Raw genomic sequence first — 144,179 nt, 5'->3', positions numbered from 1 at the left:
TAACACATGCACTGCTGCAATCCCCTGAGTACTACTGATGCAGTCCAGCCTTCGCCCTGTCACTATCCATGCACTCCTCCAATTACCCATCGAGCACCATGTACTTATCCAATCCCTCAGCCAAAACCCAAGCACTTATAAAGTCACCATGCACTCTCCTTGCAGTACTCTAATCATCCAGTCAGTAGCCATGTAGTAAAGCAACAGCCCATGCACTAACACATTCGCTTCTACAATACCCTAAGCACTACTGATGCAGTCTAGCCATCTACTTGTCACTACCTATACACTCCTCCAATCACCCATCCAGTTCCATGTTCTTATCTAATCATTACGCCAAAACACAAGCACTTATAAATTCACCATGCACTCTCCTTGCAGTACTGTAATCATCCAGTCACTACCCATGTACTCATGCAATGGTCCAGGAATTAACACATGCACTGCTACGATCCCCTCAGCACTAGTGATGCAGTCCAGCCATCTTCTTGTCACTACCCACGCAATCCTCCAATCACATAGCCACTTCCATGTCCTTATCTAATCACTGTGCCAAAACACTAGCACTTTTAAATTCACCATGCACTATCCTTGCAGTACTTTAATCATTTGGTCACTACCCATGTACACATGCAATGATCCAGGACCTACCACATGCACTGCTACGATCCCCTGAGCACTACTGATGCAGTCCAGCCATCTCCTTGTCACTACCTATGCACACCTACAATCACCCAGCCAGTTCCATGTCCTTATCTAATCACTGCACTATAACACAAGCACTTATAAATTCACCATGCACTCTCCTTGCAGTACTGTAATCATCTAGTCACTACCCACGTACTCATGCAATGATCCAGGACCAAACGCATGCACTGCTACGATCCCCTCAGCACTAGTGATGCAGTCCAGCCATCTCCTTGTCACTACCTATGCACAACTACAATCACCCAGCCAGATTCATGTACTTATGCAATCACTCCGCCAAAACCCAAGCACTTATAATTCACCATGCACTCTCCTTGCTGTACTCTAATCATCCAGTCACTACCCGTGTACTCATGCAATGACACGGGCACTAACACATGCACTGCTACAATCCCCTGAGCACTACTGATGCAGTCCAGCCATCTACATGTCACTACCGATGCACTCCTCCAATCTCCCAGCCAGTTCCATGTCCTTATCTAATCACTCGGCCAAAACTCAAACACTTATAAATTCATCATGCTCTCTCCTTGCAGGACTCTAATCATCCAGTCACTACCCATGTACTTATGCAATGACCCAGGCACTAACACATGGACTGCTACAATCCCCTGAGCACTACTGATGCAGTCAAGCCATCTCTTTGTCACTACTCATGCACTCCTCCAATCACCCATCCAGGTCCACGTACTTATCTAATCACTGCGCCAAAACAAAAGCATTTACAAATCCACCATGCACTCTCCTTGTAGTACTCTAATCATCCAGTCAGTATCCACATACTTATGTGATGCCCAGGCACCAACACATGCACTGCTACAATCCCCTGAGCACTACTGATGCAGTCCAGCCATCTCCTTGTCACTACCCATGCACTTCTCCAATCACCCAGCCAGTTCCATGTCCTTATCTAATCACTGCACCAAAACCCAAGCACTTATAAATTCACCATGCACTCTCCTTGCAGTACTATTATCTTTCAGTCACTACCCATGTACTCATGCAATGACACAGGCACTAACACATGCACTGCTACAATTCTCTGAGCACTACTGATGAAGTCCAGCCATCTCCTTGTCACTACCCATGCACTCCTACAATCACCCAGCCAGTTCCATGTACTTATACAATCTCTCCGACAAAACACAAGCACTTATAAATTCACCATGCACTCTTCTTGCAGTACTCTAATTATCCAGTCACTACCCATTTACTAATGCAATGACCCAGGCGCTAACACATGCTTTGCTACAATCCCCTAAGCACTACTGATGCAGTCCAGCCATCTCCTTGTCACTACCCATGCATTCCTACAATCACCCAGCCAGTTCATGTCCTTATATAATCACTGCGCCAACACACAAGCACTTATTAATTCACCATGCACTCTCCTTGCAGTACTCTAATCATCCAGTCACTACCCATGTACTTATGCAATGACCCAGGCGCTAACACATGCTTTGCTACAATCCCCTGAGCACTAATGATGCAGTCCAGCCATCTCCGTTTCACTACCAATGCACTCCTCCAATCACCCAGCCAATTCCATGTCCTTATCTAATCACTCTGCCAAAACACAAGCACTTATAAATTCTCCATGCACTCGGCTTCCTGTACTGTAATCATCCAGTCACTACTCATGTACACATGCAATGGCCCAGGCATTAATACATGCACTGCGACAATCCCCTGAGAACTACTGATGCAGTCCAGCCATCTCCTTGTCACTTCTCATGCACTCCTCTAATCACCCAGCCAGTTCCATGTCCTTATCTAATCACTGCGACAAAACACAACCACTTATAAATTCACTATGCACACTCCTTGCAGTACTTTAATCATCCAGTCACTACCCATGCACTCATGCAATGACCCAGACACTAACACATTCACTGCTACAATCCCCTGAGCACTACTGATGTAGTCCAGCCTTCGCCCTGTCACTACCCATGCACTCCTCCAATCACCCAGCGAGCACCATGTACTTATCCAATCACTCCGCCAAAACCCAAGCACTTATAATTCACCATGCACTCTCCTTGCTGTACTCTAATCATCCAGTCACTACCCATGTACTCTTGCAATGACCCGGGCACTAACACAGGCACTGCTACAATGCCCTGAGCACTACTGATACAGTCCAGAGATCTCCTTTTCACTACCCATGCACTCCTCCAATCACCCAGCCAGTTCCATGTCCTTATCTAATCACTACGCCAAAACAGAAGCAGTTTTAAATTCATCATGCACTCTCCTTTCAGTACTCTAATCACCCAGTCACTACCCATGCACTCATTCAATGACCCAGGCACTAACACATGCACTGCTACAATCCCCTGAGCACTACCGATGCATTCCAGCTATCTCCTTGTCACTACCCATGCACTCCTCCAATCACCCAGCCAATTCCATGTCCTGATCTAATCACTGCGCTAAAACACAAGCACTTATACATTCACCATGTACTCTCCTTGCAGTACTCTAATTATCCAGTCAGTACCCATGCCGTCATGCAGTGACCCAGGCACTAACACATGCACTGCTACGATCCCCTGAGCACTACTGATGCAGTTCAGCCTCCGCCCTGTCACTACCCATGCACTCCTCCAATCACCCAGTGAGCACCATGTACTTCTCCAATCCCTCTGCCAAAACCAAAGCACTTATAATTCACCATGCACTCTCCTTGCTGTACTCTAATCATCCTGTCACTGCCCATGTGCTCATGCAATGACCTGGGCACTAACACATGCACTGCTACAATGCCCTGAGCACTACTGATGTAGTCCAGCCATCTCCTTGTCACTACCCATGCACTCCTCCAATCACCCAGCCAGTTCCATGTCCTTATCTAATCACTGCACCCAAAACACAAGCAGTTATAAATTCACCATGCACTCTCCTTACAGTACTCTAATCATCCAGGCACTACCCATGCACTCATGCAATGACCCAGGCACTAACTAACACATGCACTGCTACAATCCCCTGAGCACTACTGATGCAGTCCAGCATTCGCCCTGTCACTACCCATGCACTCTTCCAATCACCCAGCGAGCACCATGTATTTATCCAATCACTCCGCCAAAACCCAAGCACTTATAATTCACCATGCACTCTCCTTGCTGTACTCTAATCATCCAGTCACTACACATGTACTCATGCAATAACCCAGGCACTGACACATGCACTGCTACAATCCGCTGAACACTACTGATGCAGTCCAGTCATCTCCTTGTCACTACCCATGCACTCCTCCAATCACCCAGCCAGTTCCATGTACTTATCCAATCACTACATCAAAACACAAGCACTGATAAATTCACCATGCACTCTTCTTGCAGCACTCTAATTATTCAGTCAGTACCCATGTAGTCATACAATGACCCAGGCGCTAACACATGCACTGCTACAATCTCCTGAGCAGTACTGATGCAGTCCAGCCAACTCCTTGTCACTACTCATGCAATACTCTAATCACGCAGCCAGCACCATGTACTTATCTAATCACTGCGCCAAAACACAAGCAGTTATAAATTTACCATGCACTCTCCTTACAGTACTCTAATCAACCAGTCACTACCCATGCACTCATGCAATGACCCAGGCACTAACACATGCACTGCTACAATCCCCTGAGCACTATACTGATGCAGTCCAGCCTTCGCCCTGTCACTACCCATACACTCCTCCAATCACCCAGCGAGCACCATGTACTTATCCAATTACTCCGCCAAAACCCAAGCACTTATAATTCACCATGCACTCTCCTTGCTGTACTCTAATCATCCAGTCACTACCCAGGTACTCATGCAATGACCCGGGCACTAACACATGCACTGCTACAATGCCCTGAGCACTACGGATGCAGTCCAGCCATCTCCTTGTCACTACCCATGCACTTCTCCAATCACCCAGCCAGTTCCATGTCCTTATCTAATCACTGCACCAAAACACAAGCAGTTATAAATTCACAATGCACTCTCCTTACAGTACTCTTATAATCCAGTCGCTACCCATGCACTCATGCAATGACTCAGGCACTAACACATGCACTGCTACAATCCCCTGAGCACTACTGATACTGTCCAGCCATCTACTTGTCACTACCCATGGACTCCTCCAATCTCCCAGCCAGTTCCATGTCCTTATCTAATCACTCCGCCAAAACCCAGCACTTATAAATTCACCATGCACTCTCCTTGCAGGACTCTAATCATCCAGTCGCTACCCATGAACTTATGCAATGACGCAGGCACTAACACATGCACTGCTACAATCCCCTGAGCACTACTGATGCAATCCAGCCATGTCCTTGTCACTACCCATGCCCTCCTCCAATCACCAATCCATGTCCATGTACTTATCTAATCACTGCGCCAAATCAAAAGCACTTAAAAATCCACCATGCACTCTCCTTGCAGTACTCTAATCATCCCGTCAGAATCCACGTACGTATGTGATGGCCCTGGCACAAACGCATGCACTGCTACAATCTCCTGAGCACTACTGATGCAGTCCAGCCGTCTCCTTGTCACTACCCATGCACTCCTCCAATCACCCATCCAGTTCCATGTCCTTATCTAATCACTGCGCTAAAACACAAGCACTTATAAATTCACCATGCACTCTCCTTGCAGTACTGTAATCATCTAGACACTACCCATGTACTCATGCAATGATCCAGGACCTAACACATGCACTGCTACGATCCCCTGAGCACTACTGATGCAGTCCAGCCATCTCCTTACCACTACCCATGCATTCCTCCAATCACCCAGCTAGCACCATGTAGTTAACCAATCACTCCACCAAAACCCAAGCAATTATAATTCACCATGCATTCTCCTTGCTGTACTCTAATCGTCCATTCACTACCCATGTTCTCATGCAATGACCCGGGCACTAACACAAGCACTGCTACAATGTCATGAGTACTATTGATGTAGTCCAGCCATCTCTTTGTCACTACCCATGCACTCCTCCAGTCACCCAGCCAGTTCCATGTCCTAATCTAATCACTGCGCCAAAACACAAGCAGTTATAAATTCACCAAGCACTCTCCTTACAGTACTCTAATCATCCACTCACTACCCTGCACTCATGCAATGACCCACGCACTATAACATGCACTGCTACAATCCCCTGAGCACTATTGATGCAGTCCAGCCTCCTTCTTGTCACTGCCCATGCACTCCTTCAATCACCCATCCAGTTCCTTGTCCTTATCTAATCACTCCGCCAAAACTAAAGCACTTATAAATTTACCATTCACTCTCCTTGTAGGACTCTAATCATCCAGTCACTACCCATGTACTTATGCAATGACCCAGGCACTAACACATGCACTGCTAATATCCCCTGAGCACTACTGATGCAGTCCAGCCATCTCCTTGTCACTACCCATGCACTCCTCGAATCATCCATCCAGGTCCACGCACTTATCTAATCTCTGCGCCAAAACAAAAGCACTTATAGATCCACCATGCACTCTCCTTGCAGTACTCTAATCATCCAGTCAGTATCCACATCTTTATGTGATGGCCCAGGCACTAACGCATGCACTGCTACAATTCCTTGAGCTCTACTGATGCAGTCCAGCCATCTCCTTGTCACTACCCATGCACTCCTCCAATCACCCAGCCAGTTCCATGTACTTATACAATCACTCCGCCAAAACACGAGCACTTATAAATTGACCATGCACTCTCCTTGCAATACTCTAATCATCCTGTCACTACCCATGTACTTATGCAAGGACCCAGGCGCTAACACATGCTTTGCTACAATCCCCTGAGCACTACTGATGCAGTCCAGCCATTTCCGTTTCACTACCAATGCACTCCTCCAATCACCCAGCCAATTCCATGTCCTTATCTAATCACTGCGCCAAAACACAAGCACTTATAAATTCTCCATGCACTCTCCTTCCAGTACTGTAATCATCCAGTCACTACTCATGTACACATGCAATGGCCCAGGCATTAATACATGCACTGTTACAATCCCCTGAGAACTACTGATGCAGTCCAGCCATCTCCTTGTCACTTCCCATGCACTCCTCTAATCACCCAGCCAGTTCCATTTCCTTATCTAATCACTGGGACAAAACACAACCACTTATAAATTCACTATGCACGCTCCTTGCAGTACTCTAATCATCCAGTCACTACCCATGTACTTATGCATTGACCCTGCCACTAACACATGCAGTGCTACAATCCCCTGAGCACTACTGATGCATTCCAGCTATCTCATTGTCACTACGCATGCACTCCTCCAATCACCCAGCCAGTTCCATGTCCTTATCTAATCAGCATGCCACAAGACAAGCAGTTATAAATTCACCTTGCACTCTCCTTGCATTATTCTAATCATCCAGTCACTACCCATGCACTCATGCAGTGACCCAGGCACTAACACATGCACTGCTATAATTCCCTGAGCACTAGTGATGCAGTCCAGCCTTCGCCCTGTCACTACCCATGCGCTCCTCCAATCACCCAGTGAGCACCATGTACTTATCCAATCCCTCCGCCAAAGCCGAAGCACTTATAATTCACCATGCACTCTCCTTGCTGTACTCTAATTATCCAGTCACTACACATGTACTCATGCAATGCCCCAGGCACTAACACATGCACTGCTACAATGCCCTGAGCACTACTGATGTAGTCGAGCTATCTCCTTGTCATAACCATGCACTCCTCCAATCACCCAGCCAGTTCCATGTCCTTATCTAATCACTGCGCCAAAACACAAGCAGTTATAAATTCACCATGCACTCTCCTTACAGTACACTAATCATCCAGGCACTACCCATGCATTCATGCAATGACCCAGGCACTAACACATGCACTGCTACAATCCCCTGAGCACTACTGATGCAGTCCAGCCTTCGCCCTCTCACTACCCATGCATTCCTCCAATCACCCAGCGAGCACCATGTACTTATCCAATCACTCCGCCAAATCCCAAGCACTTATAATTCACCATGCACTCTCCTTGCTGTACTCTAATCATACAGTCACTACCCATGTACTTACGCAATAAACCGGGCACTAACACATGCACTGCTACAATGCCCTGTGCACTACTGATGCGGTCCAGCCATCTCCCTGTCACAACCCATGAACTCCTCCAATCACCCAGCCAGTTCCATGTCCTTTTGTAATCACTGCGCCAAAACCCAAGCAGTTATAAATTCACCATGCACTCTCCTTACGGTACTCTAATCATCCAGTCACTACCCATGCACTCATGCAATGCCCCAGGCACTAACACATGCACTGCTACAATCCCCTCAGCACTACTGATGCAGTCCAGCCATCTCCTTGTCACTACCCATGCACTCCTCCAATTACCAATCCATGTCTATGTACTTATCTAATCACTGCGCCAAAACAAAAGCACTTATAAATCCACCATGCACTCTCCTTGCTGTACTCTAATCATCCAGTCACTACCAATGCACTCGTGCAGTGACCCTTTCACTAACACATGCACTGCTAAAATCCCCTGAGCACTACTGATGCAGTCCAGCCATCTCCTTGTCACTACCCATGCACTCCTCCAATCACCCAGCCAGTTCCATGTCCTTATCTAGCCACTGCTCCAAAACACAAGCACTTATAAATTCACCATGCACTCTCCTTGCAGCACTCTAATCATTCACTCACTCCCCATGTACTCATGCAATGACCCAGGCACTAACACATGCACTGCTACAATAGCCTGAGCACTATTGATGCAGTCCAGCCATCTCCTTGCCACGATCCATGCACTCCACCAATCACCCAGTCAGCACCATGCACTTATCCAATTACTATGCCAAATCCCAAGCACTTATAAATTCACCATGCACTCTCCTTGCAGGACTCTAATCATCTAGTCACTACCCATGTACTTATGCAATGACCCTGGCATTAACACATGCACTGCTACAATCCCCTGAGCAATACTGATGCAGTCCAGCCATCTCCTTGTCACTACCCATGCACTCCTCCAATCACCCAGCCAGTTCCATGCCCTTATCTAATCACTGTGCCAAAACCCAAGCACTTTTAAATTCACCATGCACTCTCCTTGCAGTACTCTAATCATCAAGTCAGTACCCATGTACTCATGAAATGACCCGGGCACTAACACATGCAGTGCTAAAATCCCCTGAGCACTACTAATGCAGTTCAGCCATCTCCTATTCACTACCCATTCACTCCTCCAATCACCCAGCCAGTTCCATGTCCTTATCTAAACACTGCGCCAAAACACAAGCACTTATAGATTCACCATGCACTCTCCTTGCAGTACTCTAATCATCCAGTCAGTACCCTTGTACTAATGCAATGTCCCAGGCACTAACACATGCACTGCTACAATTCCCTAAGCACTACTGATGCAGTCCAGCCATATACTTGTCACTACCCATGCACTCCTCCAATCACCCAGCCAGTTCCATGTCCTTATCTAATCACTACACCAAAACACAAGCACTTATAAAATCACCATGCACTATCCTTGCAGTACTGTAATCATCCAGTCACTACCCATGTACTCATGCAATGACCCAGGCACTAACACATGCACTGCTACAATCCCTTGAGTACTACTGATGCTGTCCGGTCATCTCCTTGTCACTACCCATGCACTGCTCTAATCACCCAGCCAGTTCCATGTCCTTATCTAATCACTGCGCCAACACACAAGCACTTATAAATTCACCATGCACTCTCCTTGCAGTACTCTAATCATCTAGTCACTACCCATGTACTCATGCAATGACCCAGACACCAACACATGCACCGCTTCAATCCCCTGAGCACTACTGATGCAGTCCAGCCTTCGCCCTGTCACTACCCATGCACTCCTCCAATCACCCAGCCAGTTCCATGCACTTATCCAATCACTCCGCCAAAACCCAAGAACTTATTATTCACCATGCACTCTCCTTGCTGTACTCTAATCATCCATTCACTACCCATGTTCTCATGCAATGACCCGGGCACTAACTCATGCACTGCTACAAAGTCATGAGTACTACTGATGCGGTCCAGCCATCTCCTTGTCACTACCCATGCACTCCTCCAATCACCCAGCCAGTTCCATGTCCATATCTAATCACTGCTCCACAACACAAGTGTTGGACTTGGCCCTTCTGGCAGGTTCACCCCTAAACTTGTTGCTTTTAGTATGTGACCCAGTAGGAGTGATTTCTGGTGTTGGCGCACTTTAGCACTGCGGCGCAGTGTAAAGGGCGTGCGCTATCTGAGTGCGTGTGTGAGCGTGGCCTGCCCCCCCCATAGGAATGCCTGGGGAATGTATGTGACCATGTTAGTTCCTGATGCGTGGGGAGTGCAGGCTCGAGTTTGGTATGTGCGGACTCGTGTGATTGAATGCTAAACGATGATGTGTACGGCGTCAATGTACCTAGTGTGGAAGTGGCACTTCTAGAAGTGGGAATTTCTGGGTGCAGTGTGAAATGAGTGCCTTTTCTGGCGATTGGCTGGCTGAGGTCATGTGACGGGCTAGGGAATCCCCAGAGTCAGGAGGAGTCACCAAGTGGTGAATGGGGAGATCAGCAGCTAGATGGGTGAGAGGAGTGCACCTGGGACCTGAATAGGGCAGGGCTTTCCCTACACAATGCTGGCTCCGCCCCTATAGTGCGACTGATGACCCTAGCCCTGCCAGTGAATAGAGTGAGGGGCTGAGCACATCAAGGGTGCTCCCCAACCAGCTGCGACTGGTTTTCCCCCTCACCCTGAACCAAGAACAAAGGGAAAAGGTGTATAAAAATGGGGGTGTGTCCCCACAGAAGCGTGTGTTTTCTCTTCCAGGTTCCTGCCTGAGGGGGCTGCTGCTGCTGCTGGGCCAGAGGACCACCACTTGGACTACCTCCCTGCCTGGAGGCCCAGTGAGCTGGTTCTGGGCCCAGCCTTGCCCCCCCCTGGTTTGCTGCATACAGAGGAGAACTTTGCCGGACCTCTTTTATTTGACTTATAGCGCTAGGAGCGCTTTATTTCTGAAAGCCGGTGCCCACGCGGCATTTGCCCTGTTCTTGGCCGATCCGGAAGTCCCCTGGCAGATGCTCACCCTGCCAGGGACATTGCTGCCCATATCGAGTGCCCACCTCGATTTATTGTATTTTAAAAGAGCCGGTGCCCACCCGGCATTTACCTGCAAATCGCGCAAAATCGCCCCTCTGGCGCCCGACCAGGAAGTCAGGCAGGCCGGGGGTGGGCCTCCGGGACAACCAGAACCGGAAGTAGGAGGGCGGGAGCCTACCCCGCCTCCCACCGAGGACTCGTGGCTGGTTTAAGCACCGGAGCAGGAGGGAGCCTACCCCGCGCTTCCCAGAGGACAGAAGAAAGAGAAGAGGCGCCGTGACTGCCCCCAGCCCCACCGCGAGAGAAGTGCCCACGAAGCCGACGAGTGCTGCCGGTGAGTAGGGGCTACTCTTCTCCCTAGCGGCCCTGCATTGTTTGTAGTAGAGCGCTGGTGCGCTCCAACGATGCGGGGGCAGAATTGTTTTAGATCCCCGAGGCTCCAACGTCTGGGGGGCATTATCCTCTCGAGTCCCTGAGAAGGACTCCAACGTTGTGGGGCACAAGTGCTTCTTAGAGTCCGGAGGGACTCCAACGTTACGGGGCCAATATTAGTTCAGAGCCTCGAGGGCTCCCACGTTGTTTAGAGGGGCATTGGTCCTGTGATAAGAGCGGCCCCGGAAGGCAACGGGCCGCTCCAACGTTGGCCCCCACATTTGCTCAGAGTCCAGAGGGACTCCAATGACGGGGGCACATTGTTCTTGAGCCACGAAGGCTCTAGGGGGCATTTCTTGTTGTTAGAGCCCAGAGAGGCTCCACGTGAGTGCTGTATATTGTTTTGAGAAGGAACAGTGGTGCCCCAGCATTTCTCCAGCTGCCCAGCACTTAGTGGGCAGCTGCAACGTTTAGGTTGTGGCCTTTACGCTTTGGCTTGCGCAGCCTGCGCAGCCTTGCCCTGACTCTGCTGGACAAAGGGCGTTTGAGCCCCTGAGAGGCCAAGTTGGCCTGGGGGACAGTTTCCCTGTGTTGTGCCCTCCCCTCGGGTACCTGGTGACTTATGTGAGTTTGGCGCAATAGTGTTTTCCTGCACCTCTGAATGTGTTTTTATGCGTCATGTGCCTTGTGTTTACACCTCTGAATGTGTTGTGATGCATCATGTGTAATGTGCTTATACCCCTACAGGTATTGTGATACTTAGGTGGTTGTTTTTCTCCTAGTACAGGTGGTGCTAGTGAGGTCCTGGTTCCCTGCGCAATATTCTCCTAAGGTTGTTAGGGTTGCGTAGGTGGTACTTAACATTTACCAGTAGTTACTGGTTGTGTGCTACAGTGATTTACATTCTATGTTCTAAGTGATATTCTAAGTGTTAGTTCTAAAAGTGCTGATTCCTGACAGTGGTCCAGGTGGCCCTGTCTTGTACATATCCCTTGTAAAATTCTGCCCAGTGCCAGTTGGCACAGTGTAAATTGTGTGAATATTATCTAATATGTTTTGGTATAAAACAAAGGTATTTTTATACATAACCTTGTGTGGAGTTTCTTTTGTGGTGGGCCTTGGGTGTTGTTGCTGGGTGCGTGCGCAAACGCTTTACACATTGCTTCCGGGATAAGCCTGACAGCTCGTGCCAAGCTACCAAGGGGGTGAGCAGGGGTTATCTTTGGCGTGTAACTCCCCAGCCCTGACTAGACTGGTGGTTTCTGCCTGGCTTTGGCGCAAGCCCTAGCCAACCAGAAATCCCATTTGTAACAACAAGCAGTTATAAATTCACCATGCACTCTCGTTACAGTACTCTAATCATCCAGTCACTACCCATGCACTCATGCAATGACCCAGGCACTAACACATGCACTGCTACGATCCCATGAGCACTACTGATGCAGTCAAGCCTTCGCCCTGTCACTACCCATGCACTCCTCCAATCACCCCGCGAGCACCATGTATTTATCCAATCACTCCGCCAAAACCCAAGCACTTATAATTCACCATGCAGTCTCCTTGTTGTACTCTAATCATCCAGTCACTACCCATGTACTCATGCAATGACCCAGGCACTAACTCATGCACTACTACAATGCCCTGAGCGCTACTGATGCAGTCCAGCCATCTCCTTGTCACTACCCATGCACTCCTCCAATCACCCAGCGAGCACCATGTACTTATCCAATCACCCATGTCCATGTCCTTATCTAATCACTGCGCCAAAACACCAGCAGTTGTAAATTCACCATGCACTCTCCTTACAGTACTCTAATCATTCAGTCACTACCCATGCACTCATGCAATGACCCAGGCACTAACACATGCACTGCTACAATCCCCTGAGCACTACTGATGCAGTCCAGCCTTTGCACTGTCACTACCCATGCACTCCTCCAATCACCCAGCGAGCACCATGTACTTATCCAATCACTCCGCCAAAACCCAAGCACTTATAATTCACCATGCACTCTCCTTGCTGTACTCTAATCATCCAGTCACTACCCGTGTACTCATGCAATGACACGGGCACTAACACATGCACTGCTACAATCCCCTGAGCACTACTGATGCAGTCCAGCCATCTACATGTCACTACCGATGCACTCCTCCAATCACCCAGCCAGTTCCATGTCCTTATCTAATCACTCTGCCAAAACTCAAACACTTATAAATTCATCATGCTCTCTCCTTGCAGGACTCTAATCATCCAGTCACTACCCATATACTTATGCAATGACCCAGGCACTAACACATGGACTGCTACAATCCCCTGAGCACTACTGATGCAGTCAAGCCATCTCTTTGTCACTACTCATGCACTCCTCCAATCACCCATCCAGGTCCACGTACTTATCTAATCACTGCGCCAAAACAAAAGCATTTACAAATCCACCATGCACTCTCCTTGTAGTACTCTAATCATCCAGTCAGTATCCACATACTTATGTGATGGCCCAGGCACTAATGCATGCCCTGCTACAATCCCCTGAGCACTACTGATGCAGTCCAGCCATCTCCTTGTCACTACCCATGCAGTCCTCCAATCACCCAGCCAGTTCCATGTACTTATACAATCACTCCACCAAAACACAAGCACTTATAAAATCACCATGCACTCTCCTTGCAGTACTCTAATCACCCAGTCACTACCCATGTACTCATGCAATGAGCCAGGCAATAACACATGCACTGCTATAATCCCGTCAGTACTACTGATGCAGTCCAGCCATCTCCTTGTCACTACCCATGCACTCCTCCAATCACCCAGCCAGTTCCATGTCCTTATCTAATCACTGCGCCAAAACACAAGCAGTTATACATTCACTATGCACTCTCCTTACAGTACTCTAATCATCCAGTCACTACCCATGTACTCATGCAATGACCCTGGCACTAACACATGCACTGCTTCAATCCCATGAGCACTACTGATGCAGTCCAGCCTTCGCCCTGTCACTACCCATGCACTCCTCCAATCACCCAGCTAGCACCATGTACTTATCCAATCACTCTGCCAAAACCCAAGCACTTATAATTCACCATGCACTCTCCTTGCTGTACTCTAATCATCCAGTCAGTACCCATGTACTCATGCAAAGACCCTGGCACTAACACATGCACTGCTACAATCCCCTGAGCACTACTGATGCAGTCCAGCCTTCGCCCTGTCACTACCCATGCACTCCTCCAATCACCCAGCGAGCACCATGTACTTATCCAATCACTCCACCAAAACCCAAGCACTTATAATTCACCATGCACTCTCCTTACAGTACTCTAATCATCCAGTCACTACCAATGCACTCGTGCAATGACCCTTTCACTAACACATGCACTGCTAAAATCCCCTGAACACTCGTGATGCAGGCCAGCCATCTCCTTGTCACTACCGATGCACTCCTCCAATTACCAAACCATGTCCATGTACTTATCTAATCACTGCACCAAAACAAAATCACTTATAAATCCACCATGCACTCTCCTTGCAGTACTCTAATCATCCAGTCAGAATCCACTTACTTATGTGATGGCCCAGGCACTAACGCATGCACTGCTACAATCCCCTGAGCACTACTGATGCAGTCCAGCCATCTCCTTGTCACTACCCATGCACTCCTCCCATCACCCAGCCAGTTCCAAGTCCTTATCTAATCACTGTGATAAAACACAAGCACTTATAAATTCACCATGCACTCTCCTTGCAGTACTCTAATCATCCAGTCACTACCCATGTACTGATGCAATGACCCAGGCACTAACACATGCACTGCTACAATCCCCTGAGCACTACTGATGCAGTCCAGCCTTCTCCTTGTCACTACCCATGCACTCCTCCAATCACCCAGTCAGTTCCATGTTCTTATCTAATCACTATGCCAAAAGACAATCAGTTATAAATTTACCATGGACTCTCCTTGCATTACTCTAATCATCCAGTCACTACCCATGCATGCATGCAATGTCCCAGGCACTAATTCATGCACTGCTACAATACCCTGAGCACTACCCATGCAGTCCAGCCATCTCCTTGTCACTACCCATGTACTCCTCCAGTCAGCCAGCCAGTTCCATGTCCTAATCTAATCACTGCGCCAAAACACAAGCAGTTATAAATTCACCAAGCACTCTCCTTACAGTACTCTAATCATCCACTCACTACCCTGCACTCATGCAATGACCCACGCACTATAACATGCACTGCTACAATCCCCTGAGCACTATTGATGCAGTCCAGCCTCCTTCTTGTCACTGCCCATGCACTCCTTCAATCACCCATCCAGTTCCTTGTCCTTATCTAATCACTCCGCCAAAACTAAAGCACTTATAAATTTACCATTCACTCTCCTTGTAGGACTCTAATCATCCAGTCACTACCCATGTACTTATGCAATGACCCAGGCACTAACACATGCACTGCTAATATCCCCTGAGCACTACTGATGCAGTCCAGCCATCTCCTTGTCACTACCCATGCACTCCTCGAATCATCCATCCAGGTCCACGCACTTATCTAATCTCTGCGCCAAAACAAAAGCACTTATAGATCCACCATGCACTCTCCTTGCAGTACTCTAATCATCCAGTCAGTATCCACATCTTTATGTGATGGCCCAGGCACTAACGCATGCACTGCTACAATTCCTTGAGCTCTACTGATGCAGTCCAGCCATCTCCTTGTCACTACCCATGCACTCCTCCAATCACCCAGCCAGTTCCATGTACTTATACAATCACTCCGCCAAAACACGAGCACTTATAAATTGACCATGCACTCTCCTTGCAATACTCTAATCATCCTGTCACTACCCATGTACTTATGCAAGGACCCAGGCGCTAACACATGCTTTGCTACAATCCCCTGAGCACTACTGATGCAGTCCAGCCATTTCCGTTTCACTACCAATGCACTCCTCCAATCACCCAGCCAATTCCATGTCCTTATCTAATCACTGCGCCAAAACACAAGCACTTATAAATTCTCCATGCACTCTCCTTCCAGTACTGTAATCATCCAGTCACTACTCATGTACACATGCAATGGCCCAGGCATTAATACATGCACTGTTACAATCCCCTGAGAACTACTGATGCAGTCCAGCCATCTCCTTGTCACTTCCCATGCACTCCTCTAATCACCCAGCCAGTTCCATTTCCTTATCTAATCACTGGGACAAAACACAACCACTTATAAATTCACTATGCACGCTCCTTGCAGTACTCTAATCATCCAGTCACTACCCATGTACTTATGCATTGACCCTGCCACTAACACATGCAGTGCTACAATCCCCTGAGCACTACTGATGCATTCCAGCTATCTCATTGTCACTACGCATGCACTCCTCCAATCACCCAGCCAGTTCCATGTCCTTATCTAATCACCATGCCACAAGACAAGCAGTTATAAATTCACCTTGCACTCTCCTTGCATTATTCTAATCATCCAGTCACTACCCATGCACTCATGCAGTGACCCAGGCACTAACACATGCACTGCTATAATTCCCTGAGCACTAGTGATGCAGTCCAGCCTTCGCCCTGTCACTACCCATGCGCTCCTCCAATCACCCAGTGAGCACCATGTACTTATCCAATCCCTCCGCCAAAGCCGAAGCACTTATAATTCACCATGCACTCTCCTTGCTGTACTCTAATTATCCAGTCACTACACATGTACTCATGCAATGCCCCAGGCACTAACACATGCACTGCTACAATGCCCTGAGCACTACTGATGTAGTCGAGCTATCTCCTTGTCATAACCATGCACTCCTCCAATCACCCAGCCAGTTCCATGTCCTTATCTAATCACTGCGCCAAAACACAAGCAGTTATAAATTCACCATGCACTCTCCTTACAGTACACTAATCATCCAGGCACTACCCATGCATTCATGCAATGACCCAGGCACTAACACATGCACTGCTACAATCCCCTGAGCACTACTGATGCAGTCCAGCCTTCGCCCTCTCACTACCCATGCATTCCTCCAATCACCCAGCGAGCACCATGTACTTATCCAATCACTCCGCCAAATCCCAAGCACTTATAATTCACCATGCACTCTCCTTGCTGTACTCTAATCATACAGTCACTACCCATGTACTTACGCAATAAACCGGGCACTAACACATGCACTGCTACAATGCCCTGTGCACTACTGATGCAGTCCAGCCATCTCCCTGTCACAACCCATGAACTCCTCCAATCACCCAGCCAGTTCCATGTCCTTTTGTAATCACTGCGCCAAAACCCAAGCAGTTATAAATTCACCATGCACTCTCCTTACGGTACTCTAATCATCCAGTCACTACCCATGCACTCATGCAATGCCCCAGGCACTAACACATGCACTGCTACAATCCCCTCAGCACTACTGATGCAGTCCAGCCATCTCCTTGTCACTACCCATGCACTCCTCCAATTACCAATCCATGTCTATGTACTTATCTAATCACTGCGCCAAAACAAAAGCACTTATAAATCCACCATGCACTCTCCTTGCTGTACTCTAATCATCCAGTCAGTACCCAGGTACTCATGCAATGACCCTGGCACTCACACATGCACTGCAACAGTGCCCTGAGCACTACTGATGCAGTCCAGCCATCTCCTTGTCACTACCCATGCACTCCTCCAATCACTCAGCCAGTTCCATGTCCTTATTTAATCACTGCGCCAAAACACAAGGAATTATAAATTCACCATGCACTCTCCTTACAGTACTCTAATCATCCAGTCACTACCAATGCACTCGTGCAGTGACCCTTTCACTAACACATGCACTGCTAAAATCCCCTGAGCACTACTGATGCAGTCCAGCCATCTCCTTGTCACTACCCATGCACTCCTCCAATCACCCAGCCAGTTCCATGTCCTTATCTAGCCACTGCTCCAAAACACAAGCACTTATAAATTCACCATGCACTCTCCTTGCAGCACTCTAATCATTCACTCACTCCCCATGTACTCATGCAATGACCCAGGCACTAACACATGCACTGCTACAATAGCCTGAGCACTATTGATGCAGTCCAGCCATCTCCTTGCCACGATCCATGCACTCCACCAATCACCCAGTCAGCACCATGCACTTATCCAATTACTATGCCAAATCCCAAGCACTTATAAATTCACCATGCACTCTCCTTGCAGGACTCTAATCATCTAGTCACTACCCATGTACTTATGCAATGACCCTGGCATTAACACATGCACTGCTACAATCCCCTGAGCAATACTGATGCAGTCCAGCCATCTCCTTGTCACTACCCATGCACTCCTCCAATCACCCAGCCAGTTCCATGCCCTTATCTAATCACTGTGCCAAAACCCAAGCACTTTTAAATTCACCATGCACTCTCCTTGCAGTACTCTAATCATCAAGTCAGTACCCATGTACTCATGAAATGACCCGGGCACTAACACATGCAGTGCTAAAATCCCCTGAGCACTACTAATGCAGTTCAGCCATCTCCTATTCACTACCCATTCACTCCTCCAATCACCCAGCCAGTTCCATGTCCTTATCTAAACACTGCGCCAAAACACAAGCACTTATAGATTCACCATGCACTCTCCTTGCAGTACTCTAATCATCCAGTCAGTACCCTTGTACTAATGCAATGTCCCAGGCACTAACACATGCACTGCTACAATTCCCTAAGCACTACTGATGCAGTCCAGCCATATACTTGTCACTACCCATGCACTCCTCCAATCACCCAGCCAGTTCCATGTCCTTATCTAATCACTACACCAAAACACAAGCACTTATAAAATCACCATGCACTATCCTTGCAGTACTGTAATCATCCAGTCACTACCCATGTACTCATGCAATGACCCAGGCACTAACACATGCACTGCTACAATCCCTTGAGTACTACTGATGCTGTCCGGTCATCTCCTTGTCACTACCCATGCACTGCTCTAATCACCCAGCCAGTTCCATGTCCTTATCTAATCACTGCGCCAACACACAAGCACTTATAAATTCACCATGCACTCTCCTTGCAGTACTCTAATCATCTAGTCACTACCCATGTACTCATGCAATGACCCAGACACCAACACATGCACCGCTTCAATCCCCTGAGCACTACTGATGCAGTCCAGCCTTCGCCCTGTCACTACCCATGCACTCCTCCAATCACCCAGCCAGTTCCATGCACTTATCCAATCACTCCGCCAAAACCCAAGAACTTATTATTCACCATGCACTCTCCTTGCTGTACTCTAATCATCCATTCACTACCCATGTTCTCATGCAATGACCCGGGCACTAACTCATGCACTGCTACAAAGTCATGAGTACTACTGATGCGGTCCAGCCATCTCCTTGTCACTACCCATGCACTCCTCCAATCACCCAGCCAGTTCCATGTCCATATCTAATCACTGCTCCACAACACAAGTGTTGGACTTGGCCCTTCTGGCAGGTTCACCCCTAAACTTGTTGCTTTTAGTATGTGACCCAGTAGGAGTGATTTCTGGTGTTGGCGCACTTTAGCACTGCGGCGCAGTGTAAAGGGCGTGCGCTATCTGAGTGCGTGTGTGAGCGTGGCCTGCCCCCCCCATAGGAATGCCTGGGGAATGTATGTGACCATGTTAGTTCCTGATGCGTGGGGAGTGCAGGCTCGAGTTTGGTATGTGCGGACTCGTGTGATTGAATGCTAAACGATGATGTGTACGGCGTCAATGTACCTAGTGTGGAAGTGGCACTTCTAGAAGTGGGAATTTCTGGGTGCAGTGTGAAATGAGTGCCTTTTCTGGCGATTGGCTGGCTGAGGTCATGTGACGGGCTAGGGAATCCCCAGAGTCAGGAGGAGTCACCAAGTGGTGAATGGGGAGATCAGCAGCTAGATGGGTGAGAGGAGTGCACCTGGGACCTGAATAGGGCAGGGCTTTCCCTACACAATGCTGGCTCCGCCCCTATAGTGCGACTGATGACCCTAGCCCTGCCAGTGAATAGAGTGAGGGGCTGAGCACATCAAGGGTGCTCCCCAACCAGCTGCGACTGGTTTTCCCCCTCACCCTGAACCAAGAACAAAGGGAAAAGGTGTATAAAAATGGGGGTGTGTCCCCACAGAAGCGTGTGTTTTCTCTTCCAGGTTCCTGCCTGAGGGGGCTGCTGCTGCTGCTGGGCCAGAGGACCACCACTTGGACTACCTCCCTGCCTGGAGGCCCAGTGAGCTGGTTCTGGGCCCAGCCTTGCCCCCCCCTGGTTTGCTGCATACAGAGGAGAACTTTGCCGGACCTCTTTTATTTGACTTATAGCGCTAGGAGCGCTTTATTTCTGAAAGCCGGTGCCCACGCGGCATTTGCCCTGTTCTTGGCCGATCCGGAAGTCCCCTGGCAGATGCTCACCCTGCCAGGGACATTGCTGCCCATATCGAGTGCCCACCTCGATTTATTGTATTTTAAAAGAGCCGGTGCCCACCCGGCATTTACCTGCAAATCGCGCAAAATCGCCCCTCTGGCGCCCGACCAGGAAGTCAGGCAGGCCGGGGGTGGGCCTCCGGGACAACCAGAACCGGAAGTAGGAGGGCAGGAGCCTACCCCGCCTCCCACCGAGGACTCGTGGCTGGTTTAAGCACCGGAGCAGGAGGGAGCCTACCCCGCGCTTCCCAGAGGACAGAAGAAAGAGAAGAGGCGCCGTGACTGCCCCCAGCCCCACCGCGAGAGAAGTGCCCACGAAGCCGACGAGTGCTGCCGGTGAGTAGGGGCTACTCTTCTCCCTAGCGGCCCTGCATTGTTTGTAGTAGAGCGCTGGTGCGCTCCAACGATGCGGGGGCAGAATTGTTTTAGATCCCCGAGGCTCCAACGTCTGGGGGGCATTATCCTCTCGAGTCCCTGAGAAGGGCTCCAACGTTGTGGGGCACAAGTGCTTCTTAGAGTCCGGAGGGACTCCAACGTTACGGGGCCAATATTAGTTCAGAGCCTCGAGGGCTCCCACGTTGTTTAGAGGGGCATTGGTCCTGTGATAAGAGCGGCCCCGGAAGGCAACGGGCCGCTCCAACGTTGGCCCCCACATTTGCTCAGAGTCCAGAGGGACTCCAATGACGGGGGCACATTGTTCTTGAGCCACGAAGGCTCTAGGGGGCATTTCTTGTTGTTAGAGCCCAGAGAGGCTCCACGTGAGTGCTGTATATTGTTTTGAGAAGGAACAGTGGTGCCCCAGCATTTCTCCAGCTGCCCAGCACTTAGTGGGCAGCTGCAACGTTTAGGTTGTGGCCTTTACGCTTTGGCTTGCGCAGCCTGCGCAGCCTTGCCCTGACTCTGCTGGACAAAGGGCGTTTGAGCCCCTGAGAGGCCAAGTTGGCCTGGGGACAGTTTCCCTGTGTTGTGCCCTCCCCTCGGGTACCTGGTGACTTATGTGAGTTTGGCGCAATAGTGTTTTCCTGCACCTCTGAATGTGTTTTTATGCGTCATGTGCCTTGTGTTTACACCTCTGAATGTGTTGTGATGCATCATGTGTAATGTGCTTATACCCCTACAGGTATTGTGATACTTAGGTGGTTGTTTTTCTCCTAGTACAGGTGGTGCTAGTGAGGTCCTGGTTCCCTGCGCAATATTCTCCTAAGGTTGTTAGGGTTGCGTAGGTGGTACTTAACATTTACCAGTAGTTACTGGTTGTGTGCTACAGTGATTTACATTCTATGTTCTAAGTGATATTCTAAGTGTTAGTTCTAAAAGTGCTGATTCCTGACAGTGGTCCAGGTGGCCCTGTCTTGTACATATCCCTTGTAAAATTCTGCCCAGTGCCAGTTGGCACAGTGTAAATTGTGTGAATATTATCTAATATGTTTTGGTATAAAACAAAGGTATTTTTATACATAACCTTGTGTGGAGTTTCTTTTGTGGTGGGCCTTGGGTGTTGTTGCTGGGTGCGTGCGCAAACGCTTTACACATTGCTTCCGGGATAAGCCTGACAGCTCGTGCCAAGCTACCAAGGGGGTGAGCAGGGGTTATCTTTGGCGTGTAACTCCCCAGCCCTGACTAGACTGGTGGTTTCTGCCTGGCTTTGGCGCAAGCCCTAGCCAACCAGAAATCCCATTTGTAACAACAAGCAGTTATAAATTCACCATGCACTCTCCTTACAGTACTCTAATCATCCAGTCACTACCCATGCACTCATGCAATGACCCAGGCACTAACACATGCACTGCTACGATCCCATGAGCACTACTGATGCAGTCAAGCCTTCGCCCTGTCACTACCCATGCACTCCTCCAATCACCCCGCGAGCACCATGTATTTATCCAATCACTCCGCCAAAACCCAAGCACTTATAATTCACCATGCAGTCTCCTTGTTGTACTCTAATCATCCAGTCACTACCCATGTACTCATGCAATGACCCAGGCACTAACTCATGCACTACTACAATGCCCTGAGCGCTACTGATGCAGTCCAGCCATCTCCTTGTCACTACCCATGCACTCCTCCAATCACCCAGCGAGCACCATGTACTTATCCAATCACCCATGTCCATGTCCTTATCTAATCACTGCGCCAAAACACCAGCAGTTGTAAATTCACCATGCACTCTCCTTACAGTACTCTAATCATTCAGTCACTACCCATGCACTCATGCAATGACCCAGGCACTAACACATGCACTGCTACAATCCCCTGAGCACTACTGATGCAGTCCAGCCTTTGCACTGTCACTACCCATGCACTCCTCCAATCACCCAGCGAGCACCATGTACTTATCCAATCACTCCGCCAAAACCCAAGCACTTATAATTCACCATGCACTCTCCTTGCTGTACTCTAATCATCCAGTCACTACCCGTGTACTCATGCAATGACACGGGCACTAACACATGCACTGCTACAATCCCCTGAGCACTACTGATGCAGTCCAGCCATCTACATGTCACTACCGATGCACTCCTCCAATCACCCAGCCAGTTCCATGTCCTTATCTAATCACTCTGCCAAAACTCAAACACTTATAAATTCATCATGCTCTCTCCTTGCAGGGCTCTAATCATCCAGTCACTACCCATATACTTATGCAATGACCCAGGCACTAACACATGGACTGCTACAATCCCCTGAGCACTACTGATGTAGTCAAGCCATCTCTTTGTCACTACTCATGCACTCCTCCAATCACCCATCCAGGTCCACGTACTTATCTAATCACTGCGCCAAAACAAAAGCATTTACAAATCCACCATGCACTCTCCTTGTAGTACTCTAATCATCCAGTCAGTATCCACATACTTATGTGATGGCCCAGGCACTAATGCATGCCCTGCTACAATCCCCTGAGCACTACTGATGCAGTCCAGCCATCTCCTTGTCACTACCCATGCAGTCCTCCAATCACCCAGCCAGTTCCATGTACTTATACAATCACTCCACCAAAACACAAGCACTTATAAAATCACCATGCACTCTCCTTGCAGTACTCTAATCACCCAGTCACTACCCATGTACTCATGCAATGAGCCAGGCAATAACACATGCACTGCTATAATCCCGTCAGTACTACTGATGCAGTCCAGCCATCTCCTTGTCACTACCCATGCACTCCTCCAATCACCCAGCCAGTTCCATGTCCTTATCTAATCACTGCGCCAAAACACAAGCAGTTATACATTCACTATGCACTCTCCTTACAGTACTCTAATCATCCAGTCACTACCCATGTACTCATGCAATGACCCTGGCACTAACACATGCACTGCTTCAATCCCATGAGCACTACTGATGCAGTCCAGCCTTCGCCCTGTCACTACCCATGCACTCCTCCAATCACCCAGCTAGCACCATGTACTTATCCAATCACTCTGCCAAAACCCAAGCACTTATAATTCACCATGCACTCTCCTTGCTGTACTCTAATCATCCAGTCAGTACCCATGTACTCATGCAAAGACCCTGGCACTAACACATGCACTGCTACAATCCCCTGAGCACTACTGATGCAGTCCAGCCTTCGCCCTGTCACTACCCATGCACTCCTCCAATCACCCAGCGAGCACCATGTACTTATCCAATCACTCCACCAAAACCCAAGCACTTATAATTCACCATGCACTCTCCTTACAGTACTCTAATCATCCAGTCACTACCAATGCACTCGTGCAATGACCCTTTCACTAACACATGCACTGCTAAAATCCCCTGAACACTCGTGATGCAGGCCAGCCATCTCCTTGTCACTACCGATGCACTCCTCCAATTACCAAACCATGTCCATGTACTTATCTAATCACTGCACCAAAACAAAATCACTTATAAATCCACCATGCACTCTCCTTGCAGTACTCTAATCATCCAGTCAGAATCCACTTACTTATGTGATGGCCCAGGCACTAACGCACGCACTGCTACAATCCCCTGAGCACTACTGATGCAGTCCAGCCATCTCCTTGTCACTACCCATGCACTCCTCCCATCACCCAGCCAGTTCCAAGTCCTTATCTAATCACTGTGATAAAACACAAGCACTTATAAATTCACCATGCACTCTCCTTGCAGTACTCTAATCATCCAGTCACTACCCATGTACTGATGCAATGACCCAGGCACTAACACATGCACTGCTACAATCCCCTGAGCACTACTGATGCAGTCCAGCCTTCTCCTTGTCACTACCCATGCACTCCTCCAATCACCCAGTCAGTTCCATGTTCTTATCTAATCACTATGCCAAAAGACAATCAGTTATAAATTTACCATGGACTCTCCTTGCATTACTCTAATCATCCAGTCACTACCCATGCATGCATGCAATGTCCCAGGCACTAATTCATGCACTGCTACAATACCCTGAGCACTACCCATGCAGTCCAGCCATCTCCTTGTCACTACCCATGTACTCCTCCAGTCAGCCAGCCAGTTGCATGTCTTTATCTAATCACTGCGCCAAAACACAAGCACTAATAAATTCACCTTGCACTCTCCTTGCAGTACTCTAATCATCCAGTCACTACCCATGTACTCATACAATGACCCAGGCACTAACACATGCACCGCTACAATCCCCTGAGCACTACTGATGCAGTCCAGCCTTCGCCTTGTCACTACCCATGCACTGCTCCAATCACCCAGCGAGCACCATGTACTTATCCAATCACTCCGCCAAAATCCAAGCACTTAAAAATTCATCATACACTCTCCTTCAGTACTCTAATCATCCAGCCAGTACCCATGTACTAATTCAATGGCCCAGGCACTAACACATGCACTGCTACAATCCCCTAAGCACTAGTGATGCTGTCCAGCCATCTACTTGTCACTACCCATGCACTCCGTCAATCACCCAGCCAGTTCCATGTCCTTATCTAATCACTACGCCAAAACACAAGCACTTATAAATTCACCATGCACTCTCCTTGCAGTACTGTAATCATCCAGTCACTACCCATGTATTCATGCAATGGTCCAGGCATTAACAAATGCACTGCTACAATCCCCTGAACACTACTGATGCAGTCCAGCCATATCCTTGTCACTACCCAAGGACTCCTCCAATCACCCAAAAAGTTCCATGTCCTTATCTAATCACTCGGCCATATCTTAAGCACTTATAAATTCACCATTCACTCTCATTGCAGGACTCTAATCATCCAGTCAAATTCTTCATGAACTTATGCAATGACCAAGGCACTAACACATACACCTCTACAATCCCCTGAGTACTACTGATGGAGTCCAGCCATCTCCTTTTCACTACCCATGCACTCTTCCAATCACCCAGCAAGCACCAAATACGTATCCAATCATTCTGCCAAAACCCAAGCACTTATAAATTCACCATGCACTCTTCTTGCAGTATCATCCAGTCACTACCCATGTACTTGTACAATAACCCAGGCACTAACACATGCACTGCTACAATCCCCTGAGCAGTACTGATGCAGTCCAGCCATCTCCTTGTCACTACCCATGCAATCCTCTAATCACACAGCCAGCACCATGTGCTTATCCAATCACTCCGCCAAAACCCAAGCACTTATAAATTCACCATGCACTCTCCTTGCAGTACTCTAATCATCCAGTCACTACCCATGTACTCATGCAATGACCCAGGCACTGACACATGCACTGCTACAATCCCCTGAGCACTACTGATGCAGTCCAGCCATCTCCTGGTCACTACCCATGCACTCCTCTAATCACCCAGCCAGTTCCATGTCCTTATCTAATCACTGCGACAAAACACAAGCTCTTATAAATTCTCCATGCACTCTCCTTGCAGTACTCTAATGAACAGTCAGTACCCATGTACTCATGCAATGCCCCGGCATTAACACATGCACTGCTACAATCCCCTGAGCACTACTGATGCAGTCCAGCCGTCTCCTTGTCACTACCCATGCACTCCTCCAATCACCCAGCCAGTTCCATGTCCTTATCTAACCACTGCGCCAAAACACAAGCACTTATAAATTCACCATGCACTCTCCTTGCAGCACTCTAATCATCCACTCACTCCCCATGTACTCATGCAATGACCCAGGCACTAACACATGCACTGCTACAATAGCCTGAGCACTACTGATGCAGTCCAGCCATCTCCTTGCCACTACCCATGCACTCCTCCAATCACCCAGCCAACACCATGTACTTATCCAATTACTATGCCAAATCCCAAGCACCTATAAATTCACCATGCACTCTCCTAGCAGGACTCCAATCATCTAGTCACTACCACCGTACCCTCTAAGGCGCGCGCACGCGCGCTCGCACCTCCCCTGACGTCAGCGCGCACTGCCATCAGGGGAGCGCGCACATAGCAGCCAGGACGTCCCGCAAGAGAAGAGAGTCACGCCGCCGCTTTAAAGAAGCGAGCGGCGCGAAAAGCAGGCACTTTTGATGCTGTGCCGGAGGAGTCGGGACGAGTGCAGGTAAGGGGGCTTGTGGGGGCTTGGGGGCTTGTGGGGGCTTGGGGGCGTGTAGCTACAGAGCGCGGGGCAGATTGTGGCCTTTTGTTTACGTATTGATGGTAATCACAGCCCGTGAAGGGGCTCTAATTACCATCAATACTTAAACAAAAGGCCAAAATCGTCACCGCCCCGCGCTTTACTAACAAAAGAGTAGAGCCAGTTTAAAAACACAGCGTGTACTTTCAGAAAGTACATGCTGTATTTTGAAACTGGCTCTACTCTTTTTGTTAGTAAAGCGCGGTGCGGGGACTATTGTGGCATTCTGATGAACTTTGGTGCCAGAGTTCGAGCCTCGAGGTCGCGTCCACATCCTGTGATTGTGGGCAAATCACGTAATCTCCCTGTGCAGACTCTGTTATGTCTGTAGATATGTCCCTTTTTATAGCTCAACTTTGAGATTCGCTGTTTTAGTATATATTTTCATATATTTGTTCTATGGAGCTGAACTTGTAATGTATGATGGGTTGGTAGTTAAAGTTTTGATGTCTTTTTTTAACTGGATTTTTAAATGTATTCATTATATGTATATCAACCTATGTGTCGTACACTTTTAGGGTTGAATAAATACAGAAATTAAATGAATGCAAAAGATATGTACAATGGTTGGAATTTGGTAGGCGTTGAGGCGTACAGTTGTTTGACCACAAGATTTTATTTTAAGATTACCTCGAAGTTCAAATAATGCTTAATTAAAACTAGATATACAATCCCTTAAGGTTAGCTTCCCTGCAATCAACGAAAACTTCTAGACTCTGAAAAATCATAATACATGCATGAATGAAGCAAGCCTAATTCACAAAAGTAAGCAGAAGTGATATTCTGTGATGCCTAGCGTGTTGTCTTTGCTGCACGTGCACATTATGTAGAAGTACATTTCAAATGAGCTGGAAATAGTGGGCATAATCAGAGATGTGGTATTGTGGCTGCACTTTAAATTTGGTCAAATGCACAAACTGGCATATTTTGGACACCTGCTCATGTATAATCAATTTTTTCCCATACTTATATATGGCCCAAACTTAACCCGAAGGTATCGGAGCGCTTTACATGAGCACCAGTTCCGGTACACAAGAACACATTCATTTTTGCTAGGCACGGGGAGATTAAGTGATTTGCCCAGAATTTTTGATTCTGAAGAACAAATTAATGACTTAATTAAAACAGGGATCATTCACAAAGAAAGGCATGGTTTTGTTAAATTGAATCTGAAACACTATAAATGTTTTTCGTTTTTTTTACAAATATATTGCACTATTTATGCTGCAGTAAGAAATATCTGATGTATTTGAGAATAATCGAATTCAGAGACATTATGGTTCTCTGGAAACTAGGTACGTGTTATAGGTGGATGATCATACAGGGACTGTTCACTGCGGAGAGGAAATCTAGGGAAAGAGCAAAAAAGAAGACAACTTGTTTTAGAAATCTCATTGGTACACACACACGCCCAGATATATTAACACAATAGAATATTTCCACTTTTTGATATCTGTTGTCTCTCTTAATATTTGATTAATAACCTACAGAAAAACAATGGGATTATTCAAACTAGAAATGATTTTGTTCATGAAAGCCCTAAAGTGTAATTTAGGAATAGCATACCAATAACTAGTTTGTCTTTCACTTACACATGTGACATTTTAATGTAGTAGGTCTTGACTTATTGTACGTGTGTGGAAGGTTCACTCTAATTCTTGATGTTTTCTACACATCTCAGCAATAGGTATTACCAGTGCTTTAAATGGAAAAAACATAAGTTCAGGTACTCATTCAATTGAGCTAGGGGCATGGCAGCGGGAAAGGTTAGAGGCGGGGTGAGACATGATGATGCAAAAGCACTTCTCTAACTTTTCATATGTGCAGAGAAGGGCATTTACACCAGTTGCAGGACATACCAAAACATGTGAGAAATGTATGAAAAAAAACCAAAATGTGCTAATTCGTCACACAAAATGATTGTCAAACACCACATGTTAATATTTCCTTGTTTCGCAATAATCACTGCCCGTGAAGGGGCTCTGATTACCATCAATACTTAAACAAAAGGCCACAATCGTCCCCGCACCGCGCTTTACTAACAAAAGCGTAGAGCCAGTTTAAAAACACAGCGTGTACTTTCAGAAATTAAACGCAGTATTTTGAAACTGGCTCTACTCTTTTTGTTAGTAAAGCGCGGTGCGGGGACTATTGTGGCATTCTGATGAACTTTGGTGCCAGAGTTCGAGCCTCGAGGTCGCGTCCACATCCTGTGATTGTGAGCAAATCACTTAATCTCCCTGTGCCTGAATATGTAATGTAAATACGGTGCTCATGTAAAGCGCTCCAATACCTTCGGGTCGAGTTTGTGCTATATAAAAGTTGCAAAAAAAACCACAGTGGGACAATAACAGAAAGTAAGTGGGGGCAGAGGGGTAGACGGACAAATGGGAAGGTATAGGGCAGGATTCACTTATCTAATGTAGCACAGAGGGTTAATATGCCTGCTGCAAAGAACGCATACCATGTATTTAAAAAAAACAGTATTTTATGTGCATAGGTCAGTTGGTTACTGCTTTTGTCACATAGATTCTTTTGTTACTCTGCAGCTCATAAGAGACAATCATAATCTAGCACAGTGGCCTATAAACTATCAAAGATCTGCTTACACACTGCATGGTACAAATTAGTAACTTATGTTTTTCCCTGTCTTTCATTATCCTGCTGCTGCTAAAGGGGTTTATTTGGGTGGAAATACATTTTTATTGTTAAAGCCAATGCTAACCACTGTGTTATGTTCTGAATCCTGAATTTGTGCTTTTCCAGACAAGCACTCTTTAAAAATGCCTACCAGTATGAAAGACATGCGACTCCTACACCTTGTAGTCCCCTTTGTATGTAACATTTTCTCTACACTGATTTACACACATGATTCATTGTCTTTATGTGTGTGTGATGTAAAGTGCTCTGACATCCTACAATGGTATGAGAGATGCTATAAAACAAATGAAATACATGTGACAGGAATGAGAGGCATCGGTCAAGGGTGATATTAAGGGAATCATTGAAGAATCCCAACAAAGATTGTTGTATGCTGGTGCATAGTAAGATCATCATTTACTATTCCTTAAAAGCTAACACAATTCAATATATAATGATAAATGTGTTGAAGAATGCACCATTGATTCCTAACTTTTCTTGGGGGGAGAGGCCACTTACTGCACTTAGTGTGCACTGTATGGGGACTGGTCTGAAACCACTTGCCTGGGCTGCTTTGGGTTTCCACTCTGGCTCTGGCAAGAGCCTTGTACTGTGCAATAAAACTAACTATTTAAAAGTTAATCACCGAGATGCAGCACCAACCTTCCCATTACATGTTCCCGTTTTTTTGCAAACTCTTCCAATATAAAATACTAAAATCATTAGTAATTAGAGTATTTGTTTTTGTGTGCCCATGTGTGTTTATTTTTTTTGAATTACTCTTTTAATGTTTGAAATTTAAATCATACACATTTCTGGGGGTCCCCGGCTTCCAGTGGTGAGTCAGTGGGGGTCCTCAGGAGTCAAAAGTTTGGGAACCACTGATCTAGACCAAGCACCTGCAGTTTAGTACAGGCCCCTCACACTCCTCTCACATAAAAGATTATCTTGGAAGTCCACAGAATTTCTTGGAGTGATGCCAACACCATCAACCAGTAGAACCATCAGAGGGTCCAATGTGTGGAAGGCCGACACAACCTTTCACCTCTATAAGATTGGGAAAATAAATACTATAATGAATGCTAATAATGAAACACATGGGCACACACCTGTTTGTCCTAGACTGGAATCCCAGGTAATTATTTGGTCATGTTTCCTATTGGGGTCTCTAGACCGGTCCCATTCATAGTTTGTGATTCTTCAAGCGTTTGCTGACTATCTTGTCTTCAATTGCAGGTTTCCAGTCTGTAAGGTATTTGGATATGAGTGGTCAGGTTCGAGTACCCACAAAGACAAGGTAATTCTGTTTACGTTCCTCGTTGGGTTGGGGGTTGCTGGGTAAATAGATTCACAATCTGCACCCCTTTTCTTTTGCAGGTTCGTGAGACCGTACTACGAATACAATTGCACAGGCAGACGGGAGTACAGGCAGAACAAACAGGTAATTGTTTGCTAGAGTTAAAGTAGTGCATCTTCTGTTGCAGGTTTCGCTGCCAGAACCCCACATATTTAAACTGGCTTACGTGAGTACAAGCAGAAGAGGTAATTGTTTGGTAGAGTTGAACTGTGGTGCATCTTGAACATTGTAGTATAATATACTTACCCATGTTTTCTTCTGTTGCAGGTTTCACAGCCAGAACCCCATACATTTAAACAGGCGTACGCGAGTTCAAGCAGAAGAGGTAATTGTTTGGTAGAGTTGGACTGTGGTGCATCTTGAACATTGTAGTATAATATACTTACCCATGTTTTCTTCTGTTGCAGGTTTCGCAGCCAGAACCCCATACATTTAAACGAGCGTACGTGAGTACAAGCAGAAGAGGTAATTGTTTGGTAGAGTTAAACTGTGGTGCATCTTGAACATTGTAGTATAATATACTTACCCATGTTTTCTTCTGTTGCAGGTTTCGCAGCCAGAACCCCATACATTTAAACGGGCGTACGTGAGTACAAGCAGAAGAGGTAATTGTTTGGTAGAGTTGAACTGTGGTGCGTCTTGAACATTGTAGTATAATATACTTACCCAATGTTTTCTTCTGTTGCAGGTTTCGCAGCCAGAACCCCATACATTTAAACAGGCTTACGCGAATTCAAGCAGAAGAGTTAATTGTTTGGTAGAGTTGGACTGTGGTGCATCTTGAACATTGTAGTATAATATACTTACCCATGTTTTCTTCTGTTGCAGGTTTCGCAGCCAGAACCCCATACATTTAAACAGGCGTACGCGAGTTCAAGCAGAAGAGGTAATTGTTTGGTAGAGTTAAACTGTGGTGCATCTTGTACATTGTAGTATAACGGATTGCATTCATGAGCTAGGCGTCAACGTAAGCCATGTTCCCTTATCTTGCAGGCTTTGTGGCACAGCAGGTTCAAACCGGCGGGCACGGAAATGTTCAATCGCAAAGCTGTCACTTTGGGAGAGTGCAGTGCTTCACCACAAAGGAAGAAATGTTGCCTTGTATTCAAGGAAGAGTGGATGAAAGAAATTGTGGAGGCTGAGACGCAGAAATCACGAAGCAAGGTTCGCGTGGAACTCGGGGAACTTTTTCAATACAGTCCAGACGTGGGCTTGATTTGCAAAGCATGTGCTGAAGCCAAGATTGTTGGGGACTTTTCCACAGGGAAGAAATGGAGTGATGGCTGGAAACTGGATTACATGAAACGCCATCTACTTAGCAAAGTACACGAGTCTGCCATGGTGATATTGGGAAACAGAAGTGCTGCTGCCAGGTTTGGTTATGGAGTGCGGGCAATGCTGACAGAAACTGTCACTGACAAAGCAAATAGAATGGAAGTAGTTGAACGCCAAAGATCTATGCCTGAAGAGATAAAGATTCTCATTAACAACGTGTTGCTGGCAGTCAAGATGAATACTTCAATGTTATCTGTACAAGACATCCATGACCACCTAGCCTTGTATGTCAAGATACCAGACAGCTGGAGGAGCAAGAATTATGCCTTTGAGTTCCTTGAGGCCATCAATAGCGTGATACACTGTGAAGCTATGGCAGAACTTCGGCATGCTTTGTATCACACATTGATTATTGATGAGAGCACAGATATTTCTGTTTCAAAAATGCTCATCCTGTACTTCAAGTTCTGACCTGTAACATCAACAGAGCACAAAACCCAGTTTGGGGGCATAGTGAAGCTGACTAGTTGTAATGCTGAGGCTATCACTACTTCTGTGAAAGAATTCTACACTGCCAATGAACTGGACCTTATGAAAATGGTCATGTTCACATCTGATGGTGCGTCCGTGATGCTGGGTAAGAATAATGGTGTTGCTACTCGCCTTAAACAATCTATACCTCATCTAGTTGAGCAGCATTGTGTCACCCATCGAGAAGATTTGGGAGTTGATGATGCCTGGAAAAGGGTTCCAATGGTTAAAGAGATGGAGACATTATTGAGGACTGTCTACACTGTGTTCTCCAGATCTCCTGCAAGGAAGTCCAAGCTGGATGAAATTGCATCGGTCACTGAATGTGAAGTGGTCTCTTTTCGACCACTGAATGAAGTCCGGTGGCTTTCAAGGCATTTTGCTGTTGGTGCACTAATTCGTAATTACGAGGCTGTTTTTAAGTACTTTGAGCATGAGAAAGTTGAGGAGAATGATCCAGTTGCTAACTATTGTTACAAAAAGCTATCAAACTCCAACTACCATATTTCACTTGCAGAACTTAATGACATTCTGGGTGAATTTGCATCTTTGTGCAAACTATTCCAAAAAAGTTCTCTGACTACTGTTGAAGCTGATCTGATGGTGTTTTACAAGGAAAGGCAAGAGTTTGACAGTGGGCCTATTTTGTCTTTTGTTTCCCTTCTTTGTGAGCACATGCAAAAAAGGTTCCCTGAAAATGAGCTGAAAGAATGGGCAAGTTTTGAAATGCAGGCAATGGCAGCACAATCACATTTTGATTTTGGGACTGAGAATATACAAAGACTTGTTAGAAAAGTATACAAATGTCTTGGTGCTGGGTGATTGCGAAACACCAGAAGATGTTGTTTGACAATACAGAGACTATAAATATGTGGTGGCAGAACATGTAAAGGGTGGGTTATTTACCACCTTTCAAGACATGGTGACTTTCACTGTACGCAATGCTGCTCAGTATATTGTGGTGTCTTAACTTGTTGATGCCTGCGCAACGTTTCAAGCATCTAGTGCAGATTGTGAACGAGGATTCAGCCTCATGAATACTATCAGGAGTAAATTGAGGAATAGACTAGAGCAGAAGCATTTTGATATGCTGATGAGGACAAAGGCCTACCTCCTGAACGGGAAAGTTGACCTAGATAGAGTTTATCACCACTGGAAAAGTGCCAAAGATCGCTGTGAGAAGCAATCCTGTCACCCCTCTAGTGATGCCACTTGACATGTCTCCCTTATTGTTTATATGTGATATTGTATAGGCTCTCAACATTTCCCTACCCAATTAACAGTGCTCAAGTTAAGAATATTTATTAAAATCTTATGATGGTACCACCGTTAAAGTCTTGTGCTTTTCTAAACTTGAAGTGTACTTGCCTGTGTAACCAATTAATGTCATGGCGTTTTTTATCCAATTTGGAAACTGCCCTTAAGGCCCTTATTGTGGCACTGTATGTGTGAAAATGCACCATCTTTTCACTTTTTAAAGTAAACGTTCTGACATTTGGTGCCGCGCACATGCGCGGTCTGGTTCCTGGTGCACATAGCCATGGTTGCAGCGCACAGAGACCCTCCACTGCCGCACACAGAGGAAAGAAATTAGAGGGAACATTGCTCACTACCCATGTACTTATGCAATGACCCAGGCATTAACACATGCACTGCTACAATCCCCTGAGCACTACTGATGCAGTCCAGCCATCTCCTTGTCACTACCCATGCACTCCTCCAATCACCCAGCCAGTTCCATGTCATTATCTAATCACTGCGCCAAAACCCAAGCACTCATAAATTCACCATGCACTCTCTTGCAGTACTCTAATCATCCAGTCACTACCCATGTACTCATGCAATGACCCGGGCACAAACACATGCAGTGATAAAATCCCCTGAGCACTACTGATGCAGTTCAGCCATCTCCTATTCACTACCCATGCACTCCTCCAACCACGCAGCCAGTTCCATGTCCTTATCTAATCACTGCGCCAAAACGCAAGCACTTATATATTGACTATGCACTCTCTTGCAGTACTCTAATCATCCAGTCACTACCCATGTACTCATGCAATGACCCAGGCACTAACACATGCACTGCTACAATCCCCTGAACACTACTGATGCAGTCCAGCCATCTCCTTGTCACTACCCATGCAAACTTCTAATCACGCAGCCAGCACCATTTACTTATCCAATCACTCCGCCAAAACCCAGCACTTATAAATTCACCATGCACTCTCCTTGCAGTACTCTAATCATCCAGTCACTACCCATGTACTCATGCAATGACCCAGGCACTAACACGTGCACTGCTACAACCCCCTGAGCACTACTGATGCAGTCCAGCCATCTCCTTGTCACTACCCATGCACTCCTCCAATCACCCAGACAGTTCCATGTCCTCATATAATACCTGCACCAAAACACAACCACTTATAAATTCACCATGCACTCTCTTTGCAGTAGTCTAATCATCCAGTCAGTACCCATGTACGTATGTAATGACCCAGGCACTAACACATGCACTGCTACAATCCCCTGAGCACTACTTATGCTGTCCTGCCATCTCCTTGTCACTATCCATGCACTCCTCCAATCACAGAGCCAGCACCATGTGCTTATCCAATTGCTCCGCCAAATCTCAAGGATTTATAAATTCACTATGCAATCTCCATGCAGGACTCTAATCATCTAGTCACTACCCATGTACATAGGCAATGAACCAGGCATTAACACATGCACTGCTATAATCCCCTGAGCACTACTGATGCAGTCGAGCCATCTCCTTGTCACTGCCCATGCACTCCTCCAATCACCCAGCCAGTTCCATGTCCTTATCTAATCGCTGCGCCAAAACACAAGCACTTATAAATTCACCATGCACTCTCCTTGCAGTACTCTAATCATCCAGTCAGTACCCATGTACTCATGCAATGGCCCAGGCATTAACACACGCAGTGCTACAATCCCCTAAGCACAACTGAGGCAGTCCAGCCGTCCAATTGTCACTACCCATGCACTCCACCAATCACCCAGCCAGTTCCATGTCCTTATCTAATCACTACGTCAAAACACAAGCACTTATAAAATCACCATGCGCTATCCTTGCAGTACTGTAATCATCCAGTCACTACCCACTTACTCATGCAATGGTCCAGGCATTAACACATGCACTGCTACAATCCCCTGAACACTACTGATGCACTCCACCCATATCCTTGTTACTACCCATGCACTCCTCCATTCACCCAGCCAGTTCCATGTCCTTATCTAATCACGGCGCCAAAATACAAGACCTTATAAAATCACCATGCACTATCCTTGCAGTACTGTTGTTAGAATCCGGGGTCTCTGGTTGGCGCAGGTATGCAGTTGCGACAAGCAGGGAGCCTTTCCTCTAAGTCAGGGCGTAGGATTACCTCTTTAAAAATAACCCCTGCTCACCCTCTAGGTAACGTGGCGCGAGCAGTCAGGCTAGATTTCCAGAGGGCATTAGGTTAAGCGTTCAAGATATCTCACACAATATTCACCACCCCACCACACAAAGACACAAGGCTGTATTTATATCAAAATAAAGTTCTTTATATAAAAGATTTCTTTAGGCAGGTTGTCAAAATACAGTTCTCTTGCTTCAATAATGTTCCAGTTACTTTTAAATGCTTTTAGGCAGTCCGCAGTTCTTAAAATGGCACTTTCCTGTTCAAAATAAGCTTCTTTGGGGTATTGTGCGCTTCGTAGCGCCTTCGGTATGCTTCGTACCGCTATCTGGGCTCGTCGTGCCGTTTCTCACGCTTCTCGCGTGAGGACGCGTATGCTGGACGCGAACCGTGCGGACCGTACCCTCGTAGGTACGCGTCGTACACGTTCGGGACGTCTCGTGCCAAACCTCACGCTTCCCACGTGAGCACCAGCAATGCTTTTGGTGCTGTACGGGCCGTACAGATGCAGGGACGCGCCGCACATGGACGGCAGAGCAGGTACGTCTCGTACAAAGGGCAGTACGGCTCGTACCAAGGCGCGCTGGTTACAATACCTTGGTTCTTTGAGGGGAAGGTTCGCTGCGGCCTCAGGGGTCCACAAAGGAGTGTCCCACGTCGCGTTGTCGTCCCTTGCAGTCCGAGGGCGGCGGTGCTTCGTGGAGTACTCGAGGACAGTCCCCGGCGCACAACGAGGTTGGCAGAAGGAGGGGCGGCTCGGGGGTGATTTCTAGCGCGTCGCAGCGCTGTTGGCTTCGTCCAGGTGACGAACAGGTGCTTGGGGTCCTTACAGTGATCTCAGCGGCACAGGGTCGCAGAGGCTCGGCGCTTGGACGTCCAGGGTCTCTTCCTTGCGTTGCAAGCTACGGCTCGGGGGGGCAGTTGCTTGCGGTGCTTGTGCCAGGCAGGCAGGCCTTTGCGGTGCTTACGGTAGCCCCGGTGGCAGACCTCGCGGTGCTTGGAGAGAGAGAGGAGCACACATGTTCTCTGGGGGTCAGCGTTACAGGGTCACCTTCAGCAGCTTCTCTTCTTCTTAGGGAAAGGTAGCGGCAACAGTTCCTGGGGCGCACTTCAGGGGGGCAAGTTCACCAGCAAGCCCTTGGAGATTGTTCAGCACAAGTTGATTTTCAAAGTCTTTTCTCAGTCTTTTCCTCCTCTCCTTCAGCAGCAAGGCACCCACCACAGGCCAGTCTCACAGGTCAGAGACAGTAGTCTTCCATGCAGCTTTCCCAGGTCCTTCTCTTCGGGCAGAGTTTCTTCTTGGCGCAAACAGGATCTGATTTCTTAGGAGCAGGGCTCCTTCTTTAATAGCACAATTCTTTTGTTCTTTGTCGCCAGGGGGCCTGGGCCTGGCTCAGTCCAGTTTTGGAGCACTTTGTTGTGGTGACTCTGCTCTTTCCTTTCAGCAGCAGGGCAGAGACATCAGCTGCTCCACAGGGGGCGGAGCCGGCATTGTGGTGGCAGAGCACAGGTCTATTCAGAGTCAAACGTGTACTCCTCCCACCCATCCTGGTGTAATCTCTCTACCCACCACCTGGCAGCCAGCCTGTCTCCTGGAATTCCCCAGCCCTGCTCCTTTACTGTTACTAGGCAGAACACACACACACACAGCAGAGGCGGACTGAAATGGCCAGGTCAGTAAATACTAACTTTCTAAAAGTAGTATTTACAAACACAGGAAATTAAAATAAACTTTACTAAAAGAAGTATTTTATTATTCTGAGTTCAGGTATACTAAACTTGACTTTCTACCATGCTCTCTGAGTCCACTGGGATTGCAGCGTGTAGTAATTCCAGCAGCCCATTCTGGCCTATGGAGAGCAGGTAGCCTTCAATAGTGAAAAACGAAATGGCTGTAATTCACTATTAGGACATGCCACACACATCAGGGCATGTCCTACCTTATACCTACAATGCACCCTGCCGTTGGGCCTAACAGAGGGGTGACTAATATGTAGTTAAGGGAAGGTTTGGGGACTGGCAAGTAGGTGCACTTGCGCAATCAGCGCGACAGTACCAGACCGCGCGCAGGTTCTGCAGTGGCAGACCCTAGACACATTTTACTAGGCCGCTTCTGTGGGTGGCACAACCAGTGCTGCGCGCCCACCAGCAGCATTTGTATTTACAATTCCTGGCACTCCTGGTGCACTTTACTAGGGGCTGATAGTAAACCAAATAAGCCAAACATGGAATCCAATGAACATCAACATTTTACCATAGGGAGAGCATATGCACCTTAGCACTCACTGGTCAGCAGTGGTAAGGTGCCCAGAGTCATAAAACAGCCAACACCAGGTCAGAAAAAATACAGGAGAAAGGCAAAAAGTTTAGGGATGACCCTGCAAAAAGGGCCAAGTCCAACACAACCCTCTTCCAGCCAAAACGCAGGGTAGACCAATCACCACCGTGATGGTCTTCCCTGCTTGGGGCGCTAGAACAAGGACCTGGCCCGCAACTGCAGGGGCAGACTCCAGTTCTATGCCAATCTGAACCTATTGGACTCCCTCTGTCCATACTCTCAGGGCCCACCAAGCCAATCCATGGGGAAACCTTCTCCTCACCTGTGGACACCACCTGTGCAACATCTAACCTTAACTGGCCCACAGGTGTGTCCCAACAGATAGACATCAAAATGTTACAGTGGCCACTGACAGTAGTCTGGGATGAGACCCAGGCCGTATGCCTCTCAGGGCTCTCAAACCTCTGTGGCGCCAGGGAGCGGGGGGCAGTAGCCCCAGGTTCTTGGCACCCTTTGTCCATTCTCCCTCCTGTCAGGTCAGGTATGACATCCTGGCACTGACCCACCAGCCCCAGGCCTGTACCCGGCGGCTGGACCAAAGACTGGGGTGGCCTCTCCCACACCCGGTCCTCCTCCTTGGGGCTCTGTACCCTCCCACCTGGAGTGGTACCCGCTTCCAGAATTGCCAGGGCACCTGGGGCAGGTGTCCTGCGCAATTCGCCCACCAGTTCAAGGGTTCTATCCTGCAACTGGGCGTCCAGGTCAGGGGGGACACCCTGAACCTGGCCCTCCAACCTAGGGTCTAAACCCTTCAGTTGAGCCGGGGTCAGAGGCGAGGACTCCCTCCCTCTGCACCCCCTTCCAGAGTACTGCCCACTCCCAACTGGCTTGGTACCCCTAGAAGCAACATGGGTCAGGACACTGATTACAGTGGTCCCACCCTCCAGGTCAGACAACACCTGAACCTGGTTTCCCAACCCTGGGTCCAACCCATGCGGTTGAACGTTCGCCTGGTGCACCAGGACTTCCCGGGGAGCACGCATGCTCCCCCTGAGGGTGACACATAACTCATGAGTCGTGTGACAGTCTGCCTGGCGCAGATCTTCCGACCCCTGTCCAGCTGACAGTGCATGAAGATCCCTCAGGACAGAAGTGGTGTCACCATGGTCATCCACTGGTGACGCAGCCCTTCTGGCCGGCCCCTGACCCACTGGTTTTTCCATTGGGGACTCTTTCCCCCTCTCAACCCTCAATCTGGACTTCTGCACCCTCCCAACTGGAGCGGTACTGCCAGACACCAGAACTGAGGGAGGCCTGCTTACAGACACTCCCCGGTCACCAGACACTAGGGGATCCCGCACAACGGGCAGCCCCTCAGGACAGACTAGGCTCCCCACCTGGTGTTCCCTTAAAGAACCAACCAGGCTCTGAGACTGAGTTTGGGCACTACTGGGACATAACCCATTCTTACTCCTTCCCCTTAAAGACAAGACGTGGGGCCCTACACCCCTCTCACTACTACAGGACCTAGCTGGGCTACTCTGAGCCACTTCCACCACACTGGGTTTGAAGATTCCTGAAACACTCCTCTCGGGATCACTCCCCAATGCCTTTCCAGACCCTCTGGACTCCACCAAAAGGTCTGTCTCCAATGTGAGCTCTGTGCGGTCAGAGAACTCACCCTCACACAGGTGTTGGCATAGCACTGGAAAACAGGGACTTACAATATGCTCTCCCACAATTGGATCACACAGCCCCCTAGCAGGGTTAACCAAACTATCCTTCACCTTACCATCCAGTGCCTCACACACATACTCCACACCACTCTTCTGAGATTGGCAAGACAGTATCTGACTGTCTCTGTCACACAGCCCACACTCTTCTGGGTGGTTTTCACACTCACCCACCAGGACTTCAATTTTGGGGGAACCCCTCTCCCTGCACCTCTCATCTAGAGTCAGTAGAGTGTCCCTCCCACCACTAGGACTATGAACCCCTGCGCCAGTTACCCTATTGCCTTCAGGGATACTGCGCACTACTGGAGCTACCTCATGCCCTTGAACCTCCTGGCGTATGTTAACCCCCTCCTTCAAGTCAGGCGCCACATCTCTGGGTGTGCGTACTACTCTCTCAGCATTATAAAATTCAATATGGCTGCCACCATCTGAGCTGGATTCCTCCTCCCACTCAGAAAAGCTCAACCTCTGAGCTACGCACCTTTCTTGTTGCTGGGTTGAGCCACTCATGGTCTCAAGCCTCTCGAGCTCCATATCATATTTCCTCATTATAAAGTCATGCTCCATTTGCATTTTCTTTTCTTCCAGAGCCAGCTTCTTGCTCTCTAGCTTCAATTGGGCATTTACTTCCAGCTCTGCCAACTGTATTTCATGATCCCTGGTGGCCTGTCTGTCTGCCAGCTCCTCTGGCGACAGGCCTCTGCCAAAACTGCGAACGCTTTCCGCTGGTTTCAATGGTGTAACTGCCTTAGTTGCACCCCTTAATTCAATCCAGGCTTTCAGTGCCTTGTAGAGATCTGATTTGTTTTTGCATCCTGCATGTGGAACCTTGAGCTTCCTGCAGAAGTACTTGAGTTCAGTTCTCTTGTAGCTGTCCAGTTTTGACGCCTCCCATTCCATTTCTAGAATTTCAGAGGTTTCAGAGATTGATTTCTCAATGCTGTTTGGGCCAGGCATGACTCCAAACACAAGGGATCTTCTTTCTTGGCAAGCGAAATTAAAATTCAAAGTGCTGTGGCTCAAGCTACTGGACTGTCCTCACTGTGCAATGGTTAGTAATCACTGCGCAGACACCAAGAACGCAAATCCGTAATTCGACACCGCTGCCACCAATGTTAGAATCCGGGGTCTCTGGTTGGCGCAGGTATGCATTTGCGACCAGCAGGGACCCTTTCCTCTAAGTCAGGGCGTAGGATTACCTCTTTAAAAATAACCCCTGCTCACCCTCTAGGTAACGTGGTGCGAGCAGTCAGGCTAGATTTCCAGAGGGCATTAGGTTAAGCGTTCAAGATATCTCACACAATAATCACCACCCCACCACACAAAGACACAAGGCTGTATTTATATCAAAATAAAGTTCTTCATATAAAAGATTTCTTTAGGCAGGTTGTCAAAATACAGTTCTCTTGCTTCAATAATGTTCCAGTTACTTTTAAATGCTTTTAGGCAGTCCACAGTTCTTAAAATGGCACTTTCCTGTTCAAAATAAGCTTCTTTGGGGTATTGTGCGCTTCGTAGCGCCTCCGGTACGCTTTGTACCGCTATCTGGGCTCGTCGTGCAGTTTCTCACGCTTCTCGCGTGAGGACGCGTATGCTGGACGCGAACCGTATGGACCGTACCCTCGTAGGTACGCATCGTACACGTTCGGGACGTCTCGTGCCAAACCTCACGCGTCCCGCGTGAGCACCGGCAATGCTTTTGGTGCTGTACGGGCCGTACAGATGCAGGGACGCGCCGTACACGGACGGCAGAGCAGGTACGGCTCGTACAAAGGGCAGTACGGCTCGTACCAAAGCGCGCTGGTCACAATACCTTGGTTCTTCAAGGGGAAGGTTCGCTGAGGCCTCAGGAGTCCACAAAGGAGTGTCCCACGTCGCGTTGTCGTCCCTTGCAGTCCGAGGGCGGCGGTGCTTCGTGGAGTACTCGAGGACAGTCCCCGGTGCACAACGAGGTTGGCAGAAGGAGGGGCGGCTCGGGGGTGATTTCTAGCACGTCGCAGCGCTGTCGGCTTCGTCCAGGTGACGAACAGGTGCTTGGGGTCCTTACAGTGATCTCAGCGGGGCAGGGTCGCAGAGGCTCGGCGCTTGGACGTCCAGGGTCTCTTCCTTGCATTGCGAGCTACGGCTCGGGGGGGCAGTTGCTTGCGGTGCTTGGGCCAGGCAGGCAGGCCTTTGCGGTGCTTACGGTAGCCCCGGTGGCAGATGTCGCGGTGCTCGGAGAGAGAGAGGAGCACACAGGTTCTCTGGGGGTCAGCATTACAGGGTCACCTCCACCAGCTTCTCTTCATATTAGGGAAAGGTAGCGCCCACTGTTCCTGGGGCGCAGTTCAGGGGGGCAAGTTCACCAGCAAGCCCTTGGAGATTGTTCAGCACAAGTTGATTTTCAAAGTCTTTTCTCAGTCTTTTCCTCCTCTCCTTCAGCAGCAAGGCACCCACCACAGGCCAGTCTCACAGGTCAGAGACAGTAGTCCTCCATGCAGCTTTCCCAGGTCCTTCTCTTCGGGCAGAGTTTCTTCTTGGCGCAAACAGGATCTGATTTCTTAGAAGCAGGGCTCCTTCTTTTTGTAGCACAATTCTTTTGTTCTTTGTCGCCAGGAGGCCTGGGCCTGGCTCAGTCCAGTTTTGGAGCACTTTGTTGTGGTGACTCTGCTCTTTCCTTTCAGCAGCAGGGCAGAGACATCAGCCGCTCCACAGGGGGCGGAGCCGGCATTGTGGTGGCAGAGCACAGGTCTATTCAGAGTCAAAGGTGTACTCCTCCCACCCATCCTGGTGTAATCTCTCTACCCACCACCTGGCAGCCAGCCTGTCTCCTGGAATTCCCCAGCCCTTCTCCTTTACTGTTACTAGGCAGAACACACACACACACAGCAGAGGCGGACTGAAATGGCCAGGTCAGTAAATACTAACTTTCTAAAAGTAGTATTTACAAACACAGGATATTAAAATAAACTTTACTAAAAGAAGTATTTTATTATTCTGAGTTCAGGCATACTAAACTTGACTTTCTACCATGCTCTCTGAGTCCACTGGGATTGCAGCGTGTAGTAATTCCAGCAGCCCATTCTGGCCTATGGAGAGCAGGTAGCCTTCAATAGTGAAAAACAAAATGGCTGTAATTCACTATTAGGACATGCCACACACATCAGGGCATGTCCTACCTTATACCTACAATGCACCCTGCCCTTGGGCCTACCAGAGGGGTGACTAATATGTAGTTAAGGGAAGGTTTGGGGACTGGCTAGTAGGTGCACTTGCGCAATCAGCACGACAGTACCAGACCGCGTGCAGGTTCTGCAGTGGCAGACCCTAGACACATTTTACTAGGCCGCTTCTGTGGGTGGCACAACCAGTGCTGCGAGCTCACCAGCAGCATTTGTATTTACAAGCCCTGGCACTCCTGGTGCACTTTACTAGGGGCTGATAGTAAACCAAATAAGCCAAACATGGAATCCAATGAACATCAACATTTTACCATAGGGAGAGCATATGTACCTTAGCACTGGTCAGCAGTGGTAAGGTGCCCAGAGTCATAAAACAGCCAACACCAGGTCAGAAAAAATACAGGAGGAAGGCAAAAAGTTTAGGGATGACCCTGCAAAAAGGGCCAAGTCCAACAACTGTAATCATCCAGTAACTATCCATGTACTAATGCAATTGCCCAGGAACCAACACATGCACTGTTACAATCCCCAGAGCACCGCTGATGCATGGTCACTACCCATGCACTCCTCCAATCACCCAGCCAGTTACATGTACTTATATAATTACTGCGCCAAAACACAAGCACTTATAAATTCACCATGCACTCTCCTTGCCGTACTCTAATCATCCAGTCAGTACCCATGTACTAATGCAATGGCCCAGGCATTAACACACGCAGTGCTACAATCCCCTAAGCACAACTGAGGCAGTCCAGCCGTCTACTTGTCACTACCCATGCACTCCTCCAATCACCCAGCCAGTTCCATGTCCTTATCTAATCACTACGTCAAAACACAAGCACTTATAAAATCACCATGCGCTATCCTTGCAGTACTGTAATCATCCAGTCACTACCCACTTACTCATGCAATGGTCCAGGCATTAACACATGCACTGCTAAAATCCCCTGAACACTACTGATGCACTCCACCCATATCCTTGTTACTACCCATGCACTCCTCCAGTTACCCAGCCAGCTCCATGTCCTTATCTAATCATGGCGCCAAAACACAAGCCCTTATAAAATCACCATTCACTATCCTTGCAGTACTTTAATCATCCAGTCACTATCCATGTACTAATGCAATTGCCCAGGAACCAAAACATGCACTGTTACAATCCCCTGAGCACTACTGATGCAGTCCAGCCATCGCCTTGTCACTACCCATGCACTGGCCTGGCAGTTCGGGCTGGACTGTTCCCATAGGGCACAGGGTCAAGACTGATTTGCATATGGCTGGGTCCAAACTGGACTGGCATGGTGAGCAAAAAAACGATGGATTTAGGCCCAGCTCTCTGTACTGGGGTGAATGTATGACATTGTTCTGCATTCTGTCCATCAATAGTTCTTTTTGCATTGGTCACCCCGAGTGGGACGGGTATGATCAAATGTGAGTCCTGTGCTCTCCATGCCACTGTAATCAAGATATCCTGACTGAAGAGGGTGAAACCCCGAAACCAGTCCTAGGATGCTGGTTTCCAGTCCAGGGAGGACCTGGCCTGGCAGTTCTGGCTGGACTGTTCCCATAGGGCACAGGGTCAAGACTGATTTGCATATGGCTGGGTCCAAACTGGAATGGCATTGTGAGCAAAAAAACGATGGATTTAGGCCCAGATCTCTGTACTGGGGTGAATGTATGACATTGTTCTGCATTCTGTCCATCAATACTTCTTTTTGCACTTATCTAATCACTGCGCCAAAACACAAGCACTTATAAATTCACCATGCACTCTCCTTGCAGTACTCTAATCATCAAGTCAGTACCCATGTACTAATGCAATGGCCCAGGCATTAACACACGCACTGCTACAATCCCCTTAGCACTACTGAGGCAGTCCAGCCGTCAACTTGCCACTACCCATGCACTCCTCCAATCACGCAGCCAGTTCCATGTCCTTATCTAATCACTACGCCAAAACACAAGCACTTATAAAATCACCATGCACTATACTTGCAGTACTGTAATCATCCCGTCACTACCCATGTACTCATGCAATGGTCCAGGCATTAACACATGCACTGCTACAATCCCCTGAACACTACTGATGCAGTCCACCCATATCCTTTTTACTACCCACGCACTCCTCCAAAAACCCAGCCAGTTCCATGTCCTTATCTAATCAAGGCGCCAAAACACAAGCCCTTATAAAATCACCACGCACTATCCTTGCAGTACTGTAATCATCCAGTCAGTGCCCATGTACTTATGCAATTGCCCAGGCACCAACACATGCACTGCTAAAATCCCCTGAGCACTACTGATGCAGTACAGCCATCGCCTTGTCACTACCCATGCACTCCTAAAATCACCCAGACAGCACCATGTACTTATCTAATCACTCCGCCAAAACCCAAGCACTTATAAATTCACCATATACTCTCCTTGCAGTACACTAATCATCCAATCACTACCCATGAACTCATGCAATGACCCAGGTACTAACACATGCACTGCTACAATCCCCTGAGCACTACTGATGCAGTCCAGCCATCTCCTTGTCACTACCCATGCACTCCTCCAATCACCCAGCCAGTTCCATATCCTTATCCAAACACTGCACCAAAACACAAGCACTTCTAAATACACCATGCACTCTCCTTGCAGTACTCAAATCATCCACTCACTACACATGTACTGAGGCAATGACCTAGGCACTAACACATGCACTGCTACAATACCCTGAGCACTACTGATGCAGTCCAGCCATCTCCTTGTCACTACCCATGCACTCCTCCAATCACCCAGCCAGCACCATGTACTTATCCAATTACTCTGCCAAAACCCAAGCACTTATAAATTCACCATGCACTCTGCTTGCAGGACTCTAATCATCTAGTCACTACCCATGTACTTATGCAATGATCCAGGCATTAACACATGCACTGTTACAATCCCCTGAGCTCTACTGATGCAGTCCACCCATCTCCTTGTCACAACCCATGCACTCCTCCAATCACCCAGCCAGTTCCATGTCCTTATATAATCACTGCACCAAAGCACAAGCACATATAAATTCACCATGCACTCTCCTTGCAGTAGTCTAATCATCCATGCAATGCCCATGTACTTATGTAATGACCCAGGCACTAACACATGCACTGCTACAATCCCCTGAGCACCCCTGAGCAGTCCAGCCATCTCCTTGTCACTACCCGCACTCCTCCAATCACCCAGCCAGTTCCATGTCCTTATTTAAACACTGCGCCAAAACACAAGCATTTTTAAATTCACAATGCACTCTCCTTGCAGTACTCTAATCATCCACTCACTACCCATGTACTGATGCAATGACCCAGGCACTAACACATGCACTGCTACTATACCCTGAGCACTACTGATGCAGTCCAGCCATCTCCTTGTCCCTACCCATGCACTCCTCCAATCACCCAGCCAGCACCATGTACTTATCCAATTACTATGCCAAAACCCAAGCACTTATAAATTCACCATGCACTCTCCTTGCAGGACTCTAATCATCTAGTCACTACCCATGTACTTATGCAATGACCCAGACATTAACACATGCACTGTTACAATCCCGTGAGCTCTAATGATGCAGTCCACCCATCTTCTTGTCACAACCCATGCACTCCTCCAATCACCCAGCCAGTTCCTTGTCCTTATCTAATCACTGCGCCAAAACACAAGCACTTATAAATTCACCATGCACTCTCCTTGCAGTACTCTAATCATCCAGTCAGTACCCATGTACTCATGAAATGACCTGGACACTAACACATGCAGTGCTAAAATCCCCTGAGCATTACTGATGCAGTTCAGCCATCTCCTATTCACTACCCATGCACTCCTCCAATCACCCAGCCAGTTCCATGTCCTTATCTAATCACTGCGCCAAAACACAAGCACTTATAAATTCACCATGCACTCTCCTTGCAGCACTCTAATTATACAGTCAGTACCCATGTACTCATGCAATGAACCATGCACTGTTACAATCCCCTGAACAGTACCGATGCAAATCAGCCATCTCCTTGTCACTACCCTTGCAATCCTCTAATCACGCAGCCAGCACCATGTACTTATCCAATCACTCCGCCAAACCCAGCACTTATAAATTCACCATGCACTCTCCTTACAGTACTCTAATCATCCAGTCACTACCCATGTACTCATGCAATGACCCAGGCACTAACACATGCACTGCTACAATCCCCTGAGTTCTACTGATGCAGTCCAGCCATCTCCTTGTCACTACCCATGCAGTCCTCCAATCACCCAGCCAGTTGCATGTCCTTATATAATACCTGCGCCAAAACACAACCACTTATAAATTCACCATGCACTTTCCTTGCAGTAGTCTAATCATCCAGTCAGTACGCATGTACTTATGTAATGACCTAGGCACTAACACGTGCACTGTTACAATCCCATGAGCACTACTTATGCTGTCCTGCCATCTCCGTGTAACTACCCATGCACTCCTCCAATACCCCAGCCAGCACCATGTACCTATCCAATTGCTCCGCCAAAACTCAAGCACTTATAAATTCACTATGCACTCTCCTTGCAGGACTCTATTCATCTAGTCACTACCCATGTACTCATGCAATGACCCAGGCATTAACGCATGAACTGCTATAATCCCCTGAGAACTACTGATACAGTCCAGCCATCTCTTTGTCACTACCCATGCACTCCTCCAATCACCCAGCCAGTCCCATGTCCTTATCTAATCACTACGCCAACACACAAGCACTTATAAAATCACCATGCACTATCCTTCCAGTACTGTAATCATCCAGTCAGTACCCATGTACTTATGCAATTGCCCAGGCACCAACACATGCACTGCTACAATCCCCTGAGCACTACTGATGCAGTCCAGCCATTGCCTTGTCACTACCCATGCACTCCTCCAATCACCCAGCCAGCACCATGTACTTATCTAATCACTCCGCTAAAACCCAAGCACTTATAAATTCACCATGCACTCTCCTTGCAGTACTCTAATCATCCAGTCACTACCCATGTACTCATGCAATGACCCAGGCACTAACACATGCACTACTACAATCCCCTGAGCACTACTGATGCAGTCCAGCCATCTCCTTGTCACTACCCATGCACTCCTCCAATCACCCAGCCAGTTCCATGTCCTTATATAATCACTGCACCAAAACACAAGCACTTAAAAATTCACCATGCACTCTCCTTGCAATACTCTAATCATCAAGTCAGTACCCATGTACTAATGCAATGGCCTAGGCATTAACACACGCACTGCTACAATCCCCTAAGCACTACTGAGGCAGTCTAGCCGTCTACTTGTCACTACCCATGCACTTCTCCAATCACGCAGCCAGTTCCATGTCCTTATCTAATCACTACGCCAAAACACAAGCACTGATAAAATCACCATGAACTATCCTTGCAGTACTGTAATCATCCCGTCACTACCCATGTACTCATGCAATGGTCCAGGCATTAACACATGCACTGCTACAATCCCCTGAACACTACTGATGCAGTCCACCCATATCCTTGTTACTACCCACGCACTACTCCAAAAATCCAGCCAGTTCCATGTCCTTAGCTAATCACGGCACCAAAACACAAGCCCTTATAAAATCACCATGCACTATCCTTGCAGTACTGTAATCATCCAGTCAGTACCCATGTACTTATGCAATTGCCCAGGCACCAACACATGCACTGCTACAATCCCCTGAGCACTACTGATGCAGTCAAGCCATCGCCTTGTCCCTACCCATGCACTCCTCCAATCACCCAGCCAGCACCATGTACTTATCTAATCACTCCGCCAAAACCCAAGCACTTATAAATACACCATGCACTCTCCTTGCAGTACTCTAATCATCCAGACAATACCCATGTACTTATGCAATGACCCAGGCACTAACACATGCACTGCTACAATCCCCTGAGCACTACTGATGCAGTCCAGCCATCTCCTTGTCACTACCCATGCAGTCCTCCAATCATCCAGCCAGTACCATGTCCTTATATAATACCTGTGCCAAAACACAACCACTTATAAATTCACCATCACTTTCCTTGCAGTAGTCTAATCATCCAGTCAGTACCCATGTACTTATGTAATGACCCAGGCACTAACACGTGCACTGTTAGGATCCCCTGAGCACTACTTATGCTGTCCTGCCATCTCCGTGTAACTACCCATGCACTCCTCCAATCACCCAGCCAGCACCATGTACTTATCCAATTGCTCCGCCAAAACTCAAGCTCTTATAAATTCACTATGCACTCTCCTTGCAGGACTCTAATCATCTAGTCACTACCCATGTACTCATGCGATGACCCAGGCATTAACGCATGAACTGCTATAATCCCCTGAGCACTACTGATACAGTCCAGCCATTTCCTTGTCACTACCCATGCACTCCTCCCATCACCCAGCCAGTTCCATGTGCTTATCTAATCACTGCGCCAAAACACAAGCACTTATAAATTCACCATGCACTCTCCTTGCAGTATTTTAATCATCCAGTCACTACCCATGTACTCATGCAATCACCCAGGCACTAACACATGCACTGCTACAATCCCCTGAGCACTACTGATGCAGTCCAGCCATCTCCTTGTCACTACCCATGCACTCCTCCAATCATCCAGCCAGTTCCATGTCCTTATATAATCACTGCACCAAAGCACATATAAATTCACCATGCACGCTCCTTACAGTAGTCTATTCATCCATGCAATACCCATGTACTTATGTAATGGCCCAGGCATTAACACATGGACTGCTACAATCCCCTGAGCACTACTGATGCAGTCCAGCCATCTCCTTGTCACTACCCATTCACTCCTCCAATCACCCAGCCAGCACCATGTACTTATCCAATTACTATGCGAAAACCCAAGCACTTATAAATTCACCATGCACTCTCTTGCAGTACTCTAATCATCCAGTCACTACCCATGTACTCATGCAATGACCCAGGCACTAACACATTCAGTGCTGCAATCCCCTGAACACTACTGATGCAGTCCACCCATATCCTTGTTACTATCCACGCACTACTCCAAAAATCCAGCCAGTTCCATGTCCTTAGCTAATCACGGCACCAAAACACAAGCCCTTATAAAATCACCATGCACTATCCTTGCAGTACTGTAATCATCCAGTCAGTACCCATGTACTTATGCAATTGCCCAGGCACCAACACATGCACTGCTACAATCCCCTGAGCACTACTGATGCAGTCCAGCCATCGCCTTCTCCCTACCCATGCACTCCTCCAATCACCCAGCCAGCACCAGGTACTTATCTAATCACTCCGCCAAAACCCAAGCACTTTTAAATTCACCATGCACTCTCCATGCAGTACTCTAATTATCCAGTCACTACCCATGTACTCATGCAATGACCCAGGCACTAACACATGCACTGCTACAATCCCCTGAGCACTACTGATGCAGTCCAGCCATCTCCTTGTCACTACCCAGGCACTCCTCCAATCACCCAGCCAGTTCCATGTCCTTATATAATCACTGCAACAAAGCACATATAAATTCACCATGCACTCTCCTTACAGTAGTCTATTCATCCATGCAATACCCATGTAGTTATGTAATCACCCTAGCATTAACACATGCACTGCTACAATCCCCCGAGCACTACTGATGCAATCCAGCCATCTCCTTGTCACCACCCATGCACTCTTCCAATCACCCAGCCAGTTCCATGTGATTATCTAATCACTCCGCCAAAACACAAGCACTTATAAATTCACCATGCACTCTCCTTGCAGCACTCTAATTATACAGTCAGTACCCATGTACTCATGCAATGAACCATGCACTAACACATGCACTGCTACAATCCCCTGAACAGTACTGATGCAGTCCAGCCGTCTCCTTGTCACTACCCATGCAATCCTCCAATCACCCAGCCAGTTCCATGTCCTTATCTAATCACTGCGCCAAAACACAAGCACTTATAAATTCACCATGCACTTTCCTTGCAGTAGTCTAATCATCCAGTCAGTACCAATGTACTTATGTAATGACCCAGGTACTAACACTTGCACTGCTACAATCCCCTGAGCATTACATATACTGTCCTGCCATCTCCGTGTAACTACCCATGCACTCCTCCAATCACCCAGCCAGCACCATGTACTTATCCAATTGCTCCACCAAAACTCAAGCACTTATAAATTCACTATGCACTCTCCTTGCAGTACTCTTATAATCCAGTCACTACCCATGCACTCATGCAATGACCCAGGCACTAACACATGCACTACTACAATCCCCTGAGCACTACTTATACCGTCCAGCCATCTACTTGTCACTACCCATGGACTCCTCCAATCTCCTAGCCAGTTCCATGTCCTTATCTAATCACTACGCCAAAACCCAGCACTTATAAATTCACCATGCACTCTCCTTGCAGTACTCTAATCATCCAGTCAGTAGCCATGTACTAAAGCAATGGCCCATGCCCTAACACATGCACTTCCACAATCCCCTAAGCACTACTGATGCAGTTCAGCCATCTACTTTTCACTACCCATACACTCCTCCAATCACCCATCCAGTTCCATGTTCTTATTTAATCACTACGCCAACACACAAGCACTTATAAATTCGCCATGCACTCTCCTTGCAGTACTGTAATCATCCAGTCACTACCCATGTACTCATGCAATGGTCCAGGAATTAACTCATGCACTGCTACAATCCCCTGAACACTACAGATGCAGTCCAGACATTTCCTTGTCACTACCCACGCACTCCTCCAATCACCTAGCCAGTTCCATGTCCTTATCTAATCACTGCGCCAAAACACAAGCACTTATAAATTCACCATGCACTCTCCTTGCAGTACTCTAATCATCAAGTCAGTACCCATGTACTAATGCAATGGCCCAGGCATTAACACACGCACTGCTACAATCCCATAAGCACTACTGAGGCAGTCCAGCCGTCTACTTGTCACTACCCATGCACTCCTCCAATCACGCTGCCAGTTCTATGCCCTTATCTAATCACTACGCCAAAACACAAGCACCTATAAAATCACCATGCACTATCCTTGCAGTACTGTAATCATCCAGTCACTACCCATGTACTCATGCAATGGTCCAGGCATTAACACATGCACTGCTACAATCCCCTGAACACTACTGATGCAGTCCACCCATATCCTTGTTACTACCCACGCACTCCTGAAAAAATCCAGCCAGTTCCATGTGCTTATCTAATCACGGCGCCAAAACACAAGCCCTTATAAAATCACCATGCAGTGTCCTTGCAGTAGTGTAATCATCCAGTCAGTACCCATGTACTTATGCAATTGCCCAGGCCCCAACACATGCACTGCTACAATCCCCTGAGCACTACTGATGCAGTCCAGCCATTGCCTTGTCACTACCCATGCACTCCTCCAATCACCCAGCCAGCACCATGTACTTATCTAATCACTCCGCCAAAAGCCAAGCACTTATAAATTCACCATGCACTCTCCAGGCAGTACTCTAATCATGCAGTCAGTACCCATGTACTCATGAAATGACCCAGGCACTAACACATGCACAGCTACAGTCCCCTGAGCACTACTGATGCATTCCAGCCATCTCCTTGTCACTACCCATGCATTCCTCCAATCACCCAGCCAGTTCCATGTCCTTATATAATCACTGCACCAAAGCACATATAAATTCACCATGCACACTCCTTACAGTAGTCTATTCATCCATGCAATACCCATGTACTTATGTAATGACCCAGGCACTAACACATGCACTGCTACAATCCCCTGAGCACTACTGATGCAGTCCAGACATCTCCTTATCACTACCCATGCACTCCTCCAATCACCCAGCCAGCACCATGTACTTATCCAATTACTCTGCCAAAACCCAAGCACTTATAAATTCACCATGCACTCTCCCTGCAGGACTCTAATCATCTAGTCACTACCCATGTACTTATGCAATGACCCAGGCATTAACACATGCACTGCTACAATCCTCTGAGCACTACTGATGCAGTCCAGCCATCTCCTTTTCACTACCCATGCACTCCTCCAATCACCCAGCCAGTTCCATGTACTTATCTAATCACTGCACCAAAACACAAGCACTTATAAATTCACCATGCACTCTCCTTGCAGTACTCTAATCATCCAGCCAGTACCCATGTTCTCATGCAATGGCCCAGGCAATAACACATGCACTGCTACAATCCCCTGAGCACTACTGATGCAGTCCAGCCATTTCCTTGTCACTACCCATGCACTCCTCCAATCACCCAGCCAGATCCATGTCCTTATCTAATCACTGCGTTAAAACACAAGCACTTTTAAATTCACCATACACTCTCCTTGCAGTACTCTAATAGTCTAGTCACTACCCATGTACTGATGCAATGACCCAGGCACTAACACATGCACTGCTACAATCCCCTAAGCACTACTGAGGCAGTCCAGCCCTCTACTTGTCACTACCCATGCACTCCTCCAGTTACGCAGCCAGTTCCATGTCCTTATCTAATCACTACGCCAAAACACAAGCCCTTATAAAATCACCATGCACTCTCCTTGCAGTACTCTAATCATCAAGTCAGTACCCATGTACTAATGCAATGGCCAAGGCATTAACACATGCACTGCTACAATCCCCTGAACACTACTGATGCAGTCCACCCATATCCTTTTTACTACCCATGCACTCCTCCAAAAACCCAGCCAGCTCCATGTCCTTATCTAATCACGGCACCAAAACACAAGCCCTTATAAAATCACCATGCACTCTCCTTGCAGTACTCTAATCATCAAGTCAGTACCCATGTACTAATGCAATGGCCCAGGCATTAACACATCCACTGCTACAATCCCCTAAGCACTACTGAGGCAGTCCAGCCCTCTACTTGTCACTACCCATGCACTCCTCCAGTTACGCAGCCAGTTCCATGTCCTTATCTAATCACTACGCCAAAACACAAGCACTGATAAAATCACCATGCACTATCCTTGCAGTACTCTAATCATCCAGTCACTACCCATGTACTCATGCAACGGTCCAGGCATTAACACATGCACTGCTACAATCCCCTGAACACTACTGATGCAGTCCACCCATATCCTTGTTACTACCCACGCACTCTTCCAAAAATCCAGCCAGTTCCATGTCCTTATCTAATCACTGCACCAAAACACAAGCCCTTATAAAATCACCATGCACTATCCTTGCAGTACTGTAATCATCCAGTCAGTACCCATGTACTTATGCAATTGCCCAAGCACCAACACATGCACTGCTACAATCCCCTGAGCACTACTGATGCAGTCCAGCCATCGCCTTGTCACTACCCATGCACTCCCCCAATCACCCAGCCAGCACCATGTACTTATTTAATCACTCCGCCAAAACCCAAGCACTTATAAATTCACCATGCATTCTCCTTGCAGTACTCTAATCATCCAGTCACTACCCATGTACTCATGCAATGACCCAGGCACTAAGACATGCACTACTACAATCCCCTGAGCACTACTGATGCAGTCCAGCCATCTCCTTGTCACTACCCATGCACTCCTCCAATCACCCAGCCAGTTCCATGTCCTTATATAATCACTGCACCAAAGCACATATAAATTCACCATGCACTCTCCTTACAGTAATCTATTCATCCACGCAATACCCATGTATTTATGTAATGACCCAAGCATTAACACACGCACTGCTACAATCCCCTGAGCACTACTGATGCAGTCCAGCCATCTCCTTGTCACTACCCATGCACTCTTCCAATCACCCAGCCAGTTCCATGTGATTATCTAATCACTCCGCCAAAACACAAGCACTTATAAATTCACCATGCACTCTCCTTGCAGCACTCGAATCATCCACTCACTACCCATGTACTCATGCAATGACCCAGGCACTAACACATGCACTGCTACAATAGCCTGAGCACTACTGATGCAGTCCAGCTATCTCCTTGCCACTACCCATGCACTCCTCCAATCACCCAGCCAGCACCATGTACTTATCCAATTAATATGCCAAATCCCAAGCACTTATAAATTCATCATGCACTCTCCTTGCAGCACTCTAATTATACAGTCAGTACCCATGTACTCATGCAACGAACCAGGCACTAAGACATGCACTGCTACAATCCCCTGAGCACTACTGATGCAGTCCAGCCATCTCCTTGTCACTACCCATGCACTCCTCCAATCACCCAGCCAGTTCCATGTCCTTATATAATCACTGCACCAAAGCACATATAAATTCACCATGCACTCTCCTTACAGTAATCTATTCATCCACGCAATACCCATGTATTTATGTAATGACCCAAGCATTAACACACGCACTGCTACAATCCCCTGAGCACTACTGATGCAGTCCAGCCATCTCCTTGTCACTACTCATGCACTCTTCCAATCACCCAGTCAGTTCCATGTGATTATCTAATCACTCCGCCAAAACACAAGCACTTATAAATTCACCATGCACTCTCCTTGCAGCACTCTAATCATCCACTCACTACCCATGTACTCATGCAATGACCCAGGCACTAACACATGCACTGCTACAATAGCCTGAACACTACTGATGCAGTCCAGATATCTCCTTGCCACTACCCATGCACTCCTCCAATCACCCAGCCAGCATCATGTACTTATCCAATTAATATGCCAAATCCCAAGCACTTATAAATTCATCATGCACTCTCCTTGCAGCACTCTAATTATACAGTCAGTACCCATGTACTCATGCAACGAACCATGCACTAACACATGCACTGCTACAATCCCCTGAACAGTACTGATGCAGTCCAGCCATCTCCTTGTCACTACCCATGCAATCCTCTAATCACGCAGCCAGCACCATGTACTTATCCAATCACTCCGCCAAAACCCAGCACTTATAAATTAACCATGCACTCTACTTGCAGTACTCTAATCATCCAGTCACTACCCATGTACTCGTGCAATGACCCAGGTACTAACACATGCACTGCTACAATCCCCTGAGCACTACTGATGCAGTCCAGCCACCTCCTTGTCACTACCCATGCGCTCCTCCAATCACACAGCCAGTTCCATGTCCTTATCTGATACCTGCGCCAAAACACAAGCACTTATAAAATCACCATGCACTATCCTTGCAGTACTGTAATCATCCAGTCACTACCCATGTACTCATGCAATGGTCCAGGCATTAACACATGCACTGCTACAATCCCCTGAACACTACTGATGTAGTCCACCCATATCCTTGTTACTACCCACACACTCCTCCAAAAATCCAGCCAGTTCCATGTCCTTATCTAATCACAGCGCCAAAACACAAGCCCTTATAAAATCACTATGAGAAGTTGGCCTGGTATATGCTGCTCACTAATTCTAATGATCGCCTTGTACCGTGCCAAACAACACTTATGGTGGTGGTTGAAGTCAACCTTGATAGACCAGCTATCCTAGTGGTAGCGTGGACAGTGCAGTCTGCAGGCTAAACTCTTGAGGGCATGTGAAGCCAGCTGTTTTACCATATGTAACCTCCTTGAATACCAAATGAAAGGACACCACACAGATATATATTCAAAATATATATGTATTTATTTACTTAAAAGTATCCCCTATACTCTTTATGAGCACAGAAGCACATTCGTTTAAAACAAGGCAGTGTTTAAATATACAAAAGTTTCACAATTATGGATGGGCCAGGTGGCCAGCTAAACCATATACTAAAATAGTGGTATAAGAACCACAAATAGAAAGGAAAGAAGGCCTAGGGCCTAGAGAATCGCTGGGACGACAAGGAGCTAACGGTAGTTAGTGACCAGGAGGCCCACAGGATGCGTGTGCAGTGTTAGAAGTTACACGCGTGCACCTATTGATTTCAATGGGTGCGTAAAAGTCACAAAGTTAAAGAAAAAGGAGTCTTCCGGATGGACCAGAACCTAACAACTTGAAACCTAGACACTAGAGATGTTTCTCTACCCAGGAACACCGGAGTGCCAGCGTTACCTCACCCACAGGAAGCGGGTGCATAGGGGTCAAAGTGCGTCGGGTTTCGTCGTGCAGGTCTGTGGATCCTGAGGATGAAGATGCTGCAGGCGGCCAGGCAGGAAGAGTTCGGGTGGATCCAAGGATGGATCTGAAGAGTAGACGACCTGTAAGCAAAGGGGACAGTGTTCAAAGTCACTAGCCAGTGAACCAGGAAGGAACCAGGCGATGTCGGGTGCCAACAGGTGAAGAAAGGAAGCTTATCTCTGCAGCCACGTGGAAATGAAGAGGTCGACGACATCCAGGAGTCACTCACGAGCTGTCCCACGAAGGCTCTAGCTGATGGCGGTGTCGGCTTCTTGATCGGAGCAAACAGGCCTTGGCTAATGCAAGCCACGCAGGAATCGAGGAAAGCTTGATGCTCTGGCCAGCAAGGTCAGAGGGGCTGCCCCTATTCACAGGAGCAAGGGCCAGTCTGGAGCAACCAGACCAGCGGTGTTAGTTGTAGTTTTCGTCGCCAAGATGGCCACTAGCCAACGGGCCAGTAACCGGGATGACACATCGAGTGGCAAAAAGCAAAAGGGCCCCACGCAGGTCTCGTGGATGCTGGAGGGCTGGTCTTTGGTGCAAATTCTGCTCGGTGTTGGGGCTTCTCAGGGCCCAAAGCACAGCATTGAGGATGCCTCAGGTGCTGTGCAGTCAGCTTGTCGTGGATGTTTCAAGATGGCCGGTCCCACGTCTCTCGGTGCCTCCACGGGTCTCTTCTTTGCAGGGACTGTGGATCTGGCTCAGAGATGTCTGGGAGTCTGGGTCTTGTTGGGCTCTGGGCTCGGTCTCCCGCGGGAGGTGGCGGCAAAGCAGTCGTTGAGTTGCTGGATGGTGCCTGTATTCACAGGGTGGTCACTCCTTGGCCACAAGGGAGATTCTCTTCAATCTTCTGTGCAGCAGAACATCGAAGTCCAGTAGTTCTTCTTATTAAAGTCGATTTTCAGGATGATCTGAAGTCTTGGGACACAGCTCCTACTCTTATTCCAAATCTAGGGGCCGGATTAACTGCTAGGTCCCTCCTCTGGGTGGCACCAGGAAGGGGGGTGGCTACACCCCCTTTCCTTTGTCCAGTTTCATGCCAGGACTGGGGCTGGAGAGCCTCAGCTCCGGTTTGAACTGGCATATGCACAGGGACATCTTGTGTGCCCCAGGCATGTCTCAATCTATTCAGCCCTCCCTAACCCACTACACAAAATCCTGTCAGGGGTGGTGCAAGCACCTCCCCTTACAGGAAACCCTTTGTCCACACCTCCCAAGCTGGAAGGACTCCCAGCAGCAGGAGGGCAGACTTGTGTCTGTGGTGGCAGCATCCGTTTTGTGATGCTGAGGCTCTGTCTAACTTTACCCGGGTTTCAGGTTAGGTACATGTCGTGTCCCTCTAGAAGGGTGGAATGCTACCCCAGTCGCCAGAATTGGCGAGGGGGTAGTATTCCAAATCGTATGACACCTTACTCGACATGTTTTGATAAAGCCAAACCAAAGTTAGCATTTGACCGCGAGGTACATAATGCACTTGGGAGTATATGGTATGGCAATATCATGAAACAGCTAAAGGACGTTGTTCCGAAAGCTGCAGACAGGCTCAGCTCATGTCAGAGCATCATCTCACATGAAACCAAGCGCTCTGCCTCCAGGACTGTTAAGGCCTGCCATAGGAGTGACTGATAGGTTACCATGTGTCCATATAGGTTAGATATAGATATACTATATCTAAGTAAGAGGTGATTACACCAACTTACCCCAGCTGAGTGATCAGCCAGTTGTGTAAAATAGTGAGGCCAGGCCAGGGGTGGCATAATACATGCTGCAGCCCCTGGAAGGCCTGGGATGCACCTATGCCCTGGGTACCTGGGGTACACTGTTACAGGGTCCAATAAGGTGAACCAGTTCCAATTGATAATTCACCTAGTGTGCATTGGCATAAATTTAGGGAGAGAGCAGCAGGGCTGGGGGTCTGATTAGCAGGCCCACAGCCACACTAAGTCATGAAACCAGTGAAGCAAAAGCAAAATTTGGGGTGACCATAGGATAGCAGACCCTACTCTCCTACAATCACCATGCACTATCCTTGAAGTACTGTAATCATCCAGTCAGTACCCATGTACTTATGAAATTGCCCAGGCACCAACACATGCACTGCTACAATCCCCTGAGCACTAGTGATGCAGTCCAGCCATTGCCTTGTCACTACCCATGCACTCCTCCAATCACCCAGCCAGCACCATGTACTTATCTAATCACTCCGCCACAACCCAAGCACTTATAAATTCACCATGCACTCTCCTTGCAGTACTCTAATCATTCAGTCACTACCCATGTACTAATGCAATGACCCAGGCACTAACACATGCACTGCTAAAATCCCCTGAGCACTACTGATGCATTCCAGCCATCTCCTTGTCACTACCCATGCACTCCTAAAATCACCCAGCCAGTTCCATGTCCTTATATAATCACTGCACCAAAGCACATATAAATTCACCATGCACTCTCCTTACAGTAGTCTATTCATCCATGCAATACCCATGTACATATGTAATGACCCAGGCACTAACACATGCACTGCTACAATCCACTGAGCATTACTGATGCAGTTCAGCCATCCCCTATTCACTACCCTTGCACTCATCCAATCACCCAGCCAGTTCAATGACCTTATCTAATCACTGCGCCAAAACACAAGCACTTAGAAATTCACCATGCACTCTCTTGCAGTACTCTAATCATCCAGTCACTACCCATGTACTCATGCAATGGCCCAGGCACTAACACATGCAGAGCTGCAATCCCCTGAACACTACTGACGCAGTCCACCCATATCCTTGTTACTCCCCACGCACTCCTCCAAAAATCCAGCCAGTTCCATGTCCTTATCTAATCACGGCGCCAAAACACAAGCCCTTATAAAATCACCATGCACTATCCTTGCAGTACTGTAATCATCCAGTCAGTACCCATGTACTTATGCAATTGCCCAGGCACCAACACATGCATTGCTACAATCCCCTGAGCACTACTGATGCAGTCCAGAAATCGCCTTGTCACTACCCATGCACTCCTCCAATCACCCAGCCAGCACCATGTACTTATCTAATCACTCCGCCAAAACCCAAGCACTTATAAATTCACCATGCACTCTCCTTGTAGTACTCTAATTATCCAGTCACTACCCATGTACTCATGCAATGACCCAGGCACTGACACATGCACTGCTACAATCCCCTGAGCACTACTGATGCAGTCCAGCCATCTCCTTGTCACTACCCATGCACTACTCCAATCACCCAGCCAGATCCATTTCCTTATCTAATCACTGCGCCAAAACACAAGCACTTATAAATTCACAATACACTCTCCTGGGAGTACTCTAATCATCTAGTCACTACCCATGTACTGATGCAATGACCCAGGCACTAACACATGCACTGCTACAATAGCCTGAGAACTTCTGATGCAGTCCAGCCATCTCCTTGTCACTACCCATGCACTCCTCCTATCACCCAGCCAGCACCATGTACTTATCCAATTACTATGCCAAAACCCAAGCACTTATAAATTCACCATGCACTCTCCTTGCAGTACTCTAATCAGACAGTCAGTACCCATGTACTCATGCAATGGCCCAGGTAATAACACATGCACTGCTACAATCCCCTGAGCACTACTGAGCAGTCCAGCCATCTCCTTGTCACTACCCATGCACTCCTCCAATCACCCAGCCAGCTCCATGTCCTTATCTAAACACTGCGCCAAAACACAAGCACTTCTAAATTCACCATGCACTCTCCTTGCAGTACTCTAATCATCTAGTCACTACCCTTGTACTCATGCAATGACCCAGGCACTAACACATGCACTGCTACAATAGCCTGAGTACTACTGATGCAGTCGAGCCATCTCCTTGCAACTACCCATGCACTCCTCCAATCACCCAGCCAGCACCATGTACTTATCCAATTAATATGCCAAATCCCAAGCACTTATAAATTCACCATGCACTCTCCTATAATCATCTAGTCAATACCCATGTACTCATGCAATGGTCCAGGCATTAACACATGCACTGCTACAATCCCCTGAACACTACTGATGCAGTCCACCCATATCCTTTTTACTACCCACGCACTCTCCAAAAACCCATCCAGTTCCATGTCCTTATCTAATCACGGCGCCAAAACACAAGCCCTTATAAAATCACCATGCACTCTCCTTTTAGTACTCTAATCATCCAGTCACTACACATGTACTCATGCAATGACCCAGGCACTAACACATTGTGAGAAGTTGGCCTGGCATATGCTGTTCCTAGTTATAGGGACACCTTGCACCAGTCCAATTCGACTCTTATTGATGATAGATTTAAGACAACCTTTAAAGAAAGCTATCCTAGTGGTAGCTGTGGAGAGCAGCCTTCAGGCTAAGTCTTGAAGGAGTGTTAAGCTTATTGTTTTACCATAATAACCTCTTGAATAACCAAATGAAAGAGTAGCCCACACAGGTATATAGATAAAATATATGTATTTATTCTAGACAGAATCCCACAGTCACTTTATGTGGCTAGTGGTAAAGTTACATTTCAAACAAGCATTTATAAACACAATAAATAGCACAGAAATCAATTGGCCCCAGGGGGGGACTAAACCATATACTAAAATAGTGGTATAAGAACCACGACAATTCTACAGGCAATGCCTAGGGCATTCAGGATCGCTTGCCCCTTCAGAATCCATCCACAGTTATGAGGAAGGGGACCCACGGGAGACGCGTGCAGTGCAAAGAGCTGCTATCGGGATCGCAATGTTAGCCTATGGAGAATGTCGCGGTTTGAAATAAACTGATTAAAAATACTTCTAGCAGGAGTACAAAGTTAAAACTTTAGACTTAAGCTTTTGAGATGCCCACAACCACGGGAGTACCGAGGTACCACTGTTACCTGCCCCAGGGAAGCCGGGTGCATAGGTCGTTTCTGCTGTCGGGTCGCGTGCTGATTTTCAATGGGAAAATAGTCAAAAGTTCTGCTAGCCAAAAGCGTCGATGTTGCCGTGAAGATCAACGATGTGAAGAATGTAGAGAAGAACCTGAAAGCAGAGGGGACAGAGTCTGGGTCACGGCAAAGTGACCAGGAGGCTCAAAGCAAGGAGCCCTTCGATGTCGGGTGCTTCAGGGGAGAGGTTCTGTTGCTTGGATCTGCAGCCACGGGCTTCGGGAGGCTTCAAGGAAGGCCAGCTTCTGGAGGGCGACTGTCCCACATCAGATGAGGGTCGCTGCAGTGTTAGTGTCTGGATTGGATCCACTAAGCCTTGGTAACCGCAACCCATGAAGAATAAACAAATCAGCTGCAGTGCAGACCCACGAGGTCTGGGAGAGGTCTCCGTCAAGGAGACTGTAAAGCAGGCCTGGAGCAACCAGGGGAACTCTTGTTTTCAAAGAAAGACCTCCGCTAGGGCCCACAAGTCGAGAGACAAGGGACCGCGGGAGGGGGCAATTTGGAGTGCATAAAAGGGCACCCACGGGCCACCGGAGGGGGCTAGGGTGCTGGTCTTTGACACAATTGCTGTAGAGTGATTGGCTCGTAAACGGGCCAAAGCACAACTTCCCCACTGGTCAGGGTCGTGTGCTATGCAAGAAGAGGCTGGGGTCTCGGGGTATTGGGGATCTCGGCACCCACGCAGTCCACGGTGCCCAAACTTGTTGAGCACACTTACTGGCCTCAGGGATGCGCTGGAAACCCACCTCAAGGGTTCTGGAAGGCGTCGAAGTTCATGAGAGCAGCGAAGTTCCAACCGGGTCACTTGCAGTGTTTCAGGTGCCTGCCAAGCAGGGGGATAACTCCTTTATCCCAAGGGAGATTTCTTCAGTCAGCTGGGCAGCAGCTCGTCGAAGGTCGGTTCTGTAAAGTTCCCAATTAATCTGAGGCTCTGGGGCCACGTTATTCACCTTTATCCCCAAGATTAGGGGAGTGTCCAGAGTAGTGTTCACCAATGGCTGGTGAGATGGGAAAGGGTGGCTACACCCTCTCCCCTTTGTGTGTTTCCCGCCTGGGCGAGGGGCAGGATGCCCCTGAACCGGTTCCAAGCGGTGTATGCAGAATTAGGTCTCTGCAGCTGCCTACGTGCAACTCTGAAAGGACATTTGGTGCACCCACCCTGTTCTAATCCACATTATCCTGTCTGGGGAGATGCTAGCACCTCCCTGCCACAGGAGCCCTATTGTCCAGCTGGCGAGGCTGGGGTTTTCCCCAGCAACAGCCAGCCAGGGTCGTGTAGGTGGCGGGCAGTAGCCATTTTGTGTAACTTGTGCACTTTTAAATTGGTGTCTAAATTCTACCGCTTTTCCCATATCGCCCTTCTAGTAAGGGGGAATCGTACCCTCATGCCCATGGCTGGACTTGGGGTATGATTCCTACATGTTTGACACCAAACACAATATGGTTCTGTGTAGCCATTCTCAAGTTATCGCGATATCGCAATAGACTTATAATGCGGTTAAAAGTATATGGTATGGCTACACTACAAACAACCCAGTAACGATTTTACGAGGGTTGCAGGGAGGCCCTACTCATGTAGGGGTCCCCCCTCACACACACCTCAGCACCCTGCCCTGTAGGATTACCAGGGCCTGCTATAGGGGTGACCTATGAGAGTATATGTGTTGTAATGGGGTGGGGTATAGGGTACCTATATCCCTGTAAGGGGTGCTAGCACCACCTTACCCAGACTACAGTAGTGGTCTGGTGGTGTCAGTTTGTATGGCTGTCCCAGGGTGGCACAATAAGTGCTGCAGCCCTGGTAGGCCTACTGGGGGACCCATGCCCTGGGTACCTAGGGTACCATCTACAAGGGACTGGTAGGGCATGCCCAGCATCCAATTAGGGTTGTACCTAGGGTACTCACATCAGTTTTAGGGAGAAAGCAGATAGGCTGGGGTCCTGGATAGCAGGATCCCAGCCAGACTAGTCAAAAACCACTCAAATACCAGGCAAAAAGTTGGGGGCAACCATTAGTCAGATTCCACTCTCCTACATAACCCCCCCCCAAACGAAAGGAGATAAGGCTAACCTTGTCCAGATAAGCCTTTATTTCCTGAGTGGCCATATAAGGAAGAACCTGCACTAGCATGGTTGCTCCCTGTCTCATGGTCCACTTGGGAAATTCTACCCCAAGAGGTTCTAGAGTTTCTCCAAAGTCTAGGGAAATTACCTGTATTGGTTTTTGGGTCAGAGGTGGGCTGGTGGGGTGTCTGAGTCTGGAAGTGAGGCCCTACTTGGGTTGGTCTCAACCTCCTCAGATCACTGGCCACTATGGAAGCCTTTCTGCCCATGACTGTGTCATATCTGGCCCTAAGGGTCAACCTCTGGCTGCCTACAGCTGGGGGTCGGATCCCTTTGGCTGGAATAGTGGAGGGCACTGGAAGGTTTGGGGCAACTATGCCCCAGGTTTCCCTGTGCTCAACAACATCCATTTGAGGGGTGCCTATACCTAAGGGGAAGGGGGATCCCTCAGTTTGTAGAGGAATATTCACCTGGCTGAAACTACTCTGCTGGGTGTCCCTAATCTGCTGATAAGGGGGTTCCTCTGGACAGGGGCCCCTTTAGGGTCCACTGACCTCCCTGACCTCTGCAGCCCTGGGCTGACTGAGGCAGGGTAGAGAGGGGCAGGATACCTGCTCCAGACTGGGTACCACCTTGGAAGGATCCCCTGCCATCAGAGAGGTGGGCAGGCCAGGCTTGTCCACTTCTGGGGCAGTTACTTCCCAAGGGGCAGGATCAGTTCCCTGAGAAACTTGACCCTTACCTTTAGTCTGGTGGGGGGAGGACTGTTCCTCTTCCCCTATGCTCTCCGTTTGGGTAGAGTGATCCATAGTTTCAGGCTTCACTCTTTTTACTTTCTCCTGGGGTGGAGGTGAGGCCCTCAGGGTCTCATCCACTCTCTCAGGGATTCCTAACATTTTCAAATGGGCCTTGTGGTCAACCTCAGCCCAGGCTGAGATTTCCAGATCATTCCCCAGTAGACAATCTACAGGCAAGTTTGGGGACACTGCCACTCACTTTGGGCCTGTGACCCCTCCCCAGCTGAGATTTACCACTGCCATGGGATGGTCTGTCCTGATTCCATCTATATTGGTCACCTGGTAGCTAAACCCAGGTAAAAACTGTTCTAGGGGCACTAGTCTCTTGGTCACCATGGTGACACTGGCCCCTGTTCCTTCTTGGATCCACCACTCTCCCTTTAGGGATGGAGAGAGTGCCTCCTGGGCCATCACCTCCATGTTGTGAGTCAATCAATCAATCAATCAATCAAAGCATTTATATAGCGCACTACTCACCCAGAGGGTCTCAAGGCGCTAGGGGAGGGGGGTCCGCTACTGCTCGAACAGCCAGGTCTTGAGTTGCTTCCTGAAGGCGAAGTGGTCCTGGGTCAGGCGGAGGTGGGTCGGGAGGGAGTTCCACGTCCTGGCGGCGAGAAAGGAAAAGGACCGTCCCCCTGTGGTGGCTCTTCGGATGCGGGGGACGGTGGCGAGGGCGTGGCCGGTCGATCGAAGCTGGCGTTTGGGAGCGTAGAAGTTGTGGCGGCTGTTGAGGTATCCTGGGCCTTGGTTGTGTAGGGCTTTGTGTACGTGGGTGAGGAGGCGGAAGGTGATTGTCTTGGTGACCGGGAGCCAGTGCAGGTCTCTCAGGTGTCCGGAGATGTGGCTGCGACGGGGGATGTCCAGGATGAGTCGTGCTGAGGCGTTCTGGATCCGCTGAAGTCTTTTCTGGAGTTTGGCGGTGGTTCCGGCGTAGAGGGAGTTGCCGTAGTCCAGACGGCTGGTGACGAGGGCCTGGGTGACCGTCTTCCTGGTCTCGGTGGGGATCCACCGGAAGATCTTTCGTAGCATGCGCAGGATGTTGAAGCACGACGAGGAGACGGCGTTGACTTGTCTGGTCATGGAGAGGGTGGAGTCCAGAATGAAGCCCAGGTTGCGTGCGTGGTCTGTTGGTTTGGGTGCGCTGCCTAGGGCGGGGGGCCACCAGGAGTCGTCCCAGGCGGAGGGTGAGGAACCCAGAATGAGGACTTCCGTCTTGTCCGAGTTCAGTTTCAGGCGGCTGTTCTTCATCCATTCGGCTACCTCTTTCATCCCTTCGTGGAGGTTGGCTCTGGCGGTGGCGGGGTCGTTGGTGAGGGAGAGAATCAGCTGGGTGTCGTCGGCGTAGGAGATGATGTTGAGGTTGTGCTGGCGTGCGATGTCTGCGAGGGGGCTCATGTACACGTTGAAGAGGGTTGGACTGAACGAGGAGCCTTGAGGAACGCCGCAGATGACTTCGGTGGCTTCAGATCTGAACGGGGGAGGCGGACTCTCTGTGTCCTTCCGGCGAGGAAGGAGGTGATCCACTCCAGTGCCTTCTCCTGGATTCCGACGTTGCTGAGTCGCTGCACTAGTGTACGGTGGCAGACAGTGTCGAAGGCCGCGGAGAGGTCTAGGAGGATGAGGGCCGCTGTTTCTCCGTTGTCAAGCAGAGCTCGGATGTCATCGGTGGCTGCGATCAGGGCGGTCTCGGTGCTGTGGTTGGCCCGGAAGCCAGACTGCGAGAGGTCGAGGGATCCGTTCGTCTCGAGGAAGGCGGCCAGCTGCTTGTTGACGGTCTTCTCGATGACTTTTGCAGGAAACGGGAGCAGCGAGATGGGGCGGTAGTTCTTGAGGTCGGTGGGGTCGGCTGATGGCTTCTTTAGTAGAGCGCTGAGTTCGGCGTGCTTCCAGCTCTCCGGGAAGGTGGCGGTGTCGAAGGAGGTGTTGATGATGTCCCGCAGGTGGGGTGCGATGACAGCGTCGGCCTTGTTGAAGACGTGGTGAGGGCAGGGGTCGGTAGGAGATCCGGAGTGGATGGAGTTCATCGTGCGGACGGTGTCTTCGGTGCTGATCGGGGTCCAGGCGCGGAGGGTGGTGGTGGTTCGGTTGTAGCGTGCGTCGGTTGAGTGCTGAAGCTGTTGTGTATGTCCGCGATCTTGTTGTGGAAGTAGGAGGCGAGGGAGTTGCAGAGGTCTTGTGAAGGGGTGATGTCGTTGTTACCGACGTTGGGGTTGGAGAGCTCTTTGACGATGTTGAAGAGTTCCTTGCTGTTGTGTGCGTTGTTGTCCAGTCGTTCCTTGAATGCGGTTTTCTTGGTGGCATGGATGAGTTGGTGGTGTTTTCGGGTGGCGAGCTTGAGGGCAGTCATGTTGTCCGGTGTTGGGTCTCTGCGCCAGGTTCTCTCGAGGGCTCGGCAGTTCTTCTTGGAGCTCTTGAGTTCGTTGGTGAACCATGGGGCTTTCTTGCTGCCGGGTCTGCTAGTCGGGGTCTTCAGAGGGGCGAGGTCGTCAGCGCAGTCACTGATCCACTTCGTGAGGTTGGTGGCCGCTTGGCTGGGGTTCGTTGCGCTGGTGGGTGGGTTCTTGCTCAGGGCGGTCGCGAGCTGGTCGGCTGTGATCTTGTTCCAGCTTCTTCGTGCAACCTGTGGCTGGTGGTGGTGGATCGTGGTCCTTCTGAAGCTCTTCTGAGTGGTTTGTTTCTTCCAGGTCAGGATTTTCATCCTCTTCCTGGTCCTCATCAGAGTCCTCTATTGGAGGGTCCTCTTCTGATGGATGCCCACCCAACCTGTCTACCCCACCAGACCCTATGGTCTGCATAAAGTCTGCTATGAGCAGGATTTCCCTGAGACGTTGGGTATTGGCACCTTTGTTTGTCTTGAGTTTCCTAAGGGTGCACATCTCCCTGAGCTCAGCAAAGGAGAGATGATCATATTTGTCGACTGGGATCCTTTGGGGTCCTTCCAGAGCCTTATGGGCACCTGAACCTACAGACATTTTCTAGTGTAGTGATAGTGGTGTATCTACCTACACTAAGTGTGGCCTACTGAACCCTCTCTTGAGTTGTAGTCAAGGTGTGCTAAACCCTCTACACACAACTCTAAGTTCAGTAGAACTTATTGTATTCTAGCTTGAATTTATATGTACCTTTGGTACCAAGTGGCTTTCACTTTAGAAATTCAATTTGTTATCTGGTAAAACAATGGCAAGCTTGAATCCAACCGCTGCACACCAATGTGAGAAGTTGGCCTGGCATATGCTGTTCCTAGTTATAGGGACACCTTGCACCAGTCCAATTCGACTCTTATTGATGATAGGTTTAAGACAACCTTTAAAGAAAGCTATCCTAGTGGTAGCTGTGGAGAGCAGCCTTCAGGCTAAGTCTTGAAGGAGTGTTAAGCTTATTGTTTTACCATAATAACCTCTTGAATAACCAAATGAAAGAGTAGCCCACACAGGTATATATATAAAATATATGTATTTATTCTAGACAGAATCCCACAGTCACTTTATGTGGCTAGTGGCAAAGTTACACTTCAAACAAGCATTTATAAACACAATAAATAGCACAGAAATCAATGGGCCCCAGGGGGGGACCAAACCATATACTAAAATAGTGGTATAAGAACCATGACAATTCTACAGGCAATGCCTAGGGCATTCAGGATCGCTTGCCCCTTCAGAATCCACCCACAGTTATGAGGAAGGGGACCCACGGGAGACGCGTGCAGTGCAAAGAGCTGCTATCGGGATCGCAATGTTAGCCTATGGAGAATGTCGCGGTTTGAAATAAACAGATTAAAAATACTTCTAGCAGGAGTACAAAGTTAAAACTTTAGACTTAAGCTTTTGAGATGCCAACAACCACGGGAGTACCGAGGTACCACTGTTACATGCCCCAGGGAAGCCGGGTGCATAGGTCGTTTCTGCTGTCGGGTCGCGGGCTGATTTTCAATGGGAAAATAGTCAAAAGTTCTGCTAGTCAAAAGCGTTGATGATGCCGTGAAGATCAACGATGTGAAGAATGTAGAGAAGAATCAGAAAGCAGAGGGGACAGAGTCTGGGTCACGGCAAAGTGACCAGGAGGCTCAAAGCAAGGAGCCCTTCGATGTCGGGTGCTTCAGGGGAGAGGTGCTGTTGCTTGGATCTGCAGCCACGGGCTCCGGGAGGCTTCAAGGAAGGCCAGCTTCTGGAGGGCGACTGTCCCACATCGGATGAGGGTCGCTGCGGTGTTAGTGTCCGGATTGGATCCACTAAGCCTTGGCAACCGCAACCCACGAAGAATAAACAAATCATCTGCATTGCAGACCCACGAGGTCTGGGAGAGGTCTCCGTCGAGGAGACTGTAGAGCAGACCTGGAGCAACCAGGGGAACTCTTGTTTTCAAAGAAAGACTTCCGCTAGGGCCCACAAGTCGAGAGACAAGGGACCACGGGAGGCGGCAATTTGGAGTGCATAAAAGGGCACCCACGGGCCACCGGAGGGGGCTAGGGCGCTGGTCTTTGGCAAAATTGCTGTAGAGTGGTTGGCTCGTAAATGGGCCAAAGCACAACTTCCCCACTGGTCAGGGTTGTGTGCTATGCAAGAAGAGGCCGGGGACTCGGGGTATTGGGGATCTCAGCACCCACGCGGTCCACGGTGCCCAAACTTGTTGAGCACACTCACTGGCCTCTGGGATGCACTGGAAACCCACCTCAAGGGTTCTGGAAGGCGTCAAAGTTCGTGAGAGCAGCGAAGTTCCAACTGGGTCACTTGCAGTGTTTCAGGTGCCTGCCAAGCAGGGGGATAACTCCTTTATCCCAAGGGAGATTTCTTCAGTCAGCTGGGCAGCAGCTCGTCGAAGGTCGGTTCTGTAAAGTTCTCAATTTAATCTGAGGCTCTGGGGCCACGTTATTCACCTTTATCCCCAAGATTAGGGGAGTGTCCCGAGTAGTGTCCACCAATGGCTGGTGAGGCGGGAAAGGGTGGCTACACCCTCTCCCCTTTGTGTGTTTCCCGCCTGGGCGAGGGGCAGGATGCCCCTGAACCGGTTCCAAGCGGTGTATGCAGAATTAGGTCTCTGCAGCTGCCTACGTGCAACTCTGAAAGGACATTTGGTGCACCCACCCTGTTCCAATCCACATTATCCTGTCTGGGGAGATGCTAGCACCTCCCTGCCACAGGAGCCCTATTGTCCAGCTGGCGAGGCTGGGGTTTCCCCAGCAACAGCCAGCCAGGGTCGTGTAGGTGGTGGGCAGTAGCCATTTTGTGTAACTTGTGCACTTTTAAATTGGTGTCTAAATTCTATCGCTTTTCCCATATCGCCCTTCTAGTAAGGGGGAATCGTACCCTCATGCCCATGGCTGGACTGGGGGTATGATTCCTACATGTTTGGCACCAAACACGATATGGTTCTGTGTAGCCATTCTCAAGTTATCGCGATATCGCAATAGACTTATAATGCGGTTAAGAGTATATGGTATGGCTACACTACAAACAACCCAGTAACGATTTTACGAGGGTTCCAGGGAGGCCCTACTCATGTAGGCATCCCCCCTCACACATACCTCAGCACCCTGCCCTGTAGGATTACCAGGGCCTGCTATAGGGGTGACCTATGAGAGTATATGTGTTGTAATGGGGTGGGGTATAGGGTACCTATATCCCTGTAAGGGGTGCTAGCACCACTTTACCCAGACTACAGTAGTGGTCTGGTGGTGTCAGTTTGTATGGCTGTCCCAGGGTAGCACAATAAGTGCTGCAGCCCTGGTAGGCCTATTGGGGGACACATGCCCTGGGTACCTAAGGTACCATCTACAAGGGACTGGTAGGGCATGCCCAGCATCCAATTAGGGTTGTACCTAGGGTACTCACATCAGTTTTAGGGAGAAAGCAGATAGGCTGGGGTCCTGGATAGCAGGATCCCAGCCAGATAGTCAAAAACCACTCAAATACCAGGCAAAAAGTTGGGGGCAAACATTAGTCAGATTCCACTCTCCTACACACATGCACTGCTACAATCCCCTGGGCACTACTGATGCAGTCCAGCCATCTCCTTGTCACTACCCATGCACTCCTCCAATCACCCAGCCAGTTTCATGTACTTATCCAATCACTCCGCCAAAAGACAAGCACTTATAAATTCACCATGCACTCTCCTTGCAGTACTCTAATCATCCAGTCAGTACCCATGTACTCATGAAATGACCTGGGCACTACCACATGCAGTGCTAAAATCCCCTGAGCACTACTGATGCAGTTCAGCCATCTCCTATTCATTACCCATGCACTCCTCCAATCACCCAGCCAGTTCCATGTCCTTATCTAATCACTGCGCCAAAAAAAAGCACTTATAAATTCACCATGCACTCTTTTGCAGTACTCTAATCATCCAGTCACTACCCATGTACTCCTGCACTGACCCAGGCACTAACACATGCAGAGCTACAATCCCCAGAGCACTACTGATACAGTCCAGGCATCTCCTTGGCTCTACCCATGCACTCCTCTAGTCACCCAGCCAGTTCCATGTCCTTATCTAATCACTGCGCCAACACACAAGCACTTATAAATTCACCATGCACTCTCCTTGCAGCACTCTAATTATACAGTCAGTACCCATGTACTCATGCAATGAACCAGGCACTAACACATGCACTGCTACAATCCCCTGAACAGGACTGATGCAGTCCAGCCATCTCCTTGTCACTACCCATGCAATCCTCTAACCACGCAGCCAGCACCATGTAATTATCCAATCACTCCGCCAAAACCTAGCACTTATAAATTTACCATGCACTCTCCTGGCAGTACTCTATTCATCCAGTCACTACCCATGTACTCATGCAATGACCCAGGCACTAACACATGCACTGCTACAATCCCCTGAGCACTACTGATGCAGTCCAGCCATCTTCTTGTCACTACCCATGCACTCCTCCAATCACCCAGCCAGTTCCATGTCCTTATATAATACCTTCTCCAAAACACAACCACTTATAAATTCACCATGCATTGTCCTTGCAGTAGTCTAATCATCCAGTCAGTACCCATGTACTTATGTAATGACCCAGACACTAACACATGCACTGCTTATGTTGTCCTGCCATCTCCTTGTCACTACCCATGCACTCCTCCAATCACCCAGCCAGCACCGTGTACTTATCCAATTGCTCCACCAAAACTCAAGCACTTATAAATTCACTATGCACTCTCCTTGCAGTACTCTAATCACCCAGTCAGTACCCATGTACTCATGCAATGGCCCAAGCAATAACACATGCACTGCTGCAATCCCCTGAGCACTACTGATGCAGTCCAGCCATCTTCTTGTCACTACCCATGCACTCCTCCAATCACCCAGCAAGTTACATGTCCTTATTTAATCAGTGCACCAAAACACAAGCACTTATACATTCACCAATCACTCTCCTTGCAGTACTCTAATCATCCAGTCAGTACCCATGTACTCATGCAATGTTCTAGGCATTAACACATGCACTGCTACAATCCCCTGAACACTACTGATGCAGTCCCGCCATATCCTTGTCACTACCCACGCTCTCCTCCAATCACCCAGCCAGTTCCATGTCCTTATCCAATCACTCTGCCAAAACCCAAGCACTTATAAATTCACAATGCACTATCATTGCATTACTGTAATCATCCAGTCACTACCCATGTACTTATGCAACTGCCCAGGCACCAACACATGCACTGCTACAATCCCCTGAGCACTGCTGATGCAGTCCAGGCATCGTCTTGTCACTAACCATACACTCCTCCAATCACCCAGCCAGCACCATGTAATTATCCAATCACTGCACCAAAACACAAGCACTTCTAAATTCACCATGCACTCTCCTTGCAGTACTCTAATCATCTGCTCACTCCCCATGTACTCATGCAATGACCCAGGCACTAACACATGCACTGCTACAATAGCCTGAGCACTACCGATGCAGTCCAGCCATCTCCTTGCCACTACCCATGCACTCCTCCAATCACCCAGCCAGCACCATGTACTTATCCAATTAATATGCCAAATCCCAAGCACTTATAAACTCACCATGCACTCTCCTTGCAGGACTCTAATCATCTAGTCACTACCCATGTACTTATGCAATGACCCAGGCATTAAAACATGCACTGCTACAACCCCCTGAGCACTACTGATGCAGTCCAGCCATCTCCTTGTCATTACCCATGCACTCCTCCAATCACCCAGCCAGTTCCATGTACTTATCCAATCACTCCGCCAAAACACAAGCACTTATAAATTAACCATGCACTCTCCTTGCAGTACTGTAATCATACAGTCAGTACCCATGTACTCATGAAATGACCTGGGCACTAACACATGTAGTGCTAAAATTCCCTGAGCACTACTGATGCAGTTCAGCCATCTCCTGTTCACTACCCATGCACTCCTCCAATCACCCAGCCAGTTCCATGTCCTCATCTAATCACTGCACCACAACACAAACACTTATAAATTCACCATGCACTCTCTTGCAGTACTCTAATCATCCAGTCGCTACCCATGTACTTATGCAATGACCCAAGCACTAACACATGCAGAGCTACAATACCCTGAGCACTACTGATGCAGTCCAGCCATCTCCTTGGCTCTACCCATGCACTCCTCTAATCACCCAGCCAGTTCCATGTCCTTATCTAATCACTGAGCCAGCACACAAGCACTCATAAATTCACCATGCACTCTCCTTGCAGCACTCTAATTATACAGTCAGTACCCATGTACTTATGTAATGACCCAGGCACTAACACATGCACTGCTACAATCCCCTTAGCACTAATTATGCTGTCCTGCCATCTCCTTGTCACTACCCATGCACTCCTCCAATCACCCAGCCAGTTCCATGTCCTTATCTAATCACTGCACCAAAACAAAAGCACTTATTAATCCACCATGCACTCTCCTTGCAGTACTCTAATCATCCAGTCACTACCCATGTACTTACGCAATGACCCAGGCACTAACACATGCTCTGCTACAATCCCCTGAGCACTACTGATGCAGTAACTGGTTTTATAATACTTTTTTAACTGCTTTATTGGTATTACGCACTGTTAACAAATGGTATATTGTCATGGTTTTAATTAACTACACAATACATTTATTCATTCATACTGATGCAGTCCAGCCATCTTCTTGTCACTACCCATGCACTCCTCCAATCACCCAGCAAGATACATGTCCTTATATAATCACTGCGCCAAAACACTAGCACTTATAAATTCACCATGCACTCTCCTTGCAGTACTCTAATCATCCAGTCAGTACCCATGTACTCATGCAATGGCCCAGGCAATAACAAATGCGCTGCTATAATCCCCTAAGCACTACTGAGGCAGTCCAGCCATCTTCTTGTCACTACCCATGCACTCCTCCGATCACCCAGCCAGTTCCATGTCCTTATCTAATCACTACGCCAAAACACAAGCCCTAATAAAATCACCATGCAATCTCCTTGCAGTACTGTAATCATCCAGTCACTACCTATGTACTCATGCAATGTTCTAGGCATTAACACATGCACTGCTACAATCCGCTGAACACTACTGATGCAGTCCAGCCATATCCTTGTCACTACCCATGCACTCCTCCAATCACCCAGCCAGTTCCATGTACTTATCCAAACACTCCGCAAAAACCCAAGAACTTATAAATTCAACATGCACTCTCCTTGCAGTACTCTAAACATACAGTCACTACCCATGTATGTAGGAGAGTTGGATCTGCTTCACATGGGTACCCCCACTTTTTCCTGGTGTTTCCCTGTTTTTCAACCTTAGTCTGGCTGTGGCCCTGCTAATCAGGACCACAGCCTTGCTGCTTCCTCTCTAAAATGGTTTCTATATACATTAGGTACATATCTAATTGGATTCTGGAGTACCTTATAAGCGCCTTGTATATGGTATACTATGTACCTAGGGAATAGGTACCTCAGAGGCCTACCAGAGGCTGCAGCATATATTATGCCACCCCTGAGAAGCACTACAAAATGACACCACAGGTCTGCTACTGCAGCCTGGGTAAGGGTGTGCTTGCACCCCTTACTGTGGTATAGGCTACCTATATCACTACCCTATACAGACACATATAAACCTATAAGCCACTCCTATGGCAGGCCTTGACAATCCTAAAGGCTGCGTGCTTGGTTTTATGTGAGAGAGTGCCCAAACATGAGCTGAGCCCCTCTGCAGCTTTCAGAAATACTTCCTTATGGCTGTTCTGTGATACAGCCATACCATATACTCTTAAGTGCATTATAACCTCGCGGTAAATGCTAACTTTGGGATGGCTGCATCAAAACATGTTGTGTTTGGTGTCAAACGCATTGGAATACTACCCGCCCGCTAGTTCTGGCGGCAGGGGTAGCATTCGACCCTTCTAGAGGGAGAGACATGTTCACACTGGCTAAACCCGGTAGAACTTTCCTGAGCCCTGGCATCACAAAATGGATGCCTCTGCCACAGACACGGGTCTGGCCTCCTGCTGCTGACCGAAACTCCGGCAGGGTAGGCCTGGACAATAAATTTCCCGTCGAGGGGAAGTGTCCCCACCTCCCCAGACAGGCTGATGTGTATTGGGGCTGGGCAGTCCAGCCATCTCATTGTCACTACCCATGCACTCCTCCAATCACCCAGGCAGTTACATGTCCTTATATAATCACTGCGCCAAAACACAAGCACTTATAAATTCACCAATCACTCTCCTTGCAGTACTCTAATCATCCAGTCACTACCCATTTCTTTATGCAATGGCCCAGGCACCAACACATGCACTGCTACAATCCCCTGAGCACTGCTGATGCAGTGCAGGCATTGTCTTGTCACTACCCATGTACACATGCAATGGCCCAGGCAATAACACATACACTGCTACAATCCCCTGAGCACTACTGAGCAGTGCAGCCATCTCCTTGTCACTACCCATGCACTCCTCCAATCACCCAGCCAGTTCCATGTCCTTATCTAAACACTGCGCCAAAACACAAGCACTTCTAAATTCACCATGCGCTCTCCTTGCAGTACTCTAATCATCTAGTCACTACCCATGTACTGATGCAATGACCCAGGGACTAACACATGCACTGCTACAATAGCCTGAGCACTACTGATGCAGTCCAGCCATGTCCTTGTCACTACCCATGCACTCCTCCAATCACCCAGCCAGCACCATGTACTTATCGAATTACTACTATGCCAAAACCCAAGCACTTATAAATTCACCATGCACCCTAATTGCAGCACTCTAATCATCCACTCACTACCCATGTACTCATGCAATGACCCAGGCACTAACACATGCACTGCTACAATAGCCTGAGCACTACTGATGCAGTCCAGCCATCTCCTTGTCATTACCCATGCACTCCTCCAATCACCCAGCCAGTTCCATGTACTTATCCAATCACTCCACCAAAACACAAGCACTTATAAATTAACCATGCACTCTCCTTGCAGTACTCTAATCATCCAGTCAGTACCCATGTACTCATGCAATGGCCCAGGCAATAACAAATGCGCTGCTATAATCCCCTAAGCACTACTGAGGCAGTCCAGCCATCTTCTTGTCACTACCCATGCACTCCTCCGATCACCCAGCCAGTTCCATGTCCTTATCTAATCACTACGCCAAAACACAAGCCCTAATAAAATCACCATGCAATCTCCTTGCAGTACTGTAATCATCCAGTCACTACCCATGTACTCATGCAATGTTCTAGGCATTAACACATGCACTGCTACAATCCGCTGAACACTACTGATGCAGTCCAGCCATATCCTTGTCACTACCCACGCTCTCCTCCAATCACCCAGCCAGTTCCATGTCCTTATCCAATCACTCTGCCAAAACCCAAGCACTTATAAATTCACCATGCACTCTCCTTGCAGTACTTTAATCATCCAGTCACTACCCATGTACTTATGCAATGACCTAGGCTCTAACACATGCACTGCTACAATCCCCTGAACACTACTGATGCAGTCTAGCCATCTCCTTGTCACTACCCATGCACTCCTCCAATCACCCAGCCAGTTCCATGTACTTATCCAAACACTCCGCAAAAACCCAAGAACTTATAAATTCAACATGCACTCTCCTTGCAGTACTCTAATCATACAGTCACTACCGATGTATGTAGGAGAGTTGGATCTGCTTCACATGGGTACCCCCACTTTTTCCTGGTGTTTCCCTGTTTTTCGACCTTAGTCTGGCTGTGGCCCTGCTAATCAGGACCACAGCCTTGCTGCTTCCTCTCTAAAATGGTTTCTATATACATTAGGTACATATCTAATTGGATTCTGGAGTACCTTATAAGCGCCTTGTATATGGTATACTATGTACCTAGGGAATAGGTACCTCAGAGGCCTACCAGAGGCTGCAGCATATATTATGCCACCCCTGAGAAGCACTACAAAATGACACCACAGGTCTGCTACTGCAGCCTGGGTAAGGGTGTGCTTGCACCCCTTACTGTGGTATAGGCTACCTATATCACTACCCTATACAGACACATATAAACCTATAAGCCACTCCTATGGCAGGCCTTGACAATCCTAAAGGCTGCGTGCTTGGTTTTATGTGAGAGAGTGCCCTAACATGAGCTGAGCCCCTCTGCAGCTTTCAGAAATACTTCCTTATGGCTGTTCTGTGATACAGCCATACCATATACTCTTAAGTGCATTATAACCTCGCGGTAAATGCTAACTTTGGGATGGCTGCATCAAAACATGTTGTGTTTGGTGTCAAACGCATTGGAATACTACCCGCCCGCTAGTTCTGGCGGCAGGGGTAGCATTCGACCCTTCTAGAGGGAGAGACATGTTCACACTGGCTAAACCCGGTAGAACTTTCCTGAGCCCTGGCATCACAAAATGGATGCCTCTGCCACAGACACGGGTCTGGCCTCCTGCTGCTGACCGAAACTCCGGCAGGGTAGGCCTGGACAATAGATTTCCCGTCGAGGGGAAGTGTCCCCACCTCCCCAGACAGGCTGATGTGTATTGGGGCTGGGCAGTCCAGCCATCTCATTGTCACTACCCATGCACTCCTCCAATCACCCAGCCAGTTACATGTCCTTATATAATCACTGCGCCAAAACACAAGCACTTATAAATTCACCAATCACTCTCCTTGCAGTACTCTAATCATCCAGTCACTACCCATTTCTTTATGCAATGGCCCAGGCACCAACACATGCACTGCTACAATCCCCTGAGCACTGCTGATGCAGTGCAGGCATCGTCTTGTCACTACCCATGTACACATGCAATGGCCCAGGCAATAACACATACACTGCTACAATCCCCTGAGCACTACTGAGCAGTGCAGCCATCTCCTTGTCACTACCCATGCACTCCTCCAATCACCCAGCCAGTTCCATGTCCTTATCTAAACACTGCGCCAAAACACAAGCACTTCTAAATTCACCATGCGCTCTCCTTGCAGTACTCTAATCATCTAGTCACTACCCATGTACTGATGCAATGACCCAGGGACTAACACATGCACTGCTACAATAGCCTGAGCACTACTGATGCAGTCCAGCCATGTCCTTGTCACTACCCATGCACTCCTCCAATCACCCAGCCAGCACCATGTACTTATCGAATTACTATGCCAAAACCCAAGCACTTATAAATTCACCATGCACCCTAATTGCAGCACTCTAATCATCCACTCACTACCCATGTACTCATGCAATGACCCAGGCACTAACACATGCACTGCTACAATAGCCTGAGCACTACTGATGCAGTCCAGCCATCTCCTTGTCATTACCCATGCACTCCTCCAATCACCCAGCCAGTTCCATGTACTTATCCAATCACTCCACCAAAACACAAGCACTTATAAATTAACCATGCACTCTCCTTGCAGTACTCTAATCATCCAGTCAGTACCCATGTACTCATGAAATGACCTGGGCACTAACACATGTAGTGCTAAAATTCCCTGAGCACTACTGATGCAGTTCAGCCATCTCCTGTTCACTACCCATGCACTCCTCCAATCACCCAGCCAGTTCCATGTCCTTATCTAATAACTGCACCAAAACACAAACACTTATAAATTCACCATGCACTCTCTTGCAGTACTCTAATCATCCAGTCACTACCCATGTACTCATGCAATGACCCAGGGACTAACACATGCACTACTACAATCCCCTGAACAGTACTGATGAAGTCCAGCCATCTCCTTGTCACTACCCATGCAATCCTCTAATCACGCAGCCAGTTCCATGTCCTTATCTAATCACTGCGCCAACACACAAGCACTTTTAAATTCACCATGCACTCTCCTTGCAGCACTCTAATTATACAGTCAGTACCCATGTACTCATGCAATGAACCAGGCACTAAAACATGCACTGCTACAATCCCCTGAACAGTACTGATGAAGTCCAGCCATCTCCTTGTCACTACCCATGCAATCCTCTAATCACGCAGCCAGCACCATGTAATTATCCAATCACTCCGCCAAAACCCAGCACTTATAAATTTACCATGCACTCTCCTGGCAGTACTCTATTCATCCAGTCAGTACCCATGTACTCATGCAATGTCCCAGGCACTAACACATGCACTGCTACAATCCCCTGAGCACTGCTGATGCAGTCCAGGCATCGTCTTGTCACTAACCGTGCACTCCTCCAATCACCCAGCCAGCACCGTCTACTTATCTAATCACTCTGCCAAAACGCAAGCACTTATAAATTCACCATGCACTCTCCTTGCAGGACTCTAATTATCCAGTCAGAACCCATGTACTCATGCAATGACCAAGTCAATAACACATGCACTGCTACAATCCCCTGAGCACTACTGATGCAGTCCAGCCAACTCCTTGTCACTACCCATGCACTACTCCAATCACCCAGCCAGATCCATGTCCTTATCTAATCACTGCGCCAAAACACAAGCACTTATAAATTCACCATGCACTCTCCTTGCAGTACTCTAATCAAACAGTCAGTACCCATGTACTCATGCAATGGCCCAGGCAATAACACATACACTGCTACAATCCCCTGAGCACTACTGAGCAGTCCAGCCATCTCCTTGTCACTATCCATGCACTCCTCCAATCACCCAGCCAGCACCATGTAATTATCCAATCACTGCGGCAAAACACAAGCACTTCTAAATTCACCATGCACTCTCCTTGCAGCACTCTAATCATCCGCTCACTCCCCATGTACTCATGCAATGACCCAGGCACTAACACATGCACTGCTACAATAGCCTGAGCACTACTGATGCAGTCCAGCCATCTCCTTGCCACTACCCATGCACTCCTCCATTCACCCAGCCAGCACCATGTACTTATCCAATTAATATGCCAAATCCCAAGCACCTATACATTCACCATGCACTCTCCTTGCAGGACACTAATCATCTAGTCACTAACCATGTACTTATGCAATGATCCAGGCATTAAAACATGCACTGCTACAATCCCCTGAGCACTACTGATGCAGTCCAGCCATCTCCTTGCCATTACCCATGCACTCCTCCAATCACCGAGCCAGTTCCATGTACTTATCCAATCACTCCGCCAAAACACAAGCACTTATAAATTAACCATGCACTCTCCTTGCAGTACTCTAATCATCCAGTCAGTACCCATGTACTCATGAAATTACCTGGGCACTAACACATGTAGTCCTAAAATTCTCTCAGCACTACTGATGCAGTACAGCCATCTCCTTGGCTCTACACATGCACTCCTCTAATCACCCAGCCAGTTCCATGTCCTTATCTAATCATTGAGCCAGCACACAAGCACTTATAAATTCACCATGCACTCTCCTTGCAGCACTCTAATTATACAGTCAGTACCCATGTACTCATGCAATGAACCAGGCACTAACACATGCACTGCTACAATCCCCTGAACAGTACTGATGCAGTCCAGCCATCTCCTTGTCACTACCCATGCAATCCTCTAATCACGCAGCCAGCACCATGTAATTATCCAATCACTCCGCCAAAACCCAGCACTTATAAATTTACTATGCACTCTCCTGGCAGTACTCTATTCATCCAGTCACTACCCATGTACTCATGCAATAACTCAGGAACTAACACATGCATTGCTACAATCCCCTGAGCACTACTGATGCAGTCCAGCCATCTCCTTGTCACTACCCATGCGCTCCACCAATCACCCAGCCAGTTCCATGTCCTTATATAATACCTGCGCCAAAACACAACCACTTATAAATTCACCATGCACTCTCCTCGCAGTTGTCTAATCATCCAGTCAGTACCCATGTACTTATGTAATGGCCTAGGCACTAACACATGCACTGCTACAATCCCATTAGCACTACTTATGCTGTCCTGCCATCTCCTTGTCACTACCCATGCACTCCTCCAATCACCCAGCCAGTTCCTTGTCCTTATCTAATCACTGCGCCGAAACAAAAGCACTTATTAATCCACCATGCACTCTCCTTGCAGTACTCTAATCAACCAGTCACTACCCATGTACTTATGCAATGACCCAGGCACTAACACATGCACTGCTACAAAATCCTGAGCAGTACTGTTGCAGTAACTGGTTTTATAATACTTTTTTAACTGTTTTATTGGTATTACGCACTGTTAACAAATGGTATATTGTCATGGTTTTAGTTAACTACACAATAAATGTATTCATTCATACTGATGCAGTCCAGTCATCTTCTTGTCACTACCCATGCACTCCTCCAATCACCCAGCCAGTAGTTACATGTCCTTATATAATCACTGCGCCAAAACACTAGCACTTATAAATTCACCATGCACTCTCCTTGCAGTACTCTAATCATCCAGTCAGTACCCATGTACTCATGCAATGGCCCAGGCAATACCACATGCACTTGGATAATCCCCTAAGCACTACTGAGGCAGTCCAGCCAACTTCTTGTCACTACCCATGCACTCCTCCAAACACCCAGCCAGTTCCATGTCCTTATCTAATCACTATGACAAAGCACACGCCCTAATAAAATCACCATGCAATCTCCTTGCAGTACTGTAATCATCCAGTCACTACCCATGTACTCATGCAATATTCTAGGCATTAACACATGCACTGCTACAATCCCCTGAACACTACTGATGAAGTCCAGCCATCTCCTTGTCACTACCCACGCTCTCCTCCAATCACCCAGCCAGTTCCATGTCCTTATCCAATCACTCTGCCAAAACCCAAGCACTTATAAATTCACCATGCACTCTCCTTGCAGTACTTTAATCATCCAGTCACTGCCCATGTACTTATGCAATGACCTAGGCTCTAACACATGCACTGCTACAATCCCCTGAATACTACTGATGCAGTCCAGCCATCTCATTGTCACTACCCATGCACTCCTCCAATCACCCACCCAGTTCCATGTACTTATCCAATCACTCCGCCAAAACACAACACTTATAAATTCACCATGCACTCTCCTTGCAGTACTCTAATCATCCAGTCAGTACCCATGTACTCATGCAATGGCCCAGGCAATACCACATGCACTTGTATAATCCCCTAAGCACTACTGAGGCAGTCCAGCCAACTTCTTGTCACTACCCATGCACTCCTCCAATCACCCAGCCAGTTCCATGTCCTTATCTAATCACTATGACAAAGCACAAGCCCTAATAAAATCACCATGCAATCTCCTTGCAGTACTGTAATCATCCAGTCACTACCCATGTACTCATGCAATATTCTAGGCATTAACACATGCACTGCTACAATCCCCTGAACACTACTGATGAAGTCCAGCCATCTCCTTGTCACTACCCACGCTCTCCTCCAATCACCCAGCCAGTTCCATGTCCTTATCCAATCACTCTGCCAAAACCCAAGCACTTATAAATTCACCATGCATTCTCCTTGCAGTACTTTAATCATCCAGTCACTGCCCATGTACTTATGCAATGACCTAGGCTCTAACACATGCACTGCTACAATCCCCTGAATACTACTGATGCAGTCCAGCCATCTCATTGTCACTACCCATGCACTCCTCCAATCACCCACCCAGTTCCATGTACTTATCCAATCACTCCGCCAAAACACAACACTTATAAATTCACCATGCACTCTCCTTGCAGCACTCTAATTATACAGTCAGTACCCATGTACAAATGCAATGGCCCAGGCAATAACACATGCACTGCTACAATCACCTGAGCATTACTGATGCAGTCCAGCCAACTCCTTGTCACTACCCATGCACTACTCCAATCACCCAGCCAGATCCATGTCCTTATCTAATCACTGCGACAAAACACAAGCACTTATAAATTCACCATGCACTCTCCTTGCAGTACTCTAATCAAACAGTCAGTACCCATGTACAAATGCAATGGCCCAGGCAATAAAACATACACTGCTACAATCCCCTGAGCACTATTGAGCAGTCCAGCCATCTCCTTGTCACTACCCATGCACTCCTCCAATCACCCAGCCAGTTCCATGTCCTTATCTAAACACTGCGCCAAAACACAAGCACTTCTAAATTCACCATGCACTCTCCTTGCAGTACTCTAATCATCTAGTCACTGCCCATGTACTGATGCAATGACCCAGGGACTAACATATGCACTACTACAATAGCCTGAGCACTACTGATGCAGTCCAGCCATGTCCTTGTCACTACCCATGCACTCCTCCAATCACCCAGCCAGCACCATGTACTTATCGAATTACTATGCCAAAACCCAAGCACTTATAAATTCACCATGCACCCTAATTGCAGCACTCTAATCATCCACTCACTACCCATGTACTCATGCAATGACCCAGGCACTAACACATGCACTGCTACAATAGCCTGAGCACTACTGATGCAGTCCAGCCATCTCCTTGCCACTACCCATGCACTCCTCCAATGACCCAGCCAGCACCATGTACTTATCCAATTAATATGCCAAATCCCAAGCACTTATAAATTCATCATGCACTCTCCTTGCAGGACTCTAATCATCTAGTCACTACCGATGTACTTATGCAATGACCCAGGGACTAACACATGCACTGCTACAATAGCCTGAGCACTACTGATGCAGTCCAGCCATGTCCTTGTCACTACCCATGCACTCCTCCAATCACCCAGCCAGCACCATGTACTTATCGAATTACTATGCCAAAACCCAAGCACTTATAAATTCACCATGCACCCTAATTTGCAGCACTCTAATCATCCACTCACTACCCATGTACTCATGCAATGACCCAGGCACTAACACATGCACTGCTACAATAGCCTGAGCACTACTGATGCAGTCCAGCCATCTCCTTGCCACTACCTATGCACTCCTCCAATCACCCAGCCAGTTCCATGTACTTATCCAATCACTCCACCAAAACACAAGCACTTATAAATTAACCATGCACTCTCCTTGCAGTACTCTAATCATCCAGTCAGTACCCATGTACTCATGAAATGACCTGGGCACTAACACATGTAGTGCTAAAATTCCCTGAGCACTACTGATGCAGTTCAGCCATCTCCTGTTCACTACCCATGCACTCCTCCAATCACCCAGCCAGTTCCAAGTCCTTATCTAATAACTGCACCAAAACACAAACACTTATAAATTCACCATGCACTCTCTTGCAGTACTCTAATCATCCAGTCACTACCCATGTACTCATGCAATGACACAGGCACTAACACATGCAGAGCTACAATCCCCTGAGCACTACTGATGCAGTCCAGCCATCTCCTTGACTCTACCCATGCACTCCTATAATCACCCACCCAGTTCCATGTACTTATCTAATCACTGCGCCAACACACAAGCACTTTTAAATTCAACATGCACTCTCCTTGCAGCACTCTAATTATACAGTCAGTACCCATGTACTCATGCAATGAACCAGGCACTAAAACATGCACTGCTACAATCCCCTGAACAGTACTGATGCAGTCCAGCCATCTCCTTGTCACTACCCATGCAATCCTCTAATCACGCAGCCAGCACCATGTAATTATCCAATCGCTCCGCCAAAACCCAGCACTTATAAATTTACCATGCACTCTCCTGGCAGTACTCTATTCATCCAGTCAGTACCCATGTACTCATGCAATGTCCCAGGCACTAACACATGCACTGCTACAATCCCCTGAGCACTACTGATGCAGTCCAGACATCTCCTTTTCACTACCCATGCACTCCTCCAATCACTTAGACAGTTCCATGTCCTTATCTAATCACTGCGACGAAACAGAAGCACTTATAAGTTCACCATGCACTCTCATTGCAGTACTCTAATCATCCAATCAGTACCCATGTACTCATTCAATGGCCTGACAATAACACATGCACTGCTACAATCCAGAGCACTACTGATGCAGTCCAGCCATTTTCTTATCACTACCCATGCACTCCTCCAATCACCCTGCCAGTTTTATGTCCTTATCTAATCACTGAGCCAAAACACAAGCACTTATAAATTCACAATGCACTATCATTGCATTACTGTAATCATCCAGTCACTACCCATTTACTTATGCAACTGCCCAGGCACCAACATATGCACTGCTACAATCCCCTGAGCACTGCTGATGAAGTTCAGGCATCGTCTTATCACTACCCATGCACTCCTCCAATCACCCACCCAGTTCCATGTACTTATCCAATCACTCCTCCAAAACACAACACTTATGAATTCACCATGCACTCTCCTTGCAGCACTCTAATTATACAGTCAGAACCCATGTACTCATGCAATGACCCAGGCAATAACACATGCACTGCTACAATCCCCTGAGCATTACTGATGCAGTCCAGCCAACTCCTTGTCACTACCTATGCACTACTCCAATCACCCAGCCAGCACCATGTACTTATCTAATCACTCCTCCAAAACACAAGCACTTATATATTCACCATGAACTCTCCTTGCAGTACTCTAATCAAACAGTCAGTACCCATGTACTTATGCAATAACCCAGGCACTAACACATGCACTGCTACAATCCCCTGAATACTACTAATGCAGTCCAGCCATCTCATTGTCACGACCCATGCACTCCTCAAATCACCCAGCCAGTTCCATGTACTTATCCAATCACTCCGCCAAAACACAACACTTATAAATTCACCCTGCACTCTCCTTGCAGCACTCTAATTATACAGTCAGAACCCATGTACTCATGCAATGACCCAGGCAATAACACATGCACTGCTACAATCCCCTGAGCACTACTGATGCAGTCCAGCCAACTCCTTGTCACTACCCATGCACTACTCCAATTACCCAGCCAGATCCATGTCCTTATCTAATCACTGCGCCAAAACACAAGCACTTATATATTCACCATGAACTCTCCTTGCAGTACTCTAATCAAACAGTCAGTACCCATGTATCATGCAATGGCCCAGTCAATAACACATGCACTGCTACAATCCCCTGAGCACTACTGAGCAGTCCAGCCATCTCCTTTTCACTACCCATGCACTACTCCAATCACCCAGCCAGTTCCATGTCCTTATCTAAACACTGCACCAAAACACAAGCACTTCTAAATTCACCATGCACTCTCCTTGCAGGACTCTAATTATCCAGTCACTACCCATGTACTCATGCAATGGTCCAGGCGTTAACACATGCACTGCTACAATCTCCTGAACACTACTGCTGCAGTCCAGTCATATCCTTGTCACTACCCACGCACTCCTCCAATTACCCAGCCAGTTCCATGTCCTTATCTAATCACTGCGTCAAAAGACAAGCCCTTATAAATTGACAATCCACTATCATTGCATTATTGTAATCATCCAGTCACTACCCATTTACTTATGCAACTGCCCAGGAACATGCACTGCTACAATCCCCTGAGCACTGCTGATGCAGTCCAGGCATCGTCTTATCACTACCCATGCACTCCTCCCATCACCCAGCCAGCACCATGTACTTATCTAATCACTCCTCCAAAACGCAAGCACTTATTAATTCACCATGCACTGTCCGGGCAGGGCGCTAATTATCCAGTCACTACCCATGTACTTATGAAATGACCTGGGCACTAACACATGCAGTGCTAAAATTCCTGAGCACTACTGATGCAGTTCAGCTATCTCCTATTCACTACCCATGCACTCCTCCAATCACCCAGCCAGTTCCATGTCCTTATCTAATCACTGCACCAAAACACAAGCACTTATAAATTCACCATGCACTCTCTTGCAGTACACTAATCATCCAGTCACTACCCATGTACTCATGCAATGACCCAGACACTAACACATGAAGAGCTACAATCCCCTGAGCACTACTGATGCAGTCCAGCCATCTCCTTGGCTCTACCCATGCACTCCTCTAATCACCCAGCCAGATCCATGTCCTTATCTAATCACTGCACCAACACACAAGCTCTTATAAATTCACCATGCACTCTCCTTGCAGCACTCTAATTATACAGTCAGTACCCATGTACTCATGCAATGAACCAGGCACTAACACATGCACTGCTACAATCCCCTGAACAGTACTGATGCAGTCCAGCCATCTCCTTGTAACTACCCATGCAATCCTCTAATCACGCAGCCAGCACCATGTAATTATCCAATCACTCCGCCAAAACCCAGCACTTATACATTTACCATGCACTCTCCTGGCAGTACTCTATTCATCCAGTCAGTACCCATGTACTCATGCAATGGCCCAGGCAATAACACATGCACTGCTGCAATCCCCTGAGCACTGCTGATGCAGTCCAGCCATCTTCTTGTTACTACCCATGCGCTCCTCCAATCACCCCGCCAGTTACATGTCCTTATATAATGACTGCGCCAAAACACAAACACTTATAAATTCACCAATCACTCTCCTTCCAGTACTCTAATCGTCCAGTCACTACCCATGTTACTCATGCAATGACCCAGGCACTAACAAATGCACTGCTACAATCCCCTTAGCACTACTTATGCTGTCCTGCCATCTCCTTGTCACTACCCATGCACTCCTCCAATCACCCAGCCAGCACCATGTACTTATTCAATTGCTCCACCAAAACCCAAGCACTTATAAATTCACTATGCACTCTCCTTGCAGGACTCTAATCATCTAGTCACTACCCAGGTACTTATGCAATGACCCAGGCATTAACACATGCATTCCTCCAATCACCCAGCCAGTTCCATGTCCTTATATAATACCTGCTCCAAAACACAACCACTTATAAATTCACCAATCACTCTCCTTGCAGTACTCTAATCGTCCAGTCACTACCCATGTTACTCATGCAATGACCCAGGCACTAACAAATGCACTGCTACAATCCCCTTAGCACTACTGATGCAGTCCAGTCATCTCTTTGTCACTGCCCATGCACTCCTCCAATCACCCAGCCAGTTCCCTGTACTTATCTAATCACTGCGCCAAAACACAAGCACTTATAAATTCACCATGCACTCACCTTGCAGTACTCTAATCGTCCAGTCACTACCCATGTTACTCATGCAATGACCCAGGCACTAACAAATGCACTGCTACAATCCCCTTAGCACTACTTATGCTCTCCTGCCATCTCCTTGTCACTACCCATGCACTCCTCCAATCACCCAGCCAGCACCATGTACTTATTCAATTGCTCCACCAAAACCCAAGCACTTATAAATTCACCATGCACTCTCCTTGCAGGACTCTAATCATCTAGTCACTACCCATGTACTTATGCGATGACCCAGGCATTAAAACATGCACTGCTACAATCCCCTGAGCACTACTGATGCAGTCCAGCCATCTCCTTGTCATTACCCATGCACTCCTCCAATCACCCAGCCAGTTCCATGTACTTATCCAATCACTCCGTCAAAACACAAGCACTTATAAATTAACCATGCACTCTCCTTGCAGTACTCTAATCATCCAGTCAGTACTCATGTACTCATGCAATGACACAGGCACTAACACATGCAGAGCTACAATCCCCTGAGCACTACTGATGCAGTCCTGCCATCTCCTTGGCTCTACCCATGCACTCCTCTAATCACCCAGCCAGTTCCATGTCCTTATCTAATCACTGCGCCAACACACAAGCACTTATAAATTCACCATGCACTCTCCTGGCAGTACTTTATTCATCCAGTCAGTACCCATGTACTCATGCAATGTCCCAGGCACTAACACATGCACTGCTTCAATCCCCTGAGCACTACTGATGCAGTCCAGACATCTCCTTGTCACTACCCATGCACTCCTCCAATCACTTAGACAGTTCCATGTCCTTATCTAATCACTGCGACAAAACAGAAGCACTTATAAATTCACCATGCACTCTCCTTGCAGTACTCTAATCATCCAATCAGTACCCATGTACTCATGCAATGGCCCGACAATAACACATGCACTGCTACAATCCAGAGCACTACTGATGCAGTCCAGCCATTTCCTTATCACTACCCATGCACTCCTCCAATCACCCAGCCAGTTTTATGTCCTTATCTAATCACTGAGCGAAAACACAAGTACTTATAATTTCACAATGCGCTATCATTGCATTACTGTAATCATCCAGTCACTACCCATTTACTTATGCAACTGCCCAGGCACCAACATATGCACTGCTACAATCTCCTGAGCACTGCTGATGCAGTCCAGGCATCGTCTTATCACTACAGATGCACTCCTCCAATCACCCAGCCAGCACCATGTACTTATCTAATCACTCCTCCAAAACGCAAGCACTTATAAATTCACCATGCACTCGCCTTGCAGGACACTAATTTTCCAGTCACTACCCATGTACTTATGCAATAACCCCGGCACTAACACATGCACTGCTACAATCCCCTGAATACTACTGATGCAGTCCAGCCATCTCATTGTCACGACCCATGCACTCCTCCAATCACCCAGCCAGGTCCATGTACTTATCCAATCACTCCGCCAAAACACAACACTTATAAATTCACCCTGCACTCTCCTTGCAGCACTCTAATTATACAGTCAGAACCCATGTACTCATGCAATGACCCAGGCAATAACACATGCACTGCTACAATCCCCTGAGCACTATTGATGCAGTCCAGCCAACTCCTTGTCACTACCAATGCACTACTCCAATCACCCAGCCAGATCCATGTCCTTATCTAATCACTGCGCCAAAACACAAGCACTTATATATTCACCATGCATTCTCCTTGCAGGACTCTAATTATCCAGTCACTACCCATGTACTCATGCAATGGTAAAAGCGTTAACACATGCACTGCTACAATCTCCTGAACACTACTGATGCAGTCCAGTCATATCCATGTCACTACCCACGCACTCCTCCAATTACCCAGCCAGTTCCATGTCCTTATCTAATCACTGCGTCAAAACACAAGCCCTTATAAATTCACAATGCACTATCATTGCATTATTGTAATCATCCAGTCACTACCCATTTACTTATGCAACTGCCCAGGCACATGCACTGCTACAATCCCCTGAGCACTGCTGATGCAGTCCAGGCATCGTCTTATCACTACCCATGCACTCCTCCCATCACCCAGCCAGCACCATGTACTTATCTAATCACTCCTCCAAAACGCAAGCACTTATTAATTCACCATGCACTCTCCTTGCAGGACGCTAATTATCCAGTCACTACCCATGTACTTATGAAATGACCTGGGCACTAACACATGTAGTGCTGAAATCCTCTGAGCACTACTTATGCAGTCCAGCCATCTCCTTTTCACTACCCATGCACTCCTCCAATCACCCAGCCAGTTCCATGTACTTATCTAATCACTGCACCAAAACACAAGCACTTATAAATTCACTATGCACTCTCCTTGCAGTACTCTAATCATCCAGTCAGTACCCATGTTCTTATGCAATGGCCCAGGCAATAACACATGCACTGCTACAATCCCCTGAGCACTACTGATGCAGTCCAGCCATTTCCTTGTCACTACCCATGCACTCCTCCAGATCACCCAGCCAGTTCCATGTCCTTATCTAATCATTGCACTAAAACACAAGCACTTATAAATTCACCATGCACTCTCTTTGCAGTACTCTAATCATCCAATCACTACCCACGTATTCATGCAGTGACCAAGGCACTAACACATGCACTGCTACAATCCCCTTAGCACTACTGATGCAGTCCAGCCATCTCCTTGTCACTACCCATGCAATCCTCTAATCATCCATTCAGCACCATGTACATATCCAATCACTCCGCCAAAACCCAAGCACTTATAAATTCACCATGCACTCTCCTTGCAGTAGTCTAATCATCCAATCAGTACCCATGTACTTATGCAATGACCAAGGCACTAACACATACACTGCTACAATCCCCTGAACACTGCTGATGCAGTCCAGCCATACCCTTGTCACGACCCACGCACTAATCAAATCACCTAGCCAGTTCCAAGTCCTTATCTAATCACTGCGCCAAAACCCAAGCACTTATAAATTCACCATGCACTCTCCTTGCAGGAATCTAATCATCCAGTCTCTACGGATGTACTTATGCAATAACCCAGGCACTAACACATGCACTGCTACAATCCCCTGAGCACTACTGATGCAGTCCAGCCATCTCCTTGTCACTACCCATGCAATCCTCTAATCACTCATTCAGCACCATGTACATATCCAATCACTCCGCCAAATCCCAAGCACTTATGAATTCACCATGCACTCTCCTTGTAATAGTCTAATCATTCAATCAGTACCCATGTACTTATGCAAAGAATGAGGCACTAACACATGCACTGCTACAATCCCCAGAGCACTACTGATGCAGTTCAGACATCTCCTTGTCACTACCCATGCACTCCTCCAATCACCCAGCCAGCACCATGTACTTCTCCAATTACTCTGCCAAACCCAAGCACTTATAAATTCACCATTCACTCTCCTTGCAGGACTCTAATCATTTAGTCACTACCCAGGTACTTATGCAATGACTCAGCCATTAACATATGCACTCCTCCAATCACCCAGCCAATTCCATGTCCTTATCTAATCACTGCGCCAAAACACAAGCACTTATAAATGCACCATGCACTCTCCTTGCAGTACTCTAATCATCCAGTCAGTTCCCATGTACTCATGCAATGGCCCAGGCAATAACACATGCACTTCTACAATCCCCTGAGCACTACTGATGCAGTCCAGCCATCTTCTTGTCACTACCCATGCACTCCTCCATTCACCCAGCCAGTTACATGTCCTTATATATTGACTGCGCCAAAACACAAGCACTTATAAATTCACCAATCACTTTCCTTGCAGTACTCTAATCGTCCAGTCACTACCCATGTTACTCATGCAACGACCCAGGCACAAACACATGCACTGCTACAATCCCATGAGCACTGATGATGCAGTCCAGCCATCGCCTTGTCACTACTCATGCACTCCTCCAATCACCCAGCCAGTTCCATGTCCTTATGTAAATCACTGCGTCAAAACAAAAGCACTTATAAATTCACTATGCACTCTCCTTGCAGTAGTCTAATCATCCAGACAGTACCCATGTACTTATGCAATGACCCAGGCACTAACACATGCACTGCTACAATCCGCTAAGCACTACTAATGCAGTCCAGCCGTTTCCTTGACACTACCCATGCAGTCCTCCAATCACCCAGCCAATTCCATGTCCTTATCTAATCACTGCGCCAAAACACAAGCACTTATAAATTCATCATGCACTCTCCTGGCAGTACTCTAATCATCCAGTCAGTACCCATGTTCTCATGCAATGGCCCAGGCAATAACACATGCACTGCTACAATCGCCTGAGCACTACTGATGCAGGCCAGCCATCTCCTTGTCACTACCCATACACTCCTCAAATCACCCAGCCAGCACCATGTACTTATCCAATTACTCCGCCAAATCCCACGCACTTATAAATTCACCATGCACTCTTCCTGCAGGACTCTAATCATCTAGTCACTACCCATGTACTTATGCAATGCCCCAGGAATTAACACATGCACTGCTACAATCCCCTGAGCACTACTGATACAGTCCAGCCATCTCCTTTTTACTACCCATGCACTCCTCCAATCACCCAGCCAGTTCCATGTACTTATCTAATCACTGCGCCAAAACACAAGCACTTATGAATTCACCATGCACTCTCCTTGCAGTACTCTAATCATCCAGTCAGTACCCATGTTCTCATGCAATGGCCCAGGCAATAACACATGCACTGCTACAATCCCCTGAGCACTACTGATGCAGTCCAGCCATTTCCTTGTCACTACCCATGCACTCTACCAATCACCCAGCCAGTTCCATGTCCTTATCTAATCACTGCGCCAAAACACAAGCCTTATAAATTCACCATGCACTCTCCTTGCAGTACTCTAATCGTACAGTCACTACCCATGTACTCATGCAATGACCCAGGTACTAACACATGCACTGCTACAATCCCCTTAGCACTACTGATGCAGTCCAGCCATCTCCTTGTCACTACCCATGCACTCCTCCAATCACGCAGCCAGGTCCATGTCCTTATCTAATCACTGTACCAAAAATAAAGCACTCATAAATTCACCATGCACTCTCCTTGCAGTACTCTAATCATCCAGTCAGTACTCATGTACTCATGCAATGTCCCAGGCACTAACACATGCACTGCTACAATCCCCTGAGCACTACTGATGCAGTCCAGCCATTTCCTTGTCACTACCCATGCACTCCTCCAATCACCCAGCCAGTTCCATGTCCTTATCTAATCACTGCGCCAAAACACAAGCACTTAGAAATTCACTATGCACTCTCCTGGCAGTACTCTAATCGTCCAGTCACTACCCATATACTCATGCAATGACCCAGGCACTAACACATGCACTGCTACAATCCCTTGAGCACTACTGATGCAGTCCAGCCATCTCCTCGTCACTAACCATGCACTCCTCCAATCACCCAGCCAGTTCCATGTCCTTATCTAATCACTGCACTAAAACACAAGCACTTATAAATTCACCATGCACTCTCTTTGCAGTACTCTAATCATCCAATCACTACCCACGTATTCATGCAGTGACCAAGGCACTAACACATGCACTGCTACAATCCCCTGAGCGCTACTGATGCAGTCCAGCCATCTCCTTGTCACTACCCATGCAATCCTCTAATCATCCATTCAGCACCATGTACATATCCAATCACTCCGCCAAAACCCAAGCACTTATAAATTCACCATGCACTCTCCTTGCAGTAGTCTAATCATCCAATCAGTACCCATGTACTTATGCAATGACCAAGGCACTAACACATACACTGCTACAATCCCCTGAACACTGCTGATGCAGTCCAGCCATACCCTTGTCACTACCCACGCACTAATCAAATCACCTAGCCAGTTCCAAGTCCTTATCTAATCACTGCGCCAAAACCCAAGCACTTATAAATTCACCATGCACTCTCCTTGCAGGAATCTAATCATCCAGTCTCTACGGATGTACTTATGCAATAACCCAGGCACTAACACATGCACTGCTACAATCCCCTGAGCACTACTGATGCAGCCCAGCCATCTCCTTGTCACTACCCATGCAATCCTCTAATCACCCATTCAGCACCATGTACATATCCAATCACTCCGCCAAATCCCAAGCACTTATGAATTCACCATGCACTCTCCTTGTAATAGTCTAATCATTCAATCAGTACCCATGTACTTATGCAAAGAATGAGGCACTAACACATGCACTGCTACAATCCCCAGAGCACTACTGATGCAGTTCAGACATCTCCTTGTCACTACCCATGCACTCCTCCAATCACCCAGTCAGCACCATGTACTTCTCCAATTACTCTGCCAAACCCAAGCACTTATAAATTCACCATTCACTCTCCTTGCAGGACTCTAATCATTTAGTCACTACCCAGGTACTTATGCAATGACTCAGCCATTAACACATGCACTCCTCCAATCACCCAGCCAATTCCATGTCCTTATCTAATCACTGCGCCAAAACACAAGCACTTATAAATGCACCATGCACTCTCCTTGCAGTACTCTAATCATCCAGTCAGTACCCATGTACTCATGCAATGGCCCAGGCAATAACATATGCACTTCTACAATCCCCTGAGCACTACTGATGCAGTCCAGCCATTTCCTTGTCACTACCCATGCACTCCACCAATCACCCAGCCAGTTCCATGTCCTTATCTAATCACTGCGCCAAAACACAAGCCTTATAAATTCACCATGCACTCTCCTTGCAGTACTCTAATCGTACAGTCACTACCCATGTACTCATGCAATGACCCAGGTACTAACACATGCACTGCTACAATCCCCTTAGCACTACTGATGCAGTCCAGCCATCTCCTTGTCACTACCCATGCACTACTCCAATCACGCAGCCAGGTCCATGTCCTTATCTAATCACTGTACCAAGACACAAGCACTCATAAATTCACCATGCACTCTCCTTGCAGTACTCTAATTATCCAGTCAGTACTCATGTACTCATGCAATGTCCCAGGCACTAACACATGCACTGCTACAATCCCCTGAGCACTACTGATGCAGTTCAGACATCTCCTTGTCACTACCCATGCACTCCTCCAATCACCCAGCCAGCACCATGTACTTATCCAATTACTCTGCGAAAACCCAAGCACTTATAAATTCACCATGAACTCTCCTTGCAGGACTCTTATCATCTAGTCACTACCCAGGTACTTATGCAACGACCCAGGCATTAACACATGTACTCCTCCAATCACCCAGCCAGTTCCATGTCCTTATCTAATTACTGCGCCAAAACACAAGCATTTATAAATGCACCATGCACTCTTCTTGCAGTACTCTAATCATCCAGTCAGTACCCATGTACTCATGCAATGGCCCAGGCAATAACACATGCACTTTTACAATCCCCTGAGCACTACTGATGCAGTCCAGCCATCTTCTTGTTACTACCCATGCGCTCCTCCAATCACCCAGCCAGTTACATGTCCTTATATAATGACTGCGCCAAAACACAAGCACTTATAAATTCACCAATCACTCTCCTTGCAGTACTCTAATCGTCCAACCACTACCCATATACTCATGGAATGACCCAGGCACTAACACGTGCACTGCTATAATCCCCTGAGCACTACTGATGCAGTCCAGCCATCTCCTTGTCACTTCCCATGTACTCCTCCAATCACCCAGCCAGCACCATGTACTTATCCAATTACTCCGCCAAAACCCACGCACCTATAAATTCACCATGAACTCTCCCTGCAGGACTCTAATCATCTAGTCACTACCCATGTACTTATGCAACGACCCAGGCATTAACACATGCACTGCTACAATCCTCTGAGCACTACTGATGCAGTCCAGCCATCTCCTTTTCACTACCCATGCACTCCTCCAATCACCCAGCCAGTTCCATGTACTTATCTAATCACTGCACCAAAACACTAGCACTTATAAATTCACCATGCACTCTCCTTGCAGTACTCTAATCATCCAGTCAGTACCCATGTTCTCATGCAATGGCCCAGGCAATAACACATGCACTGCTACAATCCCCTGAGCACTAGTGATGCAGTCCAGCCATTTCCTTGTCACTACCCATGCACTCCTCCAATCACCCAGCCAGTTCCATGTCCTTATCTAATCACTGCGCCAAAACACAAGCACTTATAAATTCACCATGCACTCTCCTGGCAGTACTCTAATCGTCCAGTCACTACCGATATACTCATGCAATGACCCAGGCACTAACACATGCACTGCTACAATCCCCTGAGCACTACTGATGCAGTCCAGCCATCTCCTCGTCACTAACCATGCACTCCTCCAATCACCCAGCCAGTTCCATGTCCTTATCTAATCACTGCACTAAAACACAAGCACTTATAAATTCACCATGCACTCTCCTTGCAGTACTCTAATCATCTAGTCACTACCCAGGTACTTATGCAATGACCCAGGCATTAACACATGTACTCCTCCAATCACCCAGCCAGTTCCATGTCCTTATCTAATCACTGTGCAAAAACACAAGCATTTATAAATGAACCATGCACTCTCCTTGCAGTACTCTAATCATCCAGTCAGTACACATGTACTCATGCAATGGCCCAGGCAATAACACATGCACTGCTGCAATCCCCTCAGCACTACCAATGCAGTCCAGCCATCTTCTTGTTACTACCCATGCGCTCCTCCAATCACCCAGCCAGTTACATGTCCTTATATAATGACTGCGCCAAAACACAAGCACTTAGAAATTCACCAATCACTCTCCTTGCAGTACTCTAATCGTCCAGTCACTACCCACATACTCATGCAATGACCCAGGCACTAACACGTGCACTGCTACAATCCCCTGAGCACTACTGATGCAGTCCAGCAATCTCCTTGTCACTTCCCATGCACTTCTCCAATCACCCAGCCAGCACTATGTACTTATCCAATTACTCCGCCAACACCCAAGCACTTATAAATTCACCATGCACTCTCCCTGCAGGACTCTAATCATCTAGTCACTACCCATGTACTTATGCAACGACCCAGGCATTAACACATGCACTGCTACAATCCCAGAGCACTACTGATGCAGTCCAGCCATCTCCTTTTCACTACCCATGCACTCCTCCAATCACCCAGCCAGTTCCATGTACTTATCTAATCACTGCACCAAAACATTAGCACTTATAAATTTACCATGCACTCTCCTTGCAGTACTCTAATCATCCAGTCAGTACCCATGTTCTCATGCAATGACCCAGGCACTAACAAATGCACTGCTACAATCCCATGAGCACTACTGATGCAGTCCAGCCATTTCCTTGTCACTACCCATGCACTCCTCCAATCACCCAGCCAGTTCCATGTCCTTATGTAATCACTGCGCCAAAACATAAGCACTTATAAATTCACCATGCACTATCCTTGCAGTCGTCTAATCATCCAGACAGTACCCATGTACTTATGCAATGACCCAGGCACTAACACATGCACTGCTACAATCCCTTGAGCACTACTGATGCAGTCCAGCCATCTCCTTGTCATTACCCATACACTCCTCCAATCACCCAGCCAGCACCATGTACTTATCAAATTACTCCGCCAAATCCCAAGCACTTATAAATTTACCATGCACTCTCCCTGCAGGACTCTAATCATCTAGTCACTACCCATGTACTTATGCAATGCCCCAGGCATTAACACATGCACTGCTACAATCCCCTGAGCACTACTGATGCAGTCCTGCAATCTCCTTTTCACTACCCATGCAATCCTCTAATCACCCATTCAGCACCATGTACATATCCAATCACTCCGCCAAATCCCAAGCACTTATGAATTCATCATGCACTCTCCTTGTAATAGTCTAATCATCCAATCAGTACCCATGTACTTATGCAAAGAACGAGGCACTAACACATGCACTGCTACAATACCCAGAGCACTACTGATGCAGTTCAGACATCTCCTTGTCACTACCCATGCACTCCTCCAATCACCCAGCCAGCACCATGTACTTATCCACATACTCTGCCAAACCCAAGCACTTATAAATTCACCATTCACTCTCCTTGCAGGACTCTAATCATCTAGTCACTACACAGGTACTTATGCAATGACCCAGCCATTAACACATGCACTCCTCCAATCACCCAGCCAGTTCCATGTCCTTATCGAATCACTGCGCCAAAACACAAGCACTAATAAATGCACCATGCACTCTCCTTGCAGTACTCTAATCATCCAGTCAGTACCCATGTACTCATGCAATGGCCCAGGCAATAACACATGCACTGCTACAATCCCCTGAGCACTCCCGATGCAGTCCAGCCATCTTCTTGTCACTACCCATGCACTCCTCTAATCACCCAGCCAGTTACATGTCCTTATATCATGACTGCGCCAAAACACAAGCACTTATAAATTCACCAATCACTCTCCTTACTGTACTATAATCGTCCAGTCACTACCCATGATACTCATGCAATGACCTAGGCACAAAAAAATGCACTGCTACAATCCCATGAGCACTGATGATGCAGTCCAGCCATATCCTTGTCACTACCCATGCACTCCTCCAATCACCCAGCCAGTTCCATGTCCTTATCTAATCACTGCGCCAAAACCCAAGCACTTATAAATTCACCATGCACTCTCCTTGCAGGACTCTAATCATCCAGTCTCTACTGATGTACTTATGCAATAACCCAGGCACTAACACATGCACTGCTACAATCCCCTGAGCACTACTGATGCAGTCCGGCCATCTCCTTGTCACTACCCATACACTCCTCCAATCACCCAGCCAGCACCATGTGTTTATCCAATTACTCCGCCAAATCCCACACACTTATAAATTCATCATGCACTCTTCCTGCAGGACTCTAATCATCTATTCACTACCCATGTACTTATGCAATGCCCCAGGCATTAACACATGCACTGCTACAATCCCCTGAGCACTACTGATGCAGTCCAGCCATCTTCTTGTCACTACCCATGCACTCCTCCAATCACCCAGCCAGTTACATGTCCTTATATAATCACTGCGCCAAAACACAAGCACTTATAAATTCACCAATCACTCTCCTTGCAGTACTCTAATCGTCCAGTCACTACCCATGTTACTCATGCAATGACCCAGGCACTAACAAATGCACTGCTACAATCCCATGAGCACTACTGATGCAGTCCAGCCATTGCCTTGTCACTACCCATGCACTCCTCCAATCAATCACCCAGCCAGTTCCATGTCCTTATGTAATCACTGCGCCAAAACATAAGCACTTATAAATTCACCATGCACTATCCTTGCAGTCGTCTAATCATCCAGACAGTACCCATGTACTTATGCAATGACCCAGGCACTAACACATGCACTGCTACAATCCCTTGAGCACTACTGATGCAGTCCAGCCATCTCCTTGTCATTACCCATACACTCCTCCAATCACCCAGCCAGCACCATGTACTTATCAAATTACTCCGCCAAATCCCAAGCACTTATAAATTCACCATGCACTCTCCCTGCAGGACTCTAATCATCTAGTCACTACCCATGTACTTATGCAATGCCCCAGGCATTAACACATGCACTGCTACAATCCCCTGAGCACTACTGATGCAGTCCTGCAATCTCCTTTTCACTACCCATGCAATCCTCTAATCACCCATTCAGCACCATGTACATATCCAATCACTCCGCCAAATCCCAAGCACTTATGAATTCATCATGCACTCTCCTTGTAATAGTCTAATCATCCAATCAGTACCCATGTACTTATGCAAAGAACGAGGCACTAACACATGCACTGCTACAATACCCAGAGCACTACTGATGCAGTTCAGACATCTCCTTGTCACTACCCATGCACTCCTCCAATCACCCAGCCAGCACCATGTACTTATCTAATTACTCTGCGAAAACCCAAGCACTTATAAATTCACTATGCACTCTCCTTGCAGGACTCTAATCATGTAGTCACTACTCAGCTACTTATGCAACGACCCAGCCATTAACACATGCACTCCTCCAATCACCCAGCCAGTTCCATGTCCTTATCTAATCACTGCGCCAAAACACAAGCACTTATAAATGCACCATGCACTCTCCTTGCCGTACTCTAATCATCCAGTCAGTACCCATGTACTCATGCAATGGCCCAGGCAATAACACATGCACTGCTGCAATCCCCTGAGCACTACTGATGCAGTCCAGCCATCTTCTTGTTACTACCCATGCGCTCCTCCAATCACCCAGTCAGTTACATGTCCTTATCTAATCACTGCACTAAAACACAAGCACTGATAAATTCACCATGCACTCTCCTTGCAGTACTCTAATCATCCAGTCACTACCCACGTACTCATGCAATGACCAAGGCACTAACACATTCACTGCTACAATCCCCTGAGCACTACTGATGCAGTCCAGCCATTTCCTTGTCACTACCCATGCAATCCTCTAATCACCCATTCAGCACCATGTACATATCCAATCACTCCGCCAAATCCCAAGCACTTACGAATTCACCATGCACTCTCCTTGCAGTACTCTAATCATCCAGTCAGTACCCATGTACTCATGCAATGACCAAGGCAATAACACATGCACTGCTACAATCCCCTGAGCACTACTGATGCAGTCCAGCCATTTCCTTGTCACTACCCATGCAATCCTCTAATCACCCATTCAGCACCATGTACATATCCAATCACTCCGCCAAATCCCAAGCACTTATGAATTCACCATGCACTCTCCTTGCAGTAGTCTAATCATCCAATCAGTACCCATGTACTTATGCAATGACCGAGGCACTAACACATGCACTGCTACAATCCCATGAGCACTGATGATGCAGTCCAGCCATCGCCTTGTCACTACCCACGCACTAATCCAATCACCTAGCCAGTTCCAAGTCCTTATCTAATCACTGCGCCAAAATCCAAGCACTTATAAATTCACCATGCACTCTCCTTGCAGGACTCTAATCATCCAGTCACTACTGATGTACCTATGCAATAACCCAGGCACTAACACATGCACTGCTACAATCCCCTGAGCACTACAGATGCAGTCCAGCCATCTCCTCATCACTAACCATGCACTCCTCCAAACACCCAACCAGTTCCATGTCCTTATCTAATCACTGCGCCAAAACCCAAGCACTTATAAATTCAACATGCACTCTCCTTGCAGGACTCTAATCATCCTGTCACTACTGATGTACTTATGCAATAACCCAGGCACTAACACATGCACTGCTACAATCCCCTGAGCACTACTGATGCAGTCCAGCCATCTCCTTGTCACTACCCATGCAATCCTCTAATCACCCATTCAGCACCATGTACATATCCAATCACTCCGCCAAATCCCAAGCACTTATGAATTCACCATGCACTCTCCTTGCGGTAGTCTAATCATCCAATCAGTACCCATGTACTTATGCAATGAACGAGGCACTAACACATGCAATGCTACAATCCCCTGAGCACTACTGATGCAGTTCAGACATCTCCTTGTCACTACCCATGCATTCCTCCAATCACCCAGCCAGCACCATGTACTTATCCAATTACTCTGCCAAACCCAAGCACTTATAAATTCACCATTCACTCTCCTTGCAGGAGTCTAATCATCTAGTCACTACCCAGGTACTTATGCAATGACCCAACCATGAACATTTGCACTCCTCCAATCACCCAGCCAGTTCCATGTCCTTATCTAATCACTGCGCCAAAACACAAGCACTTATAAATGCACCATGCACTCTCCTTGCAGTACTCTAATCATCCAGTCAGTACCCATGTACTCATGCAAAATGGCCCAGGCAATAACACATGCACTGCTACAATACCCTGAGCACTACTGATGCAGTGCAGCCATCTTCTTGTCACTACCCATGCACTCCTCCAATCACCCAGCCAGTTACATGTCCTTATATAATGACTGCGCCAAATCACAAGCACTTATAAATTCACCATGCACTCTCCCTGCAGGACTCTAATCATCTAGTCACTGCCCATGTACTTATGCAATGCCCCAGGCATTAACACATGCACTGCTACAATCCCCTGAGCACTACTGATGCAGTCCACCCATCTCCTTTTCACTACCCATGCACTCCTCCAATCACCCAGCCAGTTCCATGTACTTATCTAATCACTGCACCAAAACACAAGCACTTATAAATTCACCATGCACTCTCCTTGCAGTACTCTAAATATCCAGACAGTACCCATGTACTTATGCAATGACCCAGGCACTCACACATGCACTGCTACAAACCCTGAGCACTACTGATGCAGTCCAGCCATCTCCTTTTCACTACCCATGCACTCCTCCAATCACCCAGGCAGTTCCATGTACTTATCTAATCACTGCGCCAAAACACAAGCACTTATAAATTCACCATGCACTCTCCATGCAGTACTCTAATCATCCAGTCAGTACCCATGTTCTCATGCAATGGCCCAGGCAACAACACATGCACTGCTCCATCCCCTGAGCACTACTGATGCAGTCCAGCCATTTCCTAGTCACTACCCATGCACTCCACCAATCACCCAGCCAGTTCCATATCCTTATCTAATCACTGCGCCAAAACACAAGCACTTATAAATTCACCATGCACTCTCCTTGCAGTACTCTGATCATCCAGTCAGTACCCATGTTCTCATGCAATGGACCAGGCAATAACACATGCACTGCTACAATCCCCTGAGCACTACTGATGCAGTCCAGCCATCTCCTTGTCATTACCCTTGCACTCCTGCAATCACCCAGCCAGTTCCATGTCCTTATCTAATCACTGCGCCAAAACACAAGCACTTATAAATTCACCATGCACTCTCCTTGCAGTACTCTAATCGTCCAGTCACTACCATGTACTCATGCAATGACCCAGGCACTAACACATGCACTGCTACAATCCCCTGAGCACTACAGATGCAGTCCAGCCATCTCCTTGTCACTACCCATGCAATCCTCTAATCACCTATTCAGCACCATGTGCATAACCAATCACTCCGCCAAATCCCAAGCACTTATGAATTCACCATGCACTCTCCATGCAGTAGTCTAATCATCCAATCAGTACCCATGTACTTATGCAATGAACGAGGCACTAACACATGCACTGCTACAATCCTCTGAGCACTACTGATGCAGTTCAGACATCTCCTTGTCACTACCCATGCACTTCTCCAATCACCCAGCCAGCACCATGTACTTATCCAATTACTCTGCGAAAACCCAAGCACTTATAAATTCACCATGCACTCTCCTTGCAGGACTCTAATCATCTAGTCACTACCCAGGTACTTATGCAATGACCCAGGCATTAACACATGCACTCCTCCAATCACCCAGCCAGTTCCATGTCCTTATCTAATCACTGCGCCAAAATCCAAGCACTTATAAATTCACCATGCACTCTCCTTGCAGGACTCTAATCATCCAGTCACTACCGATGTACTTATGCAATAACCCAGGCAATAACACATGCACTACTACAATCCCCTGAGCACTACTAATGCAGTCCAGCCATCTCTCTCGTCACTAACCATGCACTCCTCCAAACACCCAGCCAGTTCCATGTCCTTATCTAATCACTGCACTAAATCACAAGTACTTATAAATTCACCATGCACTCTCCTTGCAGTACTCTAATTATCCAGTCACTACCCACGTACTCATGCAATGACCAAGGCACTAACACATGCACTGCTACAATCCCCTGAGCACTACTGATGCAGTCCAGTCATCTCCTTGTCACTACCCATGCAATCCTCTAATCACCAATTCAGCACCATGTACATATCCAATCACTCCGCCAAAACCCAAGCACTTATAAATTCACCATGCACTCTCCTTGCAGTAGTCTAATCATCCAATCAGTACCCATGTACTTATGCAATGAACGAGGCACTAACACATGCACTGCTACAATCCCCTGAGCACTACTGATGCAGTTCAGACATCTCCCTGTCACTACCCATGCACTCCTCCAATCACCCAGCCAGCACCATGTACTTATCCAATTACTCTGCCAAAACCCAAGCACTTATAAATTCACCATGCACTCTCCTTGCAGGACTGTAAACATCTAGTCACTACCCAGGTACTTATGCAATGACCCATGCATTAACAGATGAACTCCTCCAATCACCCAGGCAATTCCATGTCCTTATCTAATCACTGCGCCAAGACACAAGCACTTATAAATGCACCATGAACTCTCCTTGCAGTACTCTAATCATCCAGTCAGTAACCATGTACTCATGCAATGGCCCAGGCAATTACACATGCACTGCTACAATCCCCTGAGCATTAGTGATGCAGTGCAGCCATCTTATTGTTACTACCCATGCACTCCTCCAATCACCCAGCCAGTTACATGTCCTTATATAATGACTGCGCCAAAACACAAGCACTTATAAATTCACCAATCACTCTCCTTACTGTACTATAATCGTCCAGTCACTACCCATGTTACTCATGCAATGACCCAGGCACAAACAAATGCACTGCTACAATCCCATGAGCACTGATGATGCAGTCCAGCCATCGCCTTGTCACTACTCATGCACTCCTCCAATCACCCAGCCAGTTCCATGTCCTTATGTAATCACTGCGCCAAATCACAACCACTTATAAATTCACTATGCACTCTCCTTGCAGTAGTCTAATCATCCAGACAGTACCCATGTACTTCTGCAATGACCCAGGCACTAACACATGGACTGCTACAATCCCCTGAGCACTACTGATGCAGTCGAGCCATCTCCTTTTCACTACCCATGCACTCCTCCAATCACCCAGCCAGTTCCATGTACTTATCTAATCACTGCGCCAAAACACAAGCACTTATAAATTCACCATGCACTCTACTTGCAGTACTCTAGTCCAGTGTTTTTCAACCTTTTTTGGGCAAAGGCACACTTGTTTCATGAAAAAACTCACGAGGCACACCACCATTAGAAAATGTTAAAAAATTTAACTCTGTGCCTATATTGACTATTTATAAAGTAATTCTCTTGAATAGGAATCAAATAAACACATAGGAAGTATTTTATAATTACTTTATTATGAAATAGTAAGTAAACAGAAATATGAAAAATTATAAAATACTTTATTGATCAGTGCGCAACCTGGGCCTGTTTGGCTGAACACAAAGCTGATATTCTGGCTGGAATCGAAGAAAGACACACACGTAGCTCTTCGTCAACAGCTCTCAGTCTCTCTCTGTATTTAGTTTTTATAGCAATCATGCTTGAAAAGCTCATCTCACACAGATATGTAGTGGAAAATGGGAGCAATGTCAAAATAGCTTTGTTTGCCAGAAGGGTGAACTCCTTGGCAGTATCCAACCAAAAACTGTCCAAAGGTAGATCAGCAAATCTTAGCTTGAAACCACGATTTTGTCTCAGTTCAGTTAGTTCCTCCTGCTCCTGTAAAGTCATGTCCTTTCCACCAACTGATGCTGAGCTATAAGGGTCCCTAACCCAGTCAAGGCATTCAGTGGAGACTGAAGAGAAATAAAATGACAACTTCTCCTCGAGAGTTTTTAAATGTTTAACTATTATCTCACACAGTGCAGCAGTGTGAACACCTTGCCATTGCTTGGTGAGTGTGAACATTTCAAGATTGCCACTTTCCACGTGTTGATGCCAGAGTTGCACCTTTGAACGGAATCCATTTATTTTATCTGTACTTGTAAGCAGGTTTTCATTTCGGCCTTGCATTCGTGTGTTCAGTTCATTCAGATGATGAAATATATCTGCCAGGTATGCCAGCCTTGCACACCACTCATCACTTGGAAGCAGCTTTACGTAATCTGACCTCTCATTTGTCAGAAACACTTTAAGTTCCTCCCGCAGCTCATACACACGAACCAAGACCTTGCCACGCGACAACCACCGGACCTCCGTATGAAACAGCAAGGTTTTATGCTTCGCTCCCATCTCCTCACACAAAGCAGCAAATATGCGACTTTTCAGGGGTCGTGACTTTACAAAGTTTACCATGCGCACAACATCATCCAACACATGAACTAGGTCTGCTGGTAAAGTCTTGGCTGCGAGGGCCTCACGGTGTAAAAAACAATGCGTAACAATCACATCTGGATTTCTTTCCTTCACTCTGCTTACAAAGCCTTTGGTGCGCCCGACCATGGCTGCAGCTCCATCGGTGCAGACACTTGTGCAGTTTTCCCACTTAAGTCCTCCTTGTTCAAGGTATTCTGATGTGACCCGAAAAATTTCTTCTCCTGTTGTTTTTTCTGGCAATGCCTTGCAAAAAAATAAGTTTTCTCTAATTGCATCACCATCAACAAAACGCACAATGGCCAAGAGTTGAGCATGTCCACTGATATCAGTAGACTCGTCAAGTTGCAATGCAAATTTCTCACTGATACAGATCTTTTCCAAAACCACACTTTCGATGTCTGCAGACATGTCATTAATACGTCTGGAAATTGTGTTGTCTGAGAGAGGTACTTTGGCTATTTCCTTAGCTGCTTCAGGTCCGAGCATCTCCTCTACAATAGCTTTGCAGGCGGGAAGTATTAATGCCTCTGCCACAGTGTGCGACTTTTTTGACTTGGCTATAAGTTCAGCAACTTGATAGCTAGTTTTAAGAGCTCTTTCATTTACCTTTGTGGTTTTTCTCATGAAAGTTGCCTGTTTCTCCGTGTTTTCACGCAGGCGAACAAAATAGTACGCATTCTTGTTTTGAAGCGAAGGGTGTTTCGTTTGGAGATGGCGTTTAAGTTTGCTTGGGACCATAGCACTGTTAGCTAGCTTTTCACCACACACCACGCACAGTGGAGTTGGTTTGTTTGCATCTCCGGTGAAAGTAAATCCAAATGAAATATAGCTTTCGCTATATTGCCTTGTGCCAGAGTATTTGCTTGAGCTAACCATCTTTGCTTTCTTTTGATCCCCACTCATACTTGGGCTCTCATCTGGCTCCAAATTTTGTTCAGAGTCCAGTTCTTTCCTTTTCAAAAACGTGTCCATCACTGCAGTATCTCACTGTCACTCAGTACTTACTGCGCTTGTCTCCTCCAGATAGCCGCTGTCCGTCACACTCAGCACTCTTCTGTGCATGTCTCCATCCAGATCCATCAGTCAGCGCTCTTCTGCTCTTCTGCTCATGTTTCCTCCAAATCCAGATCCATTGGCGCTCTTCTGCTCATCGGCGATCTACTGCGATGTCTCCTCCTGTCCTCCTCCTGTTAGTGTAACAGTGACACCGGAGCTATTTATAGTCCTTAACATCAGTGGTGGGATTCAAAAATTTTAGTAACCAGTTCCGACATTCAAGCATGGTTTAATATTTTTTTCTTTAATGGCAAACAAAAACGTTGCGGACCGTTCTCTGCTCAGCGGGGATCGATCCGCTGATCCCCGCTGAGCCGGCGGATGACAGCTCCGTCTCCGCACTGTGTACGGAGAGGGAGATGTCAGAGCCCCGCTGCTCTCTATGGGGAATCGGATGAGAGCGGACCGCCTGTCCGCTCTCATCCGACCCCATCCGATCTGATCCCCACCCAGGACGGATGGAAAATAGGCACAGGTGATGGAATAAGCATGGCACAGATGGTATACTAACTATACTATAGGCATGGCACAGATGGTACTATAGGCATGAGGAGGAGGAGGACTGACAGGAGGACTCACTTACCGGGCTGATGCTGCACAGGGCTGGACTCACTCGTCTCTCTTCCAAGACCCGACCGTGACCGACTGGTTCCAGATGACCTCCTCACCTCACGCTGCACCTGCGGCCTGGTCTGGATCCGGATGCGGTCTCTCTGCAGTGCCGACTCCCGCCGAGTCCTGGTCTCCGTCCGTCTCCTCCTGCTCCGGTCCTCCTGGTGACTCGAGTCGCGACATCTTCTTCTCTCCGCTGCTGCGCACACTGTGCTCGGGCGGGAAGGAAGTCGAAAGATGATGTCCTACTGTGATAGGTCCAGGCTGGAGTCTGGACCAATCACAGCCCAGACATCAGAAAAGTGGAGGGTGTCCCCCTGAGGAGCGCCAGTCGGCGCCCCTGCTGGCCGAAGGTGGGGTCAAAAACCCCACCCCCCCATACCCAGGACACAGTCCGGCGCCCGCCGCCCTAGTGGGCGAAAATTTGACTTTTTTTTTTTAAAATCTTTCGAATTTTGCAATTTTTCCCACGGCACACCAGGCAACATCTCGCGGCTCACTAGTGTGCCGCGCAACAGTGGTTGAAAAACACTGATCTAGTCAGTACCCATGTTCTCATGCAATGGACCAGGTAATAACACATGCATTGCTACAATCCCCTGAGCACTACTGATGCAGTCCAGCCATCTCCTTGTCATTACCCATGCATTCCTCCAATCACCCAGCCAGTTCCATGTCCTTATCTAATCACTGCGCCAAAACACAAGCACTTATAAATTCACCATGCACTCTCCTTGCAGTACTCTAATCGTCCAGTCACTACCCATGTACTCATGCAATGACCCAGGCACTAACACAGGCACTGCTACAATCCCCTTACCACTACTGATGCAGTCCAGCCATCTCCTTTTCACTACCCATGCACTCCTCCAATCAACCAAGCCAGGTCCATGTCCTTATCTAATCACTGTGCCAAAACACAAGCACTTATAAATTCACCATGCACTCTCCTTGCAGTACTCTAATTGTCCAGTCACTACCATGTACTCATGCAATGTCCCAGGCACTAACACATGCACTGCTACAATCCCCTTACCACTACTGATGCAGTCCAGCCATCTCCTTGTCACTAACATGCACTCCTCCAATCAACCAAGCCAGGTCCATGTCCTTATCTAATCACTGTGCCAAAACACAAGCACTTATAAATTCACCATGCAGTCTCGTTGCAGTACTCTAATCATCCAGTCAGTACCCATGTACTCATGCAATGTCCCAGGCACTAACACATGCACTGCTACAATCCCCTGAGCACTACTGATGCAGTCCAGCCATCTCCTTGTCACTACCCATGCAATCCTCTAATCACCCATTCAGCACCATGTACATATCCAATCACTCCACCAAATCCCAAGCACTCATGAATTCACCATGCACTCTACTGGCAGCAGTCTAATCATCCAGACAGTACCCATGTACTTATGCAATGACCCAGGCACTAACACATGCACTGCTACAATCCCCTGAGCACTACTGATGCAGTCCAGCCATTTCCTTGTCACTACCCATGCACTCCTCCAATCACCCAGCCAGCACCATGTACTTATCCAATTACTCTGCCAAAACACAAGCACTTATAAATTCACCATGCACTCTGCTTGCAGTACTCTAATCATCCAGTCAGTACCCATGTTCTCATGCAATGGCCCAGGCAATAACACATGCACTGCTACAATCCCCTGAGCACTACTGATGCAGTCCAGCCATCTCCTTGTCATTACCCATGCACTCCTCCAATCACCCAGCCAGTTCCATGTCCTTATCTAATCACTGCGCCAAAACACAAGCACTTATAAATTCACCATGCACTCCCCTTGCAGTACTCTAATCATCCAGTTACTACCCATGTACTTATGCAATGACCCAGGCATTAACATATGTACTGCTACAATCCCCTGAGCACTACTGATGCAGTCCAGCCTTCACACTGTCACTACCCATGCACTCCTCCAATCACCCAGCCAGCACCATGTACTTATCCAATTACTCTGCCAAAACTTAGCACTTATAAATTCACCATGCACTCTCCTTGCAGGACTCTAAACATCTAGTCACTACCCAGGTACTTATGCAATGACCCAGGCATTAACAGATGCACTCCTCCAATCACCCAGCCAATTCCATGTCCTTATCTAATCACTGCACCAAGACACAATCACTAATAAATGCACCATGAACTCTCCTTGCAGTACTCAAATCATCCAGTCAGTAACCATGTACTCATGCAATGGTCCAGGCAATTACACATGCTCTGCTACAATCCCCTGAGCATTACTGATGCAGTCCAGCCATCTTATTGTTACTACCAATGCACTCCTCCAATCACCCAGCCAGTTACATGTCCTTATATATTGACAGCGCCAAAACACAAGCACTTATAAATTCACCAATCACTCTCCTTGCAGTACTCTAATCGTCCAGTCACTACCCATGTTACTCATGCAATGACCCAGGCACTAACAAATGCACTGCTACAATCCCATGAGCACTACTGAGGCAGTCCAGCCATCGCCTTGTCACTACCCATGCACTCCTCCAATCACCCAGCCAGCACCATGTACTTATGCAATTACTCTGCCAAAACCCAAGCACTTATAAATTCAACATGAACTCTCCCTGCAGGACTCTAATCATCTAGTCACTACCCAGGTACTTATGCAATGACCCAGCCATTAACACATGCACTCCTCCAATCACCCAGCCAGTTCCACGTCCTTATCTAATCACTGCGCCAAAACACAAGCACTTATAAATACACCATGCACTCTCCTTGCAGTACTCTAATCATCCAGACAATACCCATGTACTTATGCAATGACCCAGGCACTAACACATGCACTGCTACAATCCCCTGAGCACTACTGATGCAGTCCAGCCATCTCCTTTTCACTACCCATGCACTCCTCCAATCACCCAGCCAGTTCCATGTCCTTATCTAATCACTGCACCAAAACACAAGCACTTATAAATGCACCATGCACTCTCCCTGCAGGACTCTAATCATCTAGTCACTACCCATGTACTTATGCAATGACCCAGGCATTAACACATGGACTGCTACAATCCCCTGAGCACTACTGATGCAGTCGAGCCATCTCCTTTTTTCTACCCATGCACTCCTCCAATCACCCAGCCAGTTCCATGTACTTATCTAATCACTGCGCCAAAACACAAGCACTTATAAATTCACCATGCACTCTCCTTGCAGTACTCTGATCATCCAGTCAGTACCCATGTTCTCATGCAATGGACCAGGCAATAACACATGCACTGCTACAATCCCCTGAGCACTACTGATGCAGTCCAGCCATCTCCTTGTCATTACCCTTGCACTCCTGCAATTACCCAGCCAGTTCCATGTCCTTATCTAATCACTGCGCCAAAACACAAGCACTTATAAATTCACCATGCACTCTCCTTGCAGTACTCTTATCGTCCAGTCACTACCCATGTACTCATGCAATGACCCAGGCACTAACACATGCACTGCTACAATCCCCTTACCACTACTGATGCAGTCCAGCCATCTCCTTGTCACTAACATGCACTCCTCCAATCAACCAAGCCAGGTCCATGTCCTTATCTAATCACTGTGCCAAAACACAAGCACTTATAAATTCACCATGCAGTCTCGTTGCAGTACTCTAATCATCCAGTCAGTACCCATGTACTCATGCAATGTCCCAGGCACTAACACATGCACTGCTACAATCCCCTGAGCACTACTGATGCAGTCCAGCCATCTCCTTGTCACTACCCATGCAATCCTCTAATCACCCATTCAGCACCATGTACATATCCAATCACTCCGCCAAATCCCAAGCACTTATGAATTCACCATGCACTCTCCTGGCAGCAGTCTAATCATCCAGACAGTACCCATGTACTTATGCAATGACCCAGGCACTAACACATGCACTGCTACAATCCCCTGAGCACTACTGATGCAGTCCAGCCATTTCCTTGTCACTACCCATGCACTCCTCCAATCACCCAGCCAGCACCATGTACTTATCCAATTACTCTGCCAAAACACAAGCACTTATAAATTCACCATGCACTCTCCTTGCAGTACTCTAATCATCCAGTCAGTACCCATGTTCTCATGCAATGGCCCAGGCAATAACACATGCACTGCTACAATCCCCTGAGCACTACTGATGCAGTCCAGCCATCTCCTTGTCATTACCCATGCACTCCTCCAATCACCCAGCCAGTTCCATGTCCTTATCTAATCACTGCGCCAAAACACAAGCACTTATAAATTCACCATGCACTCCCCTTGCAGTACTCTAATCATCCAGTTACTACCCATGTACTTATGCAATGACCCAGGCATTAACATATGTACTGCTACAATCCCCTGAGCACTACTGATGCAGTCCAGCCTTCACACTGTCACTACCCATGCACTCCTCCAATCACCCAGCCAGCACCATGTACTTATCCAATTACTCTGCCAAAACTTAGCACTTATAAATTCACCATGCACTCTCCTTGCAGGACTCTAAACATCTAGTCACTACCCAGGTACTTATGCAATGACCCAGGCATTAACAGATGCACTCCTCCAATCACCCAGCCAATTCAATGTCCTTATCTAATCACTGCGCCAAGATACAAGCACTAATAAATGCACCATGAACTCTCCTTGCAGTACTCTAATCATCCAGTCAGTAACCATGTACTCATGCAATGGTCCAGGCAATTACACATGCACTGCTACAATCCCCTGAGCCTTACTGATGCAGTCCAGCCATCTTATTGTTACTACCCATGCACTCCTCCAATCACCCAGCCAGTTACATGTCCTTATATATTGACAGCGCCAAAACACAAGCAGTTATAAATTCACCAATCACTCTCCTTGCAGTACTCTAATAGTCCAGTCACTACCCATGTTACTCATGCAATGACCCAGGCACTAACAAATGCACTGCTACAATCCCATGAGCACTACTGAGGCAGTCCAGCCATCGCCTTGTCACTACCCATGCACTCCTCCAATCACCCAGCCAGCACCATGCAGTTATGCAATTACTCCGCCAAAACCCAAGCACTTATAAATTCAACATGAACTCTCCCTGCAGGACTCTAATCATCTAGTCACTACCCAGGTACTTATGCAATGACCCAGCCATTAACACATGCACTCCTCTAATCACCCAGCCAGTTCCATGTCCTTATCTAATCACTGCGCCAAAACACAAGCACGTATAAATACACCATGCACTCTCCTTGCAGTACTCTAATCATCCAGACAATGCCCATGTACTTATGCAATGACCCAGGCACTAACACATGCACTGCTACAATCCCCTGAGCACTACTGATGCAGTCCAGCCATCTCCTTTTCACTACCCATGCACTCCTCCAATCACCCAGCCAGTTCCATGTCCTTATCTAATCACTGCACCAAAACACAAGCACTTATAAATGCACCATGCACTCTCCCTGCAGGACTCTAATCATCTAGTCACTACCCATGTACTTATGCAATGACCCAGGCATTAACACATGGACTGCTACAATCCCCTGAGCACTACTGATGCAGTCGAGCCATCTCCTTTTCACTACCCATGCACTCCTCCAATCACCCAGCCAGTTCCATGTACTTATCTAATCACTGTGCCAAAACATAAGCACTTATAAATTCACCATGCACTCTCCTTGCAGTACTCTAATCATCCAGTCAGTACCCATGTTCTCATGCAATGGACCAGGCAATAACACATGCACTGCTACAATCCCCTGAGCACTACTGATGCAGTCCAGCCATCTCCTTGTCATTACCCTTGCACTCCTGCAATCACCCAGCCAGTTCCATGTCCTTATCTAATCACTGCGCCAAAACACAAGCACTTATAAATTCACCATGCACTCTCCTTGCAGTACTCTAATGGTCCAGTCACTACCCATGTACTCATGCAATGACCCAGGCACTAACACATGCACTGCTACAATCCCCTTACCACTACTGATGCGGTCCAGCCATCTCCTTGTCACTAACATGCACTCCTCCAATCAACCAAGCCAGGTCCATGTCCTTATCTAATCACTGTGCCAAAACACAAGCACTTATAAATTCACCATGCAGTCTCGTTGCAGTACTCTAATCATCCAGTCAGTACCCATGTACTCATGCAATGTCCCAGGCACTAACACATGCACTGCTACAATCCCCTGAGCACTACTGATGCAGTCCAGCCATCTCCTTGTCACTACCCATGCAATCCTCTAATCACCCATTCAGCACCATGTACATATCCAATCACTCCGCCAAATCCCAAGCACTTATGAATTCACCATGCACTCTCCTGGCAGCAGTCTAATCATCCAGACAGTACCCATGTACTTATGCAATGACCCAGGCACTAACAAATGCACTGCTACAATCCCCTGAGCACTACTGATGCAGTCCAGCCATTTCCTTGTCACTACCCATGCACTCCTCCAATCACCCAGCCAGCACCATGTACTTATCCAATTACTCTGCCAAAACACAAGCACTTATAAATTCACCATGCACTCTCCTTGCAGTACTCTAATCATCCAGTCAGTACCCATGTTCTCATGCAATGGCCCAGGCAATAACACATGCACTGCTACAATCCCCTGAGCACTACTGATGCAGTCCAGCCATCTCCTTGTCATTACCCATGCACTCCTCCAATCACCCAGCCAGTTCCATGTCCTTATCTAATCACTGCGCCAAAACACAAGCACTTATAAATTCACCATGCACTCCCCTTGCAGTACTCTAATCATCCAGTTACTACCCATGTACTTATGCAATGACCCAGGCATTAACATATGTACTGCTACAATCCCCTGAGCACTACTGATGCAGTCCAGCCTTCACACTGTCACTACCCATGCACTCCTCCAATAACCCAGCCAGCACCATGTACTTATCCAATTACTCTGCAAAAACTTAGCACTTATAAATTCACCATGCACTCTCCTTGCAGGACTCTAAACATCTAGTCACTACCCAGGTACTTAGGCAATGACCCAGGCATTAACAGATGCACTCCTCCAATCACCCAGCCTATTCCATGTCCTTATCTAATCACTGCGCCAAGACACAAGCACTAATAAATGCACCATGATCTCTCCTTGCAGTACTCTAATCATCCAGTCAATAACCATGTACTCATGCAATGGTCCAGGCAATTACACATGCACTGCTACAATCCCCTGAGCATTACTGATGCAGTCCAGCCATCTTATTGTTACTACCCATGCACTCCTCCAATCACCCAGCCAGTTGCATGTCCTTATATATTGACAGCGCCAAAACACAAGCACTAATAAATTCACCAATCACTCTCCTTGCAGTACTCTAATCGTCCAGTCACTACCCATGTTACTCATGCAATGACCCAGGCACTAACAAATGCACTGCTACAATCCCATGAGCACTACTGAGGCAGTCCAGCCTTCGCCTTGTCACTACCCATGCACTCCTCCAATCACCCAGCCAGCACCATGTACTTATGCAATTACTCTGCCAAAACCCAAGCACTTATAAATTCAACATGAACTCTCCCTGCAGGACTCTAATCATCTAGTCACTACCCAGGTACTTATGCAATGACCCAGCCATTAACACATGCACTCCTCCAATCACCCAGCCAGTTCCATGTCCTTATCTAATCACTGCGCCAAAACACAAGCACTTATAAATACACTATGCACTCTCCTTGCAGTACTCTAATCATCCAGACAATACCCATGTACTTATGCAATGACCCAGGCACTAACACATGCACTGCTACAATCCCCTGAGCACTCCTGATGCAGTCCAGCCATCTCCTTTTCACTACCCATGCACTCCTCCAATCACCCAGCCAGTTTCATATCCTTATCTAATCACTGCACCAAAACACAAGCACTTATAAATGCACCATGCAGTCTCCCTGCAGGACTCTAATCATCTAGTCACTACCCATGTACGTATGCAATGACCCAGGCATTAACACATGGACTGCTACAATCCCCTGAGCACTACTGATGCAGTCGAGCCATCTCCTTTTCACTACCCATGCACTCCTCCAATCACCCAGCCAGTTCCATGTACTTATCTAATCACTGCGCCAAAACACAAGCACTTATAATTTCACCATGCACTCTCCTTGCAGTACTCTAATCATCCAGTCAGTACCCATGTTCTCATGCAATGGACCAGGCAATAACACATGCACTGCTACAATCCCCTGAGCACTACTGATGCAGTCCAGCCATCTCCTTGTCATTACCCTTGCACTCCTGCAATCACCCAGCCAGTTCCATGTCCTTATCTAATCACTGCGCCAAAACACAAGCACTTATAAATTCACCATGCACTCTCCTTGCAGTACTCTAATCGTCCAGTCACTACCCATGTACTCATGCAATGACCCAGGCACTAACACATGCACTGCTACAATCCCCTTACCACTACTGATGCAGTCCATCCATCTCCTTGTCACTAACATGCACTCCTCCAATCAACCAAGCCAGGTCCATGCCCTTATCTAATCACTGTGCCAAAACACAAGCACTTATAAATTCACCATGCAGTCTTGTTGCAGTACTCTAATCATCCAGTCAGTACCCATGTACTCATGCAATGTCCCAGGCACTAACACATGCACTGCTACAATCCCCTGAGCACTACTGATGCAGTCAAGCCATCTCCTTGTCACTACCCATGCAATCCTCTAATCACCCATTCAGCACCATGTACATATCCAATCACTCCGCCAAATCCCAAGCACTTATGAATTCACCATGCACTCTCCTGGCAGCAGTCTAATCATCCAGACAGTACCCATGTACTTATGCAATGACCCAGGCACTAACACATGCACTGCTACAATCCCCTGAGCACTACTGATGCAGTCCAGCCATTTCCTTGTCACTACCCATGCACTCCTCCAATCACCCAGCCAGCACCATGTACTTATCCAATTACTCTGCCAAAACACAAGCACTTATAAATTCACCATGCACTCTCCTTGCAGTACTCTAATCATCCAGTCAGTACCCATGTTCTCATGCAATGGCCCAGGCAATAACACATGCACTGCTACAATCCCCTGAGCACTACTGATGCAGTCCAGCCATCTCCTTGTCATTACCCATGCACTCCTCCAATCACCCAGCCAGTTCCATGTCCTTATCTAATCACTGCGCCAAAACACAAGCACTTATAAATTCACCATGCACTCCCCTTGCAGTACTCTAATCATCCAGTTACTACCCATGTACTTATGCAATGACCCAGGCATTAACATATGTACTGCTACAATCCCCTGAGCACTACTGATGCAGTCCAGCCTTCACACTGTCACTACCCATGCACTCCTCCAATAACCCAGCCAGCACCATGTACTTATCCAATTACTCTGCAAAAACTTAGCACTTATAAATTCATCATGCACTCTCCTTGCAGGACTCTAAACATCTAGTCACTACCCAGGTACTTAGGCAATGACCCAGGCATTAACAGATGCACTCCTCCAATCACCCAGCCTATTCCATGTCCTTATCTAATCACTGCGCCAAGACACAAGCACTAATAAATGCACCATGATCTCTCCTTGCAGTACTCTAATCATCCAGTCAATAACCATGTACTCATGCAATGGTCCAGGCAATTACACATGCACTGCTACAATCCCCTGAGCATTACTGATGCAGTCCAGCCATCTTATTGTTACTACCCATGCACTCCTCCAATCACCCAGCCAGTTGCATGTCCTTATATATTGACAGCGCCAAAACACAAGCACTAATAAATTCACCAATCACTCTCCTTGCAGTACTCTAATCGTCCAGTCACTACCCATGTTACTCATGCAATGACCCAGGCACTAATAAATGCACTGCTACAATCCCATGAGCACTACTGAGGCAGTCCAGCCTTCGCCTTGTCACTACCCATGCACTCCTCCAATCACCCAGCCAGCACCATGTACTTATGCAATTACTCTGCCAAAACCCAAGCACTTATAAATTCAACATGAACTCTCCCTGCAGGACTCTAATCATCTAGTCACTACCCAGGTACTTATGCAATGACCCAGCCATTAACACATGCACTCCTCCAATCACCCAGCCAGTTCCATGTCCTTATCTAATCACTGCGCCAAAACACAAGCACTTATAAATACACTATGCACTCTCCTTGCAGTACTCTAATCATCCAGACAATACCCATGTACTTATGCAATGACCCAGGCACTAACACATGCACTGCTACAATCCCCTGAGCACTCCTGATGCAGTCCAGCCATCTCCTTTTCACTACCCATGCACTCCTCCAATCACCCAGCCAGTTTCATATCCTTATCTAATCACTGCACCAAAACACAAGCACTTATAAATGCACCATGCACTCTCCCTGCAGGACTCTAATCATCTAGTCACTACCCATGTACTTATGCAATGACCCAGGCATTAACACATGGACTGCTACAATCCCCTGAGCACTACTGATGCAGTCGAGCCATCTCCTTTTCACTACCCATGCACTCCTCCAATCACCCAGCCAGTTCCATGTACTTATCTAATCACTGCGCCAAAACACAAGCACTTATAAATTCACCATGCACTCTCCTTGCAGTACTCTAATCATCCAGTCAGTACCCATGTTCTCATGCAATGGACCAGGCAATAACACATGCACTGCTACAATCCCCTGAGCACTACTGATGCAGTCCAGCCATCTCCTTGTCATTACCCTTGCACTCCTGCAATCACCCAGCCAGTTCCATGTCCTTATCTAATCACTGCGCCAAAACACAAGCACTTATAAATTCACCATGCACTCTCCTTGCAGTACTCTAATCGTCCAGTCACTACCCATGTACTCATGCAATGACCCAGGCACTAACACATGCACTGCTACAATCCCCTTACCACTACTGATGCAGTCCAGCCATCTCCTTGTCACTATAATGCACTCCTCCAATCAACCAAGCCAGGTCCATGCCCTTATCTAATCACTGTGCCAAAACACAAGCACTTATAAATTCACCATGCAGTCTCGTTGCAGTACTCTAATCATCCAGTCAGTACCCATGTACTCATGCAATGTCCCAGGCACTAACACATGCACTGCTACAATCCCCTGAGCACTACTGATGCAGTCAAGCCATCTCCTTGTCACTACCCATGCAATCCTCTAATCACCCATTCAGCACCATGTACATATCCAATCACTCCGCCAAATCCCAAGCACTTATGAATTCACCATGCACTCTCCTGGCAGCAGTCTAATCATCCAGACAGTACCCATGTACTTATGCAATGACCCAGGCACTAACACATGCACTGCTACAATCCCCTGAGCACTACTGATGCAGTCCAGCCATTTCCTTGTCACTACCCATGCACTCCTCCAATCACCCAGCCAGCACCATGTACTTATCCAATTACTCTGCCAAAACACAAGCACTTATAAATTCACCATGCACTCTCCTTGCAGTACTCTAATCATCCAGTCAGTACCCATGTTCTCATGCAATGGCCCAGGCAATAACACATGCACTGCTACAATCCCCTGAGCACTACTGATGCAGTCCAGCCATCTCCTTGTCATTACCCATGCACTCCTCCAATCACCCAGCCAGTTCCATGTCCTTATCTAATCACTGCGCCAAAACACAAGCACTTATAAATTCACCATGCACTCCCCTTGCAGTACTCTAATCATCCAGTTACTACCCATGTACTTATGCAATGACCCAGGCATTAACATATGTACTGCTACAATCCCCTGAGCACTACTGATGCAGTCCAGCCTTCACACTGTCACTACCCATGCACTCCTCCAATAACCCAGCCAGCACCATGTACTTATCCAATTACTCTGCAAAAACTTAGCACTTATAAATTCATCATGCACTCTCCTTGCAGGACTCTAAACATCTAGTCACTACCCAGGTACTTAGGCAATGACCCAGGCATTAACAGATGCACTCCTCCAATCACCCAGCCTATTCCATGTCCTTATCTAATCACTGCGCCAAGACACAAGCACTAATAAATGCACCATGATCTCTCCTTGCAGTACTCTAATCATCCAGTCAATAACCATGTACTCATGCAATGGTCCAGGCAATTACACATGCACTGCTACAATCCCCTGAGCATTACTGATGCAGTCCAGCCATCTTATTGTTACTACCCATGCACTCCTCCAATCACCCAGCCAGTTGCATGTCCTTATATATTGACAGCGCCAAAACACAAGCACTAATAAATTCACCAATCACTCTCCTTGCAGTACTCTAATCGTCCAGTCACTACCCATGTTACTCATGCAATGACCCAGGCACTAATAAATGCACTGCTACAATCCCATGAGCACTACTGAGGCAGTCCAGCCTTCGCCTTGTCACTACCCATGCACTCCTCCAATCAACCAAGCAAGGTCCATGTCCTTATCTAATCACTGTGCCAAAACACAAGCACTTATAAATTCACCATGCTCTCTCCTTGCAGTACTCTGATCATCCAGTCAGTACCCATGTACTCATGCAATAACCCAGGTACTAACACATGCAATGCTACAATCCCCTAAGCACTACTGATGCAGTCCAGCCATCTCCTCGTCACTACCCACGCACTCCTACAATCACCAAGCCAGTTCCATGTCCTTATCTAATCACTGCGCTAAAATACAAGCACTTATAAATTCACCATGCACTCTCCCTGTATTACTCTAATCATCCAGTCACTACCCATGTACTCATGGAATGACCCAGGAACTAACACATGCACTGCTACAATCCCCTGAGCTCTACTGATGCAATCCAGCCATCTCCTTGTCACTACCCATGCACTCCTCTAATCACCCATTCAGCACCATGTACATATCCAATCACTCCACCAAATCCCAAGCACTTATGAATTCACCATGCACTCTGCTTGCAGTAGTCTAATCATCCAATCAGTACCCATGTACTTATGCAATGAACGAGGAACTAACACATGCACTGCTACAATCCCCTGAGCACTACTGATGCAGTTCAGACATCTCCTTGTCACTACCCATGCACTCCTCCAATCACCCAGCCAGCACCATGTACTTATCCAATTACTCTGCCAAAACCCAAGCACTTATTAATTCACCATGCACTCTCCTTGCAGGACTTTAATCATCTAGTCACTACCCAGGTACTTATGCAATGACCCAGGCATTAACACATGCACTCCTCCAATCACCCAGCCAGTTCCATGTCCTTATCTAATCACTGCATCAAGACACAAGCACTAATAAATGCACCATGCACTCTCCTTGCAGTACTCTAATCATCCTGTCAGTACCCATGTACTCATGCAATGGCCCAGGCAATAACACATGCACTGCTACAATCCCCTGAGCACTACTGATGCAGTAAGCCATCTTCTTGTTACTACCCATGCACTCCTCCAATCACCCAGCTAGTTACATGTCCTTATATAATGACTGTGCCAAAACACAAGCACTTATAAATTCACCAATCACTCACCTTGCAGTACTCTAATCGTCCAGTCACTACCCATGTTACTCATGCAATGACCCAGGCACTAACAAATGCACTGCTACAATCCCATGAGCACTACTGATGCAGTCCAGCCATCGCCTTGTCACTACCCATGCACTCCTCCAATCACCCAGCCAGGTCCATGTCCTTATGTAATCACTGCGCCAAAACACAAGCACTTATAAATTCACCATGCACTCTCCTGGCAGTACTCTAATCATCCAGTCAGTTACCATGTTCTCATGCAATGGCCCAGGCAATAACACATGCACTGCTACAATCCCCTGAGCACTACTGATGCAGTCCAGCCATCTCCTTGTCATTACCCATGCACTCCTCCAATCACCCAGCCAGTTCCATGTCCTTATCTAATCACTGCGCCAAAACACAAGCACTTATAAATTCACCATGCACTCCCCTTGCAGTATTCTAATCATCCAGTTACTACCCATGTACTTATGCAATGACCCAGGCATTAACATATGTACTGCTACAATCCCCTGAGCACTACTGATGCAGTCCAGCCTTCACACTGTCACTACCCATGCACTCCTCCAATCACCCAGCCAGCACCATGTACTTATCCAATTACTCTGCCAAAACTTAGCACTTATAAATTCACCATGCACTCTCCTTGCAGGACTCTAAACATCTAGTCACTACCCAGGAACTTAGGCAATGACCCAGGCATTAACAGATGCACTCCTCCAATCACCCAGCCTATTCCATGTCCTTATCTAATCACTGCGCCAAGACACAAGCACTAATAAATGCACCATGATCTCTCCTTGCAGTACTCTAATCATCCAGTCAGTAACCATGTACTCATGCAATGGTCCAGGCAATTACACATGCACTGCTACAATCCCCTGAGCATTACTGATGCAGTCCAGCCATCTTATTGTTACTACCCATGCACTCCTCCAATCACCCAGCCAGTTACATGTCCTTATATATTGACAGCGCCAAAACACAAGCACTAATAAATTCACCAATCACTCTCCTTGCAGTACTCTAATCGTCCAGTCACTACCCATGTTACTCATGCAATGACCCAGGCACTAACAAATGCACTGCTACAATCCCATGAGCACTACTGAGGCAGTCCAGCCATCGCCTTGTCACTACCCATGCACTCCTCCAATCACCCAGCCAGCACCATGTACTTATGCAATTACTCTGCCAACACCCAAGCACTTATAAATTCAACATGAACTCTCCCTGCAGGACTCTAATCATCTAGTCACTACCCAGGTACTTATGCAATGACGCAGCCATTAACACATGCACTCCTCCAATCACCCAGCCAGTTCCATGTCCTTATCTAATCACTGTGCCAAAACACAAGCACTTATAAATACACCATGCACTCTCCTTGCAGTACTCTAATCATCCAGACAATACCCATGTACTTATGCAATGACCCAGGCACTAACACATGCACTGCTACAATCCCCTGAGCACTCCTGATGCAGTCCAGCCATCTCCTTTTCACTACCCATGCACTCCTCCAATCACCCAGCCAGTTCCATATCCTTATCTAATCACTGCACCAAAACACAAGCACTTATAAATGCACCATGCACTCTCCCTGCAGGACTCTAATCATCTAGTCACTACCCATGTACTTATGCAATGACCCAGGCATTAACACATGGACTGCTACAATCCCCTGAGCACTACTGATGCAGTCGAGCCATCTCCTTTTCACTACCCATGCACTCCTCCAATCACCCAGCCAGTTCCATGTACTTATCTAATCACTGCGCCAAAACACAAGCACTTATAAATTCACCATGCACTCTCCTTGCAGTACTCTAATCATCCAGTCAGTACCCATGTTCTCATGCAATGGACCAGGCAATAACACATGCACTGCTACAATCCCCTGCAAGCGCGGCGGCCCTCAGGGATTCGGCGGCGGCGATACGGGGTAGGCTCCCGTTTTAGGGTACACCACTGCGGGGTGGGCACCCACTTGCTTTCGAGGTTCCCCTAAAGCGGGGTAGGCTCCCGCTGGACCGGCAGAACGCGGGGTGGGCTCCCGCTCGTGATTCTAATAAGCCGCCAGGCGGCGGGGAAGGCTCCCCCACGATGCAGCTTCGCGCTGCAGGCCACAAATAAAGCGCTCCTAGCGCTATAAGTAAATGGAAAGCGCTTCCAGGCGCTTCTAGGGGAAAGAAAAGCGCTTCCAGGCGCTTAGGGGTGCCAGTAAACACATAAGTCCAGCAAAAGTCCTTAGGAAGGTGGGCAGGGGGCAAGGCTGGGCCAGGGGCCAGCTCACTGGGCCCTCCAGGCAGGAAGGCAGTCCAAAGGGGCGGTTCCTCCTGGCCTCCAGCAGCAGCAGACCCCCTCAGGATCCTGGAAGAGAACAGATTCTGTGGGGACACAGCCCCATTTTTATACAGGCAAACCCTTTGTTCTGGGTTCAGGGTGAGGGGGAAAACCAGTCGCAGCTGGTTGGGGAGCACCCTTGATGTGCTCAGCCCCTCACTCTATTCACTGGCAGGGCTAGGGTCGTCAGTCACACCACAGGGGGCGGGGCCAGCATTGTGTGTGGAAAACCCTGTCCTATTCAGGACCCAGGTGTACTCCTCCCACCCATCTAGCTGCTGATCTCCCCATTCACCACTGGGTGACTCATCCTGACTCTGGGGAATCCCTAGCCCATCACATGACACGACCAGCCAATCACGCGACAGACACACTGCACACAGAAGTGCCCACTTCTAGAAGTGGTACTTCCACACTAGGTACATGCACGCTGCACACATCATCTCGCAGCATTCACTCCCACGAGTCCGCACATACCAAACTCGGGCCTGCACACCCCACGCATCAGGAACTACTAGGGACACATACATTCCCCATGCATTCCTATGGGAGGGCAGGCCTATCTCACCACATGCACTCAGAGCACGCACGCACTTTACCCTGGGACACAGGGAAAGTGCGCAGAGACCAAACAATCACCATACCAAGTCACCAATAAAAAGCCAAAAAGTCCAGGGGTGAACCTGCCAGAAGGGCCAAGTCCAACACTACCCATGTACTCATGCAATGACCCAGGCACTAACACATGCACTGCTTCAATCCCCTTACCACTACTGATGCAGTCCAGCCATCTCCTTGTCACTAACATGCACTCCTCCAATCAACAAAGCCAGGTCCAAAGCCGGTGCTCCACTGTAAAGTCCATCCCCTGTAGGGAAATGGACCACCTAAGCAGTTTGGGGTTTTCACCCTTCATCTGATTTAGCTACAAGAGGGGCTTATGGTCGGTCTGAATCTTGAAGTGAGTGCCAAACAAGTATGGCCTCAGCTTCTTCAGGGCCCACACCACAGCAAAGGCCTCCCTCTCAATAGCTGACCAATTCTTCTCTCTGGGGGTCAACCTTCTGCTAATAAAAGCAATGGGTTGGTCTTGACCATCTACATTAAGTTGTGACAGCACAGCTCCCACACCCAACTCAGAAGCATCTGTTTGGACAATAAACTCTTTGGAGTAGTCAGGACTTTTCAGGATAGGTGCAGAGCACATGGCCTCCTTCAGGTCATCAAATGCCTTTTGACAGCTTACTGTCCACTGAACCTTTTTGGGCATCTTTTTGGATGTCAGATCATTAAGAGGAGTCACAATGGACCCATAGTTCTTAACAAACTTCCTGTAGTACCCAGTCAAGCCCAAGAAAGCTCGAACTTGAGTCTGGGTGGTTGGAGGAGACCAGTCCTTGATGGATTGTATCTTACTCTCCAGTGGTTGAACTTGGCCTCCACCTACAAGGTGGCCCAAATACACAACCTTACTCTGCCCTATCTGGCACTTAGTAGCCTTGATAGTGAGGCCTGCCCTTTGCAGAGCCTCAAGAGCCTTCTTTAGGTGGATCAGGTGATCCTCCCAAGTGGAGCTAAAGACAGCAATGTCATCAAGATATGCTGCACAAAAGTCATCCAACCCAGTAAGGACTTGGTTCACCAGCCTTTGGAAGGTGGCAGGTGCATTCTTCAGACCAAAGGGCATCACCACAAATTAGTAGTGCCCACCTGGGGTTGAGAATGCTGTTTTGGCCTTAGACTCCTCAGCTAATCTGATTTGCCAATAGCCAGCTGTCAAGTCAAATGTGCTCAAAAACTTAGCAGAAGCTAGTTTGTCTATGAGCTCATCTGCCCTTGGAATAGGGTGTGCATCTGTCCTGGTGACAGCATTGAGACCCCTGTAGTCCACACAGAACCTCATCTCTCTCTTGCCATCTTTGGTGTGAGGTTTGGGGACCAGAACCACTGGGCTAGCCCAGGGGCTCTCTGAGGGTTCAATGACACCCAATTCCAGCATTTTGTGTACCTCAGCCTTTATACAGTCCCTGACGTGGTCAGGTTGTCTGTAAAGCTTGTTCTTTACAGGCAGACTGTCACCAGTGTCCACCACATGGGTACACCAGTCAGTTTGGCTAGGTATCAAGGAAAACATGTGTTGAAATGATTGTAGAACTTGTCTACATTCAGTCTGGGAGAGGGTCACTCTCCTCCTCCTGTCCCTCATCTGTAGCCATGAGCAAGCCCATGTCTGCCCTGTCAACATATGCCTTTAACCTGTTAACATGGAGTACCCTGTGGGGACTCCTGGGAGTTCCTAGGTCCACCAAGTAGGTGACCTCTCCCTTCTTTTCCAGGATTGTATGGGGTCCAGACCATTTGTCTTGGAGTGCTGCTGGGGCCACTGGCTCCAACACCCATACCTTCTGTCCTGGCTGAAACTCAACCAAGACAGCCTTTTGGTCATGCCAAGCTTTCTGTAAGGCCTGGCTTGCCTCAAGGTTTTTGGATGCCTTCTCCATATACTCAGCCATCCTGGAGCGGAGACCAAGTACATAGTCCACTATGTCTTGTTTAGGCTTTTTGAGAGGTAACTCCCATCCTTCCTTCACTAAACACAGTGGGCCTCTTACAGGGTGCCCAAACAACAATTCAAAGGGGCTGTAGCCAACCCCCTTTTGTGGGACCTCTCTGTAAGCAAACAGAAGGCAGGGTAGAAGGATGTCCCATCTTCGCCTGAGCTTTTCAGGTAATCCTTTGATCATACCCTTTAGGGTCTTGTTGAATCTCTCAACAAGCCCATTGCATTGTGGGTGATAAGGAGTGGTGAACTTGTAGTTGACACCACATTCCTTCCACATAGCTGTCAAATATCTTGACATGAAGTTGGTACCTCTGTCAGAAACCACCTCCTTAGGAAACCCCACTCTGGAGAATACTCCTAGCAGGGCCCTGGCCACAACAGGTGCTGTAGTGGTCCTAAGGGGAATTGCCTCTGGATACCTGGTGGCATGATCCACTACCACCAGTATAAATCTGTGCCCAGATGCAGTGGGAGGATCCATGGGACCCACTATATCTATTCCCACTCTTTCAAAGGGGACCCCCACCACAGGTAGTGGTATTAGGGGGGCCTTTGTTGTGCCACCTGATTTGCCACTGGCTTGGCAGGTCACACAGGAGCGACAAAACTCCTTTGTATCTTCATTCATGTGAGGCCAGTGAAAGTGAGGGACAAGCCTGTCCCAAGTCTTATTCTGGCCTAAGTGTCCTGCTAAAGGAATATCATGGGCCAAGGTAAGAAGGAAGCCCCTAAATTGCAGAGGTATAACCAACCTCCTGGTTGCACCAGGCTTGGGGTCTCTACCCTCTGAATAAAGGAGCCCATCATCCCAATACACTTTATGGGTACCTTGAGCATTCCCAGCAGCCTCAGCAGCAGTCAGCTGTCTGAGGGGTTCAAGAGAGGGACAGGATAACTGAGCCTGCCTCAAGTCAGCCCTTGAAGGTCCCCCTGTCCCCAGAAACTCAACCTGATCAGGTTCAAGCTCGTCAGGGACAGTTCCTTCAGGGTTCTCTAGATCAGCTTCCTGGGAAGGTTGATCATCACTCTGAGGCAGGGGGGAAGGCACAGCCTTGACCCTCCTGTTCTTCTTCTTGGTAGGTGCTTGGTCCATTGTTCCAGGATCCAAGACCTGTGGTTCAGTAAGGCACTTTTTGGCCTGTGACCTGGTCACAGCAAGGACATGTGGTGATATACCTAACATCTCTGCATGTGTCCTGTACTCCACTTCAGACCATAGAGAACTCTCTAGGTCATTGCCCAACAAACATTCTACTGGGAGGTCTGCACTAACCACAACCCTTTTGAGGCCAGTTACCCCTCCCCATGAGAAGTTAACAACTGCCACACTATGTGAAGTAGTGGCATTGCTGGCATTGGTCACCAGGTAATTCTCACCTGGTATGTACTGTCCAGGATCCACAAAGCCTGGTGTCACCATAGTGACACTGGCACATGTGTCCCTGTAGGCTTGAGCCACTTTTTCATTAATTAAAGGAGTCTGTCTGTACTTGCCCAGGTTACTGGGGCTCACAGTCAGGGACAAATCAATGTCCCCATCACAGATCAGTACTGCCTGTGTCAGGGTTCTGTCTAAGTCAGAATCTCCTTCAGTTCCCATAGTGATTCCCACTACACCCTTTGTCTGGGGACCAACACTGCTAACAGTAGTACTGGGAGCAGGTGCCTTAGGGGCAACAGTGTTGGGGGCTCCACCCTTTTTACAATCACTAGTCCAGTGAGTTGTATTCTTGCAATGAATGCACCAGGGTTTCTTTTGACCTTCTTTCTTCTTCCCTTTAGGCTGGGACCCACCCTCTTTAGCAGTAGTTTGGGGCCCTGTTGAAGACTTCTGGTCTTTAGATTTCTGATCTCCACCCTTTTGGTCTGTTTTCTTCTGATCACCCCCTTGGCCCTGGTTCTGGTTCTTTTGCTTAACCCTGGTTCTGACCCATTTGTCTGCCTTCTTTCCCAATTCTTGGGGAGAGGTCAGATCAGAGTCAACCAAGTGTTGATGCAGTTGCTGGTTTTGACAGTTATTTAAAATCTGTTCTCTCATCATCAAATTGTACAATCCTGTATAATCAGATACCTTACTTCCCAGCAACCAACCCTACAAAGCCTTAGTGGCACATTCAATGTATTCAGACCAGTCCTGAGTCTGTGTCTTCTGGGTGTCTCTGAACATTAACCGGTACTGTTCAGTGGTTAAGCCTAACCCATCAACTAGGACACTCTTCAGGACTCTGTAATTCCTGACATCCTCTTCTCTAGTAATGAGGAGTCTGTCTCTGCCTCTTCCTTCAAAGGAGAGCCAGAGGATTGCTGCCCACTCGTCTTCAGGAACCTGCTGCACTTTGCAGGCTCTCTCAAGAGCAGTCATCCATTTGTGGATGTCATCCCCACTTTTGTAGGGAGGCACAACCTTAGACAGGTTCCTATTGTCAAAGACCCTATCTTTGTCCTTAGGGACAATGCTGCCACCAGTGGGTATAGACCCACTCTCTTTATGCTGCCTAGCTTTGCTCAGTTTCTCTTCCATCAGGGCTACTTCTAGCTCCTGCTTCCTGATCCTCAGCTGGGCTTCTTGCATCCTGGCCTCATGCTCCCTCCTCTGAGGGGTGGTCATCCTACTCCTGGAGTGACCTTGAGAGCCTCTAGAGGCATGAGAAGCATTAGAGTCACCTGAGTGATTCCTTTGCCTCCCAAGCCCTTGGTTAAGTCCACTAGGGAGATCCAATGGGGTGATCCCATTGTCAGTCCCCAGTAGCCTTAAGTTAGCTGGGCCACGTATAACACTTGGCACTGGGCTAATTCTCCCTTCATCCTCACTACCTTCTGTATCCCCACCACTTTCCTCCTCTGTAGTATGATTCTCATCTAAGGGATGGCTTTTGGAAAGGGGTACTTCAATAGCATCTTCAGAAGGGGGGCCTCTTGTTCCTGTCCCTAAGGGGCCTAACTGGGAGGCTTTCCTGAGAGCTTTCTGATCTTCATCAGCCTGTAAAAGCTCCCTGAGTTCAGCAGAAGTAGGATTCTTGGGCTGTTTAAGGCCCCTGATATTTGCCAACTGCCTGAGCTCATTTTGATTAAGGGTAGCAAAGATGGATGGTGCCCTCTGGGGGTCACTCTCAACAGAGATGGGTACAGTAGACCCCTCTGCCCCAGCCATTGCTCTTAAGTGTGGGTGGATGTGTTGAAATCTACCTACACTTGGGTTTACCTACTAAACCTATCTAGTAGTTGTAGTCAGGGTGTGCTACTCCCTTTGCTCTACAACAACTAAGTTCAGTAGAACTTAAGTATATCTAATCTTGGTTTATATGTACCTACAGGTACCTATGTGATCTTTCAATTGGTAACCAAGAGATTACAATGGTAAAACACAGCAAGCTCAAATCCAACCGCTGCTCACCAATGTGAGAAGTTGGCCTGGTATATGATGTTCACTAGTTAAAGTGACCACCTTGTACCATGCCAAGCAACCCTTATGGTGTGGTTGTAAGTCAACCTTTTCGGACCAGCTGCCCTAGTGGTAGCGTAGGCTAAGCAGTCTTTGAGGCTAAACTCGTGAAACGTGTTAAGCAAGCTGTTTTACCAAATGCAACCCCCTTTTATACCAATGAAAGGACACCACACAGATATATATTCAAAATATATATGTATTTATTTCTCAAAGTAACCCCTAGTCTCTTTATGAGCACAGGAGCACAAATCGTCAAACAAGATTACAGTAGAATACACAGAAGTTGCACTTTATATGGATAGGCCCTGGTGGCCGCTCAAACCATATACTAAAATAGTGGTATAAGTACCACGAACAGAAAAGGGAAAAGGCTTAGGGCCTCTAGAATCGCTGGGCCTACAAGGAGCTAACTTCAGTTAGTGACCAGGAGGTCCACGGGTTGCGTGTGCAGAGCAAATAGTCACACGCATGCTCCCATGGGTTTTCAATGGGTGCGTAAAAGTTACAAAGTTACTGCAAAGAGGATCTTCCGGGTGGACTATGAACTCAAGATTGGAAACACAGACACTAGAGATGATACTCTACACTTGGGCACCGGAGTGCCAGCTTTACCTCACCCACAGGAAGCGGGTGCATAGGCCTCGAAGTGCGTCGGGTTTCTTCTATCTGTTCAATGGAGCCTGTGGACAAAGATGCTGCAGGCGGTCGGTCCGGAAGGGATGCGGTGGATCCAAGAGTGGATCGGAGTTGTAGAAGACCTGTAAGCAGAGGGGACAGTGTTCACAGTCACTAGCCAGTGACCAGCGTGGCACCAGGTGGGTACCAGGCGATGTCGGGTGCAAACAGGAAGAAAGGTGTAGATTGTCTCTGCAGCCACGTGGTCCCTGAAGGTCGACGACGTTCAGGAGTCGGTTCACGAGCTGTCCCATGCAGGCTCTCGCTATCGGCGCTGTCGGCGACTTGATCGAAGCAAACAATACTTGGCAAAAGCAATTGTTGTGGAAAACAAAATAAGCTGATGGTTCTGAGCAGCAAGGTCAGAGGGATTGCTCCTTTGGAGGGGAGCAAGGGCCAGTCTGGAGCAACCAGACCAGTGGTGTATTTCTTGAAGTTCGTCGCCAAGATGGCCACTAGCCAGCGGGCCAGCAAATGGTTAGGCGCGTCGAGTGGCAAAATGCAGAAGGGCCCCATGCAGATCGTGGAGATGCTGGAGGGCTCACCTTTGGTGCAGATGCTGCTCGAGGGTTGGGCTTCTCAGATCCCAAAGCACAACTTGGAGGGATCCTCGGTTGTTGCACTTGCAGCTTGTCGTGGTCGTTTCAAGATGGCTGGCTCCACGTGTCTCGGTGCCTCCACAGGTCTCCTCTTTTCAGGGACTGTGGATCGGGCGGTGAGAGGTCTGGAGGTCCAGGTCTTGTCAGTCTCTGGGCTCGGGCTCCGGCGGGAGGCGGCGGCAAAGCAGACGTTGATTCGCTGGATGGTGCTTGCGTTAGCAAGGTGGTCACTCCCTGACCACAGGGGAGATTTCCTTCAGTCTTCTGTGCAGCAGAATGTCGAAGTTCCCGTCTTCTTCTTATTTTCAAGTTGATTCCAGGATGTCTGAAGTCTTAGGACACAGCTCCTACCTTTAAGCGCATTCTAGGGGCCGGACTACCTGCTAGGTCCCTCCCTAAGGGTGGGACCAGGAAGGGGGGTGGTTACACCCCCAATCCTTTGTCCAGCTCGCCCCAGGCCCAGGACTGGTGTGCCCCAGGACCGGATTGAACTGGCATATGCACCGAGGCTCCTTGTGAGCCACAGGCATGTCTGGTTTCTTTCAAGCCCTACCTGACCAATACACAAAATCCTGTCTGGGGTGGTGCACGCACCTCCCCTGGCAGGAAACCCTTTGTCCACACCTCCCAAGCTGGAAGGACTCCCAACAGCAGGAGGGCAGACTTGTGTCTGTGGTGGCAGCATCCATTTTGTGGAGCTGAGGCTATGTCTGATTTTACCCGGGTTTCAGGTACTGTACATGTCGTGTCCCTCTAGAAGGGTGGAATGCTAACCCCGTCGCCAGAATTGGCGAGGGGTTAGTATTCCAATTCGTATGACACCTTACTCGACATGTTTTGATAAAGCCAAACCAAAGTTAGCATTTAACCTTAAGGTTCATAATGCGCTTAAGAGTATATGGTATGACGATATCTGGAAACAGTAGAAGGAAGTTGTTCCGACCACTGCAGACAGGCTCAGCTCATGCCAGAGGACCATCTCACATGGAACCAAGCACTCTGCCTTCAGGATTGTTAAGGCCTGCCATAGGAGTGACTTATAGGTTAACATGTGTCCCATTTAAGGTTAGGTATAGGTATACTACACCTAAGTAAGAGGTGGTTACACCAACTTACCCCAGCTGAGTGATCAGCCAGTTGTGTCAAATTTGTTAGGCCAGGCCAGGGGTGGCACGATACATGCTTCAGCCCCTGGTAGGCCTTAGATACACCAATGCCCTGGGTACCTAGTGCACACTGGTACAGGGGCTCACAGGGTGATCCACTTCCAATTGGTTATGCACCTAGGGTGCATAGTGTAAATTTAGTAGAGAGAACAGCAGGCTGGGGGTCTGATTGGCAGGCCCACAACCTTCACCATGCAGTCTCGTTGCAGTACTCTAATCATCCAGTCAGTACCCATGTACTCATGCAATGTCCCAGGCACTAACACATGCACTGCTACAATCCCCTGAGCACTACTGATGCAGTCCAGCCATCTCCTTGTCACTACCCATGCAATCCTCTAATCACCCATTCAGCACCATGTACATATCCAATCACTCCGCCAAATCCCAAGCACTTATGAATTCACCATGCACTCTCCTGGCAGCAGTCTAATCATCCAGACAGTACCCATGTACTTATGCAATGACCCAGGCACTAACACACGCACTGCTACAATCCCCTGAGCACTACTGATGCAGTCCAGCCATTTCCTTGTCACTACCCATGCACTCCTCCAATCACCCAGCCAGCACCATGTACTTATCCAATTACTCTGCCAAAACACAAGCACTTATAAATTCACCATGCACTCTCCTTGCAGTACTCTAATCATCCAGTCAGTACCCATGTTCTCATGCAATGGCCCAGGCAATAACACATGCACTGCTACAATCCCCTGAGCACTACTGATGCAGTCCAGCCATCTCCTTGTCATTACCCATGCACTCCTCCAATCACCCAGCCAGTTCCATGTCCTTATCTAATCACTGCGCCAAAACACAAGCACTTATAAATTCACCATGCACTCTCCTTGCAGTACTCTAATCGTCCAGTCACTACCCATGTACTCATGCAATGACCCAGGCACTAACACATGCACTGCTACAATCCCCTTACCACTACTGATGCAGTCCAGCCATCTCCTTGTCACTACCCATGCACTCCTCCAATCAACCAAGCAAGGTCCATGTCCTTATCTAATCACTGTGCCAAAACACAAGCACTTATAAATTCACCATGCACTCTCCTTGCAGTACTCTAATCATCCAGTCAGTACCCATGTACTCATGCAATAACCCAGGTACTAACACATGCAATGCTACAATCCCCTAAGCACTACTGATGCAGTCCAGCCATTTCCTCGTCACTACCCACGCACTCCTACAATCACCAAGCTAGTTCCATGTCCTTATCTAATCACTGCGCTAAAATACAAGCACTTATAAATTCACCATGCACTCTCCCTGTAGTACTCTAATCATCCAGTCACTACCCATGTACTCATGGAATGACCCAGGCACTAACACATGCACTGCTACAATCCCCTGAGCACTACTGATGCAGTCCAGCCATCTCCTCGTCACTAGCCATGCATTCCTCCAATCACCCAGCCAGTTCCATGTCCTTATCTAATCACTGCGCTAAAACACATGCACTTATAAATTCACTATGCACTCTCCTTGCAGTACTCTAATCATCCAGTCACAACCCACATACTCATGCAATGACCAAGGCACTAACACATGCACTGCTACAATCCCCTGAGCACTACTGATGCAGTCCAGCCATCTCCTTGTCACTACCCATGCAATCCTCTAATCACCCATTCAGCACCAGGTACATATCCAATCACTCCGCCAAAACCCAAGCACTTATAAATTCACCATGCACTCTCCTTGCAGTAGTCTAATCATCCAATCAGTACCCATGTACTTATGCAATGACTGAGGCACTAACACATGCACCGCTACAATCCCCTGAACACTGCTGATGCAGTCCAGCCATACTCTTGTCACTACCCACGCACTAATCCAATCACCTAGCCAGTTCCAAGTCCTTATCTAATCACTGCGCCAAAACCCAAGCACTTATAAATTCACCATGCACTCTCCTTGCAGGACTCTAATCATCCAGTAACTACTGATGTACTTATGCAATAACCCAGGCCCTAACACATGCACTGCTACAATCCCCTGAGCACTACTGATGCAGTCCAGCCATCTCCTTGTCATTACCCATGTACTCCTCCAATCACCCAGCCAGTTCCATGTACTTATCCAATAACTCCGCCAAAACACAAGCACTTATAAACTCACCATGCACTCTCCTTGCAGCACTCTAATTATACAGTCAGAACCCATGTACTCATGCAATGACCCAGGCACTAACACATGCACTGCTACAATCCCCTGAGCACTACTGATGCAGTCCAGCCATCTCCTTGTCATTACCCATGTACTCCTCCAATCACACAGCCAGTTCCTTGTATTTAAACAATCATTGCGCCAAAACACAATCACTTATAAATTCACCATGCACTCTCCTTGCAGTACTCTAATCATCCAGTCAGTACCCAGGTTCTCATGCAATGGCCCAGGCAATAACACATGCACTGCTACAATCCCCTGAGCACTACTGATGCAGTCCAGCCATTTCCTTGTCACTACCCATGCACTCCACCAATCACCCAGCCAGTTCCATGTCCTTATCTAATCACTGTGCCAAAACACAAGCACTGATAAATTCACCATGCACTCTCCTTGCAGTACTCTAATCATCCAGTCAGTACCCATGTACTTATGCAATGTCCCAGGTACTAACACATGCAATGCTACAATCTCCTGAGCACTACTGATGCAGTCCAGCCATCTCCTTGTCAGTACCCATGCACTCCTCCAATCACCCAGCCAGCACCATGTACTTATCTGATTACTCCACCAAAACCCAAGCACTTATAAATTCACCATGCACTCTCCTTGCAGGACTCTAATCATCTAGTCACTACCCATGTACTTATGCAATGACCCAGGCATTAACACATGCACTGCTGCAATCTCCTGAGCACTACTGATGCAGTCCAGCCATCTCCTTGTCACTACCCATGCACTCCTCCAATCACCCAGCCAGCACCATGTACTTATCCGATTACTCCACCAAAACCCAAGCACTTATAAATTCACCATGCACTCTCCTTGCAGGACTCTAATCATCTAGTCACTACCCATGTACTTATGCAATGACCCAGGCATTAACACATGCACTGCTACAATCCCGAGCACTACTGATGCAGTACAGCCATTTCCTTATCAATACCCATGCACTCCTACAATCACCCAGCCAGTTTTATGTCCTTATCTAATCACTGCGCCAAAACACAAGCACTTATAAATTCACCATGCACTCTCCTTGCAGTACTCTAATCGTCCAGTCACTACCCATGTACTCATGCAATGACCCAGGCACTAACTCATGCACTGCTACAATCCCCTTAGCACTACTGATGCGGTCCAGCCATCTCCTTGTCACTACCCATGCACTCCTCCAATCACCCAGTCAGGTCCATGTCCTTATCTAATCACTGTGCCAAAACACAAGCACTTATAAATTCACCATGCACTCTCCTTGCAGTACTCTAATCATCCAGTCAGTACCCATGTAGTCATGCAATGACCCAGGCACTAACACATGCACTGCTACAATCCCCTGAGCACTACTGATGCAGTCCAGCCATCTCCTCGTCACTAGCCATGCATTCCTCCAATCACCCAGCCAGTTCCATGTCCTTATCTAATCACTGCGCAAAAACACATGCACTTATAAATTCACCATGCACTCTCCTTGCAGTACTCTAATCATCCAGTCAGTACCCATGTTCTCATGCAATGGCCCAGGCAATAACACATGCAGTGCTACAATCCCCTGAGCACTACTGATGCAGTCCAGCCATTTCCTTGTCACTACCCATGCACTCCACCAATCACCCAGCCAGTTCCATGTCCTTATCTAATCACTGCGCAAAAACACAAGCACTTATAAATTCACCATGCACTCTCCTTGCAGTACTCTAATCATCCAGTCAGTACCCATGTACTTATGCAATGTCCCAGGCACTAACACATGTACTGCTACAATCCCCTGAACACTGCTGATGCAATCCAGCCATACCCTTGTCACTACCCACGCACTAATCCAATCACCTAGCCAGTTCCAAGTCCTTATCTAATCACTGCGCCAAAACTCAAGCACTTATAAATTCACCATGCACTCTCCTTGCAGGACTCTAATCATCCAGTCACTACTGATGTACTTATGCAATAACCCAGGCCCTAACACATGCACTGCTACAATCCCCTGAGCACTACTGATGCAGTCCAGCCATCTCCTTGTCATTACCCATGTACTCCTCCAATCAACCAGCCAGTTCCATGTACTTATCCAATAACTCCGCCAAAACACAAGCACTTATAAACTCACCATGCACTCTCCTTGCAGCACTCTAATTATACAGTCAGAACCCATGTACTCATGCAATGACCCAGGCACTAACACATGCACTGCTACAATCCCCTGAGCACTACTGATGCAGTCCAGCCATCTCCTTCTCATTACCCATGTACTCCTCCAATCACACAGCCAGTTCCTTGTACTTAAACAATCATTGCACCAAAACAAAAGCACTTATAAATTCACCATGCACTCTCCTTGCAGTACTCTAATCATCCAGTCAGTACCCATGTTCTCATGCAATGGCCCAGGCAATAACACATGCACTGCTACAATCCCCTGAGCACTACTGATGCAGTCCAGCCATTTCCTTGTCACTACCCATGCACTCCACCAATCACCCAGCCAGTTCCATGTCCTTATCTAATCACTGCGCAAAAACACAAGCACTTATAAATTCACCATGCACTCTCCTTGCAGTACTCTAATCATCCAGTCAGTACCCATGTACTTATGCAATGTCCCAGGCACTAACACATGTACTGCTACAATCTCCTGAGCACTACTGATGCAGTCCAGCCATCTCCTTGTCAGTACCCATGCACTCCTCCAATCACCCAGCCAGCAACATGTACTTATTGGATTACTCCACCAAAACCCAAGCACTTATAAATTCACCATGCACTCTCCTTGCAGGACTCTAATCATCTAGTCACTACCCATGTACTTATGCAATGACCCAGGCATTAACACATGCACTGCTGCAATCTCCTGAGCACTACTGATGCAGTCCAGCCATCTCCTTGTCACTACCCATGCACTCCTCCAATCACCCAGCCAGCACCATGTACTTATCCGATTACTCCACCAAAACCCAAGCACTTATAAATTCACCATGCACTCTCCTTGCAGGACTCTAATCATCTAGTCACTACCCATGTACTTATGCAATGACCCAGGCATTAACACATGCACTGCTAAAATCCCGAGCACTTCTGAAGCAGTACAGCCATTTCCTTATCAATACCCATGCACTCCTACAATCACCCAGCCAGTTTTATGTCCTTATCTAATCACTGCGCCAAAACACAAGCACTTATAAATTCACCATACACTCTCCTTGCAGTACTCTAATCGTTCAGTCACTACCCATGTACTCATGCAATGACCCAGGCACTAACTCATGCACTGCTACAATCCCCTTAGCACTACTGATGCAGTCTAGCCATCTCCTTGTCACTACCCATGCACTCCTCCAATCACCCAGTCAGGTCCATGTCCTTATCTAATCACTGTGCCAAAACACAAGCACTTATAAATTCACCATGCACTCTCCTTGCAGTACTCTAAACATCCAGTCAGTACCCATGTACTCGTGCAGTGTCCCAGGCACTAACACATGCACTGCTACAATCCCCTGAGCACTACTGATGCAGTCCAGACATCTCCTTGTCACTACCCATGCACTCCTCCAATCACCCAGCCAGGTCCATGCCCTTATCTAATCACTGTGCCAAAACACAAGCACTTATAAATTCACCATGCACTCTCCTTGCAATAGTCTAATCATCCAGTCAGTACCCATGTACTTATGCAATGGCCCAGGCACTAACACATGCACTGCTAATATCCCCTGAGCACTACTGATGCAGTCCAGCCATCTCCTTGTCACTACCCATGCACTCCTCGAATCACCCATCCAGGTCCACGTACTTATCTAATCACTGCGCCAAAACAAAAGCACTTATAAATCCACCATGCACTCTCCTTGCAGTTCTCTAATCATCCTGTCAGTATCCACATATTTATGTGATGGCCCAGACACTAACACATGCACTGCTACAATCTCCTGAGCACAACTGATGCAGTCCAGCCATCTCCTTGTCACTACCCATGCACTCCTCCAATCACCCAGCCAGCACCATGTACTTATCCGATTACTCCACCAAAACCCAAGCACTTATAAATTCACCATGCACTCTCCTTGCAGGACTCTAATCATCTAGTCACTACCCATGTACTTATGCAATGACCCAGACATTAACACATGCACTGCTGCAATTCACTGAGCACTACTGATGCAGTCCAGCCATCTCCTTGTCACTACCCATGCACTCATCCAATCACTTAGCCAGTTCTATGTCCTTATCTAATGACTGCGACAAAACAGAATGTAAATGTAAATGTGCAGATATTTATATAGCGCAAATCACCAACCGGTCTCTAAGCGCTTGCTTAGGGAACCCGTCCTGGTATTCCCCTGTGAGATAACCCAGCAGGGCATCCACAAGGTGAAAGCCAGGCATCCCGCCACGAGGGGCCATTGTGGAGATTAAGCAAGCTATTGCCCAGAGTCGCAGAGTGTGAACCCATGAATCGAGTATGCACTGGAGCGAGAATTATCGAGTCCATGGACAATTTATGGACTCAAGACACAGCCGAGCCGGGAATTGAACCCTGGTCCCGGGCTGACCTCTGCTTCCAGGTCTGCCTACTCTAACCAGTGAGCCACACTTCTCCAGAAGCACTTATAAATTCACCATGCACTCTCCTTGCAGTACTCTAATCATCCAATCAGTACCCATGTACTCATGCAATGGCCCCGGCAATAACACATGCACTGCTACAATCCCGAGCACTACTGATGCAGTACAGCCATTTCCTTATCAATACCCATGCACTCCTACAATCACCCAGCCAGTTTTATGTCCTTATCTAATTACTGCGCCAAAACACAAGCACTTATAAATTCACCATGCACTCTCCTTGCAGTACTCTAATCGTCCAGTCACTACCCATGTACTCATGCAATGACCCAGGCACTAACTCATGCACTGCTACAATCCCCTTAGCACTACTGATGCGGTCCAGCCATCTCCTTGTCACTACCCATGCACTCCTCCAATCACCCAGTCAGGTCCATGTCCTTATCTAATCACTGTGCCAAAACACAAGCACTTATAAATTCACCATGCACTCTCCTTGCAGTACTCTAATCATCCAGTCAGTACCCATGTACTCATGCAATGACCCAGGCACTAACACATGCACTGCTACAATCCCCTGAGCACTACTGATGCAGTCCAGCCATCTCCTCGTCACTAGCCATGCATTCCTCCAATCACCCAGCCAGTTCCATGTCCTTATCTAATCACTGCGCAAAAACACATGCACTTATAAATTCACCATGCACTCTCCTTGCAGTACTCTAATCATCCAGTCACAACCCACATACTCATGCAATGACCAAGGCACTAACACATGCACTGCTACAATCCCCTGAGCACTACTGATGCAGTCCAGCCATCTCCTTGTCACTACCCATGCAATCCTCTAATCACCCATTCAGCACCAGGTACATATCCAATCACTCCGCCAAAACCCAAGCACTTATAAATTCACCATGCACTCTCCTTGCAGTAGTCTAATCATCCAATCAGTACCCATGTACTTATGCAATGACTGAGGCACTAAGACATGCACCGCTACAATCCCCTGAACACTGCTGATGCAGTCCAGCCATACTCTTGTCACTACCCACGCACTAATCCAATCACCTAGCCAGTTCCAAGTCCTTATCTAATCACTGCGCCAAACCCCAAGCACTTATAAATTCACCATGCACTCTCCTTGCAGGACTCTAATCATCCAGTAACTACTGATGTACTTATGCAATAACCCAGGCCCTAACACATGCACTGCTACAATCCCCTGAGCACTACTGATGCAGTCCAGCCATCTCCTTGTCATTACCCATGTACTCCTCCAATCACCCAGCCAGTTCCATGTACTTATCCAATAACTCCGCCAAAACACAAGCACTTATAAACTCACCATGCACTCTCCTTGCAGCACTCTAATTATACAGTCAGAACCCATGTACTCATGCAATGACCCAGGCACTAACACATGCACTGCTACAATCCCCTGAGCACTACTGATGCAGTCCAGCCATCTCCTTGTCATTACCCATGTACTCCTCCAATCACACAGCCAGTTCCTTGTATTTAAACAATCATTGCGCCAAAACACAATCACTTATAAATTCACCATGCACTCTCCTTGCAGTACTCTAATCATCCAGTCAGTACCCAGGTTCTCATGCAATGGCCCAGGCAATAACACATGCACTGCTACAATCCCCTGAGCACTACTGATGCAGTCCAGCCATTTCCTTGTCACTACCCATGCACTCCACCAATCACCCAGCCAGTTCCATGTCCTTATCTAATCACTGTGCCAAAACACAAGCACTGATAAATTCACCATGCACTCTCCTTGCAGTACTCTAATCATCCAGTCAGTACCCATGTACTTATGCAATGTCCCAGGTACTAACACATGCAATGCTACAATCTCCTGAGCACTACTGATGCAGTCCAGCCATCTCCTTGTCAGTACCCATGCACTCCTCCAATCACCCAGCCAGCACCATGTACTTATCTGATTACTCCACAAAAACCCAAGCACTTATAAATTCACCATGCACTCTCCTTGCAGGACTCTAATCATCTAGTCACTACCCATGTACTTATGCAATGACCCAGGCATTAACACATGCACTGCTGCAATCTCCTGAGCACTACTGATGCAGTCCAGCCATCTCCTTGTCACTACCCATGCACTCCTCCAATCACCCAGCCAGCACCATGTACTTATCCGATTACTCCACCAAAACCCAAGCACTTATAAATTCACCATGCACTCTCCTTGCAGGACTCTAATCATCTAGTCACTACCCATGTACTTATGCAATGACCCAGGCATTAACACATGCACTGCTACAATCCCGAGCACTACTGATGCAGTACAGCCATTTCCTTATCAATACCCATGCACTCCTACAATCACCCAGCCAGTTTTATGTCCTTATCTAATCACTGCGCCAAAACACAAGCACTTATAAATTCACCATGCACTCTCCTTGCAGTACTCTAATCGTCCAGTCACTACCCATGTACTCATGCAATGACCCAGGCACTAACTCATGCACTGCTACAATCCCCTTAGCACTACTGATGCGGTCCAGCCATCTCCTTGTCACTACCCATGCACTCCTCCAATCACCCAGTCAGGTCCATGTCCTTATCTAATCACTGTGCCAAAACACAAGCACTTATAAATTCACCATGCACTCTCCTTGCAGTACTCTAATCATCCAGTCAGTACCCATGTACTCATGCAATGACCCAGGCACTAACACATGCACTGCTACAATCCCCTGAGCACTACTGATGCAGTCCAGCCATCTCCTCGTCACTAGCCATGCATTCCTCCAATCACCCAGCCAGTTCCATGTCCTTATCTAATCACTGCGCAAAAACACATGCACTTATAAATTCACCATGCACTCTCCTTGCAGTACTCTAATCATCCAGTCAGTACCCATGTTCTCATGCAATGGCCCAGGCAATAACACATGCAGTGCTACAATCCCCTGAGCACTACTGATGCAGTCCAGCCATTTCCTTGTCACTACCCATGCACTCCACCAATCACCCAGCCAGTTCCATGTCCTTATCTAATCACTGCGCAAAAACACAAGCACTTATAAATTCACCATGCACTCTCCTTGCAGTACTCTAATCATCCAGTCAGTACCCATGTACTTATGCAATGTCCCAGGCACTAACACATGTACTGCTACAATCCCCTGAACACTGCTGATGCAGTCCAGCCATACCCTTGTCACTACCCACGCACTAATCCAATCACCTAGCTAGTTCCAAGTCCTTATCTAATCACTGCGCCAAAACTCAAGCACTTATAAATTCACCATGCACTCTCCTTGCAGGACTCTAATCATCCAGTCACTACTGATGTACTTATGCAATAACCCAGGCCCTAACACATGCACTGCTACAATCCCCTGAGCACTACTGATGCAGTCCAGCCATCTCCTTGTCATTACCCATGTACTCCTCCAATCAACCAGCCAGTTCCATGTACTTATCCAATAACTCCGCCAAAACACAAGCACTTATAAACTCACCATGCACTCTCCTTGCAGCACTCTAATTATACAGTCAGAACCCATGTACTCATGCAATGACCCAGGCACTAACACATGCACTGCTACAATCCCCTGAGCACTACTGATGCAGTCCAGCCATCTCCTTGTCATTACCCATGTACTCCTCCAATCACACAGCCAGTTCCTTGTACTTAAACAATCATTGCGCCAAAACAAAAGCACTTATAAATTCACCATGCACTCTCCTTGCAGTACTCTAATCATCCAGTCAGTACCCATGTTCTCATGCAATGGCCCAGGCAATAACACATGCACTGCTACAATCCCCTGAGCACTACTGATGCAGTCCAGCCATTTCCTTGTCACTACCCATGCACTCCACCAATCACCCAGCCAGTTCCATGTCCTTATCTAATCACTGCGCAAAAACACAAGCACTTATAAATTCACCATGCACTCTCCTTGCAGTACTCTAATCATCCAGTCAGTACCCATGTACTTATGCAATGTCCCAGGCACTAACACATGTACTGCTACAATCTCCTGAGCACTACTGATGCAGTCCAGCCATCTCCTTGTCAGTACCCATGCACTCCTCCAATCACCCAGCCAGCAACATGTACTTATTGGATTACTCCACCAAAACCCAAGCACTTATAAATTCACCATGCACTCTCCTTGCAGGACTCTAATCATCTAGTCACTACCCATGTACTTATGCAATGACCCAGGCATTAACACATGCACTGCTGCAATCTCCTGAGCACTACTGATGCAGTACAGCCATTTCCTTATCAATACCCATGCACTCCTACAATCACCCAGCCAGTTTTATGTCCTTATCTAATCACTGCGCCAAAACACAAGCACTTATAAATTCACCATGCACTCTCCTTGCAGTACTCTAATCGTCCAGTCACTACCCATGTACTCATGCAATGACCCAGGCACTAACTCATGCACTGCTACAATCCCCTTAGCA

The sequence above is a fragment of the Triturus cristatus genome, chromosome 1_1, assembly GCF_964204655.1.
Source record: "Triturus cristatus chromosome 1_1, aTriCri1.1, whole genome shotgun sequence".
In the NCBI taxonomy this organism is placed as follows: Eukaryota; Metazoa; Chordata; class Amphibia; order Caudata; family Salamandridae; genus Triturus; species Triturus cristatus.
This window is presented reverse-complemented; position numbering follows the sequence as displayed.